Source organism: Aulonocara sp. 'chitande type north' Nkhata Bay, linkage group LG6, assembly GCF_057382095.1.
Source record: "Aulonocara sp. 'chitande type north' Nkhata Bay isolate Kocher_YH1m ecotype deep benthic linkage group LG6, A_spYH_male_GT1.1, whole genome shotgun sequence".
NCBI classification, from domain to species: Eukaryota; Metazoa; Chordata; class Actinopteri; order Cichliformes; family Cichlidae; genus Aulonocara; species Aulonocara sp. 'chitande type north' Nkhata Bay.
In genome coordinates, this window is record NC_141349.1 from 23,807,258 (window position 1) to 23,951,436 (window position 144,179).

The 144,179-nt window shown below is 39.9% G+C and overlaps 4 protein-coding genes and 1 pseudogene across 8 annotated transcripts in view; 2 read left to right on the forward strand and 3 right to left on the reverse strand.

The window, feature by feature from the left end:
* Positions 1-5,692, reverse strand: part of LOC147327825 (uncharacterized) — an 18,510-nt gene extending 12,818 nt beyond the window's left edge. The window contains exons 1-9 of one of the 3 annotated variants that reach the window (XM_086295706.1): positions 5,594-5,692; positions 3,194-3,245; positions 2,930-2,968; positions 2,231-2,374; positions 1,713-1,964; positions 1,106-1,392; positions 747-811; positions 179-327; positions 1-33 (exon numbers count right to left, since the gene is read on the reverse strand). The exon at positions 1-33 is cut by the window's left edge and continues 36 nt beyond it. In XM_086295706.1, coding sequence (XP_086151832.1) covers positions 1-33; positions 179-327; positions 747-811; positions 1,106-1,392; positions 1,713-1,964; positions 2,231-2,374; positions 2,930-2,968; positions 3,194-3,227 — 1,003 coding nt within the window. In that variant the 5' untranslated portion in view covers positions 3,228-3,245; positions 5,594-5,692. Of the gene's footprint in view, positions 34-178; positions 328-746; positions 812-1,105; positions 1,393-1,640; positions 1,965-2,230; positions 2,375-2,929; positions 2,969-3,193; positions 3,246-4,572; positions 4,666-5,593 lie in introns of those variants that run through there. The other 2 variants (XM_086295704.1, XM_086295705.1) reach the window with 2 other exon arrangements.
* A 9,202-nt stretch (positions 5,693-14,894) lies between these two features.
* On the reverse strand, positions 14,895-33,357 carry mettl14 (methyltransferase 14, N6-adenosine-methyltransferase non-catalytic subunit). Its single transcript, XM_086295707.1, has 11 exons — positions 33,053-33,357; positions 32,564-32,652; positions 32,138-32,225; positions 26,086-26,163; positions 22,211-22,298; positions 22,045-22,135; positions 20,889-21,030; positions 20,335-20,427; positions 15,977-16,093; positions 15,592-15,802; positions 14,895-15,438 (listed from the first exon to the last, which is right to left on the reverse strand). Exons 1-11 carry the CDS (start codon positions 33,116-33,118, stop codon positions 15,131-15,133), a joined length of 1,371 nt encoding a protein of 456 aa, XP_086151833.1. The 5' UTR covers positions 33,119-33,357; the 3' UTR covers positions 14,895-15,130.
* On the forward strand, positions 27,360-30,044 carry LOC147327827 (uncharacterized; annotated as a pseudogene).
* Positions 33,358-35,546: 2,189 nt separating the features above from the next.
* Positions 35,547-55,135, forward strand: prss12 (serine protease 12). Of its 2 annotated transcripts, none has more exons than XM_086295712.1 (13): positions 35,547-36,126; positions 37,237-37,375; positions 38,464-38,636; positions 38,791-38,938; positions 39,540-39,718; positions 40,692-40,833; positions 40,947-41,164; positions 44,495-44,636; positions 46,245-46,450; positions 47,041-47,119; positions 47,691-47,813; positions 50,913-51,208; positions 53,564-55,135. In XM_086295712.1, exons 1-13 carry the CDS (start codon positions 35,793-35,795, stop codon positions 53,884-53,886), a joined length of 2,502 nt encoding a protein of 833 aa, XP_086151838.1. In that variant the 5' UTR covers positions 35,547-35,792; the 3' UTR covers positions 53,887-55,135. The 2 variants fall into 2 exon arrangements, with proteins under 2 accessions (XP_086151838.1, XP_086151837.1); XM_086295711.1 differs by having other exon boundaries at positions 35,548-36,126; positions 38,788-38,938; positions 53,564-55,133.
* A 422-nt stretch (positions 55,136-55,557) lies between these two features.
* ndst3 (N-deacetylase/N-sulfotransferase (heparan glucosaminyl) 3) lies at positions 55,558-105,512 on the reverse strand. Of its 2 annotated transcripts, none has more exons than XM_086295709.1 (15): positions 105,112-105,512; positions 102,078-103,379; positions 93,301-93,388; positions 90,842-90,996; positions 89,341-89,526; positions 82,838-82,966; positions 70,181-70,363; positions 69,551-69,647; positions 68,575-68,698; positions 67,847-68,021; positions 67,267-67,437; positions 66,630-66,739; positions 61,908-62,010; positions 60,717-60,827; positions 55,558-58,344 (listed from the first exon to the last, which is right to left on the reverse strand). In XM_086295709.1, exons 2-15 carry the CDS (start codon positions 103,074-103,076, stop codon positions 58,315-58,317), a joined length of 2,661 nt encoding a protein of 886 aa, XP_086151835.1. In that variant the 5' UTR covers positions 103,077-103,379; positions 105,112-105,512; the 3' UTR covers positions 55,558-58,314. The 2 variants fall into 2 exon arrangements, with proteins under 2 accessions (XP_086151835.1, XP_086151836.1); XM_086295710.1 differs by having other exon boundaries at positions 55,559-58,349.
* Positions 105,513-144,179: the final 38,667 nt, after the last annotated feature.

Here is a 144,179-nt window from a genome sequence, read left to right on the forward strand (position 1 = left end):
TTGTGATTTGTTCTGTTGGTGCTATTGTCACAGCTGGAAATCACAATATTAAATAAGTCATTGCACAGTCTTGTGACTATTTCCTTATTATCATATATTTGAGATCAACATCCAAAATCACAATTTATGACAATAAATGATCAGGAAGGATGAAACAACAAATTACATGAGGACCGACCTTTTGCTGAAATAGATGACGTGTTAACTGAGAGGTTAAAAGTTGAGCTTGCAACAGCTTCTGTCAAAGTTGCAACTGCAGAGCTGATATTTGGTAATGTGCTGACATTATTGAATATCAGCTCAGCATCAACCACAATGGATCCTTGACTGTAAAGGAAAAATGTAGTGATTTTCTATGCTTTCATTTTATTTGTCAATTCTTTATCACTGATTAGCCTTACATCAAGAAGGCAAGAATGAACTTATTAAATCTATTGTTAAAAATAAAAAGTAAATGGTTAGTTGTCTGGATGCATGCTCAATCATCCAGTATAGTAAAAAAGTTGAATCTTTTCATCTGGACATAAGTTTTCAGTGGGAGAAATGTTTTGTCACTGTTCCAAGTGAATTCTTCAGTCTCAGTTGATTGCAGGTTTCTGCAGCCATATAAACAGTACCTTTGCACAACAACTGAAACTAGTCAACTTACCTCACAATGGTCTGTGAGGTCAGTTCCTTGATCATTAAATGGTTAGTAGCTAATAAATGTTTAGTTTTAGAAAGTAATCTTAAGCTGTGTTTCTTACCTGAAACTATTGATGACAGTTCGAATAAATCTAGATCCAAATTTTATACTATAGACGTTGTTGAGCTAGGAATAAATTGTTTTGAAAGATATATAAATACATATCATAAAAAATGAAATTTCAAATATTTTAAAATCAAGTTCATATAAGTCATATCACAAAGATTTCATACATTTAATGTTTCATGTATACGTTCCCTTGCTCATCATAAAATTCTTAGTTATTTGGAGTAACCAGCTAGAATTGTATTTATTCATATTTTTATATATCTATTGTTTAAGTACATTCAGATCAAAAGAACAAAGACGTTTAGATAAGTAGACTTTTTGGGAAGGTTAAAAAAAATTCCAAGAACTCACCTGTTCAGTCACTTTTGATTCTAACTGTTTAAAGGCTGGTGAGCTTTTGTTTGCAAGTTCTGGTGAAAAGTTTTGCTGCAGCTTAAATCCTAAATTGATTTTAGGTGCTTGTGCTGGCGCGGCAGTTGTAGTTGTGGTTGGAGCTGCAGCTTTAGTTGTAGTGCTAAAAAAGGTGACATTTGAAAGTATGGATGTTCCTTGCGAAGTTAGGTCTGGAGATAATGGCTTGACTGTTGGTGAGGTCATGCTGGGTGTACTGAGTGACGCTGCGGTCATGTTGACTGGTTCTGTGGATGGGTAAAGTAATGTTAAGGTCATATCAACTTGTTCTATGGTTTAATGTTGTTGACAACATGTTCACAGGCAAGGTTGTGTTTATTGTTATTGAGGTAGTGCTAAGTCGCATAGAGGTCATCTTGACGAGACTGGGTTAAGTGGTATTGAGGACAGTTGATCTGTTGTTAAATTGTGTTGAGTGGTGATAAAGTAATGCTGACTGGTGTTGTTGGTGAGAGTGGTGCTGAGGTGATGTTACCTGGTAGGGTTGCATTTAGATGCACTGAGGTCATGCTGACTAGTTTTGTGGGTGGTGCTGATGTCACTATACCCGGTGAAGTATGTGGAATTGTGGTCATGTTGACTTGAGGTGAGGTTGCATTGAGAGACGGTGGTAAGGGTGGTGCTGATGTCACGTTTTTTGGTGAAGTTGCATTGAGTGGCGGAGAGGTCATGATGCCTGGTGTTGTCTGTGAGGGTGTTGCTGATGTCACGTTACCCAATGAAGTTGGGTTAACTGGTAATGAGGCCATGTTCGTGTTGACTGTTGCTGTTGGTGAGGGTGGTGCTGATGTGATGTTTTCTGTTGAGGGACAGCAACTTTTATTACTCCGGTGTTTACAATATCTGCTCATCATGATCTTTGCTTAAAATAAAATAATGACACTGAATACAGAGGCATAATTTAGACACGAATAAAAGCATTTTAGACAAAGGAATATACTGCAGTTCATTTTCATTTTGATTTTGTTCTAAAGTCCACTACTTAAAATCTTTTTAGTGGATTATGGAACATAATAAATTAACTGTCATTCATATATTGAATGCGCACGATTTGTATTAGATTACCTGAAGATGATGTTGTGGTGGGTTGTAATGAGGTTATGTTTGAGTTTATTGGTGCTGAGGTTCCAAAAACTGTTGGTGGAGTTGTACCTTCTGGTGGTGAGGTTGCACTGCTTGGTACTGATGTAATGTTTACCAGAGATGCGACTGTGTTAAATAAAAGGTAATTATTGTAAAAAGAAAAGGCATTGGTGAGGTTGCATTTCCCATTGAGACTGGGTTGATTGGTGGTGAGGTTAAATGAAAAAGAAGTTATAAGGCAGTAAAAGCATGATTAACTGTAGATGAGCTTGAGGTGTTTGATGATTGTAAAGATGAGTTTAGTGGTGGTAGGATTTCGTTTGAGGTTGCATTGCTTGGTACTGATGTTATGTTGATGTCTGATGGGCTTGTGCTAACTGAAAATAGAAGTGTTAGTGGGTTTGGGTTAATAGAATGGGAGTCCCCCATGCCCACATGTTCCTCCACCTCAGCTGTTCAGTATTTTACTCATTGAATACAGTAAAATGCTGACATAGTTGTGCATTAAAAAGAACACTGTCTTAAAAGCATGTACATTAGTTTCATTACACTAAAGTTTCTTTAGTTACGTCAAATTGTGGTGGGGGGTGGAGGGATGTCGAACAGAGGAATGGGAGTGAGGGGTGGGGAAATCTTTTAGCCCATTCAGCTCTAGGCTCCTTCAGCTTCTGTTTTTGTTACCTGTTGTTGAATTGTCAGTAGATGCTGCTCCCACTAGTCCTGTAGAATATTAATTGGATTATTATTCTTATCTGAATTTAGGCAAAAAGCAAAATTATACAAATTCAGTCTATACTTTCATATATTTTAAATATAAATTGCTATTAGCATCATCGCTCTATTTGCACTGTCTCAAAATCTCTCTCACACACACATACGTGCAAACACATGAAACCACAAATATCAAGAGAGTGAAATGACAGAAAGATACAACCCAAGAAATACCTGCTAATAGGAGGAGGAATGTAAGAGGTTCCATCCTCCCTCTGCCTGGTTCCTGTAAAACACAACCCTCCATAAATATATTTGTAGTTTTTTGTTTGTTTGTTTGTTTGTTTGTTTTGTGTTGTTTAAATTTTCCCAAAGAAGTAAAATTTGCACTTACAAAAATGTATGAACAAAACAAAATGACTTTTTACTTGTTGACTCTGGTTCAGTTTTCTATTCTATGTCTCCGTTTGGCAGTAGTTTTCATTCACTCATAACAGGTGTGGAAAAGAGTTACAAAACTGCTACAATATGAATAAACTAAAATTACAGAGGACATGTTTGAGAAATACTTTTTCTTTTCATCTGAAATATTTATACTTATATATTACTAAGAAATAATCAAATTAAGAACTGTGGTCTCAGGCATATGGTGTGACAGCATGTATAATGAAATTGAATAAATAATAACAAAATATGAATCTTCTCTCGTGTGTTCTGTGATCAAAATTCTTACTATTTGTCATTTTCTGACATTAAAACTATATATATCATGAATTTATAATCATATAATTCCATCTTTCTAGTCTATCAGACTGTTTGCAATTAGAAGCCATTTAAGTATTTAATAAATATCAGTATGTATTTGTTAAGTTGAGCTTTTTTCTTTACTTGGAATTCTTTGAAATTCCAAAGAGCAAAGGTACAAGAACTTTTTTTTCATATTCACTGTACATTCAGCTGTCAGTGCAGAGTGGCCACACCTTGACAAGCTAAGCAGGGCAATCTATTATTCAAAATACAAAGAACCACTCAATTACACATTCAGCATACAACTTTTTTGGCTTTAAAAGTGAACCAATTCATTGTTGGCAGGCATTTTCTTGTTATTTAACAGTCTAATGTGAAATGAACAATGGCATTCAAAAATGCATTTGATTAATTTGAGAAAAATACCTGAATGTGAACAGGAAAAACTAACATTGTGAGAAACTTTCAGAAAACAGTAATCCAAATTTAGAAATGTGATGATGAAAACTCCCAATTTAATTAAGAATGTATGAATCTACAGCTTATTAATAGACTTCTCAAAGCTTATAAAATCAATTAGAACATACAAAACTTTGACCTTTTTGGTGTAAACTAATTATGCATTCATTGTATTTTTAACATGTATTTGTGTATCAGAATTGACTGTGCAGCAGCATTTTAGTTAGTGATAAAAAAATTTTTATTCTTTCTGAATCTAATTCAAATGACTGTCATATGAAAAATATATTTATAACCAGTAAGAAGTCTGGTCTCAGCCCTATGTTACAGCTTTTACACTCAACACAGTGTTAGTGACATCATGAATAATAAACATACATATATAATAAAAGCCTTCTCTCACGTACTTTATTGTCTGTGAAGGTTCTCAGTCATCCAGGTCATCGTTGTCAAAGGAGCTTGCAAAGAAAAGCGTCTGGACTTCTTTAAGTTGCTTGAAGACGTTTCACCTCTCATCCGAGAAGCTTCTTCAGTTCTAAGGTCAAATGGTGGAGAGTCCCAGATATAAACCTAGTGGGAGTTTCCCCCCACAGAGGGACAAAAGGACCCCCTGATGATCCTCTAATCGCCTGAGCCAAGGTGTGAAGCTGGGTGTGGGTCCCAATCAGCCAGAGTTTCGGGTGAGCTCATTGTGAAACCTGGCCCCACCTTATCATGCGAATTCCTGAGGTCAGATGGCCCAGGATGTGAGTGGGCATTAAGGCGTCTGGGAAGGGATCTCAAAACTGGATTATAGATGGCAGAGAGTTGGTGTCGTAAACCCCCGCCTCTGTTCAAAGATGGTCGCTCACAGTGGACATAGATGGCTTCTTTCACTCCTCTTTCAAACCATCTGTCCTCTCTGTCCAAAATGTGAACATTGGCATCCTTCTGGGACTCTCCACCATTTGACCTTAGAAATGAAGAAGCTTCTCGGATGAGAGGTGAAACGTCTTCAAGCAACTTAAAGAAGTCCAGACGCTTTTCTTTGCAAGCTCCTTTGACCACGTACTTTATTATTAAGACGCTGTCTGCTACTCTAGAACATAAAAAATGACTTAATCTGATTTATTAATAATAATATCATGCAATGTCTAAATGTTTTGTATATTATTGGTTTGATCATATTATGATCATTTAAGTCTTTAATAAATATAAATGTGTGTTTGTTAAATATATTTTTGCTTAAACAAGGATTAAACACACGCAAAAGTACAAAAACATTTTCTCGTATTTGTTATACAGAGCTGTCAGTGCAGAATGATGACACCTTGACAAGAAATTAGATGTTGGTGGAGTAAATTAATTCCTTATTAATTATAATTTTAAATATTTACTTGTGTTAATATCGGAATTTAAAAAATAAAAAAAAATAAAAATTTCTCTTACCTCTTGGGAGTCTAACTGTGCAGCAGTATTCTTTTAGTCAGTATTAACCGCACCCTGAATGGTAGGCTAACTAGGCAACAGACTCCTTACCAGCTGGAGTCCAAATAAGTAACTGAAGACTTGTGCCTTTGGTTATTTGTAAGTGAAGGAAGCAAGAAATTCTTGCTTTTTCAAAGTGTGACATAACTAGCTGGACTTGTTTTGTTCATCATTTTCTAAGCAAAGAGAATGTTGAAAGTCTTAAGGTGCAATCACAATGCCGAGCCCATTCTTTCAGTTTCACACTTTCATACATTTCAAAATCTTGTCATGAGTAGTGCTGCAAGGACTACTGATTAAATTGTATCATTAGTACTTGCAATAAACACTGCTCTGGGTTTGAGTTGTCTTTAAACAAACTATGGTTAAACAACCTGTCAAATTTTTTTTTAAAAGTTCAATCTGTGTCATTTACATAAAATATCAGCAAAACCTAAAGTCACTTTCAGAAAAAGTCTGATCAGTGAAACTAGTGCTTTTAGTATTCTCTCTGAGCAATGACACTTAGTAGCTTTTATCTTTTATTTTTCTATCTTACTTATAAAATTTGTGTTAAAATAAAAAAAAAACCTGTCAAAAAGACTACTTTCTTTCATTCTTTGAGCTTACAAACAATATGCAATTTCCGATATCTACAATAAACCAAATTATTATTCACTGTATAAACCAATGATTGTAGAAAAGAACTTTTCTGCAACCATTGGTACAAACACAAGTATTTGCAAATATAACTGGTTGCTTAACAGTGTGAATTTCTTTTTTTCATCTGTTTATTGTTTTTGTTACAGCTTAGGAATAATGCACTGCCGTTATATTTTGTGGTGTCTGAATTCAGAGATGTGTAACAGTGAACATTTTAAGTCTATATTTTGAGATATTTTGATTACATTTACAATGAAGCTTAATACACACTTGGACCTTGTTTTATCAGTCATACACAAAAAGTTGAAATGCAGAAAGTGTGATCACACGGATTCATCTGAAATCTTAAAACTAAATAAATTATGAATCCATCATAAGCCTCGCACCTAGGTCTGTGTATTTCAGGTGTGTGAAATAAATTAAAATAAAAGTGTAAAGCCTCCATATGTAAACATTTGGATCTTGTCTACCATTCTGCCCTCTGCCCTTTATTATTGGCCATTATTTTAGTACTCATCACTGCCTTTTATTTGAGTAAGTCTCTCATAAGGTTCTCATTTGGAACCTTCCTATTTGCATACATTTTATGCTGGTCTGGTGCGGAGTCATATCAGTTGTTCTGATGCCTGGCTTTCACTGCACATTTGTACTTAGCTGGCTGAACTGCTTTTAGTTCTCTATACACTAACAATTAATTATCTGGTAACTTTTGTCTATATCTTAGTGTTTGTCTCTTTCATGTGTATTATGTATACTCAGTTAACCCTATTTTGTATTCTTTAGTTAATTGAGTGTCTTTCCTTGAGATGTACAATACAGTATGTGGTTTTTAAAGGCATAAGAACTGCTGGATAAGATTTTTACTGCAGTCCTAGTTTTGATTGCCAAGTTTACACCTTAGAAGCAGGATGTTGACAGTATTTCTACTGGAATATTTAGTCTTGGTATTTTTCTAGAATGTGTTGTCGGTACTTTGGGTGTGTGTGTTAACACTAAGAGCAAGTTTGACTACATTACACTGTAATCCCAGTTACTGGCAAAGGCAAAAAGAAAAACAAAAGAACATTTCTGACTGTTCCGGCAGAGTAATTATAAAAACTGCACAGACTAGGCAGAGAAAACAAAATGCAATGCAGAAAAGGATAATAACTAGGGCGACCAACCGTCTTCTTTTCCCCAGACATGTCCTCTTTTCACGGTCTGTCTGGGGCGTCTGGGGGGATTTTCGAGATTGATAAAAATGTCCAGGTTTTCCTATAGGGCTTTGGAGTTGACGTCACGCCGCAATGTGTTGTGGGAGCGCGGCGCCATTTTCCGGGTCCACAAATCAAAACAAACACACTGTGTTGGAACGACGACAACAAGAAACATGCTTAAAAGCAGCTGAAAAGAAAACGGACGGTATAGAGACCGATTGCGTCCAGAGGCGAAGCGGCGGCACTTGCAGAAAATTGCGTGCATTGGAAATGTGGACCTGTATGAAATACGGCCGTGGAGTAGAAACCCTGAAGACCAACCGCTATTGACGTAGCCTGATATACAGGGTGGGCCATTTATATGGATACACCGTAAGAATAAAGTTATGTTGAAACCAAGCACACCATTGTTTTTCTTGTGACATTACCAATAAGTTTGATGTGTCACATGGCCCTCTTCCTATTGAAAAAACAAAAGTTGTATCCAAGATGGCCGACTTCTAAATGGCCACCACGGTCACCACCCATCTTGAGGAGTTTGCCCCCTCACATATACTAATGTGCCACAAACAGGACTTTAATATCACCAACCATTCCCATGTTATTACAGTGTATCCATATAAATGGCCCACCCTGTATTTTCGTACCTTGTCTGTGGAGTCAGCGCGTACAAGTCGTCAATCAAACAAAGGTAAGTCAGCTCAAGTACTGCGAGTAAAATGCGTTTGATTTCCCTCCGAACATTCAAATTAGTGCAGCATAAATTCATTCATGAGGGGGAAATTACAGTGAGAACATGTGGAGGCTCTGTAAGAGGGATAACATAGTGAGTTCAGTGCATTGATGTGACATTGTCCTGAAGGATTTAGTCATTCTCTATGGTTAAAGAAATTTATTCATATTTATTATAAATAATTCTAATTATACATCTTGCTTCCACGTTTGTATCCTGTGTCACTAAAAATACATTTTATTTTAATTTTATACATTGCAGAATCTCCTTATCATATTAAGTGATTCATAATTGTCCCTTTATGCTTGTCTGTGTGTGTTTCAGGTACTGCACTCTCAAAGACTGAATGAACCAGCCCAGCATTGCAGCCATGGGTCACTGTGAGCATCACAGGAAAGGTTGAAGCCGCCCACTGCACCTGTAAGGCCGGAGTCGCAGAGACCTGCAGCCATGTCACTGCTCTTCTGTTTAATGTAGAAGCAACAGTGTTGATCGTGGCACAAGGACTGTTACAGATGAACCTGCATACTGGGTTTTGCCTGGCAATATGACCAAGATACAGCCAGAGGTTGGCCATAAGATAGACTTCTCCTCTTCAGCTGCCCCCCAAAAAAGGCTCTCAATCAAAACATAAACAGACCATCCGTACTGAAAGGTAAAAGGAGCCGTCCTCAAAAAAGAAAAATCCCACCTACTACTGTGGAGGAGTTGGCACCACTATTGGATACTTTGCTGGAACACAGTAAAGCTGTGGGTTGTGGGAATGACCCATAATGTTTTATCTAGATTTATGCCTGAAGTGCACTGCCATGTAAATAATTTGCATTTACTGTACTAAAACCCTGGGGAAAGAATGAAATGCAAACCCTTTTTAAGCTTATTCTCTTGCCGGTCGTGCGATCGAACATTGCAGCGGACCGCACAGCAAGAACGAACCATGGCTGTTGTGTGTGCCTTCGCTCCTTTTTCGCTTGCACTTTGGTTGGACCCAGAAAATGGCGCATCAGGCCAAAATCCTTTCCACGCCCACCCCCGTGACATCACGCTCCAAAGACCTATATTCTGACAGAGGACCCATGTGTGTGACGTCATCCCCAAACTGCTGCTTTGTGAGCGCTTGTTCTGCACTCACAGACAGGACAGGCAGCGCGCAGCAACGCGCCTAATGATGTTTAAAAGATCCCAAAGTGCAAGTCCATCTTTCAGAGGAAAGAAATTTACCTCGTACCGACCGTATATGGGCTGATGGTGATTTTTCGTTTTTATGGGCCGATGTTTTATTTTTTTGGTAACGGTATAAACAATGAAAGGTGGTGGATTGGCCAGATGCTGGCCAATGTGTAAAAATAACTCAGTTGTTTGGTGGTTGTGGCGGAGCTTCCACAGAGGCCAGCAAATGGATGAAAGAAAGGGGAGGCAGGAGGAGGAGAGACCCGAGGCGGCCACCTGTCCAAGTGTCAGGTGAACTGAACTTCAGGTAAGAAGTTATGACCTGCAGTCTATCTGGGTCAGATATAAACCAAGTTTAGGTGGAGTTTATTTTCGTTATGCTGACTTTTTACAGTCAGTTACAATAACTCGTACTGCGTACTAGCTAGCATGATGGAGTTTCTACAGCTGGGTGGGTGCTATGATGTTACTGATGTTGAACTTTATTCATAAAGTTAGTTAGTAGAGTTGCCAACTGTCCGTAAAAAACGGAATCGTCCCGTATTCAGAGAAGTTATTACGCATTTTGTATTGAGGTGAAAAGGAACAGTTTGTCCCGTGCTTCAGCTAGAATGGAAAAAGACACAAAGCTGGAGTTATTCTGTGTCTTTACGCTGCACAGCTGCCTCTTCTTCTCTCATTCTCTCCCCCTCCCTCTTCTGTTGCTACTTCAATCATGAAACTGATCAATGATCAGCTGATCGGCTTTTCTGTCACAAGTCCTGTCTCTCTTGTTTTGTTTATCTCCCACTTTGCGCAAGAAACAGGAAACCAGCAGATGCCTTGCTAAACAACAGCAGCACGTTTAAGCTTGGTCAGCTGTTGTTAGAACTTATTTAATATTACTTTCTAGTATCAGCTGATGTTTTCTGGAGCCACAGCTGTAAAAGCTGCTGGTCATGATATTGATTTGGATATGTGATGAGAGGGAAACATGAAGATGAAACCAGGAGATGTCCTTACTGAATGATCAGAGCTGAACAGGTGATGGAAAAACAGGTTTACCTTTGAGGTGACATGAATGAGTTGAAGGGAAGTTATGAACTGTTTCTGAGAGACAAATAACACCAGGATCCTTTTCTATTTAGCTGAAAGCTGGTAACTATGCAGGGGCGGCTCTAGCAAAGCTTTGCCAGGGGACCAGGTAGGGCATTAACAGGGAAAGGGGGGCACAAAGAAATACTTTTCTTTCTTATTCTCATTTAAAAAGTCTCCACGTACGGTCAATAGACAGCAAAGCTATTGTTTTGAATGACATTACTTTTCATAATATTGACCTTTTATGATTGAGTCTTTGCTTTCTCCTGCAAAAGAGTGAAGACGAAGGGGTAACAAGACATCAGATGTTGTGCAGAGGAATGTCCTTTTTGAAAGTGAGATAGATCAAGCAAGAAAATGTTTGGGAGATTTAGGAAGGAGTTAATGTTAAGTAAATATTAAACTCATTCAAATAAAGACTAAACAAGGATTTTTGTAACATTTCTGTCTGCATCATTTCAGGGAAACAACACAGCTTCCTGTTTCTATGCATACCGTACAATATTATACTGTATACTACGACTTACGGGTAATCCCACCAAATCAGGTTTTCCAACATTCTAGCAAGACAAGTTTAAATCCTCAGGGGCTTTCCAACATTACACCTGCAGGTTTCGATGTTTGTTAACTGCTAAAAACTGTAAAAAATTATACACACAAAATGTAAAACTTCCGAACACCTGGGAAGCAGACAGATGTGTGTACAGATCACCCTTATTGAACTTATGCATAAGCTTCCTTATAAATTGTTTTTTCTAAGTTCCTATGTATTAGGGAGTTATTTTCACATGAAAGCTAATGTTCTGCATTTATATTGTTTACATCAGCAAAACTCATTAGATGCCCATTAGACATCTTTTGCAGGGTTTATCATAACCTCTGGCCAAATGGCCTTGGGCAAGTTAAAAATACTAGCAAGTCAACAGGACAACAGCTATGTTTCCATCAAATACACTCATCAAGTTCATCTGTGACTTGGCTGAAGCAAAACTTGTTTCCTGAAAATGTGTTTTTTTTTTTTCTTTTCATTAATCTATTTGTAGCTTCAGCATTCCACATAAAATGAAATGTAGCAGGCCCCAAATATTAAGATAGTGGTATTGAAAACAAAACAGCAAGGTGACAGTGCTGGTATTAGGGCCAAATAGTGCACTTGCATTTGCAACCACAAACAGAAAGAGTCAACATGCTAAAAATGATCTTCACTATGAGTCTCTGACAATTTGCTTAAACAAAACACTTTGTTGACAATAATAGTATTAAATATCCTCACCCACATTGTTACCCAGTTTATGAATTTGACTACCATATAACTCAGTTATAACCACTGTTGATACAAGATGATTGCTTGGCTCTTACTTTGGTAATTAATTGGTAATAAATTGCTATTACCATTTAAGAAGACACTTGCCTGTCAGGATATAATAAAACTTATTGGGATGGCAATTCCCTTTTCCAGCAGGAATTAGAACTAGCCCAACACACCGACATTAATATCAAATAGTTTGTTGTCTATGATGTTTATGAGCTTGATTGACCAACCAACCAGTCCTTGGCTGAGCCCCACAGGAAATCTTTGAGCTGCTGTCAAGAGGAAGAGGAGAAATGTCGGACCCAACAATACAGGTAAATTCAAGGCTGCTATAAAAGCAACCAAGGCTTTGGTAACATTTGAGCAGTGCCACAAGCTGATCACATCCATGCTACTTTCTACTGATGCAGTAAATTGTGACAACCAATCACTGAGAATATAACTGACCACACCTTCATAATTATTTCTATATAGTAAACCTTTTTTTGATTGATTTAAAGATATACTCTGACAAACTGGATTTCTGGCTTTCATCAGTTATACGCCATAACCATCAAAATAATAATTTCAAAAAGAGCCTTAGCATGTTTACTTTTATATATAATGAATTTAAAATAAAAAAAAGGCTATGAAGCAATAATTAGACTCTGACACAAAGGACAAGATCATGACTCAGTTCTACTGGCAAGCTCAAGTGAAGGTCACAACACACACCCAATAGATAACCATTTAGGAAAGAATATAACACACTTGCTTGTCTGATAAGAAAAAAGTCTGTCTCTGGTGAGTGGTTTAACCCTTACGTAGTCTGCATGTGAACACAAAAACAAAAAAACACTGGTGACCGCCACTGCAATCCCTCAGCCTCCTAGTAATTTGAAAATCCTCGATGACTTCCTTCTTGAGTTATCACATTCACAAAATTTCCAGAAAACATGACATCTGACCTTGAGGTTTTCAAAAGTATTTCAAATTATTCATAAATATTTATTTGCTTTTCCAGTTGCACAAAGTAACTTAAGCATTTCACATTGGTGTGTGAGGCTATTGCTAATGTCTCTGTTTGCAAGAAGGAAGCAAAACTGGTAAAGACCAAGATCGGTGGCTAAAATAAACTGCAGAGTTTGGTAGATCACTCTCATAATGGAGTGAAATTAGCCCTTGGCTATAATCTGGTATGTTTACATTCATGTAATTTTTTTTACATTTATGTTCATTAACATGCACTGTCCTAAATAAATAAATAAATAAATCATGTGGTTCATTCTTAACAACTTGGAACACAATACTTCTTACAGGAAAATATAATGAAAACACAAGAAATCTTGCCCCTTTCACAGCCATAAAGATTGGACACTTCAGCAGCTGGCTCTGTCTGATTACCCAATCACAGTCATGCTTGAAAGTTGATGTTAAATAAATCCTGCTAATGTGCACACAAACAGACCAGTGTTTGGCTCATGGCAACTCCAGGCCTCGAGGGCCAGTGTCCTGCGGGTTTTAGATGTGTCCTTGATCCAACAAAGCTGATTCAAATTGCTAAATTACCTCCTCAACATGTTTTGTAGTTCTCCAGAGGTCTGGTAATGAACTAGTCATTTGATTCAGGCGTGTTGACCCAGGGTGACATCTAAAACCTGCAGGACACCGGACCTCGAGGCCTGGAGTTGCCCACCCCTGGTTTAGCCGATACTCTGTGATGGTTTTTGTTTCGTTTTCCATCTTACTTTAGCTTTATGTGCGTACATTAGCTAATTCATTCATTCTGAAAAGGATTTGAATGTAACATAATTTATTGTCATTTCACAAATGGTGGATTGAGCTACGACAATTTTAGGGCTTGGGGCAGGGGGACACCTGTCTGATGTGGTCATTAGTAAAGTATTACATCACTTTAAACTATTTGTTGATCAACTCCAGAGTAAAGTTGCTAAAGTTAAGTAAAGAAAAACTGGAAACAAAAATGCAAAAAAATAAAAGTCTATAATTTTAGTCTTTGTCAGTTTGGTTACATTTGTGAACACAGCCTGCTTGGTGAGTTGTCTACATGACTGTGAGTACGCCGCCTAAATACAGTGTTGTGATTGTTCTGTAATGCAGTCTTTGCTTCATAAATCTTGACCCTGGTAAATAACCCACATATAATAACAATTAAAAAGATTGTAACTGACACTGAAACTAATGAAAACTAAACTGAAATGGACAAACTCATGGTTGAAACTAGCTGTAGTTAAAGTGCACTAAAATATCTCAGATTAAAAACTAATTACAAAACACATTTACCCTATAAATGTTGTTTCTAATGTCTCTGTAAAGCACTTTGAATCACCTTGTTGTTGAATTGTGCTATACAAATAAACTTGCCTTGCCTTGCCTATAACGGTGCTCACAAACCGGATTGGTCAACTGAGTGTGAAGTTTCACAATGTGTATTATGTTCCTCATGTTGCAACAAATTCCTTAGAACTCCTTTGCTGACATTCTTTCCACATACTCGACAGCAGTAGAAGTGTGAATGCAACAGATAAGCAAATCAGTTAAAGTACTCAGGACATGCATGCTGTGCTAAACCAAAAATAAAGTACTTGTGAAGCCTGATAGAGACACGGATCTAATTTTCACTGTATGAAAGAGCCGTTTGGTAGCAGCCATTATTTAAAATTAGCATACAAAATGTATACTGTAGTGCTGCAGTGAGGCAGCAGCTTTTTTTTTAGTATACTGCTGAAAGAATTGAGGGAAAACTCGACCGTCTCAATATAACAGGGTCATTTAAACTGATATCAGCTGAATCAGTCCAGTTACAAAGCATAAGCTGCTGTTATTCACTCTCACCTGCTTTGATGAAAATGGAAGTGACAGATAGATATCTGTGAAGTTTGACTTTGAAGTTCATATACTGTGACCGAGTCTTACATTTTTTTGAGAAGTGTACAATTGGATTATCGTGGCCCATATAATAATAATAATGATGATAATAATAATAATAATAAGGAAGTTTACTGTTATCCTATCTTTCATCAACAATAACTACTGTTTGTTTTAATTCCCACTTACTTTCAATAACCTGTCTAAATATGAAACCCTGATCATCTGTATGAGTACATATACATTCATCTCCAAATACAAAAATCAATATGCAAACAGAAGTGGTGAAAATCTATTTTATTCAGGAAACTCCTATTCAATCTAACGTATATCCATGAAAAATATAAAGAAATCAAAATGATTAAAAAAGTAACCACACTGGCAAACTTCTCAACTTTTTCCATCTAAATCATTTACATACAAAAATGAGTTACGGATAAATCTTCAGACAAAACAAATGGAAGTTCCCACTATAGTGTGGATGGCATTAGTTCTTTACTCTACCGAGGTGGAAAGCCTCTATGTGGCCCTCCCCTACCCCTGAACCCTCCCCTGTCTCCACGGAAATTTGGTCGGTTTCTTTCTCGACCTCTGTCTCCCCCTCTTCCAGCATTTGGCCCACCACGCCCCCCTCTGGGTGGTCCGCCACCACGGTCCGACTTAAGTTTAACAGGGGGAGACTTGGGCCGGAGCCTCTCTATTTCTTCAGTGCAGCCAGACAGATGGCAGTTAGGTAAACCAAAATGTGCAGCGTAGGTTTCTGGGTTAAAGTTGGTGTTTGTCAAAGTAGGACCCACTGTCAGCCAGCCTAGAATGAGAGTGGAAAAAACGAAACAATATGTGTAATGACAAACAAGAACGAAAGACAGAGAAATTGAATTGAAAATAAGTAAATAAAATGTTGTTGTCAACTAATTTTAAGTCAACATATTTTCCAAAGAAAAGCACATATCCATCGTACCTGGTCTGATGGTAGAGTCTCTTCCAAACAGGTGCAACCTTCTGCGGCCCAAACAGAAGTGCTCAATGATGTGGAAGATCTCCACAGGCTTCTCTACATTTCCCATCTCAGGCTCTTCAGTGATGATCAAGTCAATGTCTACATTGGCATGGATGAAGTCTCCATCAGAACTCCTACGCACTGTTCCTTTGATTCCCATTAGGCAATGTTCCTGGAAGGATTGTGTTGTTTGTCATCATGCATCATACTATACAATTAATCCCACAATTTACATCAATAATATACCAAATGTGTGTGTGTGTGTGCGTGTGTGTGTGTGCGCGTGTGTGTGTGTGTGTGTGTGTGTGTGTGTGTGTGTGTGTGTGTGTGTGTGTGTACAAAATACCTTGGTCCTTTGGAATACTGCTTTTGGATCCAGTGCCTTGGTTTTTCCTGGGTTATTCTTGTTGGTCTTAATCCAGCAGATATCCTCACACCTCCTAAAGCCCCACTTCCTCAAACACTGAAAAAAAAGAAATAAACGGTAGGTATTATGACATCCCAATGTATTGTACAGACTGAACAAGCATTGCATTTAAAGCTGTTTAACTGAAAATAAATAAATAACCTTTACTGTAGGCTAGGTCAATGGGTAACTCGTATATAATGTAACTTCAACTGCAAATCGTTATCTATATAAGAAAGCATATTTCTGGACTTCCTAAAGTTAGGCTCAGTTAATAATAATGGATTGCATTTATATAGCGCTTTTCAAGACCCTCAAAGCACTTTACAATTCCACTATTCATTCACAGACTGGTGGAGGCAAACCACAGTTGTAGCCACAGCTGCCCTGGGGCAGATTGACAGAAGCGAGGCTGCCATATCGCGCCATCGGCCCCTCTGGCCAACACCAGTAGGCGGTAGGTGAAGTGTCTTGCCCAAGGACACAACGACCAAGACTGTCCGAGCCGGAGCTCGAACCGCCAACCTTGCGATTACAAGACAAACTGCCAACTCTTGAGCCATGATCGCCCCTACCAAAGTTACCACAAACTAGCAGTCACACGAAAAAGACAAAAAAAGGAAACTGAAAGAAAAGAGAGCATGTGATCACTATTTAACCAGTGAGGATGAAACTTCGGCTACGTTCACACTGCAGGTCTTAATGCTCAATTCCGATTTTTTGATCGAATCTGATTTTTTTGACTGCTTGTTCACACTACAAATAAAATGTGACAGCGAACGCGCTCTAGTGTCAGGGCTCGCAAAATTTCAAAATCCCTGGTAGCCCTTCAGTCAGGGACTCTTCAGTTTTTTGTAGCCCAAAATAAATTTAAGCAGTCCGAATAAAAAAGAGAGCAATTTTTTTGATTGATGTTTTGTTTCCTGTTTTGTGTCCTTTACAATATTATACATTAAAGTATAATATTGTAACGGAAAAAAAACATTAATCAAAAAATTGTTGAAACACAAATTACAACATTGTATAAAAATTACAATCATCAACCCAAATACTTGGTTCTAATTGAACAGAAGTTTCTATGAACTTGTAAGAACTGTGTAGGACATGAATCAGTCTGTGTCAGATCCTGAATTTGAAATTTCCACTGAAGTCACGAGTAAGAGACAAGTGGAACCAAGATCTAGGACATTTGCTTTTTGAAGTTTGCAAAGACTGCTAAATTGTGCCAGTGGTAGTTCACTCTTTGCAACATAGTACGCTGTTCTAAACAGGTTTTTCAGGTTTATTTTTAGTATATTATTTGCAATTGGTGTTTGTTCTGGGAAAGATATTGCAGACTGAGCAATAATGCATTTCTTGCATTTCTCATGGGTTTTAATGGGGGCCTTTCTTAAAATGACTGGTCCCAGTAACAAAGGCGCTTGTCGACTCAGAAATCAAGAGAAAACCAACAACACACCCGGCACAACATTATGTTATTTACACGGGTGCACATAAGTGGTCCGCATGTGCGCATTCGCTGTCAAAATAAAAGACGCGCACCAGACAAGAAGTTGCAACGCGCGTTTGCGTCCATATAAAAAGCACTGTTTTTGTCCGCTAGAGTGGGATTTTCACGGCACATTCCGCACCACATCTCTGTGCGTTCATCATTTGTTTGAAGCCAGCTCACCTCCTGCAACCACTTTTCCGAGAATACGCGCTTCTTTTGTGGTTCGGACTCCTTCTGACATTTCTTTGGAGGTGGAGGAACACCAAAGTAATTGCTTAAAGGAGCTTCTTCGACATCTTTAAGAGTTCTAAACAAATGTCTGTCCACCTCCAGAAAATCTTATGTACGCAAACGCGCGTTGCAACTTCTTATCTTGTGCGTGTTTTTTATTTTGACAGCGAATGCGCACCTGCACACCACTTATGTGCAGCCCCGGTTATATAGCTCGTCATATTGCAGCCACAGAAATTCTTTTGTCCATGAAACCATAAAGCTGCACTTTCTTTTTGCCTTATAGTCTGATTTGTCATAACTTTTCCGTTTTGTGGTAAGCTTTTCTTTGGCTGTCACTTCTTCACCCTGACCTGTCTTATTTGGCTCAGCAGAACTAAAATATATATCCTGCTGCTTTTACACACGCACTCACATAAGCTCAGCGATTCTCTGCGTGATCAACCTCTCACATGTTTAAGCTGCCGGAGATTTCACTTGTCATGTTTGCATAGTAAGCTAACGATTGATAAGACGATGTCAGAGAAATTGGTGCGCAAATGATCGTCACTCACCAATCAGTGCTGTCGCTCTCTATACACAGTTCGCGCGATTGCAAAGTGAAAGCAAAAAACAAGCGCAAATTCAAACGCGATTTCAATATGTCACATATTGACAGTGGCTCACCGATGCCAATGATATAATTACCCAGCTACATTTCCGAAAGAATGCAAAAGCATTGACATATATTTTTCCTTCCTACGATAGCCCGACGGGCAGGGCAGAGATAGATTTTGCTAGCCCGACTGGAAAAATCACTAGCCCGACGTCCCGGGGCTAGTGATTTTGCGAGCCCTGAGTGTGAACGCTCAAAGTGTCCCGCATGCACAAAAGAAGACGTCACACACAACGAGCTCTGTTTAGACCCAGATCAAACAGTATTGTTTGACTGATGGCCGTTAATATGAAGACTTGTTTCGGACTTTACGTTTCCCAATTTTGCTTTAAGTTATTTTGTTATTTTGTTATTTACACATAATAATTGTCCTTATTGCTGTTTTAGAGGAGCGCTGCTTCAGAGGATAGTTGCAGATTTCTGTCAGAATCTGCAGATTATACAGTACAAATAAAATGTTCATGTTTCTCCAACGTTGTCTTCCAAACAGTTTCACTGGATGGCCAGCAAGCGTTTGCGATGTCTTCTTGGGAGCTGATAATTGGCGTCTGTCTTGTGTCAGTGACGTAAAAGACGGATTTAATGCGACATGACCATTCAAACAGCAGTCGCTTTCTAAAACATCAGATATGTATCGGACTCAGTACCACATACGAAAGTGACCCAGATCGGATTTGTGCCGTTCACACTGTCATACCATGATCGGATATGGGTCGCATAGGGTCAAAAAAGTCGGATTTGATGCGCTTTCGCCTGCAGTGTGAACGTAGCCTAAGAGGAATTTCCTCTTAACTTTGATACTATTCTGTGGCAATTTTATTTTTTTAGAAAGTGCAAATGTTGAGGTTCAAACATTCATTCCAAATCATTTTATGCTTATGTCAACGTGTGAACATATTTTTCTAAGGTCAGGACAGATCAGACTGTAAGTAATCTGTATTTAAAAACTGTAAAGCACATTTATGTCACAAGATTTATGTTGGTATGTGTTATATAATTTATTCTGAGTTTATTGGCAATCTACGATGTCCAGCGATAAGTTTCTCGGTCTTTACACTGATGACAGGGAACTGTTCCTTAGATAGAGAACAGCTGGATTGCAATTTAACTGTTCGCCAAGATGGACATTTCTACAGATTAAAGAATTCTAGGAAGCGTTCTGTTATCAACTCAATGAATGAGGAAACGAAACTGAGTCATACAGATTAATAAAACCACAGGATAAGCTTGTTTTCTTTTTTCCAAATACAACATACCATTATAAAGCACCTTGAGGCAACTGTTGTTATGATTTGGTGCTGTACATATACAATTGAATTGAATTGAATTAAATTAAATTCCTTCTCTCTTTCTTCCTGTACCTATCCTTCTAGATGGGAAAACCAACAGACCTCCCCTCATCTCTTGATTAACTCAGATTTTCCCTAAACCTGCTTTCTAGAACAGGGTCATGATATCAATAAATTTTCATTTCTCCAACTGTCCAAGAAAAATAACATCGACATAAACATTTTTAAGTTCAAAGCAAAAGTAGATATATTCTCCCCTAAAACTCATAAGTCAGACTTAGATTAATGTATCTCTATAAAATTATTACATAACCTAATTAATTAAAATTCACTTTCCTGATGTCTAACTCGGGGATAAGAAGCATGCTGAATTAGGTTCTGAGCAACTGAAAATATGTCAATCCTTAATATGGCAAACTGGGAACCAGTAAATCAAATTATTATCTACTAAATTCTGGACAATTGTGGATTTTTTTGGTAGTAGGGTGTGTATTTTTTTTTTTGTTGTTTAGCCATAACATTAAAACCACTAACAGGTAAAGTGTCTAAAATTGATCAACCTGTTACAATGAGAAATTTTGGCTCACTCCAGGACTGAATGCTTTTTTTAATGAATAAAAAATTGCGTTACCATCCTGCCCAGGTCCAGTCCTTCACCAGAGCCACACCAGAGAAAGACAAAGGAACGTAGAGCAGATATCTCTTCTATCTCCAGTCTCATGAGCTATAATAGGAGAGTGAAGGGAATGGAAAGAGGAATAAGCGTAAATGAGAAGAACACTCCATGCTGAGTAAGTAACTACTACTTACTTAACTCTTCTTTTCTAGCTCATAGGCTACCTTTGCATTAAAAAAAACCTGCAGGAGATAAAGCCATTCCTTTTTTTCAGTCCTGTCTGGCAGCTTTTGCAATCAGAATTATGACACATTTTAACAGACTTTCACATCAGCAGATAAACAGTGCCATTTGGGATGCTGGCTGTTTTACAGGTCCAAACTGTTTGCTGTCCTTGGAGTCATGTTTCAAACCAACCCCTACCTCACCTTCACACATAAGATAATAACTTCTGTAGCTTATTTATTTTAGTTTTGTAGTGTTTTTTAAAAACAGTAAGAGTTTTCAGTATTTAATTACATGCTAGTCTAAACCAGTAAATGCAAACCAGTCAGAAATAGTATACATACATCATCCCAGGTCCAGAAGCGTTCAGTGTGGCTTATGCCTGATTCTCTGTAGTATTCCTCTAGAGGAGGTTCAAGCAAAATCACATCGAATTTGCACTTCAAATCCTTCAGGTCAAAGTGCTCTGGGTCTGCCTGGAGGTACCTAAACACACAGACAAACGTACCGAACTTGAAATGGTCAGTGACTACTTTACAGTGCATCTGGAACGTATTCACGGTGCTTCGCTTGTTCCATATCTTATTACACACTTTTTACAGCTTTTTCCAAAATTGATTACATTTATTTTTACCTCAAATTCAACAAACAATAAGCCAGTGTCAAAGTAAAGAAAAAAAAAGTTTATTTGAAACTCTTGCAAAGTTAATAAAAATGTAAAACAAACAAACAAAAATATAACATGCATATAAGTATATACAGCCTTCACTTAATACTTTGTTAAAACCCGCTTGGCAGCATTTACAGCCTCCAAGTAGGTTTTATTTTATGTATGAAGCTACAAGCTTGGTACATCTCTTTTTGGGCAATTTCTCCCATTTGCTTTCATAGAACTTCTCTCAGGTTGACGTGCGACCAACCTATGAAACGTCCTAGTGGTTCCAAACTTCGATGGAGGCCATTGTGCTCATCGTGATCTTCAACCCTGCAGAAATGTTTATGTACCCTTCACCAGATCCTGTCTCAGATGTCTACAGACAATTTCTTGGACTTCATGGCTTGGTTTGTGCTCTGACATGACCTATCAACTATGGGACCTTATATAGACAGGTGTGCCTTTCCAAAGCATGTTCCATCAACTGAATTTAGAAAAAGTGGACTCCAACCTTGTTGTAGAAACATTTGTAAGATAATCAGTGAAAAGAAGATGCACCGGAGCTCAAATTTGAATGTGTTAGCAAAGGCTGTAAATACTTCTGTAGATGTTATATTTTTGTTGTATTTTATTTTACTATATACATAAGAAAAACTTTTAAAAAATCAAATCAAATTAAGGGATTTTGGGGTGAAAAATTAATTTCATCCCTTTTAAAATAAGGCTGTAACATGACAAAAGGCGGAATAAGTACAGTGCTGTGAACACATTCCAGATGGACTGTAATTCAAGCATAAATTAATTGCACTCATAATCAGATAAACATTAGTATTCATTTAGCATACATGGGAGGGGTGTTGGTAGTGGCGATGAGTTCGTCCTTCAGTCTGATCAACTCTCGAAGTTTAGGGTATTCTTCAAATCGGTCGGCCAAGCCTTTACAACAGGCGACACAGAGGTCAGACTCACATACATGAATATGAAACAATCAAATAGCAAGCACACACTTACCAACATCTCTGATGAAGTTCTGTGGCCTATGCCCAGTGTCCACAAAATGCTGGCAGTAGTCATTGTGAGGATTCAATGACTGGGTACCCTGAGAATGAAAGAAAATTGCCATATAAAGACAAACCACATGTGAACCTGTGTTTTATCATACCTTTAATATGTGCCATTTTAAAATATTTAATTTTTTTTTTATAGCACATATTTTTCTTCATCCTGATTGGATGTAGATCATTGACAATCTTGTGCGTTTTGCACTGTCAAAGGCCCCTGAGGTAGCAATCAAAAGGCAGAGGATGATGCTAACCATTGCACAAAAAGTTGGACTTCTGGACATGCTGAAGGAAGGCAGAAATTACCGTATTTTTCGGACCACAAGGCACACCGGATTATAAGATACATTAAGCAAAACAAAACAGTCAGATAAGTCAAACTTTACTCAACTCATTCTTCTTGCTTCCTCTACTTCCGTACCATTGATTCATTAATGTTGACTTCTCTCGCAGCTGCTCTATTCCCATGTTCTGGACCCTGAACATGAACCCCTGAAAACAGGGTTTGATCTTTGGTTTCATTCTATAATACTGGACTTATTTTTCTATGAAGGTTTGAACTTTGAGAGTGTTTAAACAAGAGAGAAAAGTGTGAAAAGTTCACGCCTGTCTGAGAAAAGTGTATAAAGCCTTAAAACATCTATAATAATTGTAAATAATAATTGTAAATAATAAAGCTGACTACTTTGCGGATTTCACTTATTGTGGGTTATTTTTAGAATGTAACTCCCGTGATAAACGAGGGACCACTGTATTACAAAAATATAAAATTTATGGAATGTGATAAAATGTGGAATCATATGTAAATATCAACACTTCACCGAGTTCTTTTGATTCCTCAGAGTCATCCAATGGAAGACAAAACACTGCTCAGTAGACCATTTAACACTTTATTACTTCTAGAAGGGAGATGCGTCCTGCATGACACGCTGCCGCGGATCTCAAAATGGCGGTGTGCTCCTAACAGTTTTATTACAGAAGCTCTCTCATTCTAGTCTAAACAACAGTGTCTCAGTAACTTTCCACTAGAGATGGTGCTCTCTTATCTGCATTTTCCCAGGCAAGCATGAGCGGGAGTCTGCAGCTTTCCACTCCCCAAGGACACATGGTCTAATGCCTTTATTTTTCAGGGCTGTGTCCACTTAATACTACACTATATAACTTTATAACACTTATTAATAAAAAAAGCATAGCAGTATTGAGGCACTGCAAATTATTTAATTAATAATAATAATAATAATAATAATGGATACTTTATTGATCCCCATGGGGAAATTAATTCCAACACATATTAGGAACAAACTGTGAAAACATGAATAATCCTGTTCATATATCCCTTGCTTGCCAGAGCTGATTTTTGTTTGTAACAGTGAGACTACTCACTGATTTTATTACACTCTTAAATCCTACTACTTATTCCTGCGTCTTTTGTGATAGTCGACGTAATCATGACTAGTCGACTAATTGTGGCAGCCCTAATTTAAATATAAGAGTACTTAAACAGCATAAATGTTTACAGTGCAAGTAGTATAGTGTTACAATAGAAACTGGCACTGAATGAATAATTTAATTAGTTAGAAAACATTCCACAGACTATCCTCAGTCCAAGTCAAATGCTCATGCTGGCAAACAAAACTGACACTTCTGGTTTGGCAACACCTGCCAGAATAAAACTTGTTTATCTTACATATGCTTGGCTGCTGATTACTTAAGAAGCAACTAAAAATGATAGCGTTATAATTCTTCCTTCACTACTTGTTTTTTTCCCTTCTCTTTCAAGTTAACCCGTTGTCACATTGGTTGCACTAAATCTTCTGGGTAAAATCTAGGTTAGCATCACCAAAGCAATTTGAAATGAAAAAAAAATCAGTGCCTTTAATGTATTATACTTTAATGTATAATATTGTAAAGGACACAAAACAGGAAACAAAACATCAATCAAAAAAATTGCTCTCTTTTTTATTCGGACTGCTTAAATTTATTTTGGGGTACCAAAAACTGAAGAGTCCCTGACTGAAGGGCTACCAGGGATTTTTAAATTTTGCAAGCCCTGTTACAGCACAGTGAAGTTTCCTGTTAGAAGCATGGCAGTGGCAGCTTGACAGTCATTTCAATTAGTTTTCTAGATTATTACATTTATTGTTTTTATGTTCAGTCTCAACTGTTACGAAGATGATGTGCAGTTAATAAGTGCAATAAATTTTTATATTGGAAAAGAAAATCGTGAGAGAATCGTGATCTCAATTCTAAGCAAAAAAAATTGTGATTCTCATTTTATACAAAATCGTGCAGCCCTAGTAAAAACTATAACTTTAATCTCAGCTAAACCGATTTACTCAGGAATAAATAAAACACTGAAAAAAACGAACAATAAAATTTTTAAGTTATCTAAGTGACTTATATATGATGTTTAACCTGAGTAGCAAAAGACAGCGGGGGGTTGAAAACGATTTGCCGGGAGTTTGCTGTTCTCGTCGGCTCTAGTGAGCTTTGAACCCCAGCTAGCTATCGAGCTGGTGGATAACAGACGTCTCCAAAAACGTCAGAGCGCTTTTGCAAATATGTGATATCTTGATAAACCAAGCAGATATTTGAAGTTTGCACAGCTACATTCTTGCCTGAAAATAAGTTAAAAGTTTATTTTGTGACACAGAAAGAGTAATAATAGTAATATTAAAACTAATTAGCTGCTGCCATTGATGGAATTGGCTGGGCTGCGCTATGAATCCTGGGATAGGCTGGGCCACGAAGGATACACCCAACCCATCCTTCAAATCTGGGGAAATGAAGGACACATTTATCGGCCGCAGTTGCAGAAGTCATCGAATTTGGACAGCCTTCGTCGCATTGCTGTAACGTAACTGGCCTACAAATGCGGCCTCCAAAGGATGCAGCCTCTGAATTTGGACACAGCTATGATACCAGACACTGCTTCTTCTTCTTCTTCTTCGGGGTTTAACGGCAGCTGGCATCCTTGTACATGCAGTGCTGCCATCTTCTGTTTCAGTCCGTTATTACACTCTTAAATCCTATTACTTATTCCTGTGTCTTTTGGGATCTTACAAAGCTTCAAATGATGTGTCGACTATTAAATTAGTCGTCGACGATTTTGCTAGCCGTCATAATCGTGACTTGTCGACTAATCGTGGCAGCCCTATTGTGCAATAAGGTCAGATGCACTCCCTGGAAAAAGGTACACCCTTTTTTCTTGTGAAAATGCGACAAAATGTCATTGCTTGGAAGGAAGAAAAAAAAAACAGACATACGGGCAAGTTTGGCATTTGATGTCAAGGAAAATAATACACTTTGTAAACCATGTGGAACAACTCTCACTGGTAAAAACACAACAAACTTTAACACTTTATATTTTAGTCAACTGAATCAACTTTCAATTCAGTCTACTAGAATTTTGTGATATTTGGTCAACTACAACTAGACCAAAACCAAATCCAAAATTTGCTGTCAAAATTAATAAGATGCCACACTGATACATTTAATCACCTCTGTGATGGCTCTGCTCAGGATATGTGTGTGTGTGTGTGTGTGTGTGTGTGTGTGTGTGTGTGTGTGTGTGTGTGTGTGTGTGTGTGTGTGTGTGTGTGTGTGTAAAATGCCCCAAAAAAGACAAATGTAGACAGAGAGCAGTGACTGAGACATCCTGCTGTGTTTTCACATCTGCTGAGTAATCTGTATCTCTAGGAAAGTCAAATTATAGTCCATTCAAAAATTTTCTTTTGCTTAAAAGTTGCTGGATACTTTGTGTGGAAACAGGTTTTGCAAGTCCATACAAAAGTGACTGTGAATGCGAAGAAAGAATTTCCCAACCTTAAGAAAAGTACTTGAGTCCTTGTACACCTCTTCATATGGGTTGGTTTCATCTGGTTGCTGCACTTCCAGCTCATCCTAAAACACAAACAGGCCCACATATGCATGTGTGTACAAATGACCAATCAGGTTTACAATTATGACTATGACTAAGACATAGATTATGACTATGTTTAGCAGACGAATGCAGCTGAATGTAATTGCAAAATAAAGCAAGAGAACGGTTAACTATATCGTCAACTATAACAAATACCACCACTGTTTAATATGAAGAAAAAAACTAAGACACAAACGTACAAAAAACATTAAATCAGTTAGATGTTAATCAAAGAGTGAGATGGGACATTGTCAGCCTGCTAAATCTGTCCACATTTTCATATATTTGTTCTAATACATCTGAATCGATGCATTTCGCACTATAATAAAATACAACCCTAATTCCAAAAAAGTTGGGGCACTTTGGGAAATGTAAATAAAAGCAGAATGCAATGATTTGCAAATCTTATAACCCATGTTTTATTTACTGCAGAAACTGAGAAAATGAAATGTACCATTTTAAGAAAAAAAAAATTGCTCATTATGAATTTGATGGCAATAACACTTCCCAAAACCGCTGGAACAAGGCCATGTTTACAGACTTTGGGGCTGGAGCCTATCCCAGCTATCATATTTCGACGGCTCATTGCTGGGCCGACCATTTTGTTTAAATAAAATAGCAAAATGTCTCAATTTAAATATTTTACATGTTTTCTGTATTCTATTCGGTTCTATTGATTTGATTAATTAACACGCACAACATGCAAACTTCTCTGAAATTGTGATTGTAAATCTATACTTCACCTTACAATTCATTAACTTCAGTTATAATCTGTTAAAACCTTTAATGGGTTGTAGTTTTAATAATACTTGAAAGTATTAAATGGAAAAATGAACTAATACTTCCACCTTTTTCATAAGTCATTTGTATTTACGTCATTATAGTCACGCAAAAGAACAAAGTCAAACTCTGGCTCAAAGACAACATTTACCAGACAAGATTTTAGTAGATTAGTTTTGTCCTCCAATCCAGACCTTTACAAGCCTTTGTGTCCAAGTCACACCACATTTCAAGGCACTCATGTATAGACGCTTGTAGAATAAGAGCCTTTATGTCAACACTAATGATGTCAGTGATAACTTTAACTATATTGTAAGATAGACACTTTTGAACATAGCTTTGCTGTAGGCTACACCACTTTATCACACATCAAACAATCGCCTTTCGCCACCGCAAAGGATTCTGGGAAGTAGCTAGCCGGTCGTCACGGCAAAGCTACGAGAGCGTCTCTCAGCATGGGCCCGAAAAAAGTTCTGTCAGCCGAGGAAGGAGACGATATTAAGAAGTCGCTGGAGTTTATGACAGAGGAGATTTCTACTGTCAAACTGCAGCAGAAAGCCATCCTGGACCTGGTCGAGGAAGTTAAGGCTCTCCGCATCCAGAACGCCGAGAAGGATCGGCGGCTGGCGTACCTGGAGAACAGAGTGGCGGATTTGGAGCAGTACACCCGGATGAACGATGTTATCATCACGGGGCTTCGCATCAAACCCCGGTCATACGCCCGGGCGGTCGCCACTGACAATGTAGGAGGGCCAGGAGAGGAAGATGTCAACTCCACGGAGCATCAAGTGGTTACCTTTCTACGGTCCAAAGGTGTGGAAGTGGATTATAACAACATTGAGGCTTGCCACCCTCTACCCCGAAAAAATGACAGTAACAAACCAGCCATCATTGTGAGATTTGCAAACAGAAAACAGCACTGTTAAAACAAGGAAGGAAACTGAAAGGATCCGATGTCTTCATGAACGAACATCTGATAAAAAGAAATGCGGACATTGCCAGGAAAGCACGTTACTTGAAGAAACAGGGAAAAATTCAAAATACATGGACCACCAACTGCAAAGTATTCATTAAACTCAATGGAACACCGGAACAAGCCAAAGTGTTGGTCATCAGAAATATGGAAGAGCTGGACAAATACTGAGGTCAACTTACTCTGGAGGTATGAATACACATGTGACGTGACACACAACACAACACATGGCACAGTCCAAAAGAACTTCATCTGCATCCGGCAACAATATCAACATGACTCATTGGAATTCTCTTTATGATAATCTGGAACTGAGAACATTTCGATACACAGACCATAATGTTCTAGACTTAGAAAAGGATATAGACCCGGAAAATAATTTCTTCTACAACATCAGCTGTAACTGCTGCTACTTCACTGATGAACAGTTTAAGCACACCATCAACACGGAAAATAAATTATCAATAATCCATTTTAATAGCAGAAGTCTGTATGCCAACTTCAACAATATAAAGGAATATCTAAATGAGTTGACAAATCCATTTGGAATTATTGCCATTTCTGAAACATGGATCAATGCGGAGAAAGGAATGGACTTTGGACTGGAGGGATATGAAGTGAATTTTGTAAATAGAAGGAACAAGAGTGGAGGGGGAGTAGCTGTGTATGTGGATAAAAACCTAAACTACAAGGTGGTAGAAAGTATGACAACTGTAATTGATAATTTACTAGAATGTATAACAATTGAAATTTATAAGGAAAAAGAAAAAAATGTAATAATTAGCTGTATATATAGAACACCTGGCTCTAGTATTCAAGTATTTAATGACTTCATAGAGGAAATATTCTCTAAAACAAATCAAAAAGTTATGTTTATCTGTGGTGATTTTAATATTGACCTGTTGAATCCAAAAAAGCATAAAATGACCGACGAATTCCTAAACACTATGTACAGTTTGAGTTTACATCCTAAAATAACCAGGCCTAGCAGAATTACACCACATTGTGCCACCTTACTTGACAATATTTTCACTAACAATATGGAAAACAACATTGTGAGCGGAATATTAATTAATGACATCAGTGATCACCTACCAGTTTTTGCAGTTTATGACACTAATTATAAGAAAAATCAGCATGAAGAACAACTGAGATACAGACGTGTAAGGACAGAAGAAACTATGACTGCATTTAAGAACGATCTATTAAATCAGGACTGGGACAAGGTGTACAAAGAAGCTGATATTGATATTGCATATGGCATATTTTTAAGAATATTCATGGAGTTGTACGATAAAAACTGTCCAACAATAAAATACAACAGAAAGCACAAATATTCAGATAGACCATGGCTCACTAAGGGTTTACAAAATGCATGTAAAAAGAAAAATACACTCTATAGGGAATACCTAAAACAAAGAACAAAAGAAGCTGAAAATAAATATAAAAAATACAAAAATAAGTTGACCAATATTATACGTGTATGTAGAAAGGAGTATTATAGTAAAATATTGAACAACAATAAACATAATATGAAAGGAATATGGGATGTTTTAAACGGTATCATTAAAAATAATTCTGGACAACAAAGTTATCCACAATACTTTATCGATAATGGCAATATTATGGAAAACACTGCTGATAAGGTCAACAGCTTTAATCATTATTTTGTAAATATTGGACCAAAACTGGCAGAACAAATTCCTGAGTCACTGCCATCAGTAGAATGTAGTGAAAACCTGATTGATAGGAACCCTAACTCAATGTTCCTCACATCAGTGGAGGAAAAAGAAATAATTGACATTGTACACATGTGTAAATATAAAACATCCACTGATTGTAATGATATTGACATGAAAATCGTCAAGAAGGTCATTGAAGGAATTGTAGGACCTCTAACATATATTTGCAACTTATCATTTCAGACGGGAAAAGTGCCAAACAAAATGAAAATAGCTAAAGTTGTGCCGCTGTATAAAACCGGGGATAGACGCCACTTCACAAATTACAGGCCTGTTTCTTTACTACCACAATTCTCCAAAATCCTAGAAAACCTGTTTAATAAACGATTAGACAAATTCTTAGATAAATATAAATTACTCTCTGACAGTCAATATAGATTCAGATCAAAAAGATCAACATCTCTGGCATTAATCGAATCAATTGAGGAGATTACGAATGCTATAGATCAGAAACAGTATGCAGCTGGAGTATTTCTGGATCTCAAGAAAGCATTCGACACAATCAATCATGACATATTAATTAATAAACTGGAACGGTATGGGATTAGGGGGGTTGTACTGCAATGGGTGAAAAATTATTTAAGTGACCGGAAACAATTTGTGAAGCTGGGTGTCCATTCCTCATCATGCTTGGACATTGCTTGTGGTGTTCCACAAGGCTCTGTACTGGGTCCAAAATTATTTATTATTTATATAAATGATATTTGTAAGGCATCTGATATATTAAAATTAGTATTATTTGCAGATGACACAAATATTTTTTGTTCTGGGGGGAATCTAAAGGAGCTGCTGGATACAATTACTTCAGAAATGTGCAAAATTAAAAAATGGTTTAACAGGAACAAACTATCGCTAAATCTAAGTAAAACTAAAATTATCTTATTTGGGAATTCCCTTAGAAATGCACAAGTGCAGATTCATGTAGATGGTGTGGAAATTGAAAGAGTACTTGAACATAAGTTTCTTGGTGTGATTATAGATGATAAATTAAACTGGAAGTCTCATATAAATCATATACATAACAAAATTTCAAGAAGTGTCTCAATCTTGAGTAAAGTAAAACACATTCTGGACCACAAATCACTCCACATTCTCTATTGTTCCCTGATTGCACCGTATTTGAATTACTGTGCAGAGGTTTGGGGCAATACTTACAAATGTTCGCTATCATCAATCTTTATATTACAAAAAAGGGCCATAAGGATAATCCATAAAACTGGTTACAGAGATCATACAAATCCACTATTCTTAAAATCAAAAATTCTAAAATTCACAGATCTGGTTCATTTTCTCACAGCACAAATTATATATAAAGCAATAAATAACCTGCTTCCTGACAATATTCTAAAAATGTTTTCTAAAAGGGAACGGGGATACAATTTGAGGGGGGAATTAAATTTAAAACATCCTCGTATCCGTACAACATTAAAAAGTTTTTGCATCTCTGTGTGTGGAGTGAAGCTGTGGAACAGACTAAGTAAAGATATGAAGCAATGTCCAAGCATGGCGCAGTTTAAAAAGCGGTTTAAGGATATGGTTTTTACAGGGTACAGGGAAAAGGTAGAGATTTGATAGGGTGTTCTTGTCTAATATTTTCATGTGTGTGCGCATGCACGGGTTTGTTGGTATGGGTATATATGTATGTGTATATGTATGTATGTATGTATATATATATATATGTGTATATGTGTATATATATATATATATACACATACATACACACACATACATACATACATACATACATACATACATACATACATATATATATATATATGTGTGTGTGTGTGTATATGTATGTGTGTGTGTATATATATATATATATATATATATATATATATATATGTGTGTGTGTGTGTGTGTGTATATGTATGTGTGTATATATATATATATATATATATATATATATATATATATATATATATATAAAATTGTAGGTTGTGTATCCTTCAGGTGTTAATGGGGTTATTGAAAATGTGTATATGTGCGTATGTGTGTATATACGTAGGTATGGATAGATAGAAACATATATGTGTATATATTAAAAAAAAAAAAAAAAAAAAAAAAAAAAATTACACATAACATATAATGTAATTACAAGGAGGTATTTCTGTAGTCTATTGATACTAGATAGTGGAAAAGGGGTGGGATTAAATAAGCTTATGCTTCTTCCTGCTCCTTTTTGAACATGGACGTTATTTGGAGTTGTGGTTGCTCGTTTTCCTTTTGTTTGCTTTGTTCATTTGTCTCTTTTAATTCTATTTTTTTTTTTTTATACTTTTTCAACATGTTCAAAATAAAGATTCAATCAATCAATCAATCAATCAATCATTACTTACTACTGCCTATGGCACAATGTTACAATACTTAACTCCTCCTAACACATTCAGGCTTTTTAATTATGTTTTATTTATATAATACCAAATCTCATAAACTCAACATTTATGTGGTTACACTCACCTTTTGCTCTTCCACATCCTCTTCTGTGTCCTCTCCTTCAGTCTGTGCTTTCCTTTTAGAAGAAGGGGCTGTGCTGTCATATGAAGCCCTGCAACAACAAATACACCTCAATATTTCAACATTTCCTAAGTCCCAAAGGAAGCATTTGGTACTGAACAAATGACAACACAGAGCGCACAAGATGGAAAAAAAAAAGAATGTGCATGCAGTAAACCCAAAGAGAAAAATGCTTCTGAGCATTTCTGCAGTTTAGTAAACGGACTGGGACTCGTAATGGTTCAGGGCAACTTGGGGGTTCAGTATGTTGCTTAATGATGCTTCAACATGTGGCGTTGAGGAATGATCCGCCGACCTTCTGATGGGTGGATGCTCCTCTCTACCGCCTGAGCCACAGCCACCATCAACAGTACCAACACTACAGCTTACCTGCATGTTTCTCTAGTCTCCTCGATCTCTTTTAGTTCGTCTTTACTGTGTAGGACTGCTCCGATGCTGTCTGCGCTTTCAGCTCCCAGCTGTGGTAACGACAGAACAAGTAAATGTAAAGGCCCTCCTGCTTGTGTTGTGCCAACCATACAGTGCCGACTATGAGGAAACATTTTCTTAATAAAACACCCCTTGGTGTTTTGTACTGCTGGTACATGACTCCATATCGTTATGGATAATTGTAATGGGTCCTCAATGCGCTCAAATCTTTTATTTACACGTACATTGAGTCTGCTCCTCTCGAGGGCGACCACTGTGAATGTTTGAAAGGGATAGGCAAGTTATCGGCACCCATGCATCGATGTGTTGGACGGAAACTATATGAAAACCCACTTTGCATATAACACGCTTAGCTCCACGTTATTAATACAAATCCGTTAGGTTTGTAGATACATTGAGAGGCAGCTTGGGGGCTCGTTGTGTACTTGCCTGTTGAGCTAACAGCTGCCGCCTAAGTTTTTGTCTCTCGCGTATCTCTTGAAGACGACTGTTCATTGCGTCTCATATACTGTGTTCTGACAAACTATTAAGTCCCCTTGGCCGCTGGTGTAAATAAAATATTTTCATATAACACTTATAGCTATCTGTAACAACAGCTAGCAACCGGCTAATGCAGGTTAACCGCTAAAAAAAAAAAGGAAAAGTCGATAGATGCAATTGATTTCTACACCCGCACGCTCAGGCTCAATTTATTGCCCTTCCGCCGGTGGAGTTTGTTCAAAATGAGAGTCAAAGGCACATGTGTATTTGAATTTTGTTATAGCTCGTATACAGTTATGCCTAACTGTATTGGTTAAATCATCAAAGTATGAACAATATTTGGGTCTTAAGAATAGAGCGATTTACCACCTGTCTCGGCCATTGCCGGTGTACGCCGGTATTAAATAAAGAGTGAATGCCTTTGTGATTGAACGGACGCAGCGTGATGATGTCACAATCGCTGACGTCTCATGAGTCGTCTTCCAATCAGAGACGGTTAGTTCTTCTCGCTCTTCAAGCAGCAGCGTACAGATCCCACGAGTGTTCCCGACTAATAATTTAAACACCAATCACAACAGAGAGCGCTCACGTTACCCCAAGACGTACCAACCACTGACATGTAATGTTTTAGCAATTCCAGCTCACCTCACTAGTGATGGGATTTCCGGCTCTTTTTAGAGATCCGGCTCTTTCGGTTCGGCTCACTAAAAAGAGCCGGCTCTTTCGGCTCCGAACCGACTCTTCAGGTTGTTTTGTTGCTTTAATTAATTTATTATTAACAATAATATAAAATTATGCACAAAAGGAATTACTAAGGTAAAAACAAGTGGTTTTATTTATATATGTTTATATATAAATATATGCGGTGGCCCCTAGAGACAAAACACGTACAAACTCCAAAACACATTTCTAGCATGAACTGAACTTCCAAAGCAGAGCTACTAGATCACTTAAATTACACAATTGAAAGCATGTGTGTATTGTTTGTGTATTTATACACAGGCACTCATATATATATTCAAATAATTTAAAAAAAAAGTTCATTTACCTGTTATTACCACACACCAAATCCGGTCGTTGGTACTTGCTGGCTTGTGTAGCCACAAGATAACAAAGGCTCAACACTGCGCCCAGCATCCTGGAGCACTTCTGTTGTCTTTTGTACGTGTTTTGAGTTTTTATGTGCTTCTGAGTTTTTATATGCTTCTGAGTTTTTACGTGCTTCGGAGTTTGTACGTGTTTTTACATGTTTTGGAGTTTTTACGTGTTTTGGAGTTTGTACGTGTTTTTACGTGTTTTGGAGTTTGTACATGCTTCAGAGTTCGTACGTGATTTGAAGTTTGTATGTGCTTTGTCTCTAGGGGCCACCGTAAATATACTTTTATTTATTCACTCCACATAAAATGTAATAAATAAATCATATAATACAAAAATCAACTATTCACATTTCAAGTTTTAACTATTTAAATTTTCAGCTTTTTCCTTTCACAAATTTAAAGTGAAAAGAACACAAAACACTGCAAACCACAACACAATTAAATATAAATTATAATATGAAAACTAAAAGAACATGCATATTCTCTGTCATATGGACCTGCATGAATAAACTTTCTCAATCCTTTATCATCTGCAACCGAAAATAGTTGTGGATGATTACTATACCTTTCTAATGTTGTTGTCCCTTCCTCTCTTTCTCTCTCTCTGGCTCTGTTCCTGTGCTACTGAGTGTAACTACCGCTCCTCCCCCCTCTGCCCAGCGTAAAGCACAAGGCCCGCGTGCAGAGTGAAGCGGGAAAAAAGTGCGAGAGAGAGGCTGAGAGAAAGAAAAAAAAAAAAACCCACGTGACGGCTCGCGATAAAAAGTCGGCTCGCGTCGTTCACGTCAAAGAGTCGGCTCTAAGAGCCATTTCGTTCGCGAACGACCCATCACTACACCTCACTGCGATGATTTCGTCGCTGACTTTATTGGTGATACGTTTTCATGCACTGGTTCACTGATAAGTAATTCTTAGCATTTGTTATATTTCACAATCTTTTAACTCGTGTTTTTAAACTCTTGCAGTCACAAAGGATTCAAGTTGCGATAGACAATGGAGCGTATTCATTTTTAAAGGAGAAGATTGTGCAAAATGATAAAAGCAAGTGCTTCAGATAGCTCAACTGCAAGAACGCACCTCAAATTAAGTTCTTACAAATCGGCTCCAAATGACTGAATACTTATAATTCGAGCAATAAAAATAACAACACCACGGTCTATACCATGCATTTTCATGTTTTATGTTATTGGAGCAAATGCCCTCATGTTTGAGAGCATTTGAATGCTGTGCGTCAGGAGGAGTTGTAGATTGTATTTTATAGAATATTTCTAAACTACTTGGTCGAGTGGGTAATGAGTAGTAAAGGGTACTGAAACATACAACACAATGCCAAAATAAAAGATCTAAAAAAACATTCCTATTTGAAAATATAGGTACACTACAGTTGGTCTAATCAGTCATCTGAGGAAAATTACTTCCATCATGTAGCCCATGTTATTGAATTTTCGTTGGAGGACTGCCTTGCCTATACAAAAAAGAAAAAGGGGTTTCATCGATCCGCAGCGTTCTCACTCTCGTCCCACGGCTGGGCGAGAGGCTGACTGGACGCGTGGAAACCCTTAGCTGATGATAGGATCCGTCATAGCCCTAACATGAATGTGCCATTTTTTGTTTTAAAAGCCGCTCTTTTGGCTGCGATCAGCACTCGCTGTTATGCCAGCAGCGTCCCTTCATTCATCCTGCCGTTCACCGACTGTGCCGGGAGTCGTGGGAAAGACGGCTTCTACCGGGGAGCGATAGACGTCACTGAGTCCGGCACCCGGTGTATGAACTGGACCGAAGTCTCCGGCTTCGACGAACGGTACCCGGGCAAAGGCATAGGCGAGCACAACCACTGTCGCAACCCGGACGGCCGAATCCGACCCTGGTGCTTTTTTAGGAACCACAGAGGCAGAGTAGACTGGGGGTACTGCGACTGTAAACAAGGTAAACACGCAGGCCTAGTAGCAGCAGCTTTATTGTGTTTTATAGGCATTAACAGCCTCGAAATTGTACAACGTGGCTACAAATATTACACCTAGAAGAAGGTGAAATCCCCAGATGAGCAGGATTCAAGACATGCTACAGCAGATAAAAGGCCAACATGAATGGAATGAACATTTTTATAGGGGCTGAGAAGCTGTTGATACATGTGTTTTTACAGTACTGTGCAGCTGAGTCATAGAGCATCCACCCATGGAATCATTAAAGCCTACCATACCTTTGGTTTACCAGGGTGTGAATGTAATTGTTCATATGAAAATATTTGTGTTTTCAGCTCTTCCTTTTTTAAAAATCCATATGCAGCTGTATTACATTACAGTTTTGGTGTCAGTTATTGAACGTTTTAACAATTACATGCCGGTAAGTCAGGTGTTCAGATTCAGTGTGTTTACAATTGCACATGGAAGACAGCCACAGGGTGCTCAGGCACCTATGAATATTTAGGGGCATGAATTTGTGTGAGTGTGCGTTGGCATGGATGTGCACCCAGGCATTCGCTGTAAGCTTCTTACTTTACAATGTAAAGCAATCAGGTTACCCTGATGCATGCTCACACACTGAACGACTATACCTGCAAATAACAAATCTGAAAAACACATTTTGTAATCATCTTATATTTATCTTATTCTTCTTATATCATATTGATCTTATGGGTTATAAATATTTAGGTCATGAATTGCATTGTGGGGCAGCACAGGAAGAACACGTCTCTCCACTTTTGAAGGAACTGGCTGTGCAGATAGATAATATCAAAAGGTGTGACATTTAAAATAAACAATCAGACATATCGTTTGCATTCTTTAATATTTCACTTTTTGACATTACTGTCTTATTTTTTTGTGTGATGTGGTGAAACACACATGAAAACATGAAAACATGGCCGGTGATCTATGTGTGTTTTAGAGCTCGCATAGTGTCTCTTTTTCTCTCCTGACTTTGTGCCAGTTTTAGCCCCCCCCCCCCACTTTAAACTCAGGTGTTTCCCAAAAAGATTCTTTTGCACATTACATACAGTTTTACATCTACTTTTCTCCAACCGTCTTTCCATCTCAGGCTCTGTCCGTCTGCAAGGTGGCCGCTCCAAGCTAGATGGCAGGGTGGAAGTGTACCTTGGGGGAACGTGGGGGTCCATTTGTAGCAACGACTGGGGAGACGAAGATGCTACAGTGGTCTGCAGACAGCTGGGCAAGGGGTGAGAGAGAGCACAAACACGTACACATATGCTTAAATGTGCGGTATTTATTTTATCCCTCCCTCTCACATACGTCTTTAGACAGAGGTGCAGGTTCTGTCACCATCTGCCGTTAAATTCATAACTGCTAACAGAGCTTCATTCAGGCACGCTCCTCTTTTCTGCTCGACGCTTCTTGTTTGACTCTTACATTCCAGCCCTCTATTCCCCAGAGGCACTTAAATACCTCGAGTGTCGTGCCGTTTACGTTGTTTCTCGCATACTCGTCCGTTCTCTGTTTCTGTTTTTCACATGTGCCTCTTACTGTGTCTCGTGGACTTGATTATGAGATGTTGTCATGCTTCTCAAGGGAGCCTGTAGTCAGATTGTATATAACAGCACAGTCCATAGTCAGTTGAGAAACTGTCCTGCTCTCCCTGGAGAACAGAGAAACTCTTTGACTTATTGCACATGCTGTCACTAACACCAGCGCTGGCACACGTTCTGATACGAACACTTGCCCGCGTGTGTTTGTACTCACACAGGAGTCAATGAAAGTCCACAGCAGAAAGGAAGAAGGGCAAATGTCAGGCATATGTCATTTGGAGTGCTTGGTGATGACTTTCACATGCTTAATTATTGAAAGCTGTTGGGTGTAAGGACTACTAACGGCATTGGCCCAGAGCAACAGATTATGCATGTGCAGACAGCTCAAGCTTACTGCTAGCAGGTTAATAAAGCTGCCTGCTTGTAATTTGTAACTCTTGTTATTAAATGAGATTTGGATCAGTGTCAGGTGGCATGATGGTGCTGTGTGGAGCTTGCATGTTTTCCCTGTACCTACTTCCAGGTTATCTGGTTTCCTTTAACATTCAAAAGACATGTTAGGTTAATGACTCCTTCTAAATTGGCCGCAGAGAGGATGTGAGAGTGTAGTAGCCCTGTTATGGACTGTTTCTGGCCAAGTGTGAGTCGGAATAGTCTCCAGTCAACCCGTGACCATAATTATGAAAACGGATGGAGGGGTGGATGGGTTAGTGTCAGCTGGAATATTAAAAAGCTTTTCAAATTACTATAACTAACATGTTTCCCTTTTGATGTTCTTCCAGATTTTCAGGTCGCGCTCGAGCAGTTCCTCTGTTCCGTCCAGGCACAGCCAAGCTCCACTGGACGGCAGTCCATTGCCAAGGCAAAGAGCCAGACCTGCTCCAGTGTCCCAAGGCAACCTGGAATGGCGAGGAGTGTTCTCTGGTTGCAGCTGTTACCTGCAACCAGCAGCCAGGTAATTATAGATCTGCCATGGGAGGTTTGTGAGAATAAGTTGAAAGAAATCAAATGATCTTACAAACTACAAATTTCAATAAATATATACTTTAAAAATATACAAATAAAAAAGCAGCATACTGTGTGCTTTTTGCTTGCTCACACTTCAGCAGGTGTGTCCCTTCCCATAAGGCTGGTGGGAGGCCGGTCAAAGTCAGAGGGCAGGGTTGAGGTCCTCCATGCCGGGGAGTGGGGTTCCATCTGCGATGACCAATGGGATGACAGTGATGCAGAGGTGGTGTGTCGACAGCTGGGGCTGAGGTTAAGTCGTATTGACACACACACACACACACACACACACACACGCACGCACAAACACACACAATGATACAAATGTTCATATTCAAATTAGCATAAAGGAAATACACTGCCGGTGTGACAGAAGTGAGAAAAAAATGTGTGGCAGAAAGATACAGAAGGCAGCTGGAGATGAGTTTGTGCGGGTATCCCTCCGTCTTTCTCTCCCTCTGTCTCCAAAAGTATGACAAGTATTCTTTCTATTCAGACACAGAGGAAGAGGAGCAAGCAGTAAAGAACATCTGGGGGTCAGACAGTGAATCAGGCTCATTGTTCCTGCTAGAATTCTAGCACCACAGAGATATGCATATTTAGCAGCGCTATACAGGGAGCAAATACATCGCAATGTTTACATTTGCAGGGATGTGCGTGACAAGCAGTGTCCCGATATTAAAAATGACATATAATGTGCTCACTCTGTAAATCCTCTAAATTAAAGGAGAAAAGGATACGGTATTGTATGCGCTGCATTTTGTACGTCATGTCCAATGAGCACATGTGTTTTGCATTAGTATTACTAGAGCCAAAATGTCTTAGAATTCTGCATCTTTCCTTTTCTTTGTAGTGGCGTTGCAAGGGCATGGGGCCAGGCACATTTTGGCAAGGGTTCAGGCCGCTTGTGGTTGGACGAGGTGCGTTGCACAGGCAATGAGCTCACTCTGGAGCAATGTCCAAAAAGTGCATGGGGAGAACACAACTGTCTGCACTCTGAAGATGCAGGGGTCTCCTGCAATCCTCTTACAGGTAGATCACCAAATAATCATTGTTAGGAGCAAAGACATCAAAGTGGGATACACACAGACATGTTTATATATATAGAAATCAAAGCTTCTCACCTTATACCGGAAACATCAGGAAGTTCCCATGACCCTTAAAGATTTTGCTTTTTGCTTTTGTTGCTCTCTCTTCCCACATTTTTGACGTATCAAGCACAGGTGTAACTGATAACATTAACAACAAGAAGCACTCTGAGAGCGCAAACCTTCACCAAGGCAGCTCAGCCTCTGGATTGTATTTACCTTTACGGGAGTAGAAGAGGTCTGTAGTAAAAACAATTGGCCTGTTTTAGTGCCCTGTGGAAACTCATTTTAATATCCTTGACATAATTTTGATTTTTGTTACCCCCCCCATAAAAAGAAACTTTTTCAGATCCATTGTATATGTATTCCAATTGTTATGTATTTAAAGAATTATAACCTGTTACTGTCAGTTACATGAGAAAGTCATAATAAAATATTGTAATTTTTGTAATCTTACTATATCATTCGCTATATGTGTATATTTTGTCATTACAGCGGCAGTAAGAAACAGTTTTAAAAAGTGCTATATAGCATTATTAACTCTTTGACCTTCATATCTAGTCAGTCTTTTGACCTTGAAGGAGTGGTCAAAGGTCAAATGTGACATGATACTTTAAATTCTTACCAATAAATCCTTAGGCTGACCTTTGGTAAATTACATCTTGGTGCATTTGGTTCAGACAGGATTGACCAGAGCTTTTTTGTTCATTACAACATCAGTAATTACACTCTGAACGTTTACAGTGCAGTTAATAGCTTTGCTGTGCTCCGTTATTTCCTGCAAAACTTAAAAAAACGATAAAAGTAAAATATGTGACTTTTGAAAGAAATCTAGAAGAAATTTATTCACATTCAAAAGGAGATTTCTCTTTCTCTCGACCCGTTTATCCCCAATCACTCTCTCACTTTCTCTCCAGATGGTACTATTAGGTTGGTTGGGGGTGCCGGCAGCCACGAGGGACGTCTAGAAATCTTCTACCGTGGTCAGTGGGGAACGGTGTGTGACGACGGCTGGACAAACTCAAACACGCAAGTGGTGTGCCGACAGCTTGGCTACAGGTAATGTAAAGTATTTCCCACCCGTTCACACACCTTTGTATTTATTCCAAATCATTGCTCATAAATAACTTAAACATGTTTGTTTGATTGCGGATGTGTGTCTGCATGTGCAGGTTCGGAGAGACTCTCTCTCCTGGAGTGCCAGATACTCCAGTTCCACGCTTTGGGGTGGGCTTAGGTCCTATTCTGTTGGATGATGTGAGCTGCACGGGGAAAGAACCTAGTTTATTGCTGTGCAACAGGAGGGAGTGGCTGCACCACGACTGTACACACCAGGAAGATGTTAACATTGCATGCAACCCTGAGCACAATGGAGAGGGTCTTCCAATCAGTAAGAGAATACATTAAAAGGTTATATATGGGAGAGATGCATGGTTTTGTATGTGGTTATGTATACTGCAACTTGTATGTGACTATATATATATGGCACAGTTTTTTTTGAAGCATAGTGCTAGTTGAATCAGAATCAGAATCAGAATCAGAATACTTTATTGATCCCTGGGGGAAATTATTTTTTGTTACAGTGCTCCATTTTAAACCAACATTAAGACAAGACAGACAATACGCTAACTAAGAATAGTACAATATATACATATATATACATACATACATACATAAGTCACTTATAAATAAATATTTGGAAAAGAAACATGTGTAGTTGTAGCAGCAAACAGTGTGTTAAGTGGATGCGTTGTACAGGGAGATGGCCACAGGCAGGAATGATTTCCTGTGTCGTTCAGTGGTGCTTTTCGGTAATCTCAGTCTCTCACTGAACGAGCTCCTGTGACTGACCAACATGTCATGGAGTGGGTGGGAGGTGTTATCCAACATTGAAGCTTTAGGCTGGATTATTATAACAACATAGGACATATATTGGGCGTGCAGGCATGCATAATCTCTAAATCTTTCTGGATAATGTTTTAGGAAAAGAGGTTGTTATGCACACATTTACATTCATACTGTTTTTTCAGAAATATAATTCAGGGCTCGTAGTTCATCATAAGAAAGAAGTCTATTTTTACATCCCCTTATGATATTTTAATGCTCTCCAGTTTTACTGATTTTAGTCTATATTAAGACTTTCAGTATTGCTGATCAGTGGATTTTGTTTTTCCCCCTCTCATGTTTGGTTGGCCTTGGCCCAGTAGAGATCGCCTCATTGCATAAATGGGATTCCCCAGGAGTCAATCAAACTGTTGTACTTTCCAAGAAATGAATTTAGTTTCCATTCATCAGCAGAATGTCACTTGTGTGTCAGTCAGGTATTCGGACCTATTACAGCTGAAAGATCAACACACAACAGGTTTTGCTTCATTTCAAATACTGAACAGAAGGTCATTGCCAGTTTTCCATTGTTGCTGTTTACAGAAAAACAAAGTGCAGAAAACACACATAAAGAATTATACTAAATATGGAACTATATTTAGTATAATTCTTTCATTTTACATAAATGTATTTTAAATTGCTGTTACAACAATATTACTTTATATCTGCCAGGCCCACTGATGCCACCATCAGTGGGCCTGGCAGATATAATCTGCATGAGATATTCTGATAGATCCTTTTAGGATTAGTGGGCTAAGCAAATGTAACAAGGGAGACTAATAAATACACAAAATTATTACTCTTAGTAGCAAAAATACAAATTATGAAGGACTCTTGTATCCTGGCTTTCCACTTGTAGGCCAACTTTATAATCAGGGAGAAATGGCTGTTTAATTTGGTGGGTTTAGCCAAATGATTAAAACGTCTTTGTAATTTGCCTTTCCTTTCATAAAAACAGATATGAAAGGAAAGGCAAATCATGGCATCATGGTAAAGTCATCATGATCAAATGACTCCACTACAGACCCTTTACCTATAAGTCCTGATGGTACAATCACATCTGCCAGGCACCAGTGCACTAGTATGGCCAACCTATCGCATAACACAAGATCTATGTCTATAGCTTCCAGACAGCAATAAAGTTCTGCAAGGGTAAGAGATGCTGGCGGGTAAAGTTTCATACATCTCTGTATGGCTCAGATGTCTCAGGTTTCAGATCATTCTGCAAATGTCGCGTGCACAAGTCTAATAAGTCTAGCCCATGACACAGAAAACACTGTGTTTTTTACATCCTGAGTGAGGGCAGGTTTGAAGTTTGTGTAGAGAGAGCGCATACAAAATGAAATGGCTGCTTAATTTGGTGGGTTTAGATGGCTTACATTGTTTGGCAATAGCCTCAGGGACGCTCTTACCCCACAAAAATGCAACTCAAGAATTCTGTTATTACTGTGGAGCATTTGTATGCGCGTCTGATTACGTGTTTGCGTTTGAGTGTTTACATGTGTGAGCAAAACCCCACTTCATCCCTCGGCATGCCAAAGACAGATCAGGCTGTGTTGTTTTTGGAAAAGGGAAAAAAGTAACTAGCCAGGCAGGATAAACCAGGCACTCAGCCTTTCACTTTAACTCTCTGTTGTGATAGATCATCACATTAAGGCCGTGTCAGAGCAGTAATGTAGCGTGTGTGCATATCTTTACTTTTATTACTCATGCTGAGGGGATATAAATATGGCTCCACATAGTCACATTGAAAAGACCTTCCCTCCTGAACAGAGCTCACTGATGTAAATCATTAAAATCTATACTAAAGCCTTTTATGTTAATGTTGGCACTTGATACAGGTTATGATTAAAACTGGGGTAATCTGAAGAAAATTATATAGGTAATGTTCACTAGTTGATTAAACACAATTCTGTGTGTGTTTGTGTGTGTGTGTGTGTGTTAAGACAGGAAGAACTGTTTGTGTTTCTAAGGATGGACAAACATTTCCTTAATTGCCAACACCAACTAAGATGTAAACATTCCCACAATTAATTCTCCCTCCCCTAAATCTCACCCTTCTAAATGTCCTATGTCCCAAAAGCACAGTCATTAAGAAAATTTTGGTATTTCATTTACTGTAATAGAGCCAGAATCATTTTATACTGAGGTTCCCTGCTTAGGAATGTTTAGACTACGAAGCACAAAAAAATGATATCTCTGAAATGATCTCTTAAAGAAACAAAGAAGGACGCAAAGAAAGAAAATTCCATGAGAAAATCTTTCTTCTTTCGATCTAGGTATGTTGATTCAGTGGCAAAACAAAAAAAATCAGATTTAGCTGAAACTTAGAAAGAATGTAAACTGATCCTGAAAATGTCTACAGACGGGAAAGACATTAGTATACACTTAAATGTGTTTGGTGTGAGTGTGTGTGTTTGTGTGTGCATTTTGGGGCATCTGTATGCTCACAACTATTAGATCAATGTAGAGCTTATACTGATTTGATTAACAGTGTGAGCGAACACTTGAAAGAAAGAACAAGAGAAAGTGTGTGCGTGTGAAAAAATGAGATGAGAGCCAATAAAGATAAAGATAAACAACCACACACACACAACTACACACACACAGACTGTGTTTTCGTGCAAGAACATAGACAGGTGTTCCAGCTACTTTATTTGTAGAGGGCATGTACACACATGCTTCTATTCACTAGACAGATCAGGTTTGTTAGAGGAATGTTTGCTTCTTTGAACATTTCAAGACTCTGGGTGTTAGACATCTTCAATCAACTGAGCCAGCATGTGATCTTCATGCACTGTCAGCCTAAACTGTTGTGTGTGTATGTGTTCTTCAGGTGTACCAGTGAGACTAGTAGGAGGAGAGAGCCCTAGAGAAGGGCGTGTCGAGCTCTATCTGTCCGGTCAGTGGGGGACTGTCTGTGATGATGGATGGACTGATCATGATGCTGAGGTTGTCTGCAGGCAGTTGGGATATAGGTATTTAAGTTGGAATCGGCTAATTTCACACACACACACACACACACACACACACACACACACACACACACACACACACACACACGTCTGAAATGCTCAAGTTTATTTACAGTTTTTTTAAAAAAAAAGCTACAGTGGATTATAAATCATAAAAAATGACTGCGTTTCATTATTTATTAATTTTCTGTCTTTGATTGTAGTTGTTAAGATGTTTTGGTATGAGCTTTTCATGGTGACCTTTCTGTTACCTTTACAAAAATAAACATTTGATTTAAAACACAGGCTAATGATGCAAAAGTCACATTTCAAGTATCGGATATGTTTCCTGGCACTTGTCCAGAGGCCTCCTTTTCATTTTCTTCTGAGACGCCTTTTTGTTTTCAAGAACAATGACAATGAGATGACAAGGGAAAACTTTACTATAACAAACTGTCTTATTTCCTTTCTCATCACTCCTCAGCAAAGATATTCATGAGAAAACACTTGGCCCTCCTTTCCAACTTGAGTGGTTTATAGCCAAAGCAGCTCTTTTTTTTAACTGTTGTTGTACGTTAACCGCGGGTTGCCTCGGAGATACACCAAGCCAGCATGATGTCAGTCTTTAGGCGTTGCTCCAAGCAACTCGGAGGGTCACTTTCTACATACATTGTCTAGGGAGCTATTGAACACACAGATACAACATTAGATGAGTAAGTAAGAGACACAAGGTTCCCAGTGGATAACGAGACCTGTCACCCAACATACTCCAGGGATGCAACATAAGACCTTCTCTTTCTGTTATCTATCAGTCTTAATTAAATTCACAGTTACAGTCTGTACCTACACAAGTTCATCCTACAGGCCAGTGTGTGTTAGTTCTTTGCTAATTTAAGTCAGGGGTGAGATAATGGTGCAAAGTTTTGCTATCCTTTGTCAACCTAGTTTGCGTCACATTCTGAGAAGGTCAAATGTTAACATCTAAACCAATTTGTTGTCACCGCCTTCACTTACGCACCTAAACAGGTCTATGTAACAACAAATAATGTTCAACTCTTATTTAAAGACATTTGTAAATGGAATTTTGAAAAAAGCCTCATCACTCACGTCAGTCAGTTTGTCTGACTTGTTACAGCTGAAAGATAAACAAAAGACGTCTGTTCTGCATGCGCCGCACATTCAAATTTTCCTTAGAATGTTACACAACAGACTTTGCTCCATGTCAAATACCAACAGAAGGTCATTGTCAGAGTTTTCCATTGTTGCTGCTTGTGCAAAAACAAGTGCAGAGCTCCAGTGCAGTTCCATATTTAGTATAATTCTTTTATTTTACATCAATATATTTTAAATTGCTGTGGCCATAATAGAACTTTATATCTGTCAGGTCCACTGATGGTGGGCACTAACTCTTCTTCGGAACTACCATCAGATCTCCCACGTTATCTAAATATTTTTACTAAGACTTACTTTTTTACTTAATTTGTGCCACAGATCTTTTTTTCCCCTCTGATCATAAAGAACGTGTGTTTCTCAGAATGTGTTACTTTTTGGACAGTTCTGCCTGTTCTTGTGTTTGTTTTCTATAACTGAGAAAGCGATGTAGTGAAATGCGTATACGTCTGTCCTCTCAAGTGGCGTGGCAAAGGCCCGCGTGATGGCATACTTCGGTGAAGGGACGGGGCCCATCCACGTGGACAATGTGAAGTGCACTGGTGAAGAGCTTTCTTTAGCTGATTGTATCAAAGAGGTTCCAGGAACACACAACTGCCGCCACAGCGAGGACGCTGGGGTCATATGCGACTACGGAGCTCCGCAGCCCAGCTACAAAGTGGTGAAAGGTCAGTCAGTTAGTCAGGACCTGGTTTTCACTTTATAACTCTGAAAACAAATAGAGCTTCTATTATTCATCTGGAAACTATACTGTGTTTAGCAAACACGTCCAAAATGTTATACACACCCGAAAACTCAAAAGATATAAATGGCTGAAGAAAGGACCAGCGTAAGAGTTTAAGCAGAAAGTGTGGGACTTCGATGACTGTGTGTATCCAGATGGTAAAATGGAGAGTTTTACAGTATTATTGCTTCATCCTGTCAGTGACACGTCAGGGCAGACGCACAAAATGCTCTCCATTACCTGCACATGTTCTGATGCTACCATTTCTCACATAACCAATGCAGGACTGTATTTTGTCTCGTTTTGCATGTAGTTTTGGACATCACATAGACAAACAGTGAAAGGAATCACTTTATTTATTTATTAATTGAATTCAGGTTCATATTATAGTAGGAAAAGAAGAATTATGCTTCTGACCAGACTAAACATTTAATAAAACCAACACTGGAGCTGAGATGTATGGTTTAGCAATCATCACCCTCCCACAGGCTCTCAAATATACACAACCACTGGTCCCTCTTTTGTCTCTGTCAGATCCTGTGGACTCAATTTGCGGTCTGCGGCTCATACACACTCGCCAGAGGAGAATCATAGGAGGAGAAAACTCTCTGAGGTAAGTTGGCAGGGAGAGCAGGGATTAATACCAGCATGGAAAAATCCTGTCAGAGATCTAGAATAAAGAATAATGGCCACATTTTCAAGCAAACCTTAGATAGAAAACAGCTGATCTGAGGGCTATAGGCAAAGAAAACTGTGTGTGCAGACAAACATCAAGATACATTGTGTGGGGACGCATGTTTTAAAACAAAGCAGGTCCATACACAACACTGTGAAACAGTATTGAGCCACCCCTTATTTCCTTTTTTTTTAACTAAGAAAATGGGAAATCTACCTCTCTTTTTTGGATGTCAGCTGCCTTTTGGTTCTATAATCTATTAAGATGATCCCACCCTTCATTAATGGTGAACTTCCTGCACTTGTCTAGTATTCTTAATTTGTTTAAGAGCACACACCGTGCCAAGATGTGCCACGTTTTCAGCCAATAGTTCTTTGTTTTTTGTAAAAATACAATTTTACCTTTAAGTTATACAAAGTGTGTGTTTATTTGATGTTTCTGTCACAAGCTGCTAGTAAGAAAGTGCCTAACGATACAATTTAAAGTTCTTTGGCTGTTTTCTTTGTAGGGGTGGCTGGCCATGGCAGGCTGCTATCCGTTTGCGAGGATCTCGAGTAGATGGGAGGTTGGTTTGTGGAGCAACTCTCATTGACACCTGTTGGGTCCTCACTTCGGCACACTGCTTCAAAAGGTCAAAAACACACATCCGCTATTACACAAATACACTGGCATTTTTCATATCGCACATATTAGACTTTTGAAGTGGAAATGTGGATTGTGCTTACACATATTTTGCTAAGTCTTAAAAGTGTTTTGCATAAAGTAGGATATTTGAATTCATCCCAAAGCAGCTCGACAATGTGTGCGCATGCACAAGACTGATGAAGGGCTGAGAACTGAACATTTGAGCATTATTCAGTGCTGGTTTGGCTGTGGTTATGGTGCAGGTGGCAGGAAGAAAGGCAATTGCTTCAACTCAACTTCATCTGGACTAGAGGCCTCCACATGATGCCACAAACCGAACATCTATCACCTAACGCATACAGTAGAGAAGGCAGTGGAAAAACAAATAGTCCACATTAAATGTTTACACAGTACATGTTGGATTGTCAGGCTTTATTTTACTGATAATATATTTTGGTTGTTACTGGGTTTTAGTTCCAGTGGTGGGGTTTGGTGGGAGAACCACAGCCCCGTAAAGACCCCAGAAGGTCCATGACTATAAATCCAAGTGTTTCCACATTTCAGAGAGGAAGAAGTCTTTCACTAAATCTTTCCCAGTGCCGTTTCCTAAGCCATTTCCAGACCACTTTAGCTGTCAGAGGCTGTATATGCAAGAACTCCTCTCCTCTGTGAAAGTGCTACTTTCAGCTACTTCGAAACGATACACAGGAAGTGCTCCAAATTAACTATACTTTCTTACAGGAGGTAGATTTAGGTAGTAGTGATTACTTGGTGATTAGTTAATCACCAGGGTAAGATTAAACTGACGACTGTTATACTTGCTCAAAAGCTGCATTGTAAGCCTTGTGGAACCTTCGACAGTTATCCTCAAACATAATGCTTTAATTGTTCTTGCGCTGCAAGAGAACGTTTCTCATAGTTTTCGTGTGGCTGCCGTTTTATTGATTCAGAGGGCCAGAGCTACTTAAGAAACAGCCTAAAGGAACTCACCTTTTAACTTGTGAGGTGGGGCTAACATGGAAGACTGATGAATGAGAGCCAAGTTTATCTAATATTAGCATCTCATTATTAGCCTATTCCTTGAACAGTACAGCTTCTTGACGTGTTTTCACTGCAATTTTAAGGCTTATCTGTATTTCATGAAGTCTAAACTGCAGTCACCTGAAGGCACTTTTCATTGTGAAAGTCATCAGAGGTGTGAAAGTCTTTTGTGCTGTTTTGTGTTGCGCTCGCTGTTTAACCTTTGCGAGTCTTTGTGCATTTATGGTGTGACCTACAGGCCATAAATGCCCTGCAGGTCTCACCGGTGCCACTGCCACCCAGTTCTGCTATTTAGGACTTCAATAGTGATAGTCAATCAGCTTAATTCCCTGATATCGGTTTTCAATGCCTCAAGCTGTTGGCCTCGGTTATGACAGCTATGAAAAGAAATTTGCTGTATGCGAGCCAGAGGACATAGACCTGTGAAGACTTCCGACTTCACGGTGTCGCCTTTCATCCAGTATACTCCAAAATAGAGTGATACATAAACAAGCACAAAGTTACACACAGCAACAAGCAACGTAATACTATGCGGCCCTTTAGGTCAGAGAAATTAGATGAGCAACTTGGTGTATTCACTTATGTTCGCTCGATTTTGCCTACAAGTACAGATGGCTTAAATATGAAATAAGTGCAGCTGTTCAACCTTTAGTAGCATGACCATGTTGTTTGATTCTCTTAGTATGTTTATGAAAAATGGTCTCATCTTATTGCAGCCAACACATAAACCGATTATTTTCTTGTAGCTGTACAGCTGCAGGTGTGCCAACAATAATATTACACACAGATTTCAGCAGCAGCAGCAATATGTGAAAAATCCATCATAATCTGGAGATTTTGCCTTAAGCGCAGGAAGCCTGGTTGCTCATGCCACTTCATTTACTTTTTTAATGTAAATAGTCAATGTGAGCTGTATTTGTGACTGTGTGCTTGTGAAGATTTACGTAGTCAAAAGGCTCGTCAGCAGTGTCTCTGCTCTGCCAGGGACCCGGTAGCATTCCCAGGTCAGGCGATCTTTCCGGAAAGACTGCACCATATGTAACGAGACACGGAGACTTGGCTCCTTCTTTAACTCTTCTTCATTTACCCGTTTCTTTGCACTCTGGTGCACCTTTCTATGTCCCTCCCTTTCCATTTCAAAGACACCAGACACCAAAGAATTAATTGAATGTGTGAAAAACGCTGGTATGTCATGCTATGAGTCAGATAATCACAGCTTTGCACAGATGGAGTGACAGATTTGCTGTCACTCTTGTCTTTAGTCATACTCTGTTTGTTTAGACCAGGGGTAGGCAACTCCAGGTCTCGAGTGCTGGTGTCCTGCAGGTTTTAGATCGCACCCTGGGTTAACACACCTGAATCAAATGATTAGTTCATTACCAGGCCTCTGGAAAACTTCAAGAAATGCTGGAGAGTCATTTAGCCCTTTAAATCAGCTGTGATGGATCATGGACACATCTAAAACCTCCAGGACACCGGCACTCGAGGCTTGGAGTTGCCTGCCCCTGGTCTAAACAAACAGAGTATGACTAAAGACAAGAGTGACAGCAAATCTGTCACTCCATCTGTGCAAAGCTGTGATTATGAGATAGATGAGATTTTTGCGTGAATATTTTGTGCTGGATTGTTCCTCCCAACATTTAAACATACTTTTCAGATGTTTTGTGAATGTTGCTGAGAGAATAGCATTGTGTATTTGTACTGAAACCTGAAAGTCAGAGCCAGTCACTTTAGAGGATTGTACAGCTTTGTGAGCTTTGTGCATGCATGCATTTTACGCTCTTTCTACCATAACTCATAAAACTACTGTGTCTATATATAGATATATATATATGATATATATATATATATATAGATAGATGATATATATATATATATATATATATATATATATAGATAGATGATATATATATATATATATATATATATATATATATAGATGATATATATATATATATATATATGTGTGTGTGTGTGTGTGTGTGTGTGTGTGTAGATAGATAGGTAGATATACATATACATACATAATATGTATATATACATATATATCTACAATTCTCTGCAGGTATGGAAACAGCACCAAGCAGTATAAAGTTAGAGTGGGAGATTACCACTCCCTCGTCCCTGAGGAATATGAAGAGGAGTATGGTGTCGATCAAATTGTGCTCCATCCAAGCTACCACACCCATAGCAATGATTACGACCTGGCCCTGGTTCAGCTGTCACAGGGGGCAGTGGACAAGATGCCGGGAGAGTGTGTGTCATTCAGCCGTCATGTCCTTCCTGCCTGCCTGCCCATGAGGAAAGAGCGAGTGCTCAAACAAGCCAGCAACTGTCACATTACCGGCTGGGGCGACACAGGTGAGGGTGTGTATGTGTATTTGAGTGTTGAGTGGATAACCTGGGGTGCATAACCTGAAGTCACAAAACATTATGCAACGTTATGCAAAATACCCTTTAATCTTCATTCATAAATCTTTAACGCCACAGGGCCACAGTATTGTAGTGATTCCAAGAGGTCAAATGCACTGCAACTTAAAATAACACCAGCAAATACAAAAACGCTGCAACAGCACACAAAACACAACAGAAGTTGAATAAATCACAATAGTAGAAAAAAAATCTCTTAAACCACAACAGGGTTTTTCTGGGGAGGCGATATCATGATGGACCAGCTGCGGAAGTGACAAAAACCAAATGATGAGATTTTCAGACCAAGTTTGAAACACTCAAAAAAGCGGAGGATTCATCTGTGGGAGATATGAGGGAGGAAAAAGATGGAGGCAATGTGTGTTTTAATCACATGCTTCATTTCATATTGTAGATATGTGTTTGCTGTTAGCTTGCCACTTTTTGAGCTGGTCCATCACGTTATTGTCTCCCTCTCCATTTTGTTTTATGGTTTTGTTATTTATTTCTATAAAACACAACAAAAACCAAGCAAATATTTATTCTATTTGCTTGTGTTTTCTTACATTGCAGTGCTTTTCACCTCTCAAGGCCAACATAGATTTCACAAGAATCTCACATTTGCACGTTTTCAGTTCCATGTTAATTGTTAACTGAAAATAGTTTGTCACAATTACTTCTGCTGTCAAAAAAACGTATTTAAAAACTAACAGAGACCTCCAGATGCCCCTCAGTGTTAAAAAAAACAAACTCTCAGCAGTAAGGCGATAAAGGGAAACAAGTGCACCCAAAGGGTTGTTTCTGTATTCAGTTAAGGGTGATTCTCCAAAGAGCAGAAAAATTCTATTCTCAATTGAATGTGTTTTTAAAGGTCACCTGCAAAGCCAGATGAAGTAAAGACGAGTCCGTCATCAGTGCTGTAAATTGTACTTGTTTGACTTCATTTTCTGTCTCTGTCCATACACCTGACCATATGCGCACATGCACATCTGTTAGTGATTTTTAAATTACACGCTGATGTCATTAATCACAGTGAGTCAAAAGAACACAGGACACGGTCAAGCTAGAACACACACTCCCTAAGATCCGAGCGTGTTTCACACATGGATTCTAAGTAGTGGACTGTACATGTGATAGAACATTGATGTTTGTGGAAAAGAGCGTTTTTATTAGCTTATTTAAGTGAGGCAATGCAGGCTATTCAGAGGGTGTGAGGACACACAGAAAGAAACCACTCACAACTCCAGAGCTCTGAGCTGCAGAGCTCGGGGTGGCTGTAGCTCAGGTGGTAGAGCAGGTTCATCGGAGTATGAATGTGTGTGAATGTCAGTTAGAAAGCACCTAGGAAAAATGTGCTTGTGCGAATGGGTGTGAATGGGTGAAGCGCTTTGAGTGCTCAGAAGAATAGAAAAGCGGTATATAAGAACCAGTCCATTAGTTTGGTTGTTTGTCCCAGCGACACAATTGTAGAAATCCACGGGTTGCTGTGGTCGCAGTTCTTTTTGCTTCAATGCAAAAATGGGTTGCTGCTTGTTGTTTGGCCTTTAGGAGGCTATGTATGCTGTAATAGGTGTAAAAAGGCTGTTTTTTTTTTTTTAAAAAGAGACGCAGCGTGGGAACCATGTGGAATAAAGAAAGCCACAAAGCTCGAAACTGACTTGTCTCCCAGTTCCCCTTCATACTGGCCAGTCAAGTTTCAGAAATTTAAACTTGACTGGCAAAAGTGATACTCGTGTGAAACACTGCTTCATAACCACAAGGATTAAAGGCTGTCTGGCACTGTGAGCTAAATGTTTAAAATCAGCATGCTACCATGTGATAATATTACTCAACGGAGTAAACATTTAACAGCTCAACATCATGTTGAGCCATGCTAACTTTATATTTACGTTTTGCACTAACCACATGCAGTCATGTGTTCTAGGTCATGTTTTGTATCTAAGTTGAGGGATAAACAGAAATTCTTGATGATGGCACTAAATGAGAATTCACTGTGAATAATTGTCATAAACACATCGTTTTTGTATGTTTGCCTCACTTTCCTTGAAATCCAATCATGATCGCACACACAATCTACCCAAATTTAATCTCACAACCCACACATCATACAGCATGTAGCAGCTGCTGTCAGTCAGAGTTAAATGCTGGATCTGTGTCTGAGAGCCATGAGATGCTGATGTTGCCGAAGATGCAGAAGAAAGTGCAGTTTTTCCTCCTGCTGCCCATTGAAACCTTGTTCTCTTTCTTTGGAGCATAAATTCAGGCGCACCTTTGAAACCTGCTGTTCTCTGCTCTCTCCTTTTCCAGGCCGTTCATACTCCAAGACCTTGCAGCAGGCTCCTCTGTCTCTGTTTCCACGCCGCCATTGCCAGGAGCATTTTCACACAGCCTTCACAAGCCGCATGCTCTGTGCCGGCAGCATCCACTCAGAAAGGCGTGTGGACAGTTGCCGTGGAGACAGTGGAGGTCCATTGGTGTGTGAGCGCCCAGGAGGGGGTTGGGTTGTTTACGGGGTCACATCCTGGGGTCAGGCCTGCAGGACACAGCAGTCCCCTGGTGTCTACACCAAAGTCTCCGCATTTAGCTCCTGGATACGCAAAGTAATTGGACGCGATGAAAAAAAGAAGTAATAAACTGAAAACAACGGTCTAAATCAAGAGGATTCATTTTCAGCCAGCTACTTGCATAAAAGGATATTTCAGTTATGAATACTTAATGTCATTCTTAATAATCCTGTGAGGTATATCACAATCTGACCTTTAGTGACATAAAGACAATGTTGGACTTTATTGTATTTTGTTTTTTGTCAAGGGAAATTATTCTTTAGCACTTATTTGACTAATTTAACATTTTTATGAGGTTTTCATTTCAAATGGTATATCCTGTAAGCTAAGCATCTCTTTGTTTATGTAGCATCACATGCAGCCCTTGATTATTGTTTTTTAAACTGTTTTCTGTGCTCACTTTCGTTATGAAGTTATATCTTGTAACTTATGTCATGAAATATGCTATTAAAACGTTGAAAAGGGACCACTGTGTTAGAACAAGCATACTGTAAATGTGCATGTACTCATGCTGAAACAGTATGTAATAGCACAATATTGCATACTTGCACTACGAAATCCTTTTTGGTACTTAATGCATGACATCTAGTGCTTCTGTGTTAAGTATTTTAGTCATATTGTCAAAGTGAAATATGATTTTTAACCTCATTTCATTCTTGTTTATGTAACGTTTTTGTGTGATTTCAGGTCTTGGTAATTCTCAGGCTTTTGCAATTGCTATCCAGTCAGTATTTGTCCTTGACTTAGCACTATGTGATGTATGCAGAAAAAGGAAGGGGCGTAAGTCCTTCTGATTTAAAGCACAAGCATTTTTGAAGTGTTGATCTATCACAGTGACTCAAAGGTCTTGGTCAGATAATTGAGGGTTGTCATGCTTCTAACAACAGTGAAAGGAGACAATCTGTTACACTTGAAAAAAGAAAAAAACACCCACTGCCTCCTTATTGTTAAATGATAAATGACCATGTTTTTTGTCTCAACATTTCTGGGTAAGCACAAATTTTGATAAAATTTATATTAAAAAAAAATCTGAGTTTGTGTTTTTAATTTAGATGCCAACATATGTGCAGTGTTCATATTTTATTTTTGAAGTAAAAAAAAACCCCAACGCATTCACTTTTACATTTTATACGACATGTCCTGTCTTTCCACCACATCTCATAGGTCACAGCTGCTGGAACAACAGAGCTCTTTCAGTGTTGTTTTGTTTTTACTGCAAAGTGTCAAAGCAAGCATCCCCTTGTCAGATGATGTGTATGCACACCCAATGGAAAACAATGCCACTGGTATGTCGCAAAGTGTTTGCGGGAACTGTAGCCAGTACTCCTGATTTATGAGAAAAGGTGTACAAGTTGCTGTGAATGCAAAACCAGCATTTCGTGTTTCTTTATGTTCTCCAAATGTATTAAAAGGTTACTTGAGGTTACTCAAGTATCTCATCATACTTTTTCAGCATGAGTAAATGCAACTTTGCTTTCACATGAGACAGTATACACTATCAAACTGTAGTGGTGGGGTTTTGGTTTTTGTATCTAATCCTGCTTTCTCATGTATCCAGAAGTATACGCCTCCCTCACGAATTAGTATCTCGACAGATTCCTACTTTCAACATACAACAAGAACACTCGTATTTTAAAATAAAAAAAAATTTGGCAAATTTTTAAGATCTACAAACAAAGAATACTACACTCCTGTAAGTTCATGCTCACTTCTGTGCCTAAAGGCACATTGCAAGAAATGGTAAAATATACTTAATTTATCCCAAAAGATTGGGATTAAACGTTAACATTATTTTAAATTTGCTGTCACCTGTTGATCAGCAGGGAAAGAGGTGCAGTTTTCAGAGCTCTAAGTCTGACAGCCCCCTCTTGTGGTCATTATTTGACATTGCAAAGTTATAAAACTAGTCTTGTGTTGAATTTGGAAATGCTTTAATTCTTCATGTCAAGATGCTGAAAAACATTCCTCAGTGTTTTGGTCCATATTGACATGGTCATGCATCACAGAGTTGCTGCAGATTTGTTGGCTGCACATTCATGATAAGTATCTAATGTTCCACCACATCCCAAATGTGACTATCAAGACCATTTGAGTACAGTGAACTCATTGGCATGTTCAACAAACCAGTTTAAGATCATCTGAGCTTTGTGGCATTGTTGGTTATCCTGCTGGAAGCAGCAATCAGTAGATGTATACACTGTGGTCATACCCCCACATCACCATGCTGCACCACCAATAGAAGGTAGGATGAATTTATACTTTCTTGTCTGCTCCAAATTCTGACCCTAACGTTGAATGTTGCAGCAGATACCAAGACTCGTTAGATCCTTTTTCCAATTTTCTGTTATCCAAGTGAACCCATATGAACTGTAGCCTCACTTTTCTGTTTTTATCTAGCAAGAGTGGTGTGGTCTTCTGCCATCGTTTCAAGGTTCAACATGTTGATGCTCTTCTGCGTGCCTTACTTGTAAAAATGTTGTTATTTGAGCTGCTACTCAGTAATGACCTCGAGCATCAACTATTACTTCATATTTTCTGAAATATTCTCTGTAAACCTTAGAAATGTTTACTGGGAAAATCCATGCTAATCAGCAGTTTCTGAAATACTTTGACGAGCCTGATCTGGCACCATCAACCATACCATTTTCAAAGTCACTTAAATCCCCCCTCCCCAATTGTGATGCTTGAGTGAAACTTCAGCAGGTTGTCTTGACTTGTTTCCGTGCAAGAATGCATGCCATATTGCCATGTGATTGGCGGCTCTGATGTTTGTTTAAAGGAGCAGCTAAACACTGGTCCCTTATACAGTGGATAATGAGTGTAAACACACACACATTGTAAGAATCAAAGGTTTAAACAGCTCTCAAAATGTCATTCAACAACATTTATGGTTTCGTGGCTTGGATGTTATGGGCTTGGATGATATTCAAGCCCTAACCCCCCCTTTGCTATTTCATTTATATTTATATTCCACCAAGATACTATGTCACAACTAAAAGTCACTGACTCAAAACTTCCTTCCAAGTGGACTAAAGATTAAGGATTCAGGTCTCTCCTTTAATTTTCATTCATCTGTTATAGCCTGTATATGTTGTATATTAATATTTGCAAAAAACAAAATAATAAAATAAAATCAGTAACATCAAAAGTAAAATATTGATCTCATAACAATAAAAAAATAAAAAGTGTTAGCCAGTATGCAAAGTATTGTTGTATTGATTAAATGTTCTCTGATACAATACCAGATGCACTGCATACTTTCATCATGTCATTTTCACTTACCTTAGAAGAGTAGAAACAGCATAGTGTAAGTTCACAAATGTGGCTTCAGGTATGATCCCGCATTTAGGTAATACAATAATATAATACTCGTTAAAAAATATCAGCTGTCAGTCATATCCATTTCTTTAATTTTGGTTTTTGTGTTTGACATTTAGGGATTTTGCATTCAAACTGAAGCTAAAGAACAGAGGCCACTGCTTTTAAAAAGGGGAAGAAAAAGTCAAGTTGAGACTTAACTGAGACACCGACAAAACAAAAACTGCCTGCAGTTAGCATAGCTACTTTAACTGTCATAGCCACTAGGCTGACTTCCACCCACAAACTTGTATCTCCTCAGAGCTAAAATCATCAGCACTCATTCTTTGCTTAATGGACACAATGTTCCCCTGGATGTCTTGTCACAGTAAAATAATGAGCAGGCAATTCTTTTTGCTTCAGTGACTCATGTACAGTCCAAACTTTCCCACTAAAGCCACAAGTGACATCTCTACGGGTTAACAAAGCTACCAGATCTACCAAAAACTAGCTGTACTTAAAAAAAGAAAGAAAAATCACAAAAAATGAGAACCTAGCATGGAAAGTAACAGTTTTTCTCTCACCCTGAGTCTATGCATGTGTCCTCCTTGCTTTCTTTCTTTCATTAAAACAGAAAACTTAAAAAAAAAAAAAAAAAAAAGGTAAAAAGAGACCTCAAAGCATGTGTTTTTGTATTGGAGATACATAGAGCAGAACATAGTGCAAACTCACGTCTATGAGAACCACGCACAGCTGACCAGCGCTGTTCTGGCAACATAATTTAAGGTGATAATAAAATAAAAATTATTGATCACTGAATTTACTGCAGGTGTGCACGAGAATTCACCGGAACAGGGTTTGGGCATCAAAGACTTTCCAAATTCTCTTTGTCCCCCACAGTTTGCGTCACTGTTGTCATGTGGTTCTTTCCTTTAGTCCCATTTTTTCAGAGCTGTCTATTCACCTGACAGATCCATCCACCCACCCATCTACCCATCCATCCAAGAGTTCTGTATCAGCTCACAAAGTTTCTTTGCGCTTTCATTACTTCTGGTCCCTTCAGCAGGGTCACAGCTCTTCGGTGAACCAAGGCACTCCGTCCTCGCTTTCACCTCAGGGTGCACTAAAAGGCCACAGACAGTGCATCTGAAGGTTAGGTGCTCCTGGTCGCTTTCCTGGTCCCTGACCCCAAGACTTTTAACCATGGCTCATGGATGCAAAGGTTATCTAACCTTCAGGAAGCAGCAAAGAGAGAGGGAGGGGATTCAGAGGGAAATGCAGAGACGAGGGAAAGAAATGGGATAAAGTAATTTAATTGCACTTTGTTGATTTATTGATCTAAATGCTAACCGAGTTAATAGAACGGGAGCATGATGTGAATGCTGTCAGTGGACTAGAAAACTTATGTCATGTGGCTGACTGCCTTTGACTCATAAACCGTGAGAAAATCCAGCACATTCAAGTGTGCCAAAAAAAGAGAACAACAACATTATGAAGCTTCGTGTATCTTCTATGCTTTGAATATCTATTGGATTGATTTGGGTTTTTTTCAGCAGGGCAACGTCACAAATTGTGACACACACTCAGCATTTTTATTGCACTGCATTGTTCATTACCAGGGTGGAAAGTAACAAAGTACAAATACTTTGTTACTGTACTTAAGTGCAATTTTTTGGTATCTGTATTTAACTTGAGAAGTTTTTTTTGTCAACTTATTCCTCTTGCTCCCTACATTTTAAACAAATATCTGTACTTTCAACTCATTACTCATTACTTTTGCTTTAACGCTGTTGGGGGTAGTTATTGTTTTATCACTGCGAGTACTCAAGTACTTTTTTACTTGAGTAAAGAACTTGAATCAGTACTTCAACTTTTAGTAGAGTATTTTTAACAGTAGTATCTATACTTCTACATAAGTACAGAATGTCTGTACTTTTCCCAGCCATCCATGAAAAGAGAACTTATTAAATTTAACAGCGGTAGAAGTTAGCAGGAAGTTAGCTCGCTAGTTTTCACCTAAACATGATATATCATGTTCTGACTGAGGGGTTTCTGAAAAAATTAAAACGTACAGCTCTGCTATCACAGAGAACATAAATGAAGACTAAACTGCAGTGACGCTTTGTAGGGTTACTGAAGTTGGGCTAGCTGGTATACAATGATGTACTACACGATCGCTAGCGACATAGCTATGTTAGCATAACATAAAAACAGTGAAGCTGGAGGATGAACACTAACTTTTTTCCACAAGTTAACGTGGAAAAATGAATGAATAGCATGTAGTAAAAACCGAGAGAGGCCGACAGTGATCACTGACTGTTTTTAGGGGCTTGTTGAGATTAAATAGAACAAGATGCAAAGCATTAAACCATGTTAAAAACACAACAGCCTTAGTAGTTTAGGCCTGGAAGCAGGTTTCATGTCATCACTTAGAGACCGGATTATACTGAGCATCTGATAGTTGTTTTAACTACATTCTGCAGGCCATTTTAAATCCAGTTTTGTTTGATCGATATTTAATATTCACAATTATTCAACTTTATTGTATTTATACTGATGCCAGGTTAATTTTTATCTTGTTATTATTTTTTTTGGTCATGTTGTGTTCCGTTTTATTGATCTTATTTAAGCTTGTTGTCATATTTGTGTATACCTTAGGTATAACTGCTGTACTCAAGGTGTTTCCCACCTTTGAGATGAAAAAAGTATGTCTTTTGTTAAACGGGGGTTGTGACAACATTTTCCCCCAAAATATATTACAACTGGTTATATAAGTTTGTGCTGAGTTCTGTCTTGTTGAAATCATTGAAGACTGTTGATTGCTTTCAGCACTATCACCTCTAAACATACTCGAAAGCCATGAGGTAAAACTCATTTTACATGTTGGGGGTAAATTGAAAGAAATGTGTAAAACTGCTCATTGGCAAGACTGCCCTGCAATTATAAACTCAATTACTTTGGTGTTGTATAAATGGGCACGAGGGAAGTTTTTATCAGAAGAAAAGGGTGTAAAACATTTGATAATACATCTGAAAACTCAAAATTTATGCCCTACTTGCCATCCAGTGACCAGATCGGAGTTTTTGCCTTGCTAATTCTGGCCTCCAGAACTTGTGTTTGCCTAAAAATTCCCTGTTTAAAACTGGGCTGGTGTGGATATTTATATTCAATATTTACATATTATTCTGACTCAGGTTTATACTCAAGTTTTCGTATCATCATTAAGTTGTAAATGATGAGCAGAGGACAAACAAAACTGTGACTGGCAGACTAAATGTACAACCATGTTATAACAATTTAGTTTTAGTTTGTTTGATTAACCCCAACATTAACATTTCTGCCAACACAGAGTCCAGTGAACCATTGTCTTGAATAGTTTCCTAAACATGGAAGCTCAATAAAGTTAACCCATTTTAGCCTTGGGCATTTTAAGTGTGCAGTGTTTTCAACTGTAAAATTAAAATTAAATCAATAAAAAAAACTATAAAACTTGAATTGCTGCTGTATATTTCACTGCTCAGTTTAATACACTATTAATTCGTTCAGACTCTTTAACTAACATATATTGTGTAGTCTGGTGAGATGAGCAATCTGCTGACCTTCTGCAACTCCTCTCTCAGCCAAGAGGGAAGAGGCTGTCCGAGCCGGTGCAGCAGCTTTGACAGCTCCACGTTGTGTTCTCTGTAGTACCTGGAGAGATATGCCCGTGCCTGAAGAGAGTAGCACGATGAGAGACGATGAAAGAATGAAAATAGAGAAGACCAAGAGAAGGGGGAGTAAGGGAGACAAAGAGGCAGCAACACAAATAGGAACAGTTGGTCCATCAGGATTCGATACGTTGTAGATTGGAAAGACAACACAGGAAAATAAAGAAATAGGAAGGAAAGCAGAAAAGGTATTGGGTGAAAAGAGGAAAAGAAGCACAAGAGGAGGAAAAGGGGTTGAAAAGGAGGGATATGTAGAGGCATTTTGGGAAGAGACAAACAAAAGCGAGACAGGGGGAGAGATATATATAGAGAGAGATTAATGATGAGCCACACACCAAGATCAGTTTATTTCTCCTCTGTAGGACTTTAGGGCCACTAAGTGCCAAGTGGTATCAACAGAGCTAAAAAATGAAGTTATAAAGGGAAGAAAATTACATGAAGGATGCATGAGATCCATTATTTCTCTCGCCCCCTGTGTGAATTCCTCATCTCTCTACTTCTCTTGTCTCCCCAGTGCTACCTCCACCTCCTCCCTCCCCATCCCTGCTTTGCCCTCTACCTCCGTCCCCCTGGTGGAAACTCAGAAACAGTTTAATTATAGGCGACAGTGAGGCGCAGCCATTAGCCATGTGTGAGTACATGTGGGAAGACAAATTGCATCTATGTGTTTGTCTTCACGTGAGAGCAAATGTGTGATTCATTGTCTGCAGGTCTGGTCTCCTCTGTGGAATCAGTAGCCAGGACAAAGATTTATGGATTGGATTTTCTCCTTCCACCTTCATCCCACTCTCTCTCTCTCTCTCTCTCTCTCTCACACACACACAGAGGTTGTGTCACTATCGAGTCCTCATGATTAGGTTGTAAGTTTCTGGCTAGATCTGATTGGGTGACAGTTTCCATCCAATGCTGAGTCCTGTGGGAAATTTTGCCACAATGATAGAGGGGATTGTGGGCTGTCACTGTCAATCAGTCTGGCAGCAATTTTTTTCTTTTTTGTACATCTTTTTCAAACATTTCATTCAGGGAGTATGTAAGTACTTTCATGAGCATAATATGTTCTAATTAAAGTAAAAACCATCTTACCTCTGGCTCCATAGAGGGGTACTTCCTTCCTTTGCTTTTCCCCAAACATTTAGTCTTTCCTCCATCCAGGAGCTGGCACCAAAAGCCCTTCTGAGGGTCAAAGCTGTGACAATAGGAAAAAAAAAATTTAATACTTAACAAAAATAAACCTCAGTGCTGCTGTCAAGGCCATCCTATTTAGAAGTGCTCCATTTTTTAGAAGCTACAGCTGAAAAAGAGGACACATCTTATTCGCACAAACTAAACATCTTTTCTGTCATCATCATCTATGTTATGCCCACTCTCTCTTCACCTTTCCTGCTCTCTCGTCGTCTTAACGGAGTCACGCAGTAGGAAGAAGTACAGTTTATTGATTGGTTAATACAGTAATCCTCTTCTGCGGTGGAAAAAGAAATACGGGAATATGCATAGGCTATAGCCTGTTTATTCACTGGAACGGTTTCTGTTTTCTACGTAAAAAAAGAAAAGGCCCTGGAGCACGCAAGTTAGAACCATTAAATGGTATGTTTGTTTAATCCACTTTAACCAATCCATATTTATGGCATTGCATTTAAGATGTCATGTGTCTTATATTCAGCAGCAAACAGCTAATACTTGCTCATTGTGACAGAAACAACTGCAAGGACAACTGCAAGACGTTCCTGACTGCCATGAATAAGAGGTAAATGATCAGGCACAGAGTGGCTAATTGCAATCTGATAGAAGAGGTAGTGTCACAGGTAAATGAATGTGCTGCTTTTGGCCACTTTGTGACCTCAGTATCATTTCTCCACCCTGTGTTACATTTTCCTTGTGAGTTTTGTTGAAATTAGAACACTGAGAAAAAAAAGAGCATTGCACCCCCTCCCTATTTTTTAATACAAGAAGATAGTGGGTGACCTTCACAGCAAAGTGCCTTTGTGAATTACTGTACTCTGCTGGAGGGATTGGACTACTTTTGCAAAACTCATTCCCCAATAGATTTTGATGGTGGTGGTGGAGCGTGCTCTCTGAGGCGTCAGGCAAAGATCTTCAACTGGGTTGACATCATGCCATAACGTACGATCCATCAAACCATTCAGGGACCCCTCGTGCTCTGGACAGGAGTATAATCACTATGAAAGAAACCAATTTCCACCAGAATAGGAAAAAAATGACTCATCAAATACACAGAAAAACTTGAATATTGATCTGCAGTGACTCTTTCCTGTAAGGGGCATGTAGATACAAATTATGCTGATAATAGCATAACAACGCCATCAGAACCCTTGACTGTATGGCTCAAAGATTCTGATATTTTCGATAGTTTGGCACGTGTCAATATCTGGGCATGTACACCACTGATGGCAACCTATCTCAGAAGTAGGTAGATTTCATATTAATCTACCTGATGTCTAATCTTATAGCTCTTCAAATAATAATAAAAACATTAGTAAAACATCCAATTTTGTGAATGTGGCCATTTACCGATAAGGAACTTATATCTTGAGATTCAAATAACATTAAAACCAGCCAATCCAACATGATAACCCCCGCAAAACTGTCCAGCAGAAGATCATGTAACACAATAAAACCCAATGTGTTGTCCTAGCCTCCACACTTCATATAGACCTGCCCCACAATGCACAGGACACATGGGATCAGCTGCCAAAGGATTCCTGTGTCCATAACCTGACCAGTCAGAACTATATATTTTTTAAAACAATACTAGATCGTTTTAGTTTCATGGAAGATTTTTGTCGATTACAGTAGCACAAATAAAGAGATAAAAGAGGTGAAAAGGAGATAAATTTAAAACAAGATGCATATTATTGTTAACTGCTTTTGACAGACGGAGGATCAGGGCTAATGTGGATATGATTGAAAGATGCAAATATTTTCTTTATTTGCATGCATCAGCGGGTATAGAAGTATAAAAAAAAAGAGTTAAGTGGTTCTTCTTCAGTTTTCCTCTGACAGGACAGGAGGAAGAAATGAAAGGGGGATTAAATAAATAGGCTCCAGCGTTGAGGATCTGTCAGACTGCTGCCATGTCAAAAGAATGAGAAGGAGAAAAGAAAGATTAGGCTTTTGTGTAAGTCGGTCTTCAGCCAAAACACAACCTCGCAAGCGCACACGCAGCTTCCTTATTATTCTGTCAAAATGCATCTCTTTACAAATTATTTGTATGCATGTGGGTGTGTGATCCAAGACAGATGCACTCTGTCCCAATCTGAGCTACAAATTCTAGATGTCCCTGTCTGTAGACTCGAGGGCTTGCAAGCAGATTGCATTCTGATGAGTGGTGCTTGAGAAATAAACAGTTTAACGCTCCTCCAAAACATAAAGGTCAAATGCAACATCTCTAATGGAGAATGAGTTGAAACAGGAGCATCCACAGGCGGAAGCTAATTCTCTTAAGTTATGTACATTAAGACTCATTTTTGTCCACGCGCCACATACAGCTAAATTTGAGCTCAAGTGGGCTGGAGCAGTTGTACTACTATATAATAATTTAACAAAAATCAATTATTTAATGAATAATCTATTTTGAAAAACAGGCACTATATGATAGTGGACTGTCCAGGATGCACCCTGCCTCTAGGCCTGTGAGAGCTGGGATAGGCCCCAGCCCCTCTGTAATCCTCAACTGGTTAAGTGGAAGAAGCTGTATGGAAGTGTGGATGGATGGATGTTACTGAACAGCCAACATGTCTTGAAAAGTGCCACTCTATTATCATTACAAAGCAACACAACAAGGACCCTCTTTGGCTATGGCAAACCATCTGCAACATCTTTGCCACAATAATAAGTCAGCTCTCACAACTGCTCTCTTGATCATTTCTTAATGTTTTTCTGCACAATCATTCCAGCTGCAAACAAACAAACAAACAAAACAGTAAGAAGTCCAAAAGAAATGATGCTTTTTTTCTCTGCGATTTTCACACTTTTAAAAACCATCTAGTGGGCCAGATTGCATCCAGCCAGCCTGTGTTGTTATCCCAGTTCGATTGACATATTTTAGGCAGCTCAACCAACATATTAGATGTACTCGTCTCTGAAAACATTTGATATGCAGTGTATTATATCGATCTGCGTGATTAAAAATGAACCTGGGGTCATTTTAGTGACTACACGTGAAAAGAAATTTGAGCACATACGTGTAACATGCTGTATTTGAGGTTGCAAACAGCATGCATTGGCTACACAATTGAAACCATCTTTCTGACTTGCTTGGTGCACATGCCTTTTTTATCTGCTGTGAAAGACTGCAATGGATGTGTTCATTATTTATCTTGGTAACTGGCACTGTTGTCGTTGCTATTTTAGTTCTTTTGGATTGACACTGTGCAGCAGACTTACCCTTTTTTTTTATTCAGGCAGCTGAAACACAAAATACTCAAGCAGCAGATACAGTATGTGAGGACAGCTACTGTCCTGTGTTTAAAGAAGGTGGAAGCTTCACCAGCTGAATAGCTTTTACCAAAAATATGCATTAATTATTCCCTTCTTTCTTGCACAAATACATCTAGAAATGTGGTACACAGTGATTATGTAATTCTTACATACTTGTTCAGAAATATACATACACAATACTTTCATGTCTAATGTCTAATTGCATTACTTCCAAAATGCAAGTAATGCAATTAGACATTAATATACCCAATGATGGGGTATAAGTGTGGCCCAAAGGTAAACATCTAATAGTATTTGCAAATCAGAATATTTCAGACTTCCTCAACAAATTTAAAGCATTAAAAATATTTTGTTATTTGTTAATTTGCCATTGCACTAAAAAAGTATTCACCTCTCTCTTATGCACATAAACTTCTTCTATCATTCTACTGCCATTTTACTCTTTAAGGTTTACATTCTCATTTATATCTTGTGTCCATCTACACATATCCTCATACACCAGGGATGTCAAATTCATTTTGTAACGTGAGCCAATGTATCCCACTTTGATCTTATGCGGGCTGAACCAAAGTCCCCTTTCTGTCCATGAAAAGAAATATAATTTATAAAAATATCTCAGTGTAAAAACCCACCTCTATTTCTTTTCTACACCATAAAGAAATGCTGATGTAGCAAACCAAATACATTTATCAGTTTATCAGCTTGGGGCTAAATTGTATGAACTGTGTTAAAATTACAGAAATGAATTCTTGTAGCTCACTGACTTGATTGTCCTGTAATTATAAAATGGCAAGTTTTTGTTAATTCAGCGAAAATTCCGTTTTTTTTCCTGTGGGTACAGTGTAAAAAATTGAAATTTCAATACTAGATAGTGAAAAACATTCATGTTGAGTATCATTTAATTGTTTATCTGTTATTTAATTCTGTTGATATATATGCATAGCCATGGTGGAGGTCTTTATCAACAGGAAAACTCGTGAAAATAGTCCAAAATCGATTCCCTGCTTCACATTTTCCAAAACTGTCCAGTGGTCTGGATTGGAGTCTCTCTAATAAGCACACAAACTCCAAGGTTGACCTTTAATGACTCTTAAGCAACAGGCATATGATGTCACTGTTGTGTTTTTTTCAGAGAATGACACCACTTGGCAGGCTGTCCCCACCGTTCACCAGTAGATGTCAGGCTTCACACAAATTTGGAGTAGGGTCTTGTTATGGGTTTAATTTGTTTAAATATTTCCACCTCGGTGCACACTCGGTTACTCCAGCATGCCAGAGATGGAAGACAGTCATGACTGACACTAAGAAAAAACAGAGAGTCAGCGAGATACTGTGGGAGAGACTTACGTAAGGGCCTGGGAGTAGTTGAAATGGGGAGTGACACCAAGGAACTTCTGAACTTCATCCATCACTGCTGCAGGGTCAGTTCTCAGCTGATGGCCATCTATGATCATCAACTACACACAGATGCAATCATGTGCTCAGATCTGAACTCTGACTTTTAACACTTTAAAGCTTGAACCATAGAATAGTTGCCACAAAATTCAATTTTTATTTTTTTAATGTTTATTTATTATTTAATTCTGACAAATAAAAAATGATCATATGTTAATTAGCATATATGAATTTTAAATTGCATCATATTCGCTACATCCAGCAGTTTTTTTCTTTCTTTTTTTTGCAAATGTCTTATGCAATTTATTTAGTTTTGAACTTTTATTTGTTTACTATTCATGCATCAAATATGACACACTAGGCATTTAGGGGTTAAGACCAATTTACTTAAATTTTTTTCATAAGCTGAATCAATAATTTCTCATTTTGTCAAAGCAAAATCTAATCACTAAAATGAAGACACGACTACCATTGTTTCAGCCATGTCTTTTTACGACAATCACAATTCACAGAGAGCTGTTAAGAAGCTAATCTCACTTCTTATTTACTTTTTTCAAGTGCATAGCCCTGTGTCTGTGTCTTTGCATACCTGGTTAGCAGGGTAGTACGTGAGCCACCTCTCTAGGTGTGTAGAGTACAGACCAGGGATGAGACAGCGGTTCTGCAGGGAGCGCAGCTCGGCTGGCGCACCCTTTTTCGCACTGATGACATCATAGAAGGTGAAGCGCAGGGCTGTATGGTCCTCGTGAGCCCTCTGATGCTGGAGAAGGATCACAACTCCCAAATGAGCTTCACAGAATACTCTGGACGATTAATACGTTCACACCTTTTGTGTGAGAGCGTGTTTTCATTGTGGTCAGTGATATAACATTTACGCTGGCACATAGTTGACATTCATATCTCATTAATTAAGCAGGCTTAAGGAAAAGATATCGGGATCTTGTGACATTTCCTGTAATGATATTCATAGATAAATATATCGATAATTAGGCTCATTAACTCTGTGCATGCAAGCGACTCCAAGCACAGTCTTGGATAAAGAACTCAATTTTAAATCAATACAGAGATGCAGCAGATGAAGCAGGCAACTGTAGCAAGTTTTTTTTAAAAATAAGTGAGCAGGCAAAAGCATCTAATGTATTCTGTGTGTGTTTGTGCACAGTACTTACCTGATACCAGCTGTAGGCCCTGTCAGAAGGGTTGATGAGCAGGGTGATGATCTTGGCCTTGGGTAGCAGGGCAGCAGCTCGCCGTGGGGTCTCCTCTGAGGGGAAATAGTTGGCGCTCTTCTCAAATAGGAAGTCTGTGCTAACATTGGAGGGCACGGGGAAAAACTCCATGTACCTGAGGCAGTAGACACAGGGAAAATTAAGTAGTCATATAAACATATGCACACACTCAAGACGTACCCCTCATGCACAAGCATTAATCATCACTGCAAACTCACCCAGCCGCATTTAAGCAGTTTTTTTTTCAAAGTCACTTCTAAAGTCACAAAGTTACAGCCTTTACAGCTCAGACAATGATCCTGAAATAAACACGATATATTTTAAACTGTGTTTAATGAAGAATTTTCACAGTCAGGTCTTTATGGATGACTTTGGAGAATGCACCAGCTGTGTCTCTGTCAGCTAAGCAACCCATTTATGGGTCAATTTAGGCAGCCATATGTCTGTTGGCTTATGTTTGCAGACTTAAAAAGATCATTTGGAAGACGCTGCTAAACTGCTTAATGGATCACTCGAGTCTGCAAGACATAGGACAATCCATAACAACTTCACAAAAAGGCTTGCAATCTTTCATTTCACCTTAAGCACTGACTAATAAAAGGCAAAGACAACAAACAGAGGTTAGGCTGTGTGTGTGTGTGTGTGTGTGTGTTTGTGCTTGTTCTTACCAGTCAATTCCTTTGTGGTAGTTGTTGGTATTGAAGAACTGGACCTCCTCATAAGTCTTTGGACTTGGGAAATTGCTGGAGATGGAGGGATGCATGAGTAGGAAGAGATAAAGTGCTGTCGTTCCTGGAAGAAAGGGCATAATTCATAACTGGCTTGTTAATTCAGCTCAGGAGAGAGTAGTCAGTGTGTGTGTGAGTGTGTGTGTGTTCATCAGTGTGTGTGAGAGCTGTCATCCACTGATCCATACTGGATGAGTTTTCCCTCCGCAAGATTTATATCTTGCTGAGAACTGATTATGTGAATGTGTGTGTGTGTGTGTGTGTAGTGATCATAGGCCTTCCCATCAAATGATTTAAAACCATTTGACACCAATCAGCACTGGGGCTCTGGTCGTGCCCTCTGTCTCGCCCTGAGCAGCTCTTTTCACCCAGTCCCCCTCACACTATCTCATGCACAATCCTGCTATTTTTCCTTCAAGTCTTTTTTCCTGTTTGTTCCAACATCTCTGACTTACCCTCTAACAAAATGAGGATGTAGAGGGTTGTAATTATTGTTGTTTGGTTGCTAATGTTGCTATAATGACCCCCTCCTCCCATTTGGGAGATTATCACCTGGTTAATGAGCGGCTAGAACCTCCTAACCTTTCACACCAAACAGCAGCAATTAGAGGACTTAACTCAGGACTTGTGTAATGTATACACACTACCTTGTTTTTAAGTCTTTGAAGGACCCCCAGTGAAAGAAAAAGGAAAAAAGGGAGAGGTTCTCTATCTGTGCATCTAAAGTAGATCACATGTGGGTGGAAGAAAGGTGGTAAGAGCCTCCTCCTTTGTCTGCCTCTGACAGGACCACAAGAGCGAGGGGGGATTAAATGAATAGGCTCTGATGTGGTAGTTCCAGACACCTGGGCACACAGAAGCAGTCTCTTTGTTGTTTGTGCATGTCTGATTGTGGGCTTTTTTTCTGCATCTTTACCTGTTTTCTGTGGTCCTATTACCATGAACTTTGGTAATCTGTCACAGGTTTTTTCTTTAGACCAGATGTCTTTATGTCGCTTGTCATCACACGGGTTCTACATCACAGAAAAAAAGGGATTAGAGGTTAAAGCAATCATGCACATATTATACACAGAAACACAAACATGCCCCTGAAAATCCATACCACAGAGGATTTGCAGCACAAAAAGGAGGAGATAAGCATTTGTTTTTGTTTTATGCATACTGCTCATAAGTCACTACAAATTTGTGTAAGCTTATATACTGTACACTCTCAAACAGTACTATTAAAAGCATCATATTTGAAGAAAAAAACCTTGATATTTGTAATATTTAAACAAAAATCATGATCATACGCAAGCAAAAACAATTACAATCAACCAAAGCAAATACCACCTAAGTAGTGTTTTCTGACCATGACATTACTAATCTAATTTCAGATCATTTGTACATCTGAATATTTCAGGATTTCTTTTTCTTTGTCCTCCAGAATATGTTTTAATCTTAGTAATAAGAACATCTTATTACTCCCAACAGCACCGATAAAACCGTACAAATGCAAGGAGCAATACAAGTCCATACCTGTAGGAAAATACCATAGCAAACACACCTGCCAGAGTGGGTTTCTTTGTTCAGGAAAGAGCTGAAAGTATTTGTGTGCAAGCTGGAGCGGCGGGAGGGTGTGAAGCTTCAGGTTCGTCCATGAGCGAAGGAAGGAGGCCAGGTGGACAAATGTGTAGAGCCCCAGTCGATCATTGCCGTAGTTAGATAGGTGGGTCATGAATATACTTATCTGGAAAGGACACAGGCAGAGAAGGTGGTGGTGGAGAGGGAAAGGATGTAAATAGAGAGTGGGAAATATGTACTTATTATATTTTGTAAAATTGAGATAAAGTCAAAAAACCATTTCCCAAGTTCCCCATGTTTGTTGATGTTGGTGCAGTGGAAAGCAAACAGATTATTTCTCAGAGTGCGATGGCTTTAAATTCCCTAACAGAGCAGCTGTCCAGCAAGTATAAATATTTGCTATCACTTTGCAAAGTGACACAGTCACTTTTGTTATGTAAGATTGTACATTAACTTTTAGCACAACGCTGCTTTCAAGTACAAAGAGGCAAACAGATAAAGTGAAACTGATGTATTCACCACTCCTAGATAAAGCTGAGGAGGCAGCACAATGCTCCTCGTAGCCACCGGGTGATCGGAAAGATGCACCTACACATGGGGGAGTGTTTCAGATTGTGTTCACAACAGTGAATGTCTGTGAGGAAGAAGGTAAGACTCAGAGGGAGCGAAGGAGCGATAGTGTGCTGGTCCGGGCTATCTGTCCACGGCTCAGTGCTTTTATAGGCTGATCAAAGAGACAAGCTAAGATAGCTGCTACAGACAAATGCACGCGAGTCAGTGTGCGCACATAAACTCACACACACATGCTTCTTTTGTGATTGCACAGAGCTTGAGAATGTGTCCGGATGAAACGGTAACATCAGCCATTAAGGTATGAATTATTTGTTGAATGTGAGCTTGTGTGTCAGTATGGATGAATAAATGTGTCTGTGTAGAACACACACACACACACACACACACACACACACACACACACACACACACACACACACACACACAAACACACACACACACACACACACAGCCATGTATCTATGATTTCTTTAGACCACATTGATTTCTTGGAGACTAACAATAACTATGATATAACCATAGCTATAAAGTGTTGCCTTAATTAAAACCTCTCTTTACCCCAACCATAACCCGAACCTTACTACAACCTCAAAACAACCTCGCCTTTAAAATACATCACATTACAGAGTTACATTGCATTATCCACTTTCATTCCCTGGGGAGTTACCCGGACCCTACCAGTACCATTTTCCTTGCCTCCCCTTTATGTTAATATTGACCTTATGGTTTTTTTTGTTCCTAAAATGAAAGTAGTTCGTGCACATGCACAAACATACAACGACTCATTCAAGCACAGAGAGTGAATTTCCTGATGACAGAGGACTGTTGTTGCTCATCTCTAACGGCGAAGGTTGCTGTAGATACAGAGCGACACAGTGTCGGGGGTTTGATGGATCAGCGTCCGGCTGACCTGGAAAGCTGCTCAGAATACTGATCGCCTCTGAACATTGATGTGAGTGTGTTAGCATGAGAGACACAGTGGAAAGGAGACAAGGGGAACAGATGAATTGTGGGATACTTGTGTGAGAATGCAATGGTATCCACGTCAGACAAATTTTTCTTTCCTTTTTTTTGGTGCACGCGAGTGTCTATGTGTGTGTGCCGCCGCAAATGTTTATGCATTTGTGCATTCCAACGCAATTGAGTGCATCCGCCGGTGTCTTCTTATCTTGTGCTCACTGTAAGCAGCCAGCAGTGCACCACCCAGGCTTGCCTGCTTCATATCAATCTACTTGATGTTAGAGCAACAATGTGGAACCACTGTCAAGGCATCACCGAGCACTCAGCCAGGAACAACAACAGAAAGGCACTCCACTAAAAACTGTTTGCTAGCTCATCCTCTCCAATGAATTGTAATGTGAAAACCTCAAAACCCTTTTCCTTGGAAGATGAACCAACCAAACAAAAAAAAAAAAACATAGCTGAAGCACTACTCTTAGAATAGTGTAAAATTAAATCCAACCATGTCTCACTGGAAACAGCCCCACTTGGGATTGAGAATGAATATTGTGGCTCAGTATTTAGGGTGGAGCGTGTGGGTTGCGAATATAAATGAAGAGGATTTGGAGTGGCATAAATTGAGTGCAGGCAAATCCTACCTGTGTAAATAAGAATGATTTCAAAATCTCATTTTTTGTGTTGTTTTGTGCTTTTTTTTGAAAGCAAGGCAAGATGATCAAAAAGTGATTTATGTTCCTTTCACACCACTCAATAGCCTATGATGGCTGTAACGGGACAGGCTGTGCTGTATGTGTGTGTGTGTGTGTGTGTGTGTGTGTGGCGTATGTGCAGGTGTATATGCATGAAAGACAAAGAGAGCAAGAGAGAGAATCCCAGTGTTACTGAACATGGAAATTATTCATTATGGAGCTTAAGCACTGGCTGCCAAATTAAACAAAGGGGGAAAGGAAAGATGATTTGTGTTTGTAATTGGAGAGCTGCAGAAAAAGAGAAGAAGTACAGAGAGGGCTAACAAAGGAAGGAGACAGCAGGAGTAACCTTGGCAGGTGAGTCTGAATTAAAAAACAACAAAAAAAAAGCCACTTGAGAGAATGTTAATCTCCCAACACAGCAAAACCTCCAAACCCTTTCGGTGGAAGGGCTCGCTCTGGCTAAGAATTCAATTACCAGAACCATATAAACCTTTTCTTGTTGAATATTGGATACTTTTCCTGAATACTGGATAGCTTTGAGCCCCATATGTGCGTTTAATAAAGAATACTATCCTAATAATTTAACAGCAGAATTGGGCTTGAATCGTACTCGGCGCTAGACTGGAAGAGAAGTATAAAACTCCAACTCCTCGGTCTCCCTCTTTTAATCTTTGTCCCCTGTCTTTTTCCCCTCATTCCCCCCACGTACATTCATTTCCTTCCTCTTCTCCCATCCATTTAATGTCTTCCTCTCACTTTCTCATCTGCCTAAAGAAGTCACTTTTTCATCATCTTTTTTTCCCCCTCCTCTCTCCAATCTCATGCTGACCTAGATGATCTGATGAGGCGTGTCAGTCCAACATGGAGTGATGTTCTTCAAACCCCATGCACACATGAACACGCGGGCACAGAAACACTCACGTACAAACATAAATACCATGTCCTAGAAGATTATGGGTCATGTATTTTAGGTTTGTAACATGCGCCAATCTTCTTGAACATTATTGCATTTTGGAAGAAATTACTTGTTTTACTGATCTATCTATCTTTGTATCTACGTTGTATCTATTTATGAGAATATATATATATTTATTAGGGGTGCAACGATACACAAAATTCAGGGTTCGGTTTGGTTCGATACTTTGGTGTCAAGGTTCGATATTTTTTCAATACAAAAAAATGTTCACGCTTTTTTAATTTGTCATTTATTAAAATTATAAATATATATTTTAACTCAAAAGTACAGTTTTTAAATTTAATGTTGCTGAAACAACAAAGGGATAAAATAATAAATCTATCTGATTGAGGAATCACTCATCTTTGGAAAAGAGAGTTTATTACAGAGAAATGGCTCTTTCCAAAATAAAAGCTATACTATACGCTTCTTCTGGGCTATATTCTCAGCAGCATATTAAACATATCAGGTCCCCATAAGGAGAATCATGTGCTAATGGCTGTCTAAACGACTCGGGTAAAGTTTGTAGCATGCGTGCTTGTTGTTTTTGTCTGCTTCCACTTGTCTTTGCACTAGGATGATGTCGGCATAAATGTGCAGTCATATTCGTTGTGTTCCCACTAGTGCTGTCAGCGTTAATCTGAAATGACGTTAACGCCACAACACGGCAAATCTCCGTTAACGAGCTACCGTGGATCGCCCCGTGCATGGGGCTGGACGGCGTCAACATGTTAACAAGCAAACTGCGCTAACGCAGTAGTTCCCACCAACTGAGCATTGCGTGGCACATTCGACATACTGTTTTACTTTTGTCCATGACACGCTTACTTTCAGGGTCAAACTTCACATGAAGACCAAAATAGTTCAGAAGGCCAGATCTGAATGAGGGTGAGGGAGGTTCAATTTTCCATGTTGCAACAAGCTTAGCTTCTGTCTTGCTAGCTTGCGCTGCGCTCAGTGGATCTGCGCTGGACAGTGCAGCCTAGGCGGAGTAGTCGAGTGCAGATCCACTGAGCGCACAGACAGCATCGTCAGAAGAAAAGTTGATAAAATAAATTAAAAAATTTTATATAAGCCAAAAGGGGAAAGGTTTTAAAGATGGGGCTGTGTTGTCTACTATATGTATATATATATATATATATATATATATATATATATATATATATATATATATATATATATATATATATATATAAATAAATAGACAAGACAGTACAATACAATATGTAGACTGTCATGGATTTTGTAAGTGCGTTACGTGCAGTATTACAACACTGACCATCCTCAAACCTAATCAGACATTTAAATCACCCTCACACAGCTGGACATTTAAAAGAAGCTAACGAGTGATAGCTGAAGCTATCCAGAGCTCAGAGCCAGCCACAAGCCAGAAGCCATAGTATGAGCGAAGGATCAAAGCTAAAGGAAATTTATAAGGAGAGAAGAAGAGAAAAGGGCTGATGGCCTGCTATCTGGTGAACTCATAAAAAACTGCTGGGAAATGATGTAAGAACCAGTTATCTGTTATGTGATATAAATCTATTTGTTTGGAAGTGTAAAGATGTCAGGTAAAGGTAGGTGTACAGCACCTCTTTTCAGTTATTTCAGTACAAGAAGAGCCGATAAGTTATTGCAGTTTGAGGGAAATTGTAAAGTTTAATATTTGATTTTATTGTAAAAATAATATTTTGCATTGAATGAAAGTTGTTTTGTTTTGTTAGTTTGTTTGTAAAAGCTGTCATGTTATAGTTCTTAGAAGAAAATCTGAATTGGCAGGTCACAAAAAACAGAAATCACAATGGCCAGAAAAACTGCAATCGGTGCATCTCGATGACAGAGCTGTGGAAGGATGAGATTTTGATGAGTCACACAATGGAATAATTTAATGTTTTGGGGAGTAAAACTGACACTGGGCTGGCTCAGCCCCATCTTTAAAACCTTTCCCCTTTTGGCTTAATCCCCTCATTAATATGCACACCAATAAACAAAGTCAGATTTCCAAAATGGATATGAAAAAACGCAAGGGCCCCAAAAAATAGACCCTTCAGGCAAATATGGCTGAAACTGCAGAAAACAGTCATGTGCATGCAACAGGCCCTTTTCAGGCTGTCACCACCATCACTGCCGACAATAGTGGTGGCAGGCAGCACAAAGAGCAGGATGAGGAGAAAGAGAGAGATAAAGGTGACAGAGAAGGAAGTGTAAAACTTTAAGCAAGCTATAATAATGGCTGGCTGCATGACTAAACAGTCTGTCATTCAAGGCCCCTTGATGAGACTGGTGGTGACCACAGCAGCTGAAGTTTATAAATTCATGCAGAGAAAGCGACACAGACTCAAATTCTGCAGATTTAACTCTGCCTTGTTTTGTCTAAGTTGCTGGTTTTGTGAAAGTTACTTTTTCTGCAGCTCTGAAATGTTGTCTTATTGGAAGAATGTCACAGTTTTGTTCACCGCCATTCCTCAACATTAACGTTAAGCCAGCTGGCAGCATTTCTTGTTTTGTTCATTCATTTATTTGCGTACTGGGCGAGTAGCGTTTGTTTGAGATGTGGAATAAAATGTGTTTCTGAGCCATCGCTTGTTAGGACGATTATAGAAAATATACTGAATCGACATCTCTGCTTTCTTTCACTTATTAAACAACAATTTCTCTTTTCTTTGGAGTATATTGATATATCAAAAAACTACATATACTTTCAACAATAGGATATAATCCCTTATTATTTAAATAATAATAATAAATATCCCTTATTATTTAAATAATAAGGGATTATGGGAGTTTACACTTTACTCATGTTAATTTTGTGATCTGTCATGTGTCACACGAATTCTTTGTCTCTCAAACACACTTTCTTTAGGAATTTTTCAAGACGTTCACGTTGCACACTTTGTCTGGAAAACATCTCTGATCTGATCATGACACCTTAATTATTTATCATAATGTACAATTTTAACAATGTCACTTTTAAAAATACATTTATCCCATTTCCTCTTTCTTAATTTTACTTGATTACTTAAAGCTTCACCAACCTCATGAATTCTGCACAAAGACAGGAGTGCCAGTCTTAAAATGTTTCACTGTGTTTGTTGTGCTACTGTTCATGTGTTTAGCTGCTAGTGAGGTTAAGATGTGTGCCATGTGAAGTTGTGTGTCAACTATCCTGCATAGTACTAAACAACACCCCCCCCCCCCCCCCCCCCCCACACACACACACACACACTAAATAAAATTTTGGTATCAAAAGGCAACATCAGAACACAGCAATGGTGTTCGCAGAGAAAATACAGCAATAGACACATTTGTAAAAGATCAGTGGTCGCTAATTAAAAATGTTACGTTTTTATCTAACAGTTAACTTCATATTAAGTTTAGTAAACAGAAAATAATAAGATCAGTACCTCTTTTGTGAACACACTTTCCAACAGAAGCTTCTCAAACAGCAGAAACCTTCCAGCGTAGAAGTGCCTTGAAAAACTGTGTAAAACTTCACCTAAGTTCTCCATAGGTCTACTGATGATTTATGCAGCCTTAATTGCTTCTGTTTACTCATGCTCTCCCAGACCCACTCCATTATTTTGAATATATATATGTGTATATGTGTGTGTGTCTGTGTGTTATTCTCCCCTCAACCATTTCCAAACCAGCACAACCAATCTCTGGTGCTTTTATTCTCCTAAATGTGTAGCTGTAGTAGCCTGTTTCCCATTACAGACCACTTAGTTCCACATACATTCCTCCCTGATTGAACTGTTATTGCTACTAAACAGAAGCCTAAATCCCTACCCCCAGTTCTTCCTCCTTCTTCGCCATCATCCTCTCTCTTCTTATTGCTCTCGCAGTGGCTCTCTCTATTCCCGTCTCACAGGCCATCTCACTGTCTCTGCCTCATCAGTGGATAATTGAAAGCTGAACATCAATACAGCAAATGATTTCAATTCAATTTATTCTGCCCGCTCGAGTCAACATCTACTGGCCCCGTCCATACTGGCATCTTTCACAGGTTTATTCTCACTTTGTAATTTCTCTCCCTGTTTGGACTGTGGCTCATTTTGTGTGAGCATGTGTGTGTTTGAGGGGCTTGATGTGTTGACGAGCTGCCAAAGCCTTCAGTTGCAATCAGCAGGAAAAAGGGAAGGTGGAAAGGAGTGGAAATGAGACAAAAAGGAAAACGAGTGGAAAGATTCACATGTGTGAGCACAGTCAACATGCAAATGTTGAAAATTAGAAAAAGAGAAAAAAAAACAAAAAGATAAGATGAAGAGAGAAGGGAGGCCTCGAGACAGCCTGACAGGAGTAGAAGGAAGAAGCATGTGAGGGTGAGAAGTGGGTAAAACAGAGGGCTAGGAGGGAGGGAGATTGTGCTGATATTTGGTGTTTGGCTAATAAGCTTAGTGGCAGAGCTAAGCGCTAAATGTCAGCCCTGATATATGTCTATAGCTCTGCTTATGCCAGCTCGACACACATTTATACAAGAAAGAAAGACACACACACACACACACACACGTACTGCAGTAAGATGCCTTGGATGCACAAACATTGCAACGGTGTGTGTGTGTGTGTGTGTGTGTGTGTGTGTGTGTGTGTGTGTGTGTGTGTGTGTGTGTGTGTGTGTGAGAGAGAGAGAGACCCTATATGTGCATCACTTCCTCCCTGTATGTGTCTGGATTCTCAAGTGACACAAGATGCCGTGACCTGAAAATTAAATCTCAATCTGTCTGCCACCTTCTCACCCTGCTCCCCCTTTTCTCTCCCTCCCATCTTTCTCGACATCTCTCTGGCCATTTATTGGGGAATGAATTGTGGCCTATTGGCTGTTTGCAGAGTCCAATCAATTGCTGAGTGTACTGTTTACTGTATATGAGAGTTGAGCTCAGTAAACGTTAATGCAGACTGGATTGACGCAAAAGTATCCAGACCCTACAAACACACACGCACGCACATGCGTGCTTTTGATTGTTGCCAGGAGTGAACGGCTACAAAAGGTCAGTTAAAGTCACTGCACAGAAAGTGTCAATGTTACCAATGTGCAGATCATCGAACAATAGGAAACCCTCGGGGACTAAAGCAGAAAGCTAGAGAACGCTATTGATTACATGGGCAAAGTGCACACACTAATTACGTTTTTACGTCTGCAAAATGGAAACATAGCAGCGAGAAAGCGAAAATGATTTATCAGTCTGTATGTGTATGGACTGTGTGTGTGCAGATGTATTCATGGCAGATAGCTCCCACTTAGAGCGAAAATTGCTTTTTTTTTTCTTGATATAACAAGAGGAGAGTTTCATCTCCCTTTTTAAACTAATTAAGAAAGTGAAAGAGAGGACAAAAGATAGTAAAAGATAGTGGAAATAGAGGGGGGGTTGGGAGGGTGTATTTAGCTTGTGTGTGTGTGTGTGTGTGTGTGTGTGTGTGTGTGTGTGTGTGTGTGTGTGTGTGTGTACAAGAGAGGGACAAAGAGGACAGAGTGTTTTCGGATTATGCTGAGTTCACATTATTTATTTTACTTCAATGTGTCCCTGAATATGCTGGAGGTTGGTTTATTTGTGTTATATATTCATTAAGAATTAATGCTACACAATTGTATTAATGTATACTGCTATTAAAGCATGACATTAATACATTTTTAATGAGGATTGTCAGAATTTACATGACAAAAATTAGGGCCTAAATCTGGAGCATGTCAGTTTGACGACATGCTCGGCCTTACTGCGTCAAACAGCGCTGCACTCCTGTGTTTACTAGGGAATTGTGTAAGTAGTCCAGTATTTTCATAGTAATTTTCTACTCTTAGTGAGCACCCAAAGTGTTTTTTTACTACATTCACAGACATGAAGACTTGAGGAAGCGAACCTCCAATCTTCCAACCCACTCACTCCTGTGCCACAATAATAGAAAGCAGTTGCATGTTGGAGTCGTCAAAATGTTCCATCATCATGGAGGCAATTAAAAAAATATGATTAAATCCGTGATGTTTTTCATTTTCAGGTGGCACATTCTCAGTAAAGCTACTTTCAGCTGCTCCCTTGTCACAAGGCGTGACCACATGGTTTGATTTGGTAGAGGATGCCCATCAGCAAGCAAATGCGGAAGGGATTTGCTCCTCTGGCAAGAATCAAGCCAGCAACCTTTCACTAGTCAGGCAAATATGTAAACCGTTACACAGCAGAGCAAGGCTGTCATAGCTAACTGAATCAAAACTAAAAACTTACACTAGATGTGAAAAATACTTTTGATCACCTAAAATAGAAATAGAAATAGGAGAAATTGAAACATTTTTGTGAACTTGTAAAACTATCTAAAATTTAAAAAAAAAAGGATCTGTCATTTGTTAAGTATTTGTTAGTTTGGTAAAATTTTATCACAACTTGCCTGATGAGGCTTTGATGGACGAGATTATTGAGACTCGCGATGTCGATGAAGCCTGTGAGTCAACTGCTTTTTAATGTTCTGTGTTTACATTGACCCCAGTCACCCAGCACATGGACTCTTCACCCTCCTTCCCTCTGGGAGGTGCTACAGGAGCCTCCGGACTAAGACCACCAGGTACCGGAACAGCTTCTTCCCCACAGCTGTCAGACTCCTGAACTCTGCCTCCTGACATCTGACATCTGACCCACGTTAACACACGGACTGGACATACACACACCCACAATGGACAACTGTACCCTCAGACACACAATAATAACATGGACTGAACCACCACTCACAACCACTAGCACTTTATATAGCCTCTGTAGAAATTACCCACATATCTCACTTATCTTAACTGCACTACTGTATAATTCTGTATAAATAATCATTCTGTAAAATACGATCATTTTTAATTCTACAACTGTTTATAACGTGCATAGTTCACATTTCTGTATAGCTGTATATCTCATATTTCTGTATAGTTTTTTTTTATCTCATATTTCTGTATAGTTTTTTTATCTCATATTTCTTTATAGTTTTTCATATTTATATCCTGTTCATAGCCTGTACATCAAATCAAATCAAAATTTATTTATATAGCACATATTAAAACAATAGTGACCATAGTGCTTCACAGTCAGTAAAAGCATGAGACAGTTAAAACAAACAATAAAAGAGGACAACAAACAATAGGTAACAACACAACAAGCTAGACCAGCCAACTAGACAGAATCAAAAGCCAAAGTAAAAAAAATAAGTTTTAAGACGTGATTTAAAAGACTAGATCGACTCGGCAGTACGACTATGAACAGGGAGGTTATTCCAGAGTCTAGGTGCCACGGATGCAAAGGCCCGGTCACCTCTCGGCTTCATTCGAGTCCTAGGTTGTGCTAGGAGCCTGTGGACGATCTATGAAACTGTACATAGCTTGTACTCACTACAGCCTGTACATACTTATAGTTATAGCATATTCATAACGTACTTCATACCGTGTACATTATAACATACCATAATAGAGCCATTTCTGTAATATACTTACATATCTATATTATTGTTATATATATTTGTAATATATCTATATCATGGCTAAAGCACTTCTGGATGGGTGCAAACTGCATTTCGTTGCCCTGTACCTGTGACATGTGCAGTGACAATAAAGTTGAATTCTATTCTATTCTATTGTAATACCTGCACTGATTGTTCTAAATCTTGCCTCTGACATATGCCCTCCATTCAATAATAATTAAAAAGAGTAAAACTAACACTGAAACTAATAAAAACAAGCACCAGGTACTTTCTTGGCATCATCATAGATTCCTAAGCAGTTCAATTTCACAGATATCAGGGAAAAGTCGAATTTATAAGCTGGAGCCAGCCCATATATCACTCAGCTGATGTTGGCTTATCACAGACATACTCGTGCCACTGTTTGCATTATCCAGCATTTACCGCTATCCTTTTCTTTTGACAGAAAGCAATGCAATAAAAGATGCTCGGGGGGATGTCAACACATAGTTTGTCCAGTACAGCAGTCCCAACTCTATAGTCTGCAGTATTTACAGCAGTATGTCTGCACCACGTAGAAGAGTAGCATCACAACTGGGCATGACAGAAACAATAGAGCCAAATTGAGGTGTGGATGCAGGTGAGGAGTGATGTCTTCACAGAACAGAAAAGATTTCTCAGCATCAAACCCAAAAGTCCTGAATCAATTGGGCTCCAATTTAAGCCATGGCATGAATTAGACAGGCTCTTGCTAAATAGCATGTAATTAACATGACTGATGTGACATGTTCAAAGTGGCCATACTTTTAGAGCCACAGGTGACCCTTTCTGCTGCTACACTTTTCCTGCTAACTCAGTATATTAATACAATCTGTCTCACTCATCGTAACAATACATAACAAGCAGCGCCCCTAATCACGATGCTGGTTAGACAGAAAAAATTGTGCTCCCTCTAGTATTTGTTCCGTGCCAACCACCTAGTTTTGTCTATTATTAGAAAGCTATTGTTGCTGCAAGGGGAAATGTAAAACACTTCATGTTTGCTGGAGACTTACCTGATTCAAAGCAATTATAAAAATTATGTAGAACTCAATACATACTGATTCCTATTAAGTGTCATTTGAGAGCAGAGCAGCAATTATTGCAATGGAAACGTCGTGCATTATTTCCTTTTAAAACACTTCAGACTTTGTGCTTAAAAGAAGAAAACGGGAAATACTGAGGAAAAACAGAGAAAATGAGACAAAAAGAAGGAAAGAAAAGAAAAGAAGAAAGAAAACCTGAGCAAGAAAAAAGAAAGACAGACGGAGACAAAGCGGTGCAGAGACAGAAAAAAAAGAGGCAGATTGGGTTGTTGTACGGAGCCGCACTTGACTCTCTGATGTTCGGTGAGTTCTGACAGCTCCTCTAGTTCAGCGCTCCCCTACCTGACACTTCAGTAGAGCCTACTGCTGGTCTATGAGCGTCGCTGTGTGCGTCTGTGCACGTGCACGCTCGTGTGGCTTGAGACAGAGGCGGAGAGAGAAAGAGATTGTTTGGGGACAATTCCTGTGAATTTCTCTTGTGTGAGTGCGTGCACTCGTGAGGATGTGCACATGGATGAGTATCTTAACTGCCACCAAAACCTAATTTTGTTCCTTAATTCAAAGCAAAATCGAGTTGAGCTGACATACACAGCAGGGGTAAGTGAGAGGGGGAGGATGCGTGCGCGGAGTGTGCGTGCATGCACGCCCGTGTGTGTGTGTGTGTGTCTGAGACAGCAACCCCCCTGTGGTGAGACCTAATTTAAAGTGGGGAGATGAACACAGCTCCACAGTGAGAAGCAGCCCCTGACAGGAACAGAGACAGACAGACACACACAGCAAAAATAAAACAGAATGAACCAGACAGAGAGGAAGCTACCTTTAGAGCGAGAGCAGGAAGCCCTGTTGGTTCTATAAGGTGAAAAAAAAAACCTAACTAAAGTGCTGTCTTTCCCTCCCTATATCCATTTGCATGAGAAGTTGTGTGTTTGATTGTGGGCGTGTTTTCTCTGACTCACTGGGTTGAGCAGCACGGTGAGAAACAGCTCTCCCCCACGGATGCTTTTGTCCAGTTCTTTTGGTCCTCCGGGGTATTCCTTATAGTAGATGGTGTGAGTAAACAAGCCACACGTTTGGCGAGGCAGCACCTACACACAAAAACACAGACACAGACATATGATATATTTTCATTTTAAGTCAAAAGTGCGAATAAATAAGACAAATATCATTATCCAGCACTAATTCATGGCAATAATAATGACATTGGGACATCTCTAGCCTTGTTAGACTCCTGGGCTCACTCGTTCAGTATTCCCAGCTCCTTTTTCAGTGGTTTTTATGTTGAGAACTGGATGTATGTGTAAGTCAGTTTACTGGCAAAATAAAGAAACTCTGACACTACTTGGGTCATTCTGTTAATTATATAACTAACACTGCACCATGAAAACATGGCACAACAATGCTGGTCAAAAAAAAAAAAATGCATTTTTGTGCTAAATACATATTTTCGGAGGGTACTCGCCCAAATCAATGTATAGAAAACTTCCAGGTTTGCATGCAAATCTTGGGTGGAGATGTTGTGTGAACCTTTTCTCAATGAAGTTTTGGATACCTTTAGTGCAGCATTTAGGCTATATTGATGTTAAAAAAAACTACAAAATGTTGAATTCACTCTGACCACTATAATAATGACTAATGGGTGAATTTGGGCTTACAGTTTTCACAGAGCATCAGAAAAAAGTGACAGCAAAATAGTTCTGATTTTTTGTAGAGGCTAATGTAGCCTTGAGCCTCTGGCTTCAAGCACAGATGAGGAGCAAGCTACAGACATCTGGTGACCTGGTTTTCATTTTCAGACTTGTAATCTTCATATGACATCTCTTTAAGCAGTTTATCCAATATCAAACCGTAAAGCACTTTATATATATATTTTTGTAATATGGTGTGATCTCAATATTCCTGTGATCACACCTTGTTAAAGTGAGGGAATTCCCATTTAAGAGGCGTATGAAACCAACGTGATGCAATGATTTGAAATCGAAAAGCTACAACAGCTGGTCCTATGTGAGCTTCTTTTTTAAACTACAGATCACTCATCCATTTCAAATGCAACATACAAACAAACCAGGTACAAAGATGGCGTAAAAAATAACAGCAATGACTCGGATGACGGATGTAAAGATTAAATGATGATAAGATTAAATGTGCAGCTGTGTGTCTGTGTGGCGTTATCCAAACAGAAAATGCAGACATCTGAGCAGGTCATTCTGATGTGTCACACAGCATATGGTATTGTTAACTGCGTACATCTGCAGATGGCTCAAGTCACAGTCTTGCGCAGTTCAACAGACCTTATTCACAACTAGCGCTTTGACTTGGCGTAGGATTAAAAGGAAAGGCGTAATTACTAATGGTTTTATTCAATTCAGGTGTTCCACTTCCAGGCCCTTTGGTATTGTCCGTGCTGGCTAACTGGAACGTAGCCATAATAGAGCCATTATTATTATTATTATTATTATTATTATTATTATTATTAGGTTCTTAGCTCTACCTTTACTTTCCTCGTAATGACAAGTCAACATGCCGACTGTGAAAAAGGTTTATCAGAGCCCAATTAATGGTGTCAAAAGAAACACCACCCCCTGCATCAAGTGCGCTTGAGCTGTGTGTCCTAAAGTGCTATCCAGCCGAGATGTCTTCACCAAAGCAACAGAGACCTTGTTTTCATGCAGGTGTGCAGCACAAGGCATTGGTGATTAGTTAAATCTTCCTCAGGCACTGTTCAGTTTTTTTCACCTCACCTGCACCTGTTTGGTATTTTGGTAACTTGCTGTTTACTGAAGCAGGAGGAGATGATAACAGATTACTTTTAACCCCACCTCAAGCAGGTGCACTGTGCACCTTTGGCCATAAAAATACATAATAAAAACACCCCACACCCTGTACAAACTGTGTAGCTAGGAACCTACATACAAAAACTGGTCCAAAACGTCAGAAAACTGAACTGAGTAAAGACTGTTTTTTTCACCCCCAAAAGAAGTACTAGAAGTTAGACTGTTCATGCAAACAAACATTATTTCTGTTAATTTAAATGATTTTCCTGCGGAGATATGGAACAATGGGGGAAAATGAGAGGTTGCCAGATCGAGGGTTTTAATGGTTGATAAACTAAATGTCTTTTAATTAGTCCATTAAATGATTAAATGAAGAGAAGAGAAGAGAAGACAAGACAAGACAAGACAAGACAAGACAAGACAAGACAAGAGAAAGGGTCTTTCAAAATAAGTGCATTAACTTCTTGTGAAGCACTTCTCTGTGTGAAATAGAGAGTAAAAGGCTGGAAGCACAGATATTGGTTTATCTATAAAACACTGCAGAGTCAAAAAGAGAAAGAGGGAGAGAGAGAAAGAGAGATGGAACCGGAGAGAGTGAGAGAGAAGGCCACCAGAGCCACAGACACTCAGCACTATTTCACCAAACCAATTATCCACAGAGCTATAGCTCAAAATGATATAGTACATTTTAAAAAGAAATGCACACACACACACACACACACACAAGTATGCATGTTTGCACATCTGCACGCGCATGCATACACACAAACACGCAGACACACACGCAGCACAGCCCCATATCTCAGTGTGATTTGTTCTGATACTGTGGGTCCAGTGGGTGGCTCTCAATCTGCTGACAGAGACACACGCGCACGCCGATTTTACAGCCTTAAGACAACTTCCTGTCCTCCTCGGAACAAACAAAGATGGAGCGAGAGGCAGAGGAGAAAGAGATTAATCGACAGAAATTGCGGGAAAAATTGGAAGTGAAAAATGTGAAAGGTAAAGACAACGGGAAGGATGTGAGTGATGTCCCAGAATAGCAAGACAATAGGTCGGGAAGCGAGATGAAGCATCAGAATCTTAAAGTTCATCAGCTAATTTATGGTGAGCTCATTCGAAACTTCATTTTTAACTCGCGTGGAGGTGCACATTTATACACACATGAACCACCACACAAGCTGCCTCTCAGAAAAACTGTTCTGCCTCCGTGAGCTATGCTCTGATTTTGTTTTGTTTTTTCTGGCCTCCCTTTGCTATTTAGTCAGTGTAGCGTGCAATGTCTTGGAGCGAGAGATGGGCCTTTTCAACACACTGGTTACACTTTAAACACAGTTTGATGTCACCACAGTAATGTCGCCTAAGTAGCTGTCGTGTAGCTTTCAGTCACATCACTTGATCTTAATAAAGATCTTGATGAAGCTCGTGTGACACGGGTGCATGGGTGGCGTGTCGGGGCAGCGGTTTGAGCCCAGGCTGGAGCCTTTCTGTGAGGAGCTTTGATGTTCCTCCAGTACAGTAGGTTACCTCCGGGTACTCCAGCATCCTCCCACACTCCCAAAGACATGCATGTTAGGCAAACTGGCTGATTGGATGGACGTGAGGTATGGCCATGGAAGTGCTTTAAATGCACAGAATAGTCTTCTGTGGATAAAAGACTTGTAGTCTGCAGTGCTTTGAGTGGGGTGTAGGGCTAGAAAAGCGCTATGTAAATGCAAGTACTTTACATTATGAAAAAAAGCTTCAGAACAGCTAATAAATTCACCTCGAGGCGAGATTAATTTTTTAAACTGTGTTTTTCCAAAAACCAAAAGCTGGGCAAGTTCATCAAAATGAACATTTTAAGACATCCAATAATACTACTTCCTTTAAACACAGTGTTAATGAGGTTAAATTGAGCTTTTTTTAATATATTATACGATTAATGTGCATTGTTTTGAAGGCTTCTATAGGAGTGATTTAGTCACAGCATGTTTGGGTTACCTCGTAGATCACCAGTGGCAGATTATTCTGATTCACAGACCTGCGTTTAGTGTAGGATGCCGGAGGCAATGTCACCACATGTTTTTTTTAAAATACCATTTCCTCCAACATGTAAATGCAGAGTCTGTACTTAGCAGTGACGGGCGAGTCCATCGGTCCGCGGTCTGATTTTGTGGAAGCAACACGATCAGGAAATCAGTCCCTTCATTTCCTGCCTGAGCTCAGCTGAATATATCTAATTTGCATATGTCCTTGCCCACTGTCAATGTGGATGAATATTTCCAACTGAGAAAACACAAAACAAGTTTGTTTCACTATTCAAAAGTGTGTCATTACAGCCTTCACTTAGGTTTGAAAGACAAAAGGAACAAGTGTTTCAAAGGCAACGCTTGGACAGCGATATCACTCCTGTCAGCTGTAAGCACGGAAATCTCTTTGTTTTGTTTCTGAGCATCTGAAATTGTTTCAGTTTTTCTGTCAGCAGCTTTTCAAGTTCTTCTGACATAAAACACAAACAATTTTATTTGTGGCTTTTCTTCTTTTCCATCTTTCTTTGCGATGTGTTGTTTCGTAAAATTGTTTAACAGGTATGTATCCGCTTTTTCCCCCCTCATGTTTTGCTTTTCTCTTTATTGAATTCATTGATTCATAAGTTTTCATAAATCCTTACTATTGATCACGCACAATAACTTATTATAGCCTGTCAAAAAGTGAGCGTGCCATTGTAATGAGAGGAAGTAGGATTACGTCGATGTCTTTTATGATGCTGTCATGAGAAAATAAAAGTAGACTTCAGGGACTGATTAGAAAATTGACATAGCTGTCTGTTCAAATTGTTTGTTCGAGACCCTTATATGACAGAACAACACGGACCGGTAATTTTGGTGTCAGATGTGATTGGTTCTTTTGTCAATAGGGGAACTGTTGTGCACACTGACAAAGAGCCTGACTGACAAGTGAATGAAGAAAAGAGGGGGGGGGAGGGATGAAGGCAATTTGCTTAGGTGAAATGGGTGACAAAAGTTTTATTCTATTGTCGTCTCAAATGGCGACTGATGAATTATTTATTGGAGCATAAAAGTGCTAAAAATGCTCTCATTACCAAACCTTTTTAGTCTGCGGTACATCCTGCACATATAGAAAATAAACCTAAAGAAAAGCCCAGCCCGTCGACTGCACTGGGAAGCCATTAAATGTTAAATTAACGTGAAGCTGAGCATGCGGTGAGACAAGGTCAAAGAATTCATATCACATACACCTCTGCGTACACAGAGAGGTTACACACCATGCACAGCATCATTGATTTTTTTGTTTAGGGGGCCGCAAGAAACAATCATCACGCAATTTACTATTCAGCAAAGACTTATTTAAACACAGACGGGAGTCGTGCGGGTTTTTTCAAAGCAGGATAAAAGAACAGAGCCACAAAGCAAAACATTCAAACAGATTTAAGCTTTTTTTAAGTTCAGCTGCTCCACAAATTTAGAATCTGTTGTTTTAATTCCAGTCAGAGATCTAATATTTATTTCTTTATTTTTTTTCATCTGCAGGGAAGGACACTTGTTAATGTGCCTTGAGTGCTAGAGTCAGTCCCACAGAATAACATCTTCAGAGAAGAGTCATCATTTTATCTGGCCAACCTGACTCACCAGCTTTTGTCAGAATATGCTAGAGGTGGGCAGATCAATCGAAATATTGATAGTACCGACACCAATACTGGTATTGGATCTATGCTAGCACGATATGATCGATACTTTGTTGTAACTCTAACTGAATTGTGTTAAATTAATTACTTTTTGAAAGATGAAAACTATACCTCTAATGTGCTCTATGAAAAATATCTGAACCTTTTTGTGTTGACTGTCACATCTGTTTTATTTATAGACTATTACACGAACCAAATTCCTTTAGAGACGGGCACATTTACATTTACAGTTTAAAAAATACACGAAAAACTGAAAGATGTGTTTGATTTGTTTTGTTGTACTTTTGTTGAAATTAAAAATCACAGTAATTTAGTGGTCATTAAAATATGTTCAGAATTTCCAAATTGATGATGATTCATCGCAAAAGTTATGACACACTGATCTCCTCTAGATAACTTGCCTTTATAAGTTAAAAGTATCGTTATTGGCCATCCTGGCCCTGTGTTTACTTAGTATCGGATCGATACCAAAATCGGCAGCGTCACACAGCACTAGAAAATGCACATCTATGCATGGTCTGCCAGGCCAAAGTGTTTTATTAAAAACATGTCTGCACACAGCACCAGCTCTGACTTCTATCAAAGAGGAACCCGCCACAACACAGAGCTGCGCAACAACAAGCTTAATGACTACTACTTCTAGCCTGAGAGAAGATGAAAATAGCAAAAAAAAAAAAAAAAAAAGGAGAAAGAAACAGCAGGGAAAATATAAAATAATGAAATAATCAGAAATATGTTTTCAGGAAAAAAAAACATGTTTTGAAATGAGATATTTGACAGCCTGTTTTTTGGAGCGGGGGGGTTGGCATTTAGCTGCACACAAAACAAGGCATGTTCAGCTATAAATATCTAACAGGTAGATGGGAAGAGCCTAATTGGTTTTCATGCATTTGCAGCAATATGTCAATTAATCAATGTGTATTTATCCACATGAGCAAGGAGGGATGCATTTGCATGTATGTGCTGAATGTGAAGCTGATCGCCTGCGTCATCTCCTCACCATTATGCTGTTGTGGATGAAGCCCTTACGGTAGCGGGCAGGTTTGAGGTGGGGGTACTCTTCAGTGCTGGTGACCCGAATGTTCCACACACGTTTCCAAGCCTCATACAGCTGCAGGTGGACCGGGTAGACACCCGAGTGGTGAGGGGCCACAGCGTAGCCCATATCCACCGGGATGTTGTGGTTCTGGAGAGAGGAGACGTGCAAAGACACGAAAAATGAGGTTTATACACATAAACAAAGAAATAATGGCATGCTTGCAGCTCCCAAACAAAGGACTTTGTAGCACATAAACAGCCTGACCTTGCAGATGAAGCACGTGCCTTGTACCGTGTTTGTTATGATGCTGGCCTTCGGGTTGGAAATTAAAAAAAATCTATAGTTTGTACGAGCATGTGTGCGTGTGTGTGAGGGTGGATGGTTGCCGGGTGCATCCCGAAGACTGATGGTGTTGTCCTTTGCTCTGACACACACCTACACACACTGTCAAAGCTAAGCATCGGCGGCCAAAGGGGATGAAGGAGTGAAGTGTGCATGTGTGTGTGTGTGTACAGCAGAGGCTAGTGATCAGACTTTATGTTCACGCTCACCTTCAACAGCATGAACCAACCCCTCCTCGTTGTCTCGCGTGTGTTACAACGAATTCCAGCACGGTCATACAAATCATTTTTTGCTCGCTCACACAAACACAAACACATACACACAGGTACTAACAAAGCAGACAAAATAAAGCAGTGCAGAGCAACAAAAAGCACTCAACCTTGAGGGCTTCAGATTAACCAGGAGACATTAAATAGGACTCAGGTGTCTTTTAAAATAAGTGCATCATTCCCAGCAGGGATATTACATTTTATTTGTCTGTCGGAAGCAAAATTGTTCCTTCGCTGCTGCGCCCCAACCAAGTCTCAGTCTGTTAAAACATGCCCATATGCAACTAATTTGTTTAGCAGGAAGTGTAATCTCCCCAAACATTTGTAAATATATCATCAAACATAAAATAGCACAGTTTACATGGCATATGTTATCGTGTTTGATGTCAAATCGCAATATGAAAAAGGCACCAAAACGTCCAATACACTTTTTAATGACTCCAATTTATTAAATCCAGACACACCTATATTATTGCATGATTTTAAGCATGAAAACAATTCAAACTGGTGACTTATAAAAATGTAATTCCCCGCAAAGTTGGCATAAAAAGGGAAATTATCTATAGGGACTGAAAGTGGCTGTAAAAATGTTTACATGTGCTCTAAAGTTGAGCAATTTATCACGGGAATAATCTTTCGGCACTGACTCGCTTTTGAATCCAGCCTCATGTGGCCACGCAAGGAACTGCAGTTTTGCAATGGCTTCATTTTCAGCCCCACACGTCAACATAGATGCCCTTGAAAAAAGTGCAGTCTTGGGAAATTCGTATGATCAAGGACCCACAAGACGAAAACCACACTGACAGAGACGGTGAAAGAAATATGTGTGCGTGCTTGCCCATCCATCTCACCAGAGCAAACTCTTTGTTGAGGACCATCTGCTCCAGCAGTGAGGACTCATTGTGGAAGAGGTGAGGCTGCATGTGGCTCCACATGTGGGGGAACCACCAGAACTCATCTACATACTTCAGTAGCAGATCGTCTCCCTCGTCCTCCTCTGCTGTGCCTACGCTCACAAAAACGCACAAACAGAACAGGGCAAAAGGAGAAATAAAGCATTAAGCACCTTACAACAACAGGCAGATTCAGATTACGTCCAAATGAGTGCTATCCATAGCTTCCTGCTGGTGCAGGGTTAGATAAGAATCACTATGCAACCCAATTGTCTTAAGGTTGTGTTACTAAATATGGTAGTCCGATACCATGGAGATGATGCCATAGCAATAACAGATGCGATGGAGATGTGTTCTAGTCTGCATCAGATTTCTTCTAATTATAATCATGTTCGGCCTCACCTCGATTTTTCTTTTCCAGTGAATCCCACACTGCAGATTTAGACAATTTAAGTAGAAAATCAATAAGCACTGTCCTTGGAGCCAGAAGGCAGCGGAGGATCCAATGCAGTATGTCATAACCTCATAAATGTGTTAAATGTGTTACTGTGCAACTTTAAATCTAAAGCTATTAAATAACATATATTGGTTTTAGTGATGATGTGATAACATATGCACACTATAATTATAATTAGAACCATGTGGGTCACGTTATTCCTGTATGTAAAGGATGGATGTAGCTACCCTGTTCTGTTGGTTAGTCCCATCCTAAAGCCTGTCACCATCCTGATGCTTTGCAAACAGGTGTGACCTGTCATACGTGGATCGAACTAAGAAACTGAGGTGCATTCGTCATATGCCAGCTACTTGAAAATTATACGGTAGCTATTCCCAAATGCATATTCTGATTGTTGGTCTCTAACTATGGCCATAATTTCGAAAATTACAGTTTTTCTAAATCGCTTTGGTGCAACTCTCACACCAGAAACGTCATTCTCACTGTTCTTAACGCAGTTCCCAAATCAGTAACGCATTTCCCCACCGACATCAGGCTTTCTCATTATTTTTATGCACACTGCTGTAATTTTACACGAGCTTCACTGATATTCGTATTTCAACGCTAAAAGTATTTGTTAGTGTGTCGAAGCAGTTCTCATTTGAATGCCACAGCTTGTTAAAACCGTGTGTACTTTTGTGTGTCAGTACCCTTCATCTCTCACTTTCCTGAATACTGTCCAGTATTGCATTAGTGTTCTCAATCAAATCACTTCAAACTTATTTCAAATATTTTTGAAAGAGCAAGGCCAGCAACACACTGTCAGTGCTCGTAAAAATAAACACATGTTCTCAATAGCCACAGCTACATGCCATGTCACTGCTAATTAGACACAAGGATATACTATACAAATACACCCACTGGTCACTTTATTAGTTACACCTTGCTAGTACTGGGTTGGACCCTCTATTGCCTTAAGAATAGTTTGTGTCATAGATTCAGGAAAGCGCTGGAAATATTCCTCAGAGATTTTTCTTCGTGCTGACACGACAGCAACTGCGTGATGCTGTCAGCTGCTTATTCAAATTTCCCCTTCCACTACATCCCAAAGGTGTTCTGGAGCACTGAGATCCACATTCAGTTGTCTTTCTTCCATATTGTGATGCTCAGTTTGAACTTCAGCAGGCTGTCTTGACCATGTCTACATGGCTAAATGCTTTGAGTTACTGACATATGATTGGTTGATTAGATATTTGCATTAGCGAGTAGTTCAACAGGCGTACCTAATAAAGTGTTTGCTAAATGTAAGTAGTGTGATTTTAGTGGACTACACAGTACTTGGTGGTATGTTCTGAGACTGTTTTCTGTGTTCTGATGCATATAGTTACACATGCATCATTTTGCATTCATTTGAAGTTTCAAATAAATCCTTCACATTTCTTCTTTGTGACTGAACATTTGTTACTCCACATTATGCCTACATTTTTGCAGTATTCTTTATAAAGTCACTAAGGCTTATCATAAAAATACCAAACTATTTGGTGTCCAAGTCCTAAAATGGTGATGAAAGGGTTTGTATTCATTGGTTCATTGCAGCTGCTAACTGTACCAAAACAGTGTAGTTTATACTTCTCTGCAATAAGTTTCCCTTTCTTAGAGTCACCTTAGTGGAATATTAATTAAACTATAAAGATGTATTTGTGTCATGTTGATTCATGTATAGAAAAACTGCCTTTCAACAGGAGAAAACCTCCAGCGGAAACAGGCTCAGGGAGGAGCGGCCATCTGCCGCGACTGGTTGGGTGGGGAGAGGAATAGTTGGTGTGGAGCACCCACAATTTCATTGTACATGTACAACGACAATAAAGGCTATGCTATTCTATTTTATTTGATTCTCTTAAGTATGTACACATCATTTTTTGTATTCATCATATTTAAATTATTTTGCAAAGGTTAGATAGAAAAACATGAGAAAACCCACCTGTGTGGTAGAACTTCCCAGAGAAGCCCAGATTAAAGGTAAAGTTGGAGATCTGAGAACGAAGCTGCTTCTGAGTATCAAGGAGAGCCTGTAAACACAGACAGACAGTCAGACAGACAGATAGACAGATGCAAAATAAAAGCAATATGTTTATTTCTCCCCAGCGAGTCTACACATACAAATTGGTTTTAGATCTTGTGTTTCTGTGATGTATATTTAAGTGAGCACTTGTTCCTTCGACAGCTGCCAGGATGGCCGTATGCTCATGTCAGTATGGCTGCTCAATGGAAGCAGTCACCAATGTGCTCTTGCACTGTGTCTCATTATTAGAGTCTCCTCTTTTGTTTTCTACATGCACAAGTCTTCCGTTCCCGTACTTAAAGTTTCTGCAATCTCTAGTTTCAGTGCTCGAATCAGGATTTTCCTCACTTATTTAATGACTTCATTAGTTTACTGGCCTTTAAACAAAGACTCTGTAATGAGTGTTAACTAAAGAGAGTCGCACACTCTGCACACACACACACACACACACCGACAGTAATGCAAGTTAATGAAGGTCAGTGCATTAGTAGCCTCTGGAGGGTGGACTAATACCCCCACCCCAATACACACACACACACACACACACACACACACACAATCTCCTCCCTTCTGATCACTGTTTCCATCCATCCCTAACATTACCAAGTGAAACCCTGAATATCCCTGCTGCCTCTCTCTGTCTCCCTTTCTCCTTCTATTTTTCCATCTTCCCACTTGTGAGAACCTGCAGCTGCCTCTCTGCCCCCCTTCCCCATTTGTCTTCCACCCCTCCCACCCTTCTCTCAAACTCCATCTCTCCCTCGCTTGCTCCGTGAAAATGTCACATTCTCAGGAGACAGGGCTGCTCTAATTTGAAAGGAAGGATAAAGCACCATGGAGGAAAGAGCGCTCACTCTCCCTTTCTATAGCCCTCTACCCCTGCTCCCTCCCCCGCGCTCTCACACTCTTCTTGCTATCGTTGCACTTCCTCGCCATTTGCACCCGCAAATATTTTGTTTATACTTAAAACTCTTGTAATTCTCTTTATATCTCAGTCTGCTGGGTCTTTCCGTTGGGCTATAAGCTCCACGTCTCCACTACCAATCTTTGTCATGCCGCTTTTAATCGATCCCCAGGAACCCTCCGTGATTTACGAGACCTGAGCACAGCTGAACTGAGAGCAAGGAATTGGTTCCAGGCAGTCTTCCCCACTCCCGCGCTCCGTTTTCCCCTCTCTTATTTGAGTGTGTCTCTCAAACCAACAAATACACAGACACATGCGTGGAGTGTCTTCATTAACTCTAATCTAATGGTGCTGAAGATGGCTGCATGCTGACAGATGTGCACAACTCCCTAATCTGATCCCCTGTCTACTCTGCTATGACACCCTCTATATCTTACGCACACATGCACACGCGAGCCAACGTGTGGATAGAAAGACTTAAGAATTAAATTAAGTTTGTAGCTGAGTGCTTTGCATGGTAACTCAATCTACACTGCCTGATGCACTTGGTCAAAATGTATTATTAACGCGTGTGTAGATAACTGTGAGACTCGGCGTAGGTGTGTGTCCAAGTGTGCGGTATATTAGTTTGAACGTCTCATTTGTATTCTGTTACCAAACATCCACAGAGGAAACAGAAGAGTCACAAAGAAAATGTTTGCTGCTTTTAGCATGTTTGGCTATGAAAGTCAGCATCATGGCATCTCTGTTTCATCGTATGGATTTTTGGGACTTTATCCCTCTGCTCTGGAGGCCTGAAGGGGTCATGTCTGGTAAGATAGAGACTGAAGCGTGATGACCCGACTGTCTTCCAGTCCTCGTCTTGTGTTTTACTTCTGTAGAGACCTCAAAGACAGTTTTGTGTGCAGATACTTCAGGATCTCACGGTTTTCTCTTATCTAGAGGGAAGTAAAAAGGAACCTATCTGTGGAAGGATAAACTTTAGAGCTGGATAATCACTAACACCAGTGCTCATCGCTCTTCTCCTTTGCTTTTGAAACCCTTTACATGCAGGTCTTCTGAAAGATTAGACCCGCATAAGGGTAAACCTGTATCTCACTAAATATTTTCCTCCCATTTCTGACTCGACACATACTTTTACTGTGTCGCAGCATAATTGTGAACAGAATGTGTTTTTAAACTCTTTTTTTGATGTTCCATTTTTTGGGGATTCTAATTTGAGTCCTCCTGAAAAGGATTATTCTGACATGAAGCGCTGTGAAAGGGACAATGTGATGTTGACAAATTGTTGCATCAAAGAAGCTGCTATTCAGGAGCCAACGCTCACATTGTAAACATCAGAGAAGCAACTGACAGGGTGATGTTTTTTTCTTTTTTTCTTTTCAAAACTCTCGGCAATTACAAAAAAACCTTTACCAGCAACAAATAACTGAGACAGGGTTCTCAACCGTGCGTCAGTTCTCGAGTGGCTTTCCAAATCCATTCAAAAGCTAGATTTTGGTGGGAAATTAATAAAGAAAGCTGAAAAGAAACAAAGAAGACAGAGTGTTTTGTTAATGCCTCGGTGATAGCAAAGCAAAACAAAACACAGCAGACACTAATCAGAAAAAAACCAACCAAAAAAAAAGAACTCAGTGCGCTCGGTGAACGATTGCTGTTTACTGCTTTCAAATTAGACCCAGCTTCTCAGAGTTTATGAACCACTAAAGTATGTGCAGGTATGAGCAGGGAGAAGCGTGGGTACATGGTGAGCAATAAATAAAATAATAATAATAAAGGGAGTTCACTTCCTTCCTTTAATTCTGCCTCTCAGAGGGACAGAGACGTCTCCTTGTGCTGGTTTTCTTAGCGGAGCTGAAAAAAACAGAGCCCGAGTGTCTGCTGGATCCTGAGAATAGTTTTGAAATTGGCCAAAAGTGATTCTCTCTGGTAGGCAAAGTGAGAGTTGGGAGGCAGGACTATGCAGGGCGCGAGAGATCCTTCCAATCCGAGCGATGAAGGTAAACGCACACACTGGGATTAGCGGTCAAGCAATAGCCCTAATTTCTGTGCCCAATCCCACTGCTTCCTAACACTGCTAGTGTCAGAAGCGATGCCAGTTGTTTCTGTGTATGTGCGAGTGGTAGTGTGCGTCGGCGCGTGTACTTTCATGTGTGTGTGGAGGAAGAGTTGCCAGCTAGATGTTGGAGTTCAAACAGATGGTAAACAGGCATCTGGACAGCTGGCACTCACTGCCTTTCAAAAACCCTTTACAGCAACCACCTCTTCACCATATCCCCATTCTGTCATTCTTGCATTTGCACTGCTTCTTTTTCTCCCGTTCCTTTTCCTTTCCACAGCTCTAAGGCTCACTGGGATATCTAAAATAATAAGAGCAATTATAAAATAACTTATTTTAAGTCGAATTTTTTTTAACACACAAGTAAATTCGAAGGCGAGAGAAACAACAAACAAGAGAGGAACACTTATCGAGTTTTAATTCCTCTGCGAAAACGAAGCGGGTCAAAGTTCTTGATTCATCTACATGAGTGCTTTGTGCCTACACTGTATGTGCGTGTAATGTTAACACTAGACCAGCAGATTTAACTGGGTCAGGCATCTCTATTTGATGAGCAGAAAGAAAACCGCACTAGTTAATGCCAGCCTTCCCTTCGCTCACTCTTCCCGTCCCTATTCCACTTCCACGCTCACTTGTCAGATTCAAGTCAGTGTAGCCTATTATATTGAAGCATTTTTACTAAATCATCTATTCACTTGCATTTACGTTTCCAAGGTACTTGTGATTGTTTTGGCATCGCCATACTCACGCTAAATTCTACTTGGCAGCCCCTCAAGGAGTTTGAGTTTCAGTGATTGCAGTGACTGCAAAACCTGCCTCATTTTGTGGGAGAAAATAATGGCCCGCGGCCACATTCTTAGAGTTTAATTGGAGTAAAACTAGAGCACTGACAACAACTGTTAATTAAACCAAATGAGTTATAAAGATATATATGCATATATGTTTTTTTTAATAGGTAAATGCTTTCTTTGCAGTACTCTTTACAACACTGGTGACTGTCTTAAAAAATAATTAAATAAAGACAATTTAATCTTGCAAATTCATTTCCCTAATAGCATATCTGCAAATGTTCTCTGCAGGGTTGGCTGTGATCATTTCTCTCGCCCTGATCGGGGGGATGAGTGAGAGCAGATGTCAGGATGCATCATGCTGGAAGCGTTATCCCGCTCTCCTCTGGCATCCTCTATATAATTTCTTTTTCTTCTTTCCCACCTGCAATGTTGTCATTTACCTAAAGGGTACGTGCTTTAAATGATTGTAGCACAGACAAAAACAAAGAGCTTTGTGTGCCTGTTGTAACAAAAGACCCTAATCAATCCTCTTTCTCGAATCTCCTTGGCTCTGCACTGATTTTTTTGTTGTTGTTTAATTTTTCATCCACTGTTTATGTCTTTTTTAATTCATTAGTTACGTAACAGCATTTGGCAAACTGGCAAACGGATATGGAAAGAGCTTAGTTTGATTGACTTAAGTTGCAAATGTGCATCATACTTAATTGGGTCTAAAGATTAACTAGAAATTGGATTGCACAATAAATTAGAGACAACTAAGCCAAAAACCTTCACTGAAATCTGTATATTGCTCATTTTGTGTAATGCCATTTTTGTTTTCAATTTAAGGTTAAATCAAAGCGATTATAAGGATATTTTAAAATAAAAGACTTTAGCTCATTTATTTATTTGAAACTGGCGTGCTGCACATTGTTTTCGGCCCTGTGTCAGGGAACGCTGCAAAAACCGGGCCTTCTATTCAATCTTACAGACAAGATGGTACTTTACGGTTTATTAGGCCACATGAAAGTGGCAACTATTTGACTCGCTAAATTGAAAAAAAAATCATGAAAATGGCAAAAAAGAATTGCCTGGTTCTGTTTCCGTAAACACAATTTAATCTTATTTACTCAACTATTTGTTTCTTACAAGTGCAAGATGTGGACTGGGGGTACATAAAACATGGCAAACTGTGGGCAGTTTCCTAAGATATGATGACATTTCTAGCGCTGGACAATTGAATATATACGCATAAGAATATGAGGGGAGAGTTTATGCAACACAGAAAAGTTCTGTGTTGGCATGAGGCAACCGTGCAAATCACAACAATCCAAAACAATCTTTTTCAGATGACTGCAGCCCCGTGTTCTGAAAGAGTGTGCATGTCATGGCATCTGAATCCACAAGCAAGATGCATGTTTACACTAGTGTTTCTTCTAAACTTGATGATGCCACTACAGAAAACACCTTGGAGAGGAAGAGAACGAGAAGGGAGTCGAGAGAGAGGCTTAGAGAGGAATACAGATAGGCCAGAGATAGTGATCAATGACTCAGGCGAGGAGGAAGGTGTGTGGAGGAGGAGGAGGTGGAAGGGTGGAAAGGTGGAGGTGATAAAGAGAGATCTGAAGATGAGGATCTGACACCTCCCTCAGGACCACTCTGAGGCGGAGGAGAGGAGAAAACCTACACGCATGAATTAAAAAACACAACCACTGGCACAAGTATCATTGATGGGAGCTTTTGACTGGCATCATTCCTCATTTTGAGAAATGTCATCCGTGGGGTGCCTCCCTGTGAATCATTTTAATAGAGGAAATACAGCTGTGTGTGTAAGTCTGTGTGCAGACAGAAAGGGAGGGGGGTGTAGGTATTGTTTGTCACCAGATGAACTCGTGGGGTGAGACTAATGACGAGTGCAGAGAGAAGGAGGGTGGCATTTTAATTGGTCTCTCTCTCTCTGTCTCACTCCAGTCTCCTCTCGGAGAGAACATGAGACTGAATGCTGGCTCTGCAGAGGTAAAAAGGGATTTCGAGCACTGCTCCTGCAAACATCTTGTTCCACTAATTGATCGATAACATTCTGTGTTACATACTTTGCTGCGATGTTGAACATAAGCTGCCTTCAAAGCACCGGGGAGGATTGTATTTGTCCTTCAAAAGTAGTTATTGTGGTATCTTTCATTTATTTTTTCATATCATCTGTCAGATGTCACATGGTTGAATGAAACCATTATGAAATATGAAAAAAAAAAATGCTTGGACAGACCTTCGAGCCGCTTGATTACGGGAGATAAAAACGCCCTTTAATATCATCACAGTCATCAGTCGGTCACTTCTGACCCAAATTGAATCAACAACAATTTACATATTTTACTCCATAAAGCTATCTCCATCAGACCTTGGCAGACAGCTCGCTTTTGTGATTAAAATGATTTTGCCGAATTCTGCTAGTTTTCATCTTTTTCAGCTGTCACCTTCACACAAAGCCAGATGTATATTACGCACAGGGTCATCTAATATGAGTCATCCCTTTCAACAGCTTTTCAGTGACATCCTGCTCAAAGGGACGGGCTTGTTTTTAAGAGCCCATCTGAAATCTAAGCAACAGCTTTTACTACTCTGTCTCTGCACCGTGACAGACGTAGCAGAAAACAGGGGAAATGAATGGGTGGATCACATCATTATGAATGTTAAAGCCCTAACATCACCTAATATTGCCTCCAAAAAAACGGCTTCAACACATAAGAGCAGGTTTGCCTCTGTCAGTCGGGATTTTTCTGGCTCATTCTGCAGATGCTCTGTCGATTTTTGCTGGCTGGCTCAACACCTTTGTGTTTTTTCTTTTTTGTCATTTTTTAACTGGACCACTTTTTGCAGTGTGCACTTTACCCCCGCTGGGGTAGGCCGCTGCTGCTGAATGTCAACACCCAAGGTTTCCCAGCAAAAACACGGCATTGTGACGACGTGATTAAAGTTATTCGCTTATTTGTCAGTGGTTTTAATGTTGTGGCTGCTGGTGCATGTGGTAAGTTGCCTTACTCATACTGTAATCTGACAACTTCACCCGAGGCTGTCCATCTCTGAGGGGACAGCTGCTACAAATCATCATATTCCTGCTCCCTTACTTCCTCCCTTCTGATTTCTCATTTCCCTTCAGCATTTTGTTTCTCTGAAAATGCAAAGTTAGCTTCTAGCTCTTCCCTTGGGCGCAGCGCTCTAACTTTCTCTACCTCCCCCCTCCCGCCCTCAAACTATTTTCCTTTTTGATCTTTTCCTTGAGCTTTCCTGTCTGCAATTGCCAACTATCCTGAAGTATAGAGAGACGAGTCGAAATATGGAGGTAATGTGTTTCAAATGGCATCCCTCCCTTTTTTTTCCTGATCCTATCTCTCTCTATCTATCCATCTCCTCCTCTCCATCGCTTACTCTGTGCGCATCTCCCTGCCCTTCTGTTATGGCACTGGTTCATCCTCATGTATATTTATGCTACAAAGCTGAAGAGTCAGGCAGACTTAAAATGAAAACTCCAACTAGGGAGCATTTGTGTGTTCATTTTGTGAACGCGCAAATGCGCTCAGCAATGTGTGCGAGAGTGTGCCCGCGTCGCTGCGTGGAGGTACATGTGTGTGACCGTGTGTGAATATGCACTCTTTTATCCTTTTTGGATAGAAGCATCTTTTTTATATTCAAGGGTGGAATTCCTCTCCACTTCGCCACACACTGCATTCCTGCTTTTTCAGCCCTCTCCATTCCTCTCATCTCCGGCCCAAATTTCCGCCACGGACAGGTGCCTCATTTTTTTGTCAGTGCCTGACAGGACAGGTGAAAGTGACATTCTAATCTAAAGCAGTAATTCAGGAAGCAACCAACCACACACACACACACATTTCTATATCACGTATATATATCCTGTGACTGCAGGGGGATGAGCAAACTCTTCTCTTCTTAGCTCATGCACGTAACCACATAACAGCAAAAATCTCACCTTCCTTAGAGTCCTCCCCCGACACGCACACACAAACACCTCCGACAGTCGCACGGACCGACACACTGCTATACATGAAAACCCCCCAAAACACAATTTATTTTGCTTGAACCTCTCGGAGCGAGAACGCACTGGGAGAATGTGACCAATGATTTCAAACAAAATTCCTCCTGCTGGGGAGATTTATCCACCCTCCAGCAAACATGAAATACTTTTTCTCTCATAAATATTACATTCACTCAACATTTTAAGTCTTTGGAAATATTTTACTTTGCCACGCATACATCACTTAGGTTCACGGCTCTTTATCTGCATATATATATATGTGTGTGTGTGTGTGCGTGTGTGTATGTGTGTGTTTGTTCATGCAAGCGTGTGTTTTGAAACAATAGCTGTCCTGAGAGGCAGGCTGCATGGCTGACTCTCCTTTAGTTTTCCTAAGAGGAGGAACGTGGGAAATAGGAATAAATGCCATTCATCTTTTGACTGGCTCATTCACTACCTCTCTTTCTCTCTCTCCCCCTCTCTCTCTTACCCCTCCTGTTTCCCCCTTTCACACCACATCTTTGTTCCTTTAAATGGCCCCTTTTGGCTAAATCTCCATTTGAGAATACCCTCTCGTTGTACCCCAACAAATATGCACTTGATACAACAAACACACAGGGGCCTTACACACATACAAAAGCTCCTCCAAATATCTCCTCAGAGCACTCATGCCCGAGCTAAAAAAAAAAAAATACTCTAAAATACTCTCCTGGAACAATCTTCTGCTGAGGTGACTTACAGTGCAATCGGAAAAATCTCCTTATCTCCACCGCTGCACTGCCATCAATTACTGTTTTTAGAAGTTGATACCAGAATGAAAAATCTAATCCAACTCAACTGACCCGACATGAATTCATCCTCCTTATCCCTATCTTTCTCTCTCTAATTCACATTATCTCACACACACACACGCATGCCCCAGCACCATCATACCTTCACATCCTTGGCATTCATGCGTGTCCCTTCTTTCCCCACAAAAATGTCATCTATATCCACCAGTATGTGCCGGTCCAGACCCAAAGTAAGCTTCCTGTCTGTGAGGTAGGAAATGGCATCCACCAGGATGAGTCTGTGGAGCCAGTAGGCCAGTCCCTGGCCAAAAAGCACTCTCCTCACCCCATCGTATAGTCCCATGTCCTGTACCACTGTGGCCTGGAGGCCTTGACTGAACCCAGGCCCTGAATTATCACCGCTGCCTGCGCCTCCACCCTCCTTAGCCCGTGCGTGCAGCACCGCCTGGTATGTGGAGTGATTAGAGGAGAATGAAGTCCAGTCTTCACCGGGTAAAGGTCCTCGATCTGTCCCGGGTTTGGTAAGGTGCAGAAGAGGTGAACTAGAGACCACACAACAGTCCCAAAGCGCCTGGTTGGTCCTAAGCACCAGTGGTAGTCCTCGCAGTTTGAGAGTAGATGGGGAGTTTTCCGTGGAGCGATAGAAACCGATGATGCCCACTCTATACTCAGTACAGTACTGATGCAACAGCTGTCTGTTCCACGTGTCTGCATTTGCATACTTTAACAGATTCTCATAAATGATGAGCGAAAATCGTCCACGGCCCTTTTCTGTAAGTGGCGGAAGGTCGCCCTTTCCTGAAGCAATCTCCATCCGGAACTGGAAATGTGCCGACTCCAGTATAGCTACAATGTCTTGGCCAAGCTGGGAGTACTGGGACTCCACCAGTACCAAAACTACTTGGTCAGTGTAGACATGTGTGTGAGGAGGGTTGGGAGGATAGGGGTACGGGAGCTGACGATACGGGGACATGGAGAGCGGCTGGGAGCAGGCGGGCTCAGGGGATTGTCCGAGCTGCATGGAAGGGGAGGAGTTCGTAAAGAGAAAATAGGCAGAGAGGAGCAGGGAGACGAGACAGCAGGAGGCCAATAAGAGCAAGAGCCTTCGTAAATGGCGGCGGAATCGGACGGCCACAGTCATTGCAACCTGTTGAGGGGTCGTGCGCAGGAAGAAGTGACGTCTTTTGTAGTTTGTTGAAGTCTAGCGAGCAAGTCCAGGAGACAGAGCGTTTCTGGAAACCCGAGCGATTGACTAGGCGTGAGACAGGAGCAAACCCACAAAGCCACTCAGGTGTGTGTCATGTCACCATGGCAGTCGGATAAGGGAGCTGTGCCGGATGTCAGGGAACAAAGGTCTTGATTGAAGCAAAGTAGCCGAGGTGCTCGACTCCCAGTCCTCGTAGTGGAATCACGTGCGCAGATGGAGGTGGGCGATGATTAATATCTGCAGGGAAAGGGGACAAGGAGAAAAGAAGAAAGAGTGAATTTGCCGGGCAAGGTTGAATAGTATGCATTAGTTCTCTGCGTGCCTGCTTGCGGGTGTGTGTGTACCGTGGTTGTGCCACCCTGGGGAATGTGAGGGCACAGCTGGTAACTACTGTGCTGATTGAAAACAACTCACATCCTTAGGGCTTAGCCAACCTCTGGCACACACACACACACAAATAACATCACAGTTAAAAAAGCACAGACACAACACAAAAGTCAATCCCCGCGAATAAACAACAGCTGGTTGTGTGTTAATATGGCTGTGCAGGGAGGTGGATATGGGCTCAACTAATCACTCCTATAAAGTTCCACTGAGAATACATCTAATTGCGCCAAACTCTGTGCACCTCTGTCCCATTTCTGAGCCTAATCATCTGAAATACCACAAAATTAGAGTCAGAATCCTTTAGCCAGGAGCACTAATCTGGGGGGAGTCCATGACAGTACAGAGGAAATGAAGAGCGGGAGAAAAGCGTAAGAATAAGAGAGACAGAGAAAAAGAGCGGAGAGGGGAAAAAAATGCAATGAATTATAGAAAGAGACAAAAAAGACCAGGATTAGCATCTTAATGTATTTGCCGGGAGCCAGGGAGAGAAAAAGATCCCACAGCATCTCTTACTCTTTCTCCCCCCCATCCTCCAATCCAAGTTCTGTCATTTTGCACCCTTCTTCTTCTCTCCTTCTGTCTCTTTGAATATCAATAGTCTTTCCTCATGTTCTCCACCCTTCTGTCTTCCTTGCTTTTAGTGAACACGAGAAACAAGAAAGTCGCAGAGGAAGGGGGCTTTAAATATAACACCAGAAAATGAAACAGGGATGATGTGAAAATGTATTCTTTTTATCTCTACGCCAACATGAAGAAGATAGTTGTATGATTTACTTGAAAAAAATATATGTCATCCTAACTGGGACTTGAATTAGGAGTAGTAGCTCTGATAAATGTGTTCAAAAGTTACACCCGCGTGAAAAATGCGGAGGATACTCTTAGAAACAGAGCGTAAGAGGCGGATAAAGAAGCGCCTATGACTTAGGGACAGGTGAGTTTCTCAACAGCACGGTTGAGCTGATTGAACCTGTTACTCTATGCATGCATGTGCCCCACTGTTGGAACCACAGGAGGGCGCTGGAATTGGATTAACATGGACAGTTGGACGGCTCATGTGGAAGTTTTCGCCCCTTTTTTAATAACTTAATGCGCTGTTGTCGTTAGTAAGAAAAACAATAGGAAACAGCTCTTGCTTTGCACATTTTGTCAATTTTAATATGAAACAAAAAGTTTGTGCAGCTTCGAATTTTTCAAAACTGCAGTTTTTAGCTAAAAAAAAGAAGGGAATTTTGGTGTTTGTCACAAAATAACTGTTGATGGTTTATAACTGATGATATTTTTATCTGCGACCTTTCTTTAAAATCCGAAAGACAAAAAAGAAGCTTTAGATTAACAGTGTAGTTCTTCTACCTATATTAGGAAGGCTGAAGAGGGTGGGAGAAAAAACACAAATTTAGTCTTCCGTCTGTTGGACCCACGGAGACAACAATACCTCTTAAAAAAAAGCAGGTGGCACGCACCACAGATTCAGGCAGCTTGAATGAAAAAAGGCTAACTCAAACTTAACAGCAGGCAATAAAAGAGTTTTCCAATCCGCTTTCTCACGCTGGACTTTATCTAAAGAACCGATTCGCCCACTTACCTTTAACCGACCACGAGGCACCGCCGTGCGGGGAGAGGGGAGTGGTGAGTGTGCAACGCTGCTTCGGATGAGTCCAGAGCTCCGGTGTCGGTGGCGCACCACTCCCGTGTGTTTCGGATGCTGAGGCTTTGTGCCATCTCTCTCTCTCTCCTTCTCTCCCTCTCTCTCCCTCTCTCCCCTCCACTAGAGCAGTAGGGGCGGCCAGCCGGAATGATCCGCTCTCCTCCCCTCTTTCATCATTCTTCGCTCTCTCTTACTCTCCCTCCCCCTGCTGTCTCCTCTCTCGGTGCGAGCTATGCTCACTTGTCCCTTTATCTCATCTTATTAAGGTGGAGATTAGCTGGTAGATATCCGTAGACGCAAGAGGTGCCCGTAAACGACTGGCTGCCGCGCGTAAACGCCGCGGTTTAAGAGCGCCTACACGAGTGGAGGTGAGCTAGGGGAGGGAGAGAGAGAAAGAGAGAGAGGGAGGTGGGAGATAGAAAAGGAAGGAGGGGTGGGTTGGGGCTCGGTTTGATTGACACAAACAGCCTTTTTCTCGGGCATCAGCGATCACGGACCCGGTAAAAGCTCAACGGCCCTTTAGTTGGTGTTAGTTGGATGAGGGATGTCACACACCGATACGCACCGGTGCAAGTTAATGGCGCGCTTTTACCGACTCTCTCTCGCTCTCATCGGACAAGTTATAGTGCTCAAGGATGAAAGAATAAGAAGAAAGGAGTAACGCTTTAGACTGCAGCCAGGTTCGCGTCACAAAGAATATGACCAGTGCCGGGAAATGTCTTATAATCACTATTCAAAGCACCCTGACTCATGCATATTTGCCCACATGTGATTCAGCCTCAACGTGACTGATTTTGTACATGTCCATCAAACAGTCACAGCTTTTCAACCATGAGGGGTATTGGTGGGGTGGGGAGTGTTCGTGTTTCTTTCTTTCTTTTTTAATCTTTTTTTTAAGTTGTTCCCTTTTTACATTCTAGTAGTTCATCAATCTCTTTAACCTAATTGTAGCGACACACTCTAGCTCACACAAGTCTCCATGGAGCTGGTGGGCCCCTCATTCACATCACAATGGAGCTTGTTGTAGTAGTGTGTGTTCGACAGAGAGCATACGGCATAAAGATAATGTATCAGCTTTAGAGAGAGAGGAGAGCCTCACCGGAAACTTTATGCAAAGAACTTTAAGGTGCACATAGTAGCGCGGTGGAAAACACATCCAAACTGTTAACATGTGAGTTCTCATACACTTTGAGAATTTTTTTCCCCACTCTTGGGTCATACTCTGAGTCGATAGTTCCACAATTCGTGGCTCCCACTTTAGCCATAATAACTGAGTGGTGATGGTGAGTAACAGAGCCTGAATGAAATACCGCATAACAGCCAAAATATCATGCCCTACAGAATGGAATCCAGAGATAATGAAGGTTTGGATTGGAGTGTGATTGTGTTTGTATGTAAATTAGTGTCAGTGGGTGAAGTGTAATTAGAGAGGCTGTTCACCCATTTCCTCCACATTACAAGTGAAGAAGCGGCCCTTGCTATGGTGCTAGTTGGAGACAATAAGCCAGAAATGAAAACCAGACAGCTGTGTGCAGGGTGCAAGCGGGACTGCGCTAACCCTAAAGGTAATTACAGACTTGCCCATTGCCACAAACCCCAAGAATAATAAGTGCTGAGAATGCTAAGCTCACACATGTGTGACTATACGCTGTCTCCAACTCGCAGCGGAACACAAAAGGATGCAGCCGCTCGCACAAATGCATGTGAGAGTGCACACGCAACAAAGGACTATGTGAAAAGTGTCAGAGCTGCCATGTTCAACTAGCACCCTGACTGTTCAACAGAGAAGAGCATGGAGATAAATGAGAGAGAGCGAGAGAGATGGAGAGCGGGAGGCAGAATGCTTGTTGTCTTCATCAGAGGCTTTTGTTAAGTGAGAGATAAGAGAGGAGGAGCGACCGATTCCCCCTCTTTTCTCTCTCCCTGCTGAGAGCTAAATGGTGGCTCTGCGAGTCTCTGGTCCTGTGCGAGGCCCTGAAGAGAGCAAATGGAGCTCAAGTGCAAAAGCAGGAGGGGGACGAGGGGACGTTATCACCACGATGCATCACATAGTCGCAAGAGTCGGAGCAGCAGGCATCTACACAGAGCATCGTTCACACTATACAGTCCTAATTAAAAACACAACAAAACACTGGACAGATTGTTGCACCGTCGCACTGAACACACAGTGGAACCTGTGCCCGGGCACTACTAACGATACTCTCTTCTGCTGGCTGTTTCCACAAAGCGCAGGATCTATGGCTCTAAGCAGCAGCTCTCTGAGATGTATCAGCTCTTTGCCTCCCACAGTGTAAACAACAACATGCTCGCTTTGCTAAGGTGTGTTGGCTGCTTGATGCTGGTGCTATTTCAATGATTCCTGCTCTTTCTTTTTCTTCTTCTTCTTCTTCTTCTTTGTGTGTGTGTGTGTGTGTGTGTGTGTGTGTGTGTGTGTGTGTGTGTAAGTGAGTAAGATCAAACTACCTACCCGCTCCTGACCCCTCCCCTTGCCTGGAAATGTTGATAGATAGATGTTCTCTTAAGAGCTTGGAGGCTAAGTGAAAGCTGCCTCCCCCCTTACCCATCATCCCCAAGCACATTAGAGGAAATATCTTTTGGCCAATCAATACAGCACTCGCAGATTGATAAGCCAAAGATACGCGTACACAACAGTAAACAAGCACATGCATGCACACACGCACACGGAGAAAGAAATATTTTCTTCTCCCATCTTTGGGTCTAGTGTATAGAATAACCAGTCCTGGATCAATCTATCACTGGAAGGCTGCCAGTAGCAGGATTACCATAGCAACATACAGCAGCAACTATAGTCTGTTATGAATAATATCACATGTTTTTTTTTTCTTTTTAATTTGACAAACACGGATAAATTGCTAATTTTATCCTGCCTCATACCACATATATAACATACTCATATAGCACAACTGTACACGTTCTCTCTCATTACAAGAAAAAGCCAGAGTGAAAGCAGGGCTCAGTGATGCTTTGTAGAGCAATTTACAGAAAAATTATAAATGAAATTAACAGGCCTGAAGCTATGTTATTCGATAAGCCCACAGCTACTGTGTATTCACTGAAGGAGGGGTGTCAAACATAAAGCCTAGGGTCACAATGAGCCTGGTAAAGGCTCCAATCTGACCCACTGGACGGCTTTGGAAAATTTGAAGTAGGACATAAATTTTGAACTTTTAACTGTATTTTCATAAATTCTACAGCTTGTCCTACTGATAAAGCCTCCCCCCCACAGCCATTCATTCTACAGTAATGAAGTATTAATTAAATTACTTAAAAGTTTCTATTTTCTTAACTGTCTACTATAGAAATGTCTGGTTTTTTGCAATGTACCCATAGTAAAATAAATAAATAAACAGATATATAAATAAATAAAACTGCATATTTTTGTGAATTAGCAATAAAAAAGTTTTAGAATTACAGTAAACAACTTTTTATGTAATTTTACACATGACTTTCTAACAATTTGTGCCCAAAGAGTCAGACTACTTCAGCAGCATTTCTTTATTATGTAGAAAATCTGAGACGTACTGTTGAAATTGCACTTCTGATTACTTATATTGAGATATCTCAGGGATTAAATGTGCAGTTGAGCTAATTCGCAATGACAGAAATTGGAGTCTCACTGGTCCGGCCCACTTAAGATCAAAGCGGGCTGCATGTGGCCCTCGATGCAAAATTCGTTTGACATCCCAGCACTACAAAGGTGTAAGACCAAAAACGGCAACAATGAGTTTTGAATGTCAGACAGCTGGAAAAATGTTCAAATCCCCGCTGCAGAGAGAGAATTCTAAAAACTCCAGCAAACACAAGAGAATTTTACTCCTGACGAATTAAAATTGTAAATCAGAGAATAAACAAGAGGCTTGAATAATTCGGTTACCGACGTGAGTACTGTGCCATCTCCCTCTGCTGTCACTCCTGAGGTGTTTACTTGGTGGAGCAACAGCTTTTCAGGTGAGGTTTAGTAGCATTTAATCTGATTAATGATTAGATAAATTCACAGCTATTTCACAGGTATCTGTGTCAGTGTGCCATTGTCTTTGCCTCTAGTCTTAATATGCTCCCCTCACCCCAACCAAAAAAACACCACAAAAAACTTTTTAAAAAAATCAAGAAATAAAAACAGCACCTACACAACATTAGATAAAATGTTACTTGAAGCTAATCCTAGTGCTCTGCACGCCCAGTAAACCTATATTAAGTGCTGGGTCAGATAGCGAGCTTGTTGTGAAGTAAAGACTTGTGTGTTTCACAGTTATTTATTTATTTTTCCCAAGTACTGAAGTTTGCCAATTCAGTTGGAGCAGCAACAGAGAACTGAGAGAGTACCAGATAATACATAATAGAAAGCAAAGGTTAAAATGCAAGAAGTCATTGCAGTAATGGAGACTTGTTTACCTCCCATGCTTCCCGGGATTTGTGTATAATGTGCGGGGGGAAATACGGAGGCTATTAAAGTTCTCAGCTCCAACAAATTTTATACAGCAGAAATGAAGCAAAACAGATTTTACATCCAGCTCCTTCTTGGTGTTCTTGGGGATTTTGTGGGGGGGGGGGAACGGTTTTCTTTTACATTTTTTAAACTCTTACATCAACCATTATAAGACTGTTTTTCTGCTTGTAATCATTTTTATCACTAGGAAGTATTTTACTACAGAGATGCAACCTCGTTAGATTACAGTGGTCAGGTGGAAAAGATCTCCATGTCTCAGCAGTGCAAACAGTGAGCAGGATCATCGCAGCAGTGTGTTTTGGTAAGACTTTGTTTACTCCGTGTGACTCATTGACAGACAGGATGTGGTTCGCCAATAAGAACACGGGCTTTTTTTTGACAAATTCAGGAACAATATTGCCTCCACGCAAACAGAAACACACATAAATGCGCACACGTACCCACAAGATCATGCTTGACGCCCACACATCTCTGTAAACAACCCAACACTCCCACACTTTTACAAGCCACAAACACTGGCAGGCTTGTTGCTTGTTAGCGTGACGGAGCGCACCTTCATTTCATATCATATCAACACTTCATCTCAGCGCTGATTAGACGTGATGTTTCTGACAGACAAAAAGCCACCGAGTAGCGGTAATGCTAGACGTGTGCGCAAGCGTTTAAGAAAAACAAACACCAGTCTGGCGGTGTTGTAGCCGCATATCATGTGGTTGTATGAGAATTTAAACAACAGAAAATTAGGAAGGAGCACAGAGAGATAGAGAAAGTACAGGGGGAGGATGTCAGAAAGCACAACAGCGATCAGATCACACAGTGCTCAAGGGAAGGAAGGGTAAAGTGATCCGTCTCTGTCTCTCTGACCTTGTTCACGCTCGCCAAAAACCTAACTTACAACCCCAAACTAAATATGATACCTCCTCCTCTGCTTCCTCCCCCATCTTCCTCTGGTAATAAATCGTGCTGTAATTACCAGACAGGATCAATAACAGTCACATCACTCCTGTCCTCTGCTCGCCTTTCACATCTTCAGCTGACACTAACGTGTTCATCCCTTGCTGTGCACCGCTATGACAGACGAGTTGGCCGCTGTTTTCGTCCGCACACGCATAAACACGCGTGCAAGAACACAGTTTAAAGGCAGCACACACAGAGGGATGAATCCATGCAGACGTGGACACTCACAGCCACAAGTATGAGCGCTGGACGCCACGGGGGGCAGGCCATAGGTCTCAGTTGCTATTGGAGACGTCTCTTCAGCTGAGCAACCAACAAAGAGTTACCATTCTCTCCCAGAATAGCTCTCTCAGCCCCCTGTCTAATGAAATGAAGGACAAGGATGAGAATCACATGGTCAGTCACGCAATGTGAACTTGCCGAGTTTGTCAGGGAGCGTGAGTGTGTGAGCACGTGCATAGGTGTGGCTTTCATGCATAATCATGCAAGCGTAATGATGCTTAATAGGAAATTAAAAATATCCCGGAGAGCAAGAGCAATTTTCGCACCTCAAAATTGCTGACTTTAATATTCGCTCACGCCCACACTTTCATGTGCACTTTGGGTGTGTGCATGTTTGACGTGTGTGAGTGTGCGAGGCAGAGGATGTGTGTCCCTAAGCATATTATATCAGCACAAAGGAGAAGAAAGATGGTTTGCCCTGCAGACTCCAGTTGAGGACATGTAACATGAGAATGTGAGAAGGTGGTCTGGAGAAGTTCAGCGTTTTGGTTGACTACTTTAGCAAATGTTAATCCAAACGCTCTTCCATGTGTTACGTGCAACAAAGCAATTCATTTTTCTCCTCACGGATACACTTTAAAGAGCAAAGTCATCTTGACTGCACTGGTCTTAACAATCATGTTTGCCTTCTCTGATGCTGCAGTTCTTCACAAGGTTTAAATCCTTACATTTCTCGTGAGGAAAAACATTAAAATGAGTGAAAATATTAGTAACTATAATCTGCACATATGCATCCAAGTATCAACAATGCAATAACCAAACTAGAAGCACTCAGAGAGGACAAACCTCTGCTAACTCCCTGGGCAGTATTTACTGTGGAATAAAACTGTATACATCCATTTAGTTTTCTTTGTTCTTTTTTAAAGTACTTTAAGTTTGTAGTGCTGAAAAATCAGAAAAAGGTGACACGTGTCTACTTTGATTACACAAACATTATGCAGGTGAAGGTAATGCACAGTAGGCACTGTTTCGTAAATGACCGGACATGAATAATTTGAATTTATTATATAATATTATACTGATATATATTTCTAATTAACTTGGAAGCTCATTCTCTTTCTCCTGACATTACTTTATTTAAAGATATAACACATTTTGGGGTCAACTTGAAAGAAAGGCAGATGTGAAATGTAAAAGTGAGGTCAGAGGTCAAATGTGACATCATATTTCGATATAATACTGGCATATTTACAATCTCCATATGCCAGTATTTCCTAAATATTACCAATACAAAAAAAGGCAGTGGAATTTTAAAAATAGTTTTGAAGATCAAAAAAATCATGAAAATTTGATTTAAAAAATTGTAATGAATTTACGTGACATTAAAGAAGAAGTCTGAGATTTAAATCCACATATATCGTTGCCTATATGCATATATGTTGTCAATACAAATAATGGCAGTAAGAAGTACTATTGTATTTTCTATATATATTTTTTCATTGTTCTCTGTAAATGAACTTTAAGAAGTTTGTAGTGCAGTAAACATAACTGCAAAGAAGTGCAGCATTTTGTTATTTGCCCTGTTGAAATCCATTTGACATATTTTTTGAGTAGTATGATTTTTTTTATTGTTATTTTTCATGTGGATTTAAAACAAGTACAGCATTCATTTTAGTGTTTAGTATCAATCAACCAATCAATCAAGTTTAGTACATTTGTTTTAATGGTTCGTAGTAATGACAAGTTTTTGATAACAAATTTATTTATTTATTATCCTAAAAATACAAATATTCAGTTGTTATTAATTTAGAAGGTTATAACCTGTTGCTGTAATATATAAAACAAAGTCATAATCTCTTACTCAATCTCTCCCCATAAATCTATATTTCCTGTATGCCTATATGTTGTCAGTACAAACAATGGCAGTAAGAAACACTGTATTAAATAGCGAGGGTTTTTTTTTCACTTTGACCTTCTGATCAATCTGTTGACCTTGAGGGAGAGGTCAGAGATCAGATGTGACATAAAATTTTAAATCTTTATAGGGTGCATTTTGTTAATGTTAATGAAACAGCACACTAGCAAGAATCATAGTTTCTAAATTAAAGTCTTTTTGTCAATTTTCAACCAATCAATCGTTGAGTACACCTTGAAGACCTTCGTGGATGTAAGCCAAATTTCAGTGGATTGTTAACATGGCCCCACTCAGCACGCCTACAAAGTTTTTTTAGAATTCATTCAAAACATTTCGAGTTTTCATGTTTCCACACAGAACGACACGAACACTACCAAAAACATAACCTGCTTGGCAGAGATAAAAGCTTGTAACAGGTTTGCCTGGTGAACGAAATCTATAAAACACATCAAAGTTATGTTCATTTATTGATAAAAATTTAACTGAAAATACCCAAAACATAAGGTGTGTGTCTGAGAGCTGCAACTGGAAGATTTACATTCCAGAGACAATTACAAGCAAATCACGTGGTTTTTGGCGATATTTGATGTTTGTTCTGGCTCATCCTCTCTGCACTTTGATGAATGTTTTTTCCACCCTTTCTGTTTGTTTCAAAGGCGCACACGCCTGTCTGAAATTAATGTAGTCATTTTTTAAAATCCCGTAGATCTCTTCTAAAAACCAAAAGCCATAAAGCTTTTAAAATCATACACTGTGAAGATATTTATTTGTGCTGCAGCATCAAAAACTGTTTTAAAGTTCAGACATTAATGGAAATTCTCTGGTCTGTTACTGAGTTGATCAGATAGTCGACAGGTTGCTCCTCTCTTGGCTGACAGCGCCAATAAAAGTCCACTTAAAATCGAACCCGCATACTGAAAGAGACACATTTCGCACCACATTTGTAGTTTCACGCATCAAAGTCGAGCATAAGCCCAGTAGGTTCACACTTCACTAGCTGAGATATTTTCCAAGTCTTGCAAGAGCTGATTCAAATAAAACACAGGCTTCCTCACAACTCCCTCCTATAACAACTTGGTATGCATTGCTGGAGATCGCGCACTACGCGCAAAGGTGGCAACGTTCAGTGTAAGTAACAGGTTTCCGTTTTAAACAGGTTTTTTTTTTCTGTTTTCGAGACAGTAGGACTTCTCCACATCCTCCACCCTCCTCCACAGACAAGATTTCACATCATTTTGCTTCCGATTAAAGGCGCACTCCACCACACGCCGAAATCACTTCACAGCAAACACATGCGGCCGACTCTCTCTGCCACTATAACAGCCTGATAAAGAATATATGCAGGCCTTATTTATATATTAATTGATTGATTGATTTAACATTACTCATGCGCTGCTTTCATGTTTCACTCTGAGTGGAATTTCGCAGAAATTCTGAAAAAGTGCGTGGAAGGAATCGAGCTCAACAGCCTCTTTCTTTGATCTAATCAACAACCTCCGGTAGCTGTGAATGAAACGAAAATGAATGATTAATTATGAAACCAATCAGCTAGGAAGCCAGAGAGAAATTCTCACCAAACGGCGAGCTTTTCTTTTCCGCTGTAACGTCCGGTATTTGAAAAGAAAAACTTTGTTTGAGTTGCATGTGCTTGTTCATGAAGGCGTGGGACATAAGGATTCTTTAAGTGAAATAAAACGAGAAAAATAGCTGTGAGAAAGATGAATCTTCTGCTTTGCTGAAAATGAAGGTGTACATCTGGACACACACACACAGACACACACGTGCGCACGCACCCACACACACCCTCGCCTCATGCACGCACCTAGGATGAGACCCTGCAGAGAGTGTATGATTAACTGTTCTGTCAGAACTGAGAACTCGCTGGGGCGGGAAGGGCAGAGGAGGGGGAGGGACAGAACTGAGGAGAGGATGAATTGGAAAGGGATGGAGGAGTATTAGGATGGAGGCTGAGGTCTCCGGGGTCTCTGAAAGGAGGTCTTGTGGGGTTTCTGGTGGCAAGTTAGAGCCAACTGTTGCTCATGCAGCACTTGTGTGTGCTTTTCCGTGTGGAAAGAGATCATGTTTCTCTGAGTGTCCCTTTCCTGTGACACTCCTGCAGAAACTCTGATGCAGATTATCTTGGTTGCAGTCTACTATATATGCAGAGCAACAATGCAGTGCAGTAAGGAATGGAGCTAGAGATTAGATGAATGATTGTGTGAGTGAGTGTTTCTGTGTGTGTGTGTGTCTGTGTGTGTGTGTGTGTGTGTGTGTGTGTGTGTGTGTGTGGTCCTTATCGCAATTCTGCAGTGCAACAGAGTCAGAGTGGTCAACTGAATCTCCGTTTCTCAACAAATAAGAATGGCAGACATGTAGCTAAGGACACACACACACACACACACACTCACCGACATGAACACACACACACACTCACCGACATGAACACACACTGCTACTTGTCTATTTTCTCTCATTCGTCACAGGGCTTGTTTTTCTAATGTCATGGCTAGGTCTGAATTCAGGGTCCCCAAGCTGGGAGGTTTTGCTCATAATTACTGGCATTTCAATTTTTTTTACTGAGTGTGAGGGAAAAGCTGACAGAGAAAGTGAGAAGCTGAGAAAGAGCGAGAGAAATGTGTGGTTGAAAATATAATTAGCAAAATACAATCCCCACTGCCAGGGATACACCCTAAATGCACACAAATCCAGCTGTGTTATACATGTGAACACTGCTGATATGATGATAACCACCTCTTCATCTTCCATCAGTTCTCTTATGGAATTCAGAACTTAAACAATGCACTGGAAAAGTCACTAAAATCTCCCAGATTTTCAGTTTTCAGTCTGGGTAGCATTTGCCCCTGCATTCACCCTCTCTGGCGAAGCGTCCTCCCAAACACTTTGCTCCACTTCTGATCCTGATCAGAGTCCTACACGGTTCTTCTAGTTGGTAAATGTTGCTTGCGAAAGGGCATTGTTTGGCCACTTCAGCTGATATGGACTTGGAGCAGTAAATCACCGGTTACTACTTAGCTTACTAACACTCCATTCAGGGGCCGGGCACAATAGATTCACAACACATTCATTCACCCGCTCTCCAACTCCCACCCTCCTGCTATTCAACTTTACTCTCCTCCTGCGTTCCCCTTCTTTCTCTCTCCTCCCTCCTGCTACGCTAATCTGTTTTCTCTCCTTCCCCTTCTTTCTTCTGTGTTTCTTCCCCCATCAATTCCGCCACTCTAGTTCCTGATGTGGTTTTGTCTGTTGTAGAGGCCAACAGTTTCCCATGCACCTGCTCGGTTGTACACATGTCAGCAAGCACATGCAGGCGTGCACACAGAGAAATGCGCACATGGGCACGCACGTGCACAGAGCATGTCTTTAACCTCAAAATGTTTTTCTTTTTGCACAGCTTTTGATTGAAATTTCAGCCAGTAGATTCCATCTGTTACCAGAGCATGCTCTTGCTGTGTTTGCAAAAAGGCTGATGTACACACACACACACACACACACACACACACACACACACACACACACACACACACACACACACACACACACACACACACACACAGAGTTGCAAACTGCACCGCAGAGAGAAGCATCACTTCTGATTGGTCTTGACATTTTAACAGTCTTTTCTTATTGGCTGTGGCACTTCCAGAGTATGCAGTTTCACTCTCTATCTGTTGGACGTTAAAGAAGTGATAACCACACACACAAGCATGCATACAAAGAACACCAGCATTGACTGTCAGGCACAATAACCTCAAAGTATACTCTATGTCTGAGCAGCAGGTAAGAGCAAGGAAAAGGGAGAGAGAGAAGAAGGGAGAGAGAGAGATAGAGAAAGAGGAAGAGAGAGAGAGAGACGCCAAGCAGTGATTTATGACCTGAAAAGACAGATTAACTCCACTGGCTGCCTAACTGGCCCTGAAACAAGCTGAATTACAGCCTAGACCAGGAGGAAAGGAGAGGCAGAGAAATGTAGGAAGAATGAAACTGAAAGGTCAGTAGTATGGTGGGATTGAGAAAGAATAGACGACATGATGAAAGAGCAGATTGGTATGAAGAATCTCAAAAGTGAAAAGGTCAGAGGTAGGGAGGAAAAGATAGATTGAAGACAGCAGGGGTAAATAGAGATTGAGAGGTTCGGGTATTGTCCAAAAAAAGAGACTTTGGTAGATCTGGTTTCGGGTTCGGCCCTATGGTTTGTGTGATCTTGATGAACCCTCTGAGATTCCATTTCCTTTGCATGTTGCAGCAAAACAGCATCAGGGTCAACTCTATTTCACCTGCTTCTTGGCATGAGGTGAAGAGCCAACATACTGCGCGAGCACTTCACACAAATCATCAGATGCTTGAAGCCCCCCACCCTCATAGCACCCCTGTGGGTTGAACAGAAGTGCTTTTCTGTTCAGGGGACAGAGGAATGTGATGGTCTTGTTTGACTCGACCCTAATATGTTTGTGTGAGATGCAAAACCTTTGAAATCCATGTAGCTGTAGTGCTTTAGGATCCCTAAAATGGAGACTTTTGGTAACTCTGTGGACTCATTTTAACTTTGAAAGCTTTGGAAGTGATGCAGACACCCACATTTGCTGCGTGACTGCATGACTTCATCAGTTCCTATCGCGACCCTTTTCCGAAGCAAACCAGAGATATAAGCCTCGACTAGCAGTGGTTAATTCAATGTGAATAACAAATGACAGGATATGCTGACCTTGTCGTGCAACTACTTTTCCAGTGGGCAGGAGGCTTCTCCAGTATACGTGAATGTTCATATGATTTGCTTTGTAGGGTGTGTGTAATTCTCAAAATGCCCAAAGAGGCTTGTCGGGAGTTTTCATTTTAAAGACCAGACATAACCTGATTTATATAAAAACTGAAAACTATTTTAGCACAGGAAATAAAGTGGTATCGTATGTAGAAAACGGCCGGGAAACTTTTGACTGGCTGGTTCCCAGCCAGCTAATATCTTAGTATTAAGTATGTGTCAGTACTAACCTCAGGAGTAGATCTGAAAGACAAAAAGAGGAGTTTGTTAAAGCTTAGTGGGGAGGCAAAATCAATGATTAAGAGGGGAGGAAGAAAATATGAAATTACATGACGGCAAATTCATTAGACACATCACACGGATCTGATTTTCTCTACTGGAGACACTTACGGCGGCACTCGCATAGAGCATGCAGCAGGCAGAAGACAACCGATGGCCACTTTGTCACTGTGAATTCTCCAGACGTTTAAGCTGCTGTATTCTCACATGAACTCTGTGCTAAAGTCTGCGTTATATCAGATTCAGACTTTTGCATTCAGATCGGCCAGTTAATGATGAGAAATGTTCAGGGTGCACTGCATGCGTGAAAATGGTTTCTCTTAAATACTCAAACTGCAAATTGTTTACAGTGATTACAAAATACCTATATATGCTGTGAGGGAGAGTTTTTGAATGGAGGAAAAAAAGTCACTTTGATGATGTCCCGCATATCCTGTTATTATTAACTGATTGTTTTTGATTATTTTTTCAGATTTTGCAATTACTGGATGTGTGATGCTAATATTTATAACTAGCAAGTTATGGTACTAGAAAAATGTGGGGCTCTGCTCTGCCAGGCCCTTTACTGCAGCCATGTTTACTTGCTGCTTCTTTGTGGGTCTCTCTGCCTTCAGTTTTGTATTTAATACCTGAAAAGCATGATCTGTTGGGACGAGATCAGGTGACTGACTTGTCTATTGAAGAATATCACATCTTTGCTTTAAGGACCTCTTGGGTTGCTTTTCCAGTTTGCTTTGGGTCGTTATCCATTTGCACTGTGAAGCTGTGTCCGATCGGTTTTGCAGCAGAGAGCAGAAAGTGCAGATCTGTAAACTTCAGAGTTCGTACTGCTACTTCTATCAGCAGTCAAATCATTAATAAAAACCAATGGCCCAGATCCAATGGAAGTCATACAGGCCCATGTCATAACACTGTCTCCACCATGTTTGACAGAAAATGTGTTAATGCTTTGAATCTAGATTGTTTTTCTCCGTCTCCAAACTTTTCTCTTAATCTTTATTTCATCTGTCAAGATTTTGTTTTAGAACTGTCCAAACATTTTTAGGTAGTTAGGTAGACAAAGTCTAATCTTCCCTGTTCTTCATTGTAAACTCTTTGTATGGTCATGTTCTGGAGTTAGCTGATGTTCGACCCAAATGCAGAGAGTTCAGAAAAAGGAGAATAAGGAAATCCAGAAGCACCAGGTGTGCTAGGCAGAAATACTCTGATTACAGAGTCAGAGAAAATACAATAGAGTACTACAAAAAAAAAAAGAAAAAAAGAGGAAGACTAGTGCCATTTGGGCAAACAGAAAACAGGTCAGTAACAAGAACAGCTGAGAATCAGAGAGGACAGAGGCATGAAGTAAAACTACACATGATATGACAGAAGAGCACAGTCTTCAAAGCAAAAACAGGAAGTAACTAAAGGAAGCAGACAGAGAAATCAAAACAGAAACTTAACAAGAAAGAAATAACCTATAAGAAATATACTGAACATGAACATAAGAGTTGCCACACATGAAGAATGAGATGAGGAAACAGTGGGAGACAAAGATAAATGAAGATGAGATGGATGGAGAAACAAAAAAAGAGAGAAGGAGCTAATTAAAAACAAACTCCACAAAGTCGTCAGCAACTGAAACTAACCAAAGAACCAAAGACTCACCGTATACAATAGAGATTAAACAATAAAGAAACCAAACAGAGTATTAGCAAATAATCAAGACTTCTAAACTTATAATATCAAACTCAAATGACAGAACAAGGATCATACAGAAGACAAAATGGAAAATATAAACAATCCACAAGTACTGTGTAAGTATCACGACTGGATATTAAGAGGAAGGAATGAAATAACAAGTGAACAGGGCTCACCTGGTCATAAAACTGCCTGTCAGTCAATTGTCCAATTAAATTTTGAGCCCCTAAAATGGGGTATAAAATGCATAAACATGGCTGTAGTTCCTAAACAACGTTAATGCAATGATATTTGTGAATTAAAGGTGAACGTCTGTAATTTTTTTTTGTTAATGTGGCATAATCTCTACTACAAATTATATTTTGAATAAAGGCAGAAAACTGAGAAATGATCAGGTTTTTAGCAGCAGTACTAAAACTACTTTAATGGAGTTTAGGACTCAATGTTAGAAATGGACACTGTGTAAAAGAATAAAATAAAAATAAATAAATAAAAAAACGTAGAACCGGCGTGTCAGCTCTGAGGTGTTGAAAAGCACAGATTTTGATTTACCGTTGGGTTCTGACCAATCATGTCTGTGTTTTGAGAATAATGAAGATTTAAAAGTAATTAAGGAAATTATTGCTACTGTGCTTTAATTTGTGCGAGTATTCTGATTTTCTGACTCACACACGGATCCTGTGGATAACGCTTTTTAAGTCTTGTTTATGAAAACAACACAAACACATTAGGCTATATTCATTATTGGCTCATACGTGCAAACAGGGCCTAGGACCTCCAGCAACTTTGTCTAACTGTTTTTGATTCACAAATAAGAGATCTGAGACCTCATGAGCAGGACACTCGAGTTAAAAAGCTAAAAATCTGAGAGCTGGCAACCTGTTTGCTAAAAACTACACAACTTGCAAAATGCCCTTAAAAGGAAATCTAGTTACAACTAAATAACACGCTCTGCTACGGTAATATGTGAGTGTTGGTAATTTGGATATTCTACAAATACTGATGCAGGATACATTCATAAAACACTTTCACAAAAATGGTGGCATTCACAAAGCATCTTATCTTAGTCCTCCTAAATGGCACTATAAGCGTTACTAAAAGTTTCTACTTAAGAGCTAATCACAAAGCTGCTGAGAGCAATCAAGGAATAAAGAGAGCTCCTAAGCTGTGAGAAAAGGCGACGCTGACCCTGCCATTACGGATATTACGCCTTATGAAATAACTTCACTATATCTGCCATTTTCATATAAGCTGTTTTCATATAGCTATGTTTTGACGCCCTTTCTGAGTTCTCCTAAACTAGTGTAAACAAATGACAGCCAAAAGGTCATAAATACAGCTGCCTTTCAGAAAGCGTTCAATAAAAGCTGCTGACAAATGACGTAGCTGTTCACCAATTGCCCCAGATCCTGTTAATGTCTCTCGAGTTTATTAACTTACTATTTTTATGGTTACCCTGCGCCGTATTTCTGCACACACACACACGCAAAGACACACCCAGTGACATGTCTTGTTCCATTAAGACTGAATGTGTTTATGTGTGCCTGTGCGTGAGTTATGCGACTGGTCGCTAATTGCAGACAAATTGCTTTGCCGCACACAATCATTCCTGTTTTTTTGATGTTTAATTTCACCAGTTGATTACCGGCGGAGTTTAGCGCTGCCATTCCTCTTCCTCCGCCACGGGGACGACTCATCCGTCTTCTCACACTCTCTCCGTTGCGCATACATAATGAGCTCGCTTGGACGAACAGAAGGATGGATTTCATAAATCATGCTCTTGTTTGTAACAGCTTTTCCCTCTCTTTCCCTGTCTCCCCCTTCCCTTTCAATTAAAGTGGCAGAGCCCATTCTAAATGCTGAGTGCCTAGAGACATACAGTCCAAGTGAATTATTTCCCATGTAGTTTTGTGAATCGAGGCGATTTTTTTGTTGCCCATCTCCCAATATCCTCCTCACTACACCTGCCAAATGACACTCGAAAACATTGGCTGGGCTTCCCTATCCTTTTATGCCTGTTGACTTTCCAATAATAAGTACCACAAAGAGAGTGAAGTATAGACACAGCATAAGGGCAGCAGTGGGCCAGGGATGGAGCTGTAACATTGTTTATATCTGTGCACATACCATAGTAGATATTTCTTTGTTGTTAAATGGAACCCAGTGGGCTCTTACAGTGTATTGGTTATGACATTGTACATCTGCTAGGTGACTTACCTTAAGCGCACACACAAAAACATTTCTCTCACCGCCGACAAAGGCAGCGATCTCGCACAAATATATTCACACACATATTTCACACACTCACACACACAGATTCTGTTCACATAAATAAAAAATGCAAGCGAAGCTTAGCATTGGGTGTAATACAGTTTTTATCACTCACTGCTCCCTCTGATCGGAAAATAAATCTGGCAACTAAATTGATTTATTTGTTTTTTATCACTTTGCTCTGTTGCTCGCCCCCTCCTCGTGGAAGATTGGATTCTCATATAAGGCCAATAGATACACATTTTTATAACCCAATTTAAAGACATGTTCAGGCTGGGGAAAGAATGGCATGGCAGCGGGTGTGGCATGTCGATGTGTTAGCCTGTTTTATTTGTACTCAGTTTTATTTTGCCATGTTCTGTCTTTGCACTTCACCGTCTGTGACCTCTTTAAAGGAGTCTACCTAGGTTAAGGGGAAGAAAAAAACACAGTTCTACCTCCCATAGTCCTTCTATTAGCAGGTTCACGCTTATCATCTAAATAAATAGCACCTTTCACTGTTCCTATTTAACACACCCTGAGGCCACATGCTAGGTGCAGTAATACGGTGTGTTTGTGCACATGTCTGCGGAAGTCTGTTGTGCAGTGCAGAGAATGGGTGGCTACGTGAGTGAGCGTGCACCTTTTCTCTTATGTTTCAAATGATGTGGTGAGCTCGCCCTCGGCGTGGAGGAAATTGGTGTTCGATCCTTAGTAAGGCCGGCTTACCTTTAGGCTAGCTATTAGCCATGTGCTAAGCGAAAAACAATGCAAATACAGGCCCAGGGTCAGCCAGGGGATCATTAAAAGGCACCCAGCCTCTTCAATTATACAACAAGTGATGCATGGCACCATTGAGGGGATGCTTACACCAATTGTTCTTCAATAAAACTCCACTGATACATGAGGTCAGGGGAAGTGCACTACAATGGGGATGTTTTGAGAGGGTACGTTGACACTGCAAGCTGTGTTAGTGCAAACTCAAAAACAGAGTATGGTATGTTGGTCTTTTCTGAGATGTCCTGATAGGAGTTGCACAGGTGGAAGATTCAAGGGGCCTCTTCTTGACTGATCCATCTTCAAGGTTTAAATATGTGGTGCTGGTAGAAGGAAACATGTCCGTAGGTGTTAGGAGGAATAAAGCTAACATGAGCTCTAGCTTCAGGGCTCTAACTACGGATCAACTTTTCCTAATTTCTTTCTTTCTCTCTTTCTCCGACTACCTCACCGACAGACCACAGTACGTCAGGCTGAAGGACATCACGTCTGACACAGTGGTCAGCAGCACAGGAGCACCACAGGGAACTGTGCTGTCCCCTCTTCTCTTCACCCTGTACACCTCTGACTTCTGCTACAACTCTGAATTATGCCACATTCAGAAGTTTGCAGACGACACAGCCATCATGGGGTGTATCTGGGATGATCAGGAAGAGGAGTACAGAAGTCTGGTGAGGAACTTTGTCGCATGGAGTCACACAAACCACCTGCAACTCAACACCTCAAAGACTAAGGAACTGGTTGTGGACTTCGGGAGGTCTAGAGCAGGTCCACTGCCGGTTCAGATAGAGGGGGAGGAGGTGGAGGTGGTCAACAAGTACAAGTACCTCGGGCTGTGGGTGGACAATAAACTGGACTGGTCATGCAACACAGAGCACCTGTATAAAAAAGCCCAAAGCCGACTGTACTTCCTCAGGAGGCTGAGGTCTTTTAACATCTGCAGGAAGCTCCTGAGGATGTTTTACCAGTCGGTGGTTGCTGGAGTACTTTTCTATGCTGTGGTGTGCTGGGGGAGCAGCACAGCAAAGAGGGACTCATCCAGGCTGGAGAAACTGATCAGGAAGGCTAGCTCTGTGGTCGGCATGAAGCTGGACACTCTGGTGACAGTGGCAGAGAAAAGGACACTAAAGAAACTGATGGACATTATGGACAATGCCAGGCATCCTCTGCACACGGCCATTAACAACCAGAAGAGTCTGTTCAGTGACAGGTTGCTTCTCCCAAAGACAAGAACTAACAGACTTAAAAACTCCTTTGTCCCACACGCCATCAAACTGTTTAACTCCTCTCTGGAGGGGAGAGGGAGGGGAAACAGGAGGACAAAGGAGGGAACAACTAAGCTGTAGTGCCTCTTCACCTCACTGTGCAATACCTTTTGTAAATAGACAACGGTGCAATAGACTCAATACTTGAAATGTGCAATTCACTTGTATTTTTATTTTTATTCCTATTTATTCTATTTATCCCCTTCGTATGTTTTATTTATATTGTCTCTGTATTTATATATATGTGTGTGTGTATAACTCTGTAACTTCTGTCGGTGCTGTGCTTTTTTGGAAATCGAATTTCCCAGAGGAACCCACCCGAGGGATTAATAAAGTTCTATCTTATCTTATCTTATCTCTTATCAAATTTCTTTCAAAATAACCCAAACACCTCTGTCCTGTGTGCATGAAAATGCCTGAGATAAATTGTTATCTGCAGTGTCAATGCTGGCCACTGGTGATGCTAATTCATCCAGACTATGTGCATTGTGAACACTAATAGACTGTGGCTGTGAGTGTATTTCTACAAGAACTGCTAAGTACTGTGGCTTTCTATGCATCAGAGTACATTTTACACATTAGCATACCACCATTGGCCTATTTCATCAGGCCTTCTGTGGCCTATGTTTGTGTGTGACTCTTCATTCATTCCTGTGTGTGTGCCGACAAGTGTGTGTGTGTGTGTGTGTGTGTGTGTGTGTGTGTGTGTGTGTGTGTGTGTGTGTGTGTGTGTGTGTGTGTGTGCGCACATGTGCACAGTAGATCTGGTTGTTCCCGTGATTCGCTTTTTGCTGACAGGAATGAACACGCTGTAAGCCTGGGGAGTGCGGTGAGCCGAATCCGGAGAGGAGGAGTGGAAAAGAAGGAGAGGAAGAACGACAGGAGAGGAGAAGCACATCGGACACCACCTATTTATCACCCTGACTCCTTCCGTCCACTGCCAAGGAGAGGGAGAGGAGAGCGAGAGAGAGAGATGAAGCAGATGAAGACAGCAAAGCCAGAGCAACAAAAACACAAGAGAAGCTAAAAAAAAAAAAAAGAAAAAAATGGAAGAAAAAAAAAAATAGGATCTTTATCTTAAAGCCTGCCTTTATTCTTGTATTATTCTCTATGGTTCATGCTTCCCTCATAACCCTTTAGCCCACTCCCATTCCCCACAAAGCCCTCACCCCTGGCTGATTTGGTACAGCAGCACTGAATGAATAGCACTGGAGGGGTAGGGGAACAGTGTGGGAGGGTGGCGGGGGTGGTGGCAAGGAGCTCCCCACAGAGAAAGCTACTGTTACCAAGGAGAAAGTGAAGGAATGTGCATTTCAATGAAAAGAAAAAAAATCATCCAGTGAAACAAACTATTAAGAGCTTTACCTAAAAAAAAACTTTCGATGATAAACTGATTGATATCTGGCAAAAAGTTGTGATCTGCAGCTGCAAAATTCCACATTTAACTTCCATAACTAAACTCTTCACACTGTTTTGTGCGCCAGTGCATGTGCCGCGGGGCACACATAATAAAGGTTTTTATGCTCGCAAACCAATTTAGGCCCTGAAATGAGATCTAAAGTGCCGTCTTACCACGCTCTCATAATTAATTGAAAAGAACTAAAATAATGATATCTGGGGAGTGATATTGATAGCCGTGGTTTATTTCTGACAGCTGGCTCATAGCGAGCCCTGAAACACTTTTTATTATTAAGCCAGAAAGAACAAAAGATTTAAAATCTCTGTGGCTGCTCAGCATGCCGTGACTTTCTTTCTATTTTTTTCTCCTCTTTTTTTCTTGTTAGAATATATTCGCTGCCATTGTCAGCATATGGATAATAAGAGAGAGACAGGGGAGAAAAAAACAGGTCTTGTTATTATAGAGTGACTTATTATCTTCCTAAGGTTTTTGGTTTGAAATGTTTGATCTATTTTTGTTGTTTAATTGTTTAGAAAGAGAGGGAAGCATGAGAGTTTTGGACACTTGCACTCGGGCAAAGGTTGCTACCTCCAGAGGGTTGATAAATTGCATGGCTAAGAAGAAGGGACACCTGTCAGCTACCCCCTACCTAGACCACACGCAAAAGACGAGACACGTACACATGTGGGCTCACGCTCTTCCTCTTGCTCTCTCTCTCACACATAAACACACACACATCCAGTGCTCAAAGCTCACATCACACAGCAATACACTGGATTGACTGGAGTTAGCCGTCACCTTGAACTGTCAGTTTTTTTCATCCAAGACATGTACTTAGCTGTCAGAGCGCAAATGAAGTGTTTGATATAAGCAGTCTGTGTTTGACTGTGGGCACTGCCTTCGTATTTATGTTTGTGTTATTTTTCTTTAGTTCTTTGTTCTTGGTGTGTGCAAATTTGAGGGCTACGTTTCTCTGAGCTAGTCAGAAGTTGTGACAAGCAAGACTAGAGAAACACATACAGGGAGTGCAGAATTATTAGGCAAGTTGTATTTTTGAGGAATAATTTTATTATTGAACAACAGCCATGTTCTCAATGAACCCAAAAAACTCATTAATATCAAAGCTGAATGTTTTTGGAAGTAGTTTTTAGTTTGTTTTTAGTTTTAGCTATTTTAGGGGGATATCTGTGTGTGCAGGTGACTATTACTGTGCATAATTATTAGGCAACTTAACAAAAAACAAATATATACCCATTTCAATTATTTATTTTTACCAGTGACACCAATATAACATCTCCACATTCACAAATATACATTTCTGACATTCAAAAACAAAACAAAAACAAATCAGCGACCAATATAGCCACCTTTCTTTGCAAGGACACTCAAAAGCCTGCCACCCATGGATTCTGTCAGTGTTTTGATCTGTTCACCATCAACATTGCGTGCAGCAGCAACCACAGCCTCCCAGACACTGTTCAGAGAGGTGTACTGTTTTCCCTCCTTGCAAATCTCATATTTGATGATGGACCACAGGTTCTCAATGGGGTTCAGATCAGGTGAACAAGGTGGCCATGTCATTAGTTTTTCTTCTTTTATACCCTTTCTTGCCAGCCACGCTGTGGAGTACTTGGACGTGTGTGATGGAGCATTGTCCTGCATGAAAATCATGTTTTTCTTGAAGGATGCAGACTTCTTCCTGTACCACTGCTTGAAGAAGGTGTCTTCCAGAAACTGGCAGTAGGACTGGGAGTTGAGCTTGACTCCATCCTCAACCCGAAAAGGCCCCACAAGCTCATCTTTGATGATACCAGCCCAAACCAGTACTCCACCTCCACCTTGCTGGCGTCTGAGTCGGACTGGAGCTCTCTGCCCTTTACCAATCCAGCCACGGGCCCATCCATCTGGCCCATCAAGACTCACTCTCATTTCATCAGTCCATAAAACCTTAGAAAAATCAGTCTTGAGATATTTCTTGGCCCAGTCTTGACGTTTCAGCTTGTGTGTCTTGTTCAGTGGTGGTCGTCTTTCAGCCTTTCTTACCTTGGCCATGTCTCTGAGTATTGCACACCTTGTGCTTTTGGGCACTCCAGTGATGTTGCAGCTCTGAAATATGGCCAAACTGGTGGCAAGTGGCATCTTGGCAGCTGCACGCTTGACTTTTCTCAGTTCATGGGCAGTTATTTTGCGCCTTGGTTTTTCCACACGCTTCTTGCGACCCTGTTGACTATTTTGAATGAAACGCTTGATTGTTCGATGATCACGCTTCAGAAGCTTTGCAATTTTGAGACTGCTGCATCCCTCTGCAAGATATCTCACTATTTTTGACTTTTCTGAGCCTGTCAAGTCCTTCTTTTGACCCATTTTGCCAAAGGAAAGGACGTTGCCTAATAATTATGCACACCCGATATAGGGTGTTGATGTCATTAGACCACACCCCTTCTCATTACAGAGATGCACATCACCTAATATGCTTAATTGGTAGTAGGCTTTCGAGCCTATACAGCTTGGAGTAAGACAACATGCATGAAGAGGATGATGTGGACAAAATACTCATTTGCCTAATAATTCTGCTCTCCCTGTATGCTCAGCTGTGGCCTTTTATTCGTGACACTTGAGGTGTCACCTAAAGTATATACAATCATATACAATCTATTACAAAGCACAATAGTAAGCAGTAAAGCATAATCAAATTAATGGTTCACACGTGTTTACACGACCCCATCAGCCTTGTACTATGGTTTAACCCAAAATGTGTCCAGTTTGACTTTTTTGCCACATATTATGAAACAGCTATGTATCGCTGTGAGTTCATATGATGAATGCCTTAAAGTAATTCATAGCAGGGACAAACAGTCTTATAAGACTTATATGTGAAAACATAAACATTTGAAATATGAGGGTTTTTTTTTTTTCTTTTCCATATGGGTAAATTTCCTGGAGTCCATTAGAAGTCAGAGTAGAGAAGCAGTGAAGCAAGAAAGCAAGAAACTATCAAGAACAGCATAGTAGACTTTAATAGTGTGGATTCAGCATTTTCCCTTGCAACCAATGATCAACATAAAACATAAAATGCACAAATATGCAAATATGCAAATCACACATATGCATATGTCATCATCGCTCATAAGCAGAGGCGCTGATCTTAAGGGAACTAGACAATGATATGAATGCACCACATGCGCTTAAGTATTGCTCAGAGGAGTAAATATATTTCTCCTGAAGCTTGAAGGAAGAGAAACAACTGCAGACTCTCTCTGAAAGCACTTGGGAGATGTGAGTATATTTTCTGGTTCAAAGCTTTGACATGACTAAGAAATAAAGTTCATTTTTGTGTGAAGACTCAAAAAAGGCACAGTCTAAAAAGGTAGCGTATATAGAACGTGTTTTCTTTTGTTTTTAAAAATCACCTTTTGACTTGCAAGAGCCGTGCAACAGACTGGCGACCTGTCCGGAGTCTACTCTGCCTTTCACCCGAAAACAGAGAAGCTGAAGAGACACAAAACACCTTTTTTGGTGGAAGAAAAAATATTTGTTTAATGTGGGCTTTTTGGAGAAAATCAAATTATGATATGTGTTGATGGCATAATAATTATTTGGAAGGGTGCCGTTTCCCCTCACTATTTTTTTGAGTGAGCATGCCAGATTATAGCCTGTGAACTAAACTGTAAACTAATTACCTTCTCATAGTAAGTGGCATTTGGGGGTGTGACAATATACATCATTAAATTGTGTGCTTGACTGCATAGAAAAAGACACAAACCTTCCTTTATGCGCTATGATTCATTATTTGGTCATGTTTATAGACACCAGTGAAAGTGTCAAACCACATCCACGAGAAGAAAAAAGGACAAAATTGGAAGTGCTGTCACCAAGAATCACAGCTTTTCTTAAAGCGTTTAAAGGTTATTCGTTTTGTGCATTAGCATCATAAAATAAGAAGAGAGACTTTAAATGTTAAGACAATTACTATGATGAGTTTTAGTTCCTCACTTGTAAAACACAAGCTGGTTCATAGTATACATTGTTGCAACAGATTGGAAATCTGTATATATCGGTTAGTTTCCTCACTTTTGTTCTTCACTAAACTACTGTTCCACCCTTCATATTGTTATTAAGCAAAATTGGTAATAGTTGCAGCGATTCACTGAAAAATGTGAAAACAAAAACAAAAAATACAGTGCACGACACAAAAACAGAGGTTTTAGTGTAGTCTTCCTTCCCTCACCCCAACCAGTCGCAGAAGATGACCAACTGTCCCTTAGCCTGGTTCTGCTGGTTTCTTCCTGTTAAAAGTGGTTTTTTCCTTCCTACTGTCTTGTGTTTTCTCTGTGTTATTCTAGGGTCTTTACCTTTGCCTCGAGGCAACTGTTGTTGTGATTTGATTATATACATTTCTAACAAGCTTGAAGCTTGTTATGACCACCTTTATTCTTCAACACAACCTGAACTCTCTTAGACACGCTTTCTTGTTATTTCTTCTTTAACTAGGCGTCAGGAACAGCTCTTCAAGCTTCCATGGATGCATTCTGCCTTTTGTTCCATTCTTTGTCAAGATGATTCCACACTGCTTTTAAAATGTTGAGATCCAGGCTGTGGGGAGGACAATCTCAGACTGGTACTGTTCCACTGTGTTTTTTCTATCCTGGTATTTTAAGGGAATATAACCAGCTTCCATGTTATATTCCCTTAAAACGATGGAAACTGTATACATTGGGTTAATAGTTTACCATGTTGATTCCAACCTTTAAAGTTATGCATAATAACTTTAGGCTCATCATATTTAATGTTTTAATATGTGATGGCATAACTTTTTGTTGACAACAATCCCTTATTAGGTAATTTTCTTCCATAACATAAAGGAAGCTTCCAGTTATTTGGTGATTTCAGGCTTTTATGCTTGGAGTCATTACATTAATGAATAGTAAGGATAGCACAAGTAATAATGGGTGTTGAGTAGAAGCATATCTCAGATTCCACGTCCTTCATTTGAATTTTAAATGTTTTATTATAAATACATTTTAAAACAGAGTTACTAACTTTAAGTTATGCAGAAGACCTCAGAAACCCTTTTATTGCAACTAATACGACTAAATATAAAATGCATAGTTTTGCTGCATAATGATACTAAAATGTCATTCAATTCTGCATGTAAATTAGGAAAAGTAGCCCAGATTTACTGGTTTATTTCTTCTAAAGAAAGAGCTTTGAAGACAAGATGCTACAAGATATTTCCACATTATATTTTTAGATTCCTTAAACATTCTATAATATTTATGATTTCTACATAATTACATGAAATATCTTCAGAGAATTCAACAGCACAGCTTATGATGCATGACAGACAATTTCCATTCATTTACATAGTGTGCAGGAATCCCACTGGATTTCTTATTAAACATTTCCACATGGTCCATTCTGTTTTATCCTGCAAATCCATGCTGCAGGATTACTATGGGTGAAGGGCTAAAAATAATGAATTTGAAACGATGTAAGCACATATGAAGGAAACACCAAAAGGCAAGGAAGAAAGGAACGTGACTGCCTTCATTAGGGAGATATTTTAGCTAATTCAAAGCCTGTACAGAACTTCAGCAACTGCTGATTACTAATACCCACTGAATATACAGTTATTATATTGTTTCCTGAAAAACAGTAAATCATGCATGAATATAATTATGTATTCACAACTAACAATCAGCACACGTTGCACCGACTCGTGGCACACGCTTGCAGAGCGATCATAAAATGTACGAACTGTATAGTCTGCCTCTGTGATAGTGGGCATTTTCCTGTAGGACACTTGCTCTTGTTCTAAGTTTCAGTGTTTAACTCTTTCTTTTATTTGTCAGTTCCAATCATTTTGGATTGGAACTGACATTAAATAAATAATAATAGACTTGGAGCCCACACCCCCCACATTCACATTACCTCCAGAAAAACACCCATATCACTGTTCACACACTCTTGTGTTTCTGTCACTTTAGATTACGTTGACTTGCATGTGTTTGACGTAGTCTAACATTAGCCTATTGTCCTAACTGTAGCTTGAACCTTACACTACTTTGTCTCTTAATCAGGTTTTAACCAGCTAACATTTAATGAGGCTTCTACAGTGTGACTGCATAAATGTTTTATTTTATTTTATGATTTTTTTTATTTCAAAAATCATATTTGAAGCCAACAAAGTGGCAGATATGTGGTGGACTCTGCACTGAGCAATTTTAAATACAGCCACCACAGAGAAACTATTTATCACACGTGAGATGTATTTGAAAAGAAAAACAAAAAAAGACTTGCATCACCAAGAATCACTTATCAGAAATCCTTGGTATATGGTATAAAGTGTGCAGCAGCTTGTAGATAAAGTATAAAATATTGCACTGATGTAAAGCGCTCGAATGGTTGTCTGTCTCTGTGTATTAGCCCTGCGACAGACTGGCGACCTGTCCAGGGTGTACCCCGCCTCTCGCCCTATGACAGCTGGAATAGGCTCCAGCGCCCCTGCGACCCTGACAAGGATAAGCGGAAGTGAATGGATGGATGGATGTAAAGGGAGAAACCATTCAAAAATAGGTATAATGAACATGGACAATGGCTTTGCAACTTCAGTCTCTCTTGAAAGGCATTCGCAAGTAACAAATATTGTGATCATGCACATTTCTCACTACCCTCAACCTCCATTGTCCCTTCATTTCAGAAGGTTACAAGTAGAAAGCTACAAGTAGACTGAAGTAGAAAATAGTGTCACTAGATACTGAATTATTTAAGCTGCATCTGGTGGCAGATTTTTTTTTTTTTTTCATTTGGTTAATTCTTTTGCTTTCACTCACTGGTTAGGTTTAGGCACCGAAAACTACTTTGATGTGTGTCAGAAAAAGATTGTGATTTAGGTTAAAACCAAGCAGGAAACTTCAGGGCTAAAAATGAAGCCAGCACCGAAGTGCCAAAACTGCATTTCTCTTTGAGACTGGCTCCAAAAGCAAGTCAGTCCCGGTACGCTCATGTTTTGGCTTCTTGGGATGGTGTCCTCTTTCATACAGTTTTTTCTTTTTTAAAACCTATTCTAGTATCATATATGATAAGGCCTAAGTATAAAGGTGTGGCCACTTTGGTTTTCAGCCAGTCAAAGTCTGCTAATCATCTGTAATTTGAGAAGTTAAACAGGACTTTTCCACTGGAGCATATTAATAGACTTATCTGAGGCTTTCTCTGCTACAGTTTGTGCCTCAGTTTTTGTTTCATTTTGTTATTCTTTTACTTATCACCAGATATGTGTGACTGTGGATTGCAGGTACACAGGAAATGACTAATGAAGCTTGTTAGCATTTGATGATAATACAGTATGCCACAAACCAACCAAACCAAATACTGTAATTTTTGTTTTAAACATTATTTTGTCGGTCATTTTTTACAGATTTACATAACCAGGTGAGCTAAACTGGCACCCCAGATAAAAGAAACCCCAACATGACGGCGCCCTAATGTTGCTGCTTAAAAATGCAGCATGACTACTGTCACCAGGACTGTGTCCATGTTTTATATACAGTTTTATATACAGTTAAACACAGTTCTTCAAAACAGTAACTCTGATGAGTCACATCCCTTTAACTGACATAATCCTAAATCTGAGCACAGACCCCAAAGGATGCCTTGAGTCTAAATGGCCCACGCCAGCGACTTCGGCAAAGCAGCACTAATTATGCAACCTAGGAAGAACAGCTGAGGCTGATGCTGATGTTAATAAAAGAAAGAAAGAAAGAAAGAAAGAAAGAAAGAAAGAAAGAAAGATGTTCTTTGAACTTTGTTGATTTATAGTTATGAAATGTTGCGTTCAATTATTAAGTGTGAACTACACAGACATCCTGCTGTACGAGTTTAAATCGATAAAAGGCAATCAAAGTTTGTGCTCTCCTCCATCACTTCTCCTGTTATCCTTCAGCTAGAAGTCAGGACTGACAGATTGACAAGGATATAGGAGCACCGTAGGACTTATGCACCATCATAGGACGCTCCTGACACATTTCAGGCAGTGATAAAAATAAAAAAAGCCTTATTTAGGGAAGCCATGCACTGAAGACTCAAGGTGTGAGAAGCACAGCTTTCAAAGCTTAAACGGCATGCTTTTGGTCCAAGATGACCTTCATATGGTATCTCCTTATGCCAGTAAAAGCCCTACAGTTTGATTAAAAATGTGCTTAGACAAAATCTGCACAGCAGTTTGCCTTTTAAAATTCAATACGGTCAAATTTTGATAAAGTGCCATGCTTTGTCAGTTCTCATTGTGATGCAGTTATTTGAACCAGATTCCATATCTAAAAAAAAAAAAACCTAAATATAATTATTATAAAGCCAACGGCAAAGTGGGGGGATGAGGCACTCCCAAGGAGCATGCACAGCACCAAATCACAATGCAGGCCATACTTTAGCCAATAGATTCAAAGCAGCTTGTTGTTATTAAAGAATTTTGAATGATAGTTTTATAACAGGATAAACATACTAATTAGAAGATAGCATTATATGCAGATGAAGCAGGTGTGTCCTTTTTTAGACCACACTTTCACCAAAATCTGTTTTCTCTGCCACGTTTGGAACACAATCCTCTCCTAATTTTGCATCAAATGCTCTCTGACTTTTCAACTTATAGGAAAGAAGAAGTCGAGGGCAAATTCGAAGTGAACGAAACATTAGTTTTATAGCCTGTTGTCCTGGTAACAGAGATGGAAAAACAAGTCAAAGCAGTAAACAACAGCTACACCAGGGAATGGCACTTTTAAATTGTGTATTTTAGGAAAGCTTCATTACAACTGTGTACAGTGCAAAGAAAGGCAAAAACAAAAAAATTAAAAATATGGAACTTTTCACAGTCTCTCCAAATAAGAGACAACTTCCCTTTGCAGTCCTGCTAATACTGAAGGGAACTTTTCTTATCAAACAACCCCAATATCCCGCACTTCCCTACCCCCAACTCCCTCACAAATCTATCTCTTTGCCTTCCCCTTGTGTATCCGTCTCTCCTTGTCTATCTATTTCATGCTGTGAGAATTTTCTCGATTTTCATTTTGTCTTGACCCATTTTAAGGAGATAACCGTTGAGCAGGCAAGATAAAAATGTCTCTTGCAAATGCCAGAACAAATGTTCTTGTGTGTATACGGTTGGTGTCTTTGTGGATGTGTGACTGTGTGTGTACAGTGAGGCGCAGAGATGGATTGTAATCACTGGAAGATGAATTATCTTGATTAATAATTCAGGTGATAACGTCTGCAGTTTATTTCTCTGCCTATCTTTTGCAGCGTGTATTGCTTTTCAGACATTATCCTATTTTATATAGAGGCCGCAAAGGTACAAACATTCTGTACTTAAGTAATAAGTTCAGATGTGTGTTTAAAAAATAATCCAGTAAAATTTGAAGTACTGATTCAACTTCTTTACTCAAGTAAAAGTAAAAAAAAAAAGTAAACTGAAACTGCTATATTAATTTAATAATAAAATAATATTAGTAGATGGAAATACAGACTTTATTTTAGTCTAAATAAAATAATAAAGTTTTAATTTGCTTCAGATCAGAACATTAGCAGAGAAAAAGAAATGAAATAAAAAAAATATCTCTGTTTTGTAGGTTACTTTGCTTCTAAACAGAAAATGAGTAAAGTCAGGGGTTAAAGTAGGATTGTCACAGTACAGCAACTTATGGACGTCTGCAGTCGTTCAGGTGTTGTGCCAAGAAAAACAAAAAAAACAGGCCCAATGTAACCTCTGACGATGGTACACAGTTTTGCCTCTTTCATCTCTTTTTAACCTCTGGTGATTAATACATTAACAGGATTTCCTTTCATGTGTTACTGTTTAGGCCCAAACTGGTTTCATGTTTAAGGCCGGCAGTGACGAGAAATATTAACTTAAATGCGTTAAACCGAAAGTAAGGATTCTGTTTTGAAAATATAAAGAGCAGAAAGTACAGATGTGTGTTTAATAATGTAGGGAGTAAAAGAAAAACGTCACCTGGAAATTCTACTTAAGTACAGTAACAAAGTATTTGTACTGAAGTGTTTGAATGTATCAGTTCTGGTATCTGTGGTTTTCGGGGAATGACAAACTCTACCTCCACATTAATATTATATGAGTGAATCACCCATGAACAGGATCGATATGCCTGCTGTGTTAAATGGCTTCACCGTGTCATAATGTCTGCTTGAGCTGAGCTTTTCCCTTAATGAACAAGTAAATGCATGACATTTGGAAACTTAAATCAATAGAACCTCATATATACATTCTCCAGCTAATAATTATTACATTTTTGAAATCTGGCACTCATTTATGACCTCTCAAGGTCATCTTCTCATGTGATTGTTTTTTTTTTTTTAAAGATAACTCCCCATGCAGTGTTCCCTGTTTGCTACACACAGATCTCCTCCAGTGTGTCGAATAACGTGATTATGATTTCTGGAAGTGGCATGAAGGCAAATCTTATGATAGGTCAGGTGTTGAGTGAAGATGTGTTGTTGTGACCGATGAACTCCTGCATCTTTAATGTGCTTTGTGCGAGCACGTAGGTTATCTCCGATGAATGTTCTCCCTCAGAGGCCCCAGGATTATACATTCACTGGCCTCTTCATTAGCTACGAGTTGCTAGTACTGGGTTGAGTCTTCTTCTTAATTGCAGCACAGATTCAACAAGGTGCTGGAAACATTCCTCTGGGATTTTGGTCCATACTGACTTGACAGCATCAGCTGCTGCAGATATGTCAGCCACACATCTGTGATGCCAATCTCCTGTTCCACCACATCCCAAAGGTGCTCTATTAGGCAACGATCTGGAGACTGTGGGGGCCATTTGAGTAATGGTTTGAGAAAATATGAGCTTTGTGATATTGTGCTGGAAGCAGCCATCAGAAGATGGGTACACATGTTCATCTCTTTATAACCACATAAAAGAATGTGTGTGGTCAGCAGAAATACTCAGGTAGGCTTTGGTGTTTAAATGACGCTCACACGGCCTAAAGGATGGATCCGTGCTTCTGTGTTTTTTCGATTTTGAACCTACCATCTGAATTTTGCACCAAAATAAAAACAAGAATCTTGAGACCAGCCAACTTTTTTCTTCTATTGTCCAAACTTGTTGAACCTGTGTAGTTGCAGCCTCAGCTCTCTGTTTGCTGACTAGAGTGGCACCTGGTCTGATCTTCTGCTCCTGCAGCTCGTCTGCTTCAAGATTTGATGTGATCTGTGTTCAGAGATGCTTTTCTTCATACAGTGGTTGTAACGAGCGGCGAGCTACTTTTGCTTCATTAACTTTTTGCCTCATAAAGGGAGGTACTTTTGCCACCTTTTATCTTCTCAATTGGCTGATTAGATATCTACGTTACAGTTAAACCCCTCACAGAGTGACATTAAACAACAGCAAAGGCAGTCCAGAGACGCATGAGAAGATAACCTTAGAAAGAATATCAGCCAAAAGTTACATGAAGAATGTTTTTTTTAATTATTTTTTTATGGTCTGACTCTCAGTGTTTTTCTGCAGTTTATTAATATTTTTGGCTAAGCAGGAGATCTTAAGCACCTTCAATAACAAAGCAAGCGTGAAGTTCCTACTCAAAGACTGCATGAAGCCTTTAGTTGTCTATTTATGGGAGTTAGAGTGAGAGAGAACACTGTTTTCCCTCCTTTCCCTCTATGTCTACCCTACCATCCTTCCCAAGTGTCATGTTGTCATGCCAACATCTTTTCTAAACCAGGAGGCAGGAAATGATTGCACCCCAACAGCAGTTTCACACACACACACACACACACACACACACACACACACACACACACACACACACACAGATGCACACAGATACGGACATTCACCTGAAAAAAGGAAACCATACCATAGTTAGTGTTAGTTTACACACATCACGGTTGTCTTATGCATTCGTCTGATCATTCCGCTGCATGTTCTCCATATTTTGGTGTAAAACAAATACTTAACAGTCACATTCATTTTTGACAGTTTAGAAAAACATTAAAAAAAAATTATATTCTTCCTTTCAAAATTAGACTACACAAATATGATGTTTGCAATGTTTGGTATTGTTCCTCTGGGTTGAAAGGCTGTGGTAATGTCTGCACAGTTCGGTTATCCGAAAGTCAGCGGAATATATCGAGAAAAGTAGAGCAATGAACTTTAAAGGAATGGGAACAAAATGGCAGCCAAATAGCTAGCAGCTAAATATGGACTTTTCTTTAAGAAAATTAGTGCTTTTGTGTACGCGGTACCTGAGAAAAAAAGAGGAAAAAAGTGGGGGGGGGGGGGGGGGGGGGGGGGAATGGCTGTTCAGGCTAAACGCCTGTGAATAAAAAGCATAAATAAAAAGCATGAAAACAAAGACTTTGTATCTTGTTGTCACAGGGACAGATGAAGCCAATAACTTTATGTACATACCAAGTCATAGCAGTCCCATTTATATACAAACAGGTGACAAACCGAAGGAAAAGGCTAAACCCTTGACCCATACAGGAGGAGGATCCACTTTTCTTCTCAGGGGAAAGGATGACTGCAGTTCAGCTCAAAGTATTTTTGAGGCATCGTCTTCATCCTATCATGAAATATATTGATCCAGGGGGTCTCTTCCAGGGTGACAATAGCCCCTCAATAGCCCCCATGGCTCAATGAGCGGTCCCTGAGTGGTTTCATTACTATGAAAAATAGTGGAAAATATAAGCTATGGACTGCACAAGTAACAAATGGACAGGTGGAGTTCTATTTGTTTTGTTTTGGGGTAATTTAAGTCCATTTTTTCAACAGGTTCAAAAACAGGTATGTTTTTCCAACCATGCTTTCCCTTTGGCAGGTGTGTTCCTCTGCAGGAGGAAGGAGAAAGGCGGGGAGGGACTTTTGAAGCATGCTGGCTGGCTTCCTATAATCAAGGAAGCAAAGCAAGGTACGCAGTTTGAAATGGCGGGCTGAGGAACTCTACGTACAGAGCAAGATAACAAGGTGAGCCAGAGTTAAATACTGCAGGTGAGCGCTAATGTGACACAGGTGCATCAGCCGGAGCATGAGGAAGCCATGCCTACTCTGGGAGGAGGTAAGCAGAGTTAATGCCCACACGTGCTCCCATACAAGGGATAGAGAGAGAGAGAGAGAAAGACAGAGCAAAAAAAGAGTAAAGAAAGATGGTAGGTCTGCACTTGGAGGACAGAGGGATCATGAGTGCAACAGTAAGACAACAAGAAGCACACAGAGGGGCGTATTTACTTTTACAGGAATAGTATTATATTTTCTATTTATTAATTTTGTTTTCTATGCAGAGTGCAGAATTTTGTTATTTGCCCTGTTGAAACACATTTTAACATGCTTGACATAACTGGCAGATGTGAAATGTAAAAGTGATTTCAAAGGTCAAACGTGACACAAGCTATAATGATATTCTAATTCTAATATTTAGAATCCCAATAGAACAGGATCATTTCTTAAAAGCTGCCAACACAAAAAAGGGAATAGAATTTTAAGGACAAGAAATTTTATGAAAGTTTGACCTCAGTTGACCTTAAAGAAGAGGTCAGAGGTCAAATGTAACATATTATTTTACATCTTTGTACAGTGCTTTCTATATGTTAACAATACACACCACACTTGTCATAATCATAATTTCCAGTTACAGGGGTTTTTTTTTGTAAGTTTTCCAATAAATCATTGAGTTGATTTATTGGAAAACTGGATGTAAGGCAAATATTAACGTGACACCACTCTACACCCTGACAAAGTTTTATCAGAATTCATTTAAAACTTTTCGCGCTATCGTGCACATCTGTGTATTTGCAGACAGATGTGCAAATGGTACCAAAATATGACGTCCTTGGTCCGGGTAATGAAACAGAATCAAGGAAATTTAGTTTTAATTTCAAGACTGTAGACCTGAGTGTATCATATTTGATAGATGAGGTTTTGCAAGTTTTTAAGACTTCTACATCATCAGGCTCATTTTTTTTCTCCCAGAAAACCAAAATAAATTGCACAATACATTTTTAAGATGTATGAAGAGCAGGTGTGCTCGAAACATCACCAGATGCAATAAATAAGGAATCTGAAGTTCTGCAGTGTGCAGACTGTTATGTCTTTTTCTTTATCCCATTTTTTCTGGCTCTGCACCTGCCCCATAGGATGAGGAGGATGTGCATGGAATCTTTTTTAAACATTTTTAAACAAGAAACTGAAAAAAAATGCAAAGATATAGTAAATATGATACAAATTAATATTTTTTTTTTGTTATCAGTATTATTTCATCAGTAGGTTCAAGAAACAATCAATTTAAAAAAATAATAAATTCTGGGAATTATTTCATGGTTCAGGCTTTAAAGGGCTGCATTTACAGGCTTAGCAGAAAAAAAAGAAAATCAACCGGGAATGTAAACTTATATTTTGTATCCAGTGTGTTTATAGATCAAGCAAAAGTAAGACACCAGAATTTTGTAGCTGTCCCCCTACCCCCTCCATTACCACCTGCTCTGCTTCAATTGATGTTTTCAGGTTAAACAAATGTTAATGCTTCAAGTAACATAGCAGAATCTCAAATCCTAGATAGATATCTCTGACATAAAGACTGGTGCTGCAATTAACTGATTGACAGGTGTGAGAAGGGTGTGGAGTAAAGTAAGATAAAACACATTGCTTGTGTAACATGATGATGCAGACAAGTGAAACTGGCCTTCAATGGCAGATCAAGGTCATGAAAACCCCCCGACTGGACTATATTTGATACAGGAAGAAGCGGAAACTTGATACTGACTTGACTTTGGATAAAAATAGGCAAGCAAAATGAAGTGCACCTTTATCATGTTTTCTGTCATATATGTACAGCAGATCTTTGATATGATCATCTATGTGTGCACAGAAGCCCCGCCCACCTGTTGGTCAAGAGGCAAACATAAGGATGAACCTAGGGCCTTCATCAAGACACAATATATATATATATATATATATATATATATATATATATATATATATGTGTGTGTGTGTGTGTGTGTGTGTTTTTTTTAAAAGGATTACTTTGAATCATACAAAGCTACTCTAGTCCAAGCATAAAAATGTGGAGCTGGAAACTATTGTCATTGTTTTTCTTTAAATAGAAAAGAACAAGTGTAGTTAAAAAAAGGAATGATTCAACATAGATTTTTGCAGTTTGTGTAAAAAGCTTTGAGGATCAGATTATGAACTGAGTGCAATCAGAAGTCTATTGTTTTCCTAGTTACTGTGAAGAAGTAGGATTTGAACAAAGGGAGTCCTAACTGGGCATTAAAAATCAAAAGGAAAACAGAGGTGGAGAGAAAACAAGCATCAATTAGAGCAGTGGTTCCCAAACGTTTTTTTTTTTTTGCTAGGCCCCCCTTTGTTTTACAAGAAAAATGTTCACGCCCCCCGCTCCCTTCTCGCGCACGCGCACGCACACGCACACGCACAAACACATCCTCCAACCACACACACCTATATTTTGCTCCATTGCGGTTTATTTCACACCTCAAACATTTAGTAAACAATTAAGCAAATATAAGTAATCTGCAATAAATTACAGGTAGTAATAAAATAAACTACTAACTCTTTTACGCTACGGTCACACCTACACAGGTATTTTTGAACATGCAGCTGTTTCGTCCACACGTAAACGGCATTTCGAAACACAGTAAATTGCGATTTTTTTAAAACTCCTTTTTTGCGTTTACGTGAAGACGAGGAATACAGAGTTCGTCACTCAACGTCAAAGGTATGTGCCTTTTTTCCCGTCACGCTGTGCGCCACGTTATTGTTTACATGAGATGAATTGCAGAATGGCAGATAGAGACAAAATACTGTTAATCTGACTATCTTCAGGTTTTACACTGTCCCTCGATTTAGAAAGACAGAGGCGTCACAGTGCAATTATTTTGGTAAATGGTAATGGTTCTTATATAGCGCTTTTCTACTCATCTGAGCACTCAAAGCGCTTTACACAACTTGTGCATTCACCCATTCACACTAGTACATCTTTCTAAGTGCTTCATAGCTAACATTCACACACATTCATACTCCATACTGGATGCATCGGAGAGCAATTTAGGGTTAGTATCAAGGATATTTGGCTTGTAGACTAGGGGAAGCCAGGAATCAAACTACCAACCTTCCAATCAGTGGATGACCTGCGCTACCACCTGAGCTACAGCCACCCCAAATTACAACTACAATTTTATGTGTAGGTTTGTTTTGTTTTTTTCATGTGCTATAATATTCAACATTGCTATCAATACATTTTTCAAAAAATGCTTCTCTGTGCAAAATGGCTTTAAAAACATCAACAACTGTGGGATACTGTTTGTCCGTGATTTGAAGAGCCCAGCGCTGCTCCCGACACAGGGAAACCAATTCTGCAGGGGAGACCTACCTTGGCACTTGTGCAGGTGAAACCAAAGGGCAGATATGCTTCACCCTATTTTCTAGTCTTTGGCTTAGAATGAAGTTGGTTTGGAAACATATTCAGCGATGCTTCATCTCCTGCTTTGCGTTTCTGTGGGAGCCCCGTGCTAGCAGTGTCCAAGCGTTTTGTCCCCCCCGCAATGGCTCTGCGCCCCACTGGGCCCCACACTTTGGGAAGGTCTGAATTAGAGTAATAATTATGTCAGACGTAAGTAAGGTGTTAAAGTTTTAAATATATATAATCTGAGGAATGACAGTGTTGTATTGCTGATAATGTTTGCACTCCGTGCTTACTGTCCCTTGTGGTCCACCGTAGTGGCAACGGGGAGTGGTTGTTTTCACCAAAGTGGGTGTGTTTTATGTTGAAATGGACGAGCGGCAATAAAGGTAATGGTGGCTCACGAAGCAGATTATGAACACGTTATTCATAAGTTTGAGACAGAATATTACATGGTGTCAGAGTAAATCGAACTAAACGCCCACTGACAGAGCAAAATGGATTCGTCGGGAGTTCCTGCACCACGGATGGACTGGGATTCAGCCAATCTTCCCGATGCCTGGCGGAGGTTCGTACAACATGTGAAGCTAATGTTTAGCGGCCCGCTAAGCGGCAAGCCCGAGGAGACCCAGTGCAGCTATCTTCTTCTGTGGGTCGGAGAAAGAGGCAGGGACATTTATAACACATGGCAGCTGTCTGATGAAGAAGCTAAAAAGCTGACCACATATCTCGACAGGTTTGAACAGTACCTCATGCCGAAAACGAACACCATTTTCGCCAGATACAAGTTTAATGAAAGACTCCAAGGTGAAGGGGAGTCATTTGAACACTTTGTGACCGAGTTAAAGTTACTCGTCAAGCAGTGTGGCTACGTTAACAGTGATGAAATGGTCCGAGACAGGATTGTCTTTGCAACCAGTTTACCACAAGTCAGAGAAAAGCTGCTGAGCCAAGGGTCAGATTTGACTCTAGAAAAAGCCATAGACATTGCACGCTCCTATGAGATCGCACGAGAGCAATTGAAAGCCATGGTTGACCCACACACGAGCCTGCAGGGAGCAGCGCCCGCGCATGCAGTATCCGCTAAGCGCCAGAGTACGCAGCAAAAAGATAGGAGGGCACCTCATTATAATAAGATGGGAAAAGTGTGTGGAAGATGTGCACGAGCACACAGCCAGAAGGAGGAGTGTCCTGCAAAAGGGAAGAGGTGCAAAAAGTGCAATAAAATGAACCACTTTGCCAAAGCATGCCGTTCACAAGCACCACACCAACCCAACCCAGTGTACTCTATTAACCCTGACACTCCAAGCGATGAAGCGGAGCTATTCATAGATTCCATAACAAAGTGCAACGAAGGGGAGGCCGATGAACAGGCTTACGCCGACGTAGAAGTAGGCTCACTGCATCACACCGTGAGTTTTAAGCTTGACACAGGAGCCACTGCTAACGTCATCCCTGCCCGATTGTTTAAGAAGTGTTTTAAGCAGGTTAGCTTGGCACCGCCCACACGCACACTATCTGGCTATGGAGGAGAAAAACTCAACATCAAGGGCACATGCCAGTTGAAGTGCAGGTGGAAAGGCATTCACAAGATGCTGACATTTGACATAGTAGACACTGCAGCACCCCCCATCCTAGGGTTGAGAGCATGCCTGGATCTAAACCTAGTCAAGCTGGTCATGTCAGTACAGATCACAAATGTCATGGAGGAGTTTGCCGATGTGTTCGAGGGCATAGGGAAATTCCCAGGAGAATGCGACTTACACATTGACCCAGACGCCATGCCCGTTGTGTGCCCCCCCCGGAGGATCCCTTTCACACTGCGGGAACGACTGAAACGGGAGTTGGATGACATGGAGAAAAACGGCATAATCATCAAAGTAAAAGAACCCACAGAATGGGTAAACGGACTGGTGGTCGCAGAGAAGCGTACTGGGAAGCTCAGAGTATGCCTCGATCCTCGCGAATTAAACAAAGCCATCAAAAGACCTCATTACCCGCTTCCAACATTGGATGACATCACACCAAAGCTGGCAGGAGCACAGTACTTCAGTGTCATGGATGCTCGCTCAGGCTATTGGGCCATCCAACTAACCACCAAGTCATCGCTCCTCACCACCTTCAACACGACCTTTGGCAGGTACCGTTTTCTGCGCCTTCCTTTTGGGATAATATCAGCACAGGACATTTTCCAAAGGAAAATCGATGAGACGTATGAAGGGCTCAATGGAGTGGCAGCCATCGTGGATGACATCCTCGTGTTTGGCAGGACAAAGGAGGAACACGACGAGAACCTCCGTGCCATGCTTGAGCGCACACGGGAGCGAGGAGTACGTCTCAATCCAGAGAAATGTGTCATAGGCGCCACAGAAGTGAGCTACTTTGGACACAAACTCACCCGGGAGGGCATCCAGCCAGACCCAAAGAAACTGCAGGCCATAAAGGACATGCCACCTCCTGAGAATAAGAATGAGCTTGAGACAATCCTTGGAATGGCGAACTACCTGTCCAGATTCGCACCACGACTATCAGAGGTGAACGCACCGCTGCGTCAGCTGCTCAAACAAGACTCAGAGTTCATCTGGGAT

Coding starts and splice junctions, on each gene's coding strand:
- prss12 (XM_086295711.1), top strand. CDS start 35,793: ATGAATGTGCCATTTTTTGTTTTAAAAGCCGCTCTTTTGGCTGCGATC. Junction 47,814..50,912: donor TCGGCACACTGCTTCAAAAG/GTCAAAAACACA, acceptor AATTCTCTGCAG/GTATGGAAACAGCACCAAGC. Junction 51,209..53,563: donor TACCGGCTGGGGCGACACAG/GTGAGGGTGTGT, acceptor CTCCTTTTCCAG/GCCGTTCATACTCCAAGACC.
- ndst3 (XM_086295709.1), bottom strand. CDS start 103,076: ATGACTGTGGCCGTCCGATTCCGCCGCCATTTACGAAGGCTCTTGCTC. Junction 70,364..82,837: donor TCACCGTGCTGCTCAACCCA/GTGAGTCAGAGA, acceptor TGTCCTTTCCAG/ATAAGTATATTCATGACCCA. Junction 58,345..60,716: donor TGAGAGAGGAGTTGCAGAAG/GTCAGCAGATTG, acceptor CCTGAAGGTTAG/ATAACCTTTGCATCCATGAG.
- mettl14 (XM_086295707.1), bottom strand. CDS start 33,118: ATGAACAGTCGTCTTCAAGAGATACGCGAGAGACAAAAACTTAGGCGG. Junction 32,653..33,052: donor GGCAGCTGTTAGCTCAACAG/GCAAGTACACAA, acceptor TCGTTACCACAG/CTGGGAGCTGAAAGCGCAGA. Junction 15,439..15,591: donor AGACTCTACCATCAGACCAG/GTACGATGGATA, acceptor CTCTCATTCTAG/GCTGGCTGACAGTGGGTCCT.